The sequence below is a fragment of the Talpa europaea genome (assembly GCF_964194135.1).
Source record: "Talpa europaea genome assembly, chromosome: 7".
NCBI lineage: Eukaryota > Metazoa > Chordata > Mammalia > Eulipotyphla > Talpidae > Talpa > Talpa europaea.
The window spans coordinates 54,960,050-55,104,228 of NC_140074.1; the positions used below are offsets into that span (position 1 = coordinate 54,960,050).

Here is a 144,179-nt window from a genome sequence, read left to right on the forward strand (position 1 = left end):
AGGAGAGGTCTGCTGCACCATGTGGGTCAGCTCCCTGGCCAGGGATCAAGCTCATGTTGCAGTGGCTGGTGATAGCTTGATAGTGCTGAGACTTAACACCGTGTGCCACCAGGGAGACCCAAGAGCCTGTTACTTTTAGACCCTTTGCTGATTATATTCCCTCTGTCTGGAACACTCCCTTTTTACTTAATGTCTATTCTTCTAATAATCACTTCTGATACTAGCCCGAGTGTCACCCTCACAGGCAAACCTCTGTTCTTCCCCATCTTAGCATTTATTCATGTTGTTGCAATTGTATAATTGGTTAATATTTGACTGTAAACGTCAAAGGGACAGGGACCAGATCTCTTGCACTTACTGTTGTATTTTTTTAGGCACTGGGAGTAGACCTTCAGCACAAATTTGCCAAACGAATAAAAGACTTTATCTATTCTTTCCATTTCTTTTTTAAATTTTTTGAAGTACTTATGTCTCACATTGTTGCTAATTTTTGGACATGATTTCTCCCCTCAGTTGTCATCATTCTTCCCATTTTCAAAAGACTCCTTTCACTAGGAAGTGGGGTCCAATTTGTCATGTTGGGTCAGAGGTCAATCCTAGGCTCCTGCCTGTGCTGCACCATAAATCACTCCAGTGTATTTGGAATGAGCTCAAGTCCGTTGACTCTCTCCTACCAGGGTCAATTTGCCAATCCCCCAGTGTCTCGTTATGATTTATCAGGGTTTCGTTATGTATCTAGCCCCTCTAGCAGGAGGTACAGAAAAACCAGAGTGGGAGCGTGGAGTAGGACTTGCCATTACTCCCATCTTCAAGCTACATTTCTATTTAGTGCTTATCACACTGTGTTGTGATTGTTAATTTTCAGATGTCCCTCCTCTAGGCCGTGAGATAGGATTATACCTTGCGCCTAGAGCACACAGTGCATGATTACAAGATTTCTCCAAGGAATGCAATGTTTTCCTTGAGCGAAGCTTGGTTGAGGCTCCAACTCAGAGGAAAAGACACCCATTATTACCTTTAGTTTTGTTTTTTTTTTAATATAAACCTGAACCAAATACATTTTTTTACTTAATTTGGGTTGGGTTTTCTGTTACTTAAAACTGAAAACATTCTGATAGAACATAACTAGTGGTGTTCAAGTATTGGATCTCTGATTATTGCTCAAAAGTATTCATTCTATATTTACTCCCTCCACCTCACCTTCATAAGGAAAATACATTTCCTTACCCCTTGTGTTTTGGCTCAGTTTTAACTTGCTTTTATCCTGTGGGATGCTATTAGCAAACAACGACAAACAGGATGTGAAAAGTGCTTGTACAGTTGGACATGCCCACTTGCACTGCTGTCCTCTCCATAAGAAGAGTTCTGCCTGGGAAACTGCTGCCCCTTTAGCGGGAACCCCCAAATGAGTGCCCTGGAGAAGATCAAAGCTCAACCTGCAGACAGGAGCCAAACCCAGCTGGACCTGCAGCTTGAAGCAGAGCCATTTAGCCAAGTCTAATCTAGACTAACCAATCCCCAGACCTGTGATAAATGAATATTTATTGAGGCATGCTGCTGAGATTTTATGGCTTTTTTTTTTTTTTTTTTTTGTCATGGAGAAATAACTGATGGATCAAGGTTAGGCCAGGGGTTTCCAAACAGGCATATATCTGATTTAACTTAGAGTTACTTATTTATTTAAGATAAATAAGGGATACTTGAACTACCCCCAGAATGTCTGGAGAGAGATTCTGAAATCTACATTCTTTTTAAACTCTCAGATGATCTTTATGTAGTTGAGTCCCACATTCTTTTGCTACCTGATATTTGGGGTTAAATGTGATGGGGCTTGCATTTAAGGAATAACTGAGATCTTTTTACCTCTCTGAGGTTGTATGATTTAAGTCAGAGAAATCCTGTTTCTGAATTAGAGTCCTTTTTAATCTGAACACTTTCAAAATAACTGTGTTGAATTTTTCTTACCTAATTTGGTGGATGGTGAAGATGTAAATTTACTTGTGATTTATGGACACAGGGTTTTTGCTTTTTATTCAAGGGTTGTCTCTGTTTAATATTTTTGCTTGGGCTATGGTTAGCAATTAAAAGAAAATTAAAGGTAGGATATTGAGGCTGGGAGAGTGAAGACAGAGCAGGAAAGAAGTACAGCGGAGATTTGAGCTTAGCAGGAGTGGTCTGCAAAGAGGTCTTTAGCTATGGCTCAGCTGTCAGGAACTTGGGATCACACCTGACTCCAAATCCAGAAGGTGAATTTTAGTCCTAACAATTGCCATGCTACTTCTAACGGTTTAGAGGTCTGAGATAAATCTTAATAAGCTGTTAAAATGTGAATTATATAAAAAACACACTATAATTCTTTTTTAATTGAGGTATAACATAGTGTGTGTTTCATTTGTACACTTATATTTTGACATTTGTATATATTATACTATGATCATCAGAAAAAGAAATACCTTTTTTTCTTTAACAGAAATTTTATTGATACAAATTCAAAGAATTTGTATAGGAAATTATACAGGGCAAATACCTATTGTTCATAACTGTGCCTGTCAGAGATAATCACTATTAATATATTCCTGTATATTCTTCTTCACCTTTTTCTATGGATCTCTCACACATATGTCTTAGAAAAACAGGATTTTCTTTTTATAATTAAAAAATAGGATTTTCTTCTACGTACTCATTAATATCCTGACTTAGTAAACACTAATGTAATCATCATCATTAAAGCTGTGTTAAAGCTCCATTGTACAACTGTATCACTAATAGATGGACACTTAATAATGGACACTTAATAGATGGACACCTATAGATGGACACTTAAGTTACATTTTACTCATACAAAGTTATAATGAACATTTCTGTGTGTTTGTTCTTTTTTTTTTTAAGATTTATTTATTTATGCATACAAGAGCTGGGGTACAGGCCAGAAATGCCAGGGGTGAGAGGACTCACCAGAGACAGAGTGGGGAACAAAACAGGCAGACTGACTGAAATACATGCTGAGGGGAGCAGCGGGCCAGGCAGGGTACGTCTGCCGTGCCATTTGGGTAGCTCCTTGGCCGGCTAGGGATCGAACTCGTGCTGCAGAGGATTCAGATTGCTTCATAGTGCTGTGCTTAACCCCTTGAGCCATCAGGGAGTCCCTCTGTGTGTTTGTTGCTTAGGATAAATTCCAGTAAGTAGACTTGTTAGATTAAAGAGTAAGCACATTTTAAAAGTTTTTGATACTTATTCAAATTGTCTTTCCAAAATGCCTAAATTAATAGTGCTAGGTTTTGTCAATCTTCTAATACTTGTTCATGATCCAAAAGAAATAAAATCTTCTGGTTTTAATCTGTCATTACTAGTGGGCTTCAATCTTTTCAATTATTTATTTTAAGTATTTTATGTAACTAAGGCATTAGCTTCCTATTTTTCTATTATGTCAACAACTTTTTCTTCTCTATTTGTATTGCTTCTTTATATTAAATAAAGAGGTATATTGTCTGTTACACACATTAAAGATATTTCCCCAAATGTGGCTTTGCTTGTGGTGACTCACACAGTTTTAAATTTTCATGAGTCAAATTGATCAGTTTTTCAATGCGACTTAAAAATTCCCTTTGAGGTGAGAGGCAGCATAATAAAAAGCAGAGGATTTTCAAACAGCCCCTAATCTGATTGCTGGCTGGGTCTCACCTAGCGTCTTGTGTAGCAAGAGCAGTGGGGTGAGAACTGGCACACGTAGGGCGGGGGGGATAGATCACTTCACCTTTCTGGGTCCCAACTTTCTCATCTGGAGAATGGGGAAGAGAATGAAAGCTCCTTCGCAGGGATGCCAAGAAGAATTGGAGAGAACGCACGTACAGACTCTCGCCCGGGTCTTTTGTGTAGCAAATCCTCCTGAAATCTCAGCTACTATTAGTGGGGGAGCGCACTATACACATTTTAAAACAGTATTTTAAATTCAGCTGGTGTCTGTGGCTATGTGGCAGTGGGTGACAGCGAGGATCCTAGCAATGTAGCCATTCACCCTCATCTCCAAACACAGCACAGCTCTAGTCAGAACTTGGGTTTCAATTCTGGTCCCACTCATCTCTTGGCATATGACCTTGGACAAGTCACCTTCACCTCTCAGCGGCTCCGTTTGTTCACCTAGGGCAGACACATAATAGACCACCTGCTCTTTTCCCAGCCGGATTGTCAGGCGAAGGAAAAGCTTCCAAACGCTTACAAAGGGCGGCAAACACATCCGCTCGGGTGACGCCTCGGCTCTCCCCGGGCGCCCGCCGGTCCAGCGCGGCGGGACAGAGGGGTGGCCGCGACCCCCGCCCCCCGCTCCCCGCTCCCCGCTCCCGCCCCGCTGCAGGAACAATAGCTCCCCTGGAGGCGGCGCCGGCCGCGGGCGGGGGCGGAGCCGGCGGCGCGGGCGCTGGGGGTGTGCGCGGGGCGGGGTCGCCGCCACCCCTCCTGCCGGCGGCTCTGTCACGCGCCCCTCACCGGGCGGGCCGGGGTCTTTGTGACGCGGTGGCGACGGCCGAGGACACAAAGGGAAGGCGAGGCGGCGAGTGAGGGGCCGGGCCTGCCCCCGCCTCGCGACCTCCGCCCGCGGCGCGCGCGCGCGCGCCCCCCGCCTCGGTCTCCCCCACGCGGGCTCGCCCCCTCGCGCGCCCCCTCGCGCGCCCGCGACCCTCGCCCGCGCCCGGACCCTCCGCCTCCGTCCCGAGCGCGACTGGCCGGGGCCTGGCGGGCGCTGCCGGCGGGGCGGGGATGCCGAGGGGCTGCGCCCCGGCGCGGCGGCGCGGCTGCTAGGGAGGAGGAGGCGCCGAGGCCGCGGCGGGGCTCCCGGCGCGCGCGGCTGGATGCCCCAGGCCTGCGGCTCCCTGCTCTTCCCGCCGTCCAGGGGCGCTAGCGATGGGCGCCGCGGCCGCTGAGGCGCCGCTCCGGCTGCCTGCCGCGCCCCCGCTCGCCTTCTGCTGCTACACGTCGGTGCTTCTGCTCTTCGCCTTCTCGCTGCCCGGGAGCCGCGCGTCCAACCAGCCTCCGGGCGGCGGCGGCGGCGGCGGCGGCGGCGGCGGCGGGGACTGTCCCGGCGGCAAAGGCAAGAGCATCAACTGCTCAGGTAGGACCGGCCGGAGCCCGCCCCTGCGGCTCCTCCCTCCGCCGCCCCTGGCTCCCAGCCCCGCGGCGGGGTGGGGAAAGGCCCCGCGCGGGGGTCCGGGCTGCGCGGCCCGAGGGGGCGCGCGGGCGGAGGACGGGGCGCCGGCGTTGAGCTTGGGGAGTGGCCGAGCTCGTGCCGTGTGTGGCCGGTGGCCGGGCGCGAGCCGCCGGGCGCCGTGGGGGTGCCGAGGCCGGACCGGTGGGGTCGTGGGTGTGCACGCGGGAGCGCGTGTTTGTGTTGTGGAGGTTCGGGGGGGAGAGGGCAGTCACAGGCAGGGACACTCTCTCACTCCTTACCCCCCCCTATCCCTCTCTGTCTCCCACTGTCTCTCCCTGTGGCTGGAGGTGGGGGCGACAAGGCTGAGGGCCCGCGACTGACCATGTGCTAGGGAGGTTCTTGGGGCGCTGGAGTCCAAGGGTCGTGTGGGCAAAGGGAACGGGTGGCCCGGAGGACGCACATCGGCCATGTGGAGTGGCTGGCTTGGGTGTGTGCAGATGCACGTATAGATCCTTTGGGTTCAGAGGTGGGCGCTGGGGCCTCGGAGTGACCCGGGGATCTGTGGATATGAATAGGGAAAATTGTGGGGGTCCAGGAAGTGACCTTACGTTTTTGTGTGTTGAGCGTGGGTGAAACCTGGGGCTCAGGGAGACACCTTAGGGTCTGCATTGACGGGAAAGGATCTGAAGATCTTGGAGTGAGCCCCATCGTATCGACTCAGAGGGAGGGAGTTAGATAAGCATGCCTAGGTAGGGTTTGGGGGATCCAAAGGTAATGAGGTGTCAGGGAGTGCCTCGGTGTGGCCAGGTGTAACCCTGGCGTTGTTAAGGTGATGCGGAAGAGGGAACTGGCTCCCGGGAATGATCCAGGGGGGTGTGTTTGTATGTTTTTCCTGAGGGCCTGGAGATTGGCAGCTTTGGGATCTAGGGAGTGACCTCTCCCCTCTCTCCAAGGCCGCGGGCGGCCACCCCCCCACCCCCCACATTGGAAACAAAGAGCTTGCTGGGCTGTAATGGATGAGACAGGGGAGGAGGGTATCTGGGCAGTCAAGTTCCCTCTTCCTTTCAGAAGGGGTCCCAGAGGAGCCCTGGGGCAAGGAGAGGCATCTAGGTCTCATTTAGGGGTTGGTGGGTCCTTCTGGAGCCAGCCTAGCAGATGCTAGTAATAAAAGCCACAGGCTTGCTAACTTGTCCTTTCATCAATTCTCAATTCTCCACTTGTCTTCTTTAAACCACGGGGGTGGAGAAGAGGAATGGGGGTGGGGGGAGAGACGAGGGGTCCAAGTACTTCAAGGCCACTGGGAATCCACTGGTTTTCTTGCTAGACAACCTTTGTATCTCGGGCCTTTTTCTGGGGAAGTGAGGAGAGAGCATGAGAGCCGCAGCCTCATGCTTACACTGCCTTGAATGAAGAAAAAGCATTAGCCTGCTGTTTAGATTTGAAGGCCTAAATCTTTTAATAATTTCACAATGGTATATTTTATGATGGGGGGGTGGGGGTTGAGCACAGAGAACTGTGGCATATTCCCTAAAAGCTTTTCCATTTATGGAATAACTTTCACTCCCCCCCCCCCCAAAGTTAAGTGGAATATGGGCTCATGCTTTAATAAATAATCACACTTAAGAAAAGACTGTACATTAGAATGTCTTTTTGTAACAAGCATTGGCTATCAAACTTGTATGTGATCATACCATGTCAAAGCATGTTATATGGGCTATTTTGACGTTCTTATTAAATTCATTCGTCTTCAGCAAAATATAGGGTGTGTTGATGGGTGTTTTGGTATATTACCAACCTGAAAATTCTGGGGTCAATTAAAAAGGTAAAGCATGTTAATTTGTTATCAAAAAATTGCAGTTCAGGGGCTACAGACTTAGATTCCAAAAGTGCCCCAAGGAGGGACTAAATAGGAGTTTTTTTCCTGGGAGGAAGTGAAAGATGAGTTGAGTAGTTAAAGAATAAATAAATAAATAAATCTTGGAAAAAAAAAAAGTGTTGAAAGTTTAAACTATTCTTTGTTATCCTCAGTTGGGTCCTGATATGTCCTCAATCATAGCCCACAGTAGCCCACAATCAGCAGTCCTGGTATCAGGGTGCTGTTCTCCTGTTGATTTCTCAAAACTGTGACTGAAACAACTTTGTCCAAAGGTCTTTGGCTTAGTTCAAACAAGATAGTAACCGTAAAGTGGCTTTTCTTCTAGGACATCACAGGCACCATTTAAATGACTCCTTTATGTCAGCTTTTCACAATATGCCTCTAAAGAACTCTTAAATGTATAATACAAGTTTTAAGAAAGGACAGAGAGACTGGTGCATGGTGTGGGAAGAGGTGTCTATTTTGGGGCTTATGGCCCTTGCTAAGCAGCTGTATAATTTGGAGCAAGTTACTTAATTTTTGTTAAAATTGGGATTATATAGCATAAATTATACATACAAGAGCTGGCGTAAAGACCAGAGATATAGGGGGGTGAGAAAATTCACCAGAGACAGAGTGAGTAGCAGAACAGGCAGACTGACTGAAACACACTGTTGAGGGGAGCAGTAGGTAAGGCAGGAGAGGTCTGCTGCACCATGTGGGCAGCTCCCTGGCTGGGGATTGAACTCGTGCTGCAGTGGCTGTGGATAGCTTCATAGGTTATACAAGAACCAGGGTACAGGCCAGATGTACGGGAGGGTGAGAAGATTCAACAGAGTTGGAGTGGGGAACAGAACAGGCAGACTGACTGAATTACACTGTTGAGGGGAGCAGCAGGTGAGCCAGGAGAGGTCTGCTGCACCATGTGGGTTGCTCCGCGGCCAGCGGGGATAGAACTGGCACTGCAGAGGCCGTGGACAGCTTCACAGCATGCTCAACCGCCTGTATCACCAGGGAGGCCCTTGTCTTAACTCCTTGTGCCACCAGGGAGGCCCGCACATCTTTTTTTAAATTGTCCTCTTGTCTCAGCTCTCCAGTTACTTGGAACTTTATGCTTATTGCTTTGATTTTTTTTTTAAAGATTTATTTATTTATACAAGCCCTGGGGTTCAGGCCAGAGGCATGGGAGGGTGAGAGAATTCACCAGAAACAGAGCGGGGAGCAGAACAGGCAGAAGGACCAAAAACACTGCTGAGGGGAGCTGTGGTCAAGACAGAAGAGGTCTGCCTTACCATGTGGGTAGCTCCCTGGCCAGCTACTGGCACTGCAGAGGCTGCGGACAACTTCACAGCACTGCGGACAACTTCAAAGCACTGCGCCCAACCTGCTGCGCCACCGGGGAGGCCCTGCTTTGCTTTTTTTAAAAAAGATTTTATTTATGCATACAAGAGCTGGGGTACAGGACAGAGATGCGGGGTGGGGGCGTGGGAGGAGAGAGGATTCATCAGAGACAGAGTGAGGAACAGAACAGGCAGACTGACTGAAATACACCGCTGAGGGCAGCAGCAGGTGAGACAGGAGAGGTCTGCTGTGCCTTGTGGGTTGCTCCCTGGCTGGCCGAGATCGAACTCGTGCTGCAGAGGCTGTGGATTGCTTCACAGTGCGGTCCTTAACCCCTTGCGCCACCAGGGAGGCCCATTATTGCTTTGATTTTATGTATTTTTTTAAATTTATTTTTTATTTATTTATGCAAGTGCTGGGTACAGTCAGAAGCACGGGTGAGAGAATTCACCAGAGCCAGAGTGGGGAGCAGAACAGGCACACCGACGAAACACACTGCTGAGGGGAGCAGCAGGCGTGGCAGGAGAGGTCTGCGAGCCATGTGGGACCTTCCCCCTGCGGATGGGTATCGAACCGGCGAACCAGCGCTGTAGAGGCTGCGGGCAGCTTCACAACCCAGCGCTCAAACGCTGTGCCGCAGGGGAGGCTCTGATTTTATGTATTTTTATTTGTACTTATTCTTTTAAAAACATTACCAGGAAACGTTTGGGGGAAAAGTTTGGAAATACATGATTTATGTGAAGAAAGATAAACTTTGTACCCAGGAGAATTATCTTATTTGCAACACAAAGAATGTTAATGGGCCTTTATGGCTCTATACTGTTAGAGAAGAACAAATGAGGTTCAATATGTGAGTCATTTCTGTCTTAGGAAATGTGGTTAAAAAGGTAGAAAAATATACTGAGAGACCAATAAGTCACATTTAGTGATAGACTTACGGTGGAGAATTTCGTCTAGTTTTAAAATGTGTCATAATAGTTAGAAGTGGGTGTCCTCTGGATTGTGATGATGGTGGTAAGGGTGGTATAAATAGATGATAAAACTTCAGATTAAGAAATGTGCCTTGTTAGTGGCAATTCACAATTCCTGGAGGATAGTTTTTCTAATTGGTATAGAATTTTGGTTGTGATACTTTTAGATCTCTTGTATGTAATTTGTGGATATTAATTGGTAAACTTTGGGTACCTGCTTAGTATAATCTAATTTAATAGATATTAAGAAAAAGTAGATGAGAGGCCATCCTGCCTTTGGTGTCCTTATGTTCTAGCAAAAATGGTTTAACTTTTTCTTAACACTGGGAATTTTTTTGAAGGTGTGTAATTAACTGCTTTTTATATTTTTTATTTATATTCACATCATTGTGTATCAGTATCATCATTCTCCAATTCCAGAGCATTTTTATCCCCAAAGGAAACCCCATGCTTATTAATAGATATTCTATTTTCCTTTCACTCCCCTAGCTCCTGGCACACCTACTAATTTGCTTTCTGTTTCTAGGGATTTACCTATTTTGATAATTGCATGTAAAGTGGAATCATCTAATATGTCATCTTTTGTGATTGGCTTTTAATTAGCACAATGTTTTCAAGGTTCCTTGGAATTCATTCCTTTTTATGGCTGTGTAATATTCCATCCTGGATATACCACATTTTGTTTATCCATTGTTACCTAATGGACATTTGGCTAGTTTCCTCTTTTTACCTGTTTTGACTGGTATGATTATTGCTGTTGTGAACTTTCCTGTGCATAATATGTGTGTGGACACATTTTCACTTTCTTACATTTATACTTTAGAGTTTGAATTTCTGGGTCATATGGTCACTCTATGTTTAACATTTTGAGGAACTGTCAAAATGGTTTCCAAATCAGCTGCATCATTTTACATTTTCACCAGCAATGTCTGAGGGCTCAATTTCTCCACATCCTGGCCAACATTTGTTACTGTCTTTATTATTATTATTATTATTACTATAACCAGTCATCATTTAAATTCACATTTTATCCCTCATTTCCTCTATATATGTGGTTTATTTAATAGAATTTAATTTTTGATTCCTTTTAAGCTGGATTGGGAGATAATATCAAACCATTTACTCCTTTCCTCCTCCCCCCTTTTTTTCATTGTCAGAAACATTGCTTTAGCAGAACTATTTTCATTATTCCTACTATCATTTCATTATTAATGTCTCTCATGGGAGTATAAAGCATTTACGAATTGGCATACTTCTCATGCACTTTGAAATTCTATGTTTAAATCTTTTTTTTAATTTTTTTTAAAGGATTCTCTTGTATGTGCCTTATGTATTTATTTATTTTTAAAGATTTATTTATTTATTTATACAAGCACCGGGTACAGTCAGAAGTGCGGGAGGGTGAGAGAATTCACCAGAGCCAGAGCAGGGAGCAGAACAGGCAGACGGATGAAATAAACTGCTGAGGGGAGCAGCGGGTGTGGCAGGAGAGGTCTGTCATGCCATGTGGGACCCTCGCGGGCAGCCGGGGATCGAACCAGCGCTGCAGAGGCTGTGGGCAGCTTCGCAGCCCAGTGCTTAACCACTGCGCCACCAGGGGAGGCCCTTCTATGTTTAAATCTTAAAATTCACTCCGTTTTTAGTTTATTAGATGATTTATTGTTAGTCTTTTGATACTCTGAATCTATTTCCTTTTTTACAAGTGTCATTAATTTTTCATGGCTCAGTTGTTACACCATTTTTGAAAAGTCATTTCAGGTTCTGAAGTTCCTAACATATTCTTCTGTCTTCAAAAACTTTGGCAGGTATTATGTTTTTAGTCATAGCTCCATTTCTCTTATTTTTGTGCAAATATTTTGAATTTTTCCATGGTTTAAAAAAAGTCTCTTTTCTTTGTTATAAAAGCATTATTTCATGTACAATATTTGAGAATATGGAAAAATATAAAGGAATCTATGATGAGTGCCACTCTCCTCTGTACTATCTTAATATTTATGCTGAAATTTTTGATTTTATACCTGTAAAATTTCGAACCTTTTCTTGATATTAGCGTTTGCTTTGACATTTTCTGTTTAACCTGGAGCCACTAAAGCTCACAGGTTAGACCTCCTTTTGGGATTTTCAAGTTCAGTTTATTTTGCATTGTTAGTAGCCTTCATCTGATATTTTTTTTCAAATGAATCTAAGTTGATATTTCTATTATCAGTTCTGTTGTTTGCAGCCTAATTGATATAGATTCTCTATTACTCACAAGTCAACTCAGTCTTTCTTTGTGTGGTGTCCTGTATTCATTTTTCCTGTATCCCCCTTTATATGGTTTGAAATATTTTTTAGGTGGTGCAATTATATTTACCATTACTGTTTTCTTTTTCAAGTTCAGACCATGAGTACTTTCTAATTACCATTAATTAAACCCAATTTTTATTTTTAATTAACTATTTTGCAACAATTTGATGTCTTTTGAATGTTTTGATTTTGGTGGTTTCAACCAAAGAGAAGTATCCTTTATAGTTTCCAGTTCTCTTTTGTAAAGATTTCATTTATTCTTTGTAATTCTTTGAGGGATTATTATACCCATTTTTATTTCAGGAAACTGGAGTTTCTCAGATTTAGTGCTCTATTGATATCATGTGATTAGAACACCATGTCTAGACACTACAGATTTTTGTGGCCTCCTTTTAAATTTCTCTTTCAAGATAGTTAATATCAGATTCTCCAGTGCCATCTTATAGGTTGTTTTGCAGATTTTTGTCTTTATGAGTGACTTTCCTGGGTTCTGGCTGCTTCCTACTCCAATTAGTGTGGAGGAATAGTGGTTAGAAAGAACCAGAAGAGTTATTCTCTTGTTTAGATTTACTGAATTTTAAAAGTTTTGTTAGAGGAAGTGTGTTGAACATACTTGTGAAAATCTGAGAATACATTGTAAACATATTGCAAAATATAATTTAGATTATAACAGTATAGTTTTATAATTTTTTTACTTTACAGTGACTCTTGGTCTTTTTATTATTAATATATATATTTCTACCACATTCTTCAATGGCTACATACTATTTCATTAATTATTTAATTCCTAACAGATGAACACTTATCTTCCATTTTGTTGTTATGATAAATGCTGATGTTAACAATTTTGTGCATTCATTTTTTGTGCCTACATTATCCTATCCTAATTTCTTAGAAATAGAATTGTTGGGTTAGAGGATAAAGACCATTATCATTTCCACATATTCTGTGTCATCATCCTGTGAGAACCTGTGTCAATTTTATTCTCACAGTTGGTTTCAGTGTTCATTTTCCACATCTTCTTCAGAATTGTTAATAAAAGATGGCTGACACTTTACATGGCATTTATGATGTGTCATGCACTGTTCTGAGTGCTTTCCATATCTTTATTTAATCCTCCATCAACATTATGAGATAGGTACTGTTATTGTCCCCTTTACAGATGAGGGAACAGAGTCACAGAGTGGTAAATTACTAAGCTCACATAGCTTATAAGTGACAGAGTCAGAATACTAATACATGCTGACTGGTTCTGTGATCTGCCTTTTAAACACCAAATCATAATGCTTGTTCTTTGTTTTTAGTTTCAATTAAAAAAATTGACATGCTTATTTTATCTGATTTCTAAAATTGTTTTTATATTTATTGAAGTATAATTCATATAACAAAATTCATTTTAAAATATACATGTCATTGGTTTTTAATACATTCACTATGCTTTGCAACAATGACCATTATCTAATATCTAATTACAGAACATTTCCATCACTCCTAAAAGAATGTCCATCCCAGTTAACAGTCAACCCCATTACTCCTCTGTCTGTCATTCTCAGCTAACCACATAGAGACCTCATGTCTCTATGGATTTATCTATTCTGGACATTTCATATAAATGAAATCATATCATGTGACCTTTTGAGGGTGGCTTCTTTCACTTAACATAATATTTTCAAAATTCTTACATGCTCTAGCATGTGATTATCTGATTTTAAAAGTAATACAGGGCCTCTCTGGTGGCACAAGGGGTTAAGACACAACCTATGAAGCTGTCCACAGCCACTGCAGCATGAGTTCGATCCCCCGGCCGGCCAGGGAGCTAACCACATGGCGCGGCAGACCTCTCCTGACTCACCCGCTGCTCCCCTCAGCAGTGTACTTCTGTCAGTCTGCCTGTTCTGTTCCCCACTCTGTCTCTGGTGAATCCTCTCACCCCCCACACCTCTGGCCTATACCCCAGCTCTTGTATGCATAAATAAATAAATCTTTAAAAAAAATAAAAGTAATACAAGTTCATTGTTAATTCAGAAAAATACAGACTATGGAAGAAAGTTTAGATTTCACTAAGACAACAGTGATTCATATTTTGTTGTATAAACTTCAGATTTTTAAATAGGCATTAAAAATAGTTTGTGTTATATAGTTTTAAAAATCTGCCTTTTATGTATCATGTCAGAAAATGTGAAAATGTTTCATCATTATTTTTACAAACCATATTACAACAGATTCAGTCTAAGGATTTGTGAGAGGTAGATGCAGGTTTGCCAAGCTAGTTAGAAACAGCAGGAAAGGAGAGCACATTTGCAGCTGGAGATCTGCAGTTAGGGCCAGGGCTAGAAAGACCCCAGGTTTCTGTAATACCCAGTGCAGGATAGGTCTTTTTTTCCTTTCTGCACCTGCAGTAGATTGTCCTTCCCATCACCTTGCCTGTAGCATCCTGACACACAGGCATTTAGAATTGAAGTAGGCAGCAGGGAATGATTGTAGGTATGGGGGTGGAGGATTGACAGGATCAAAGTGGTGTTTAACAAAGGGAAGTTTGGCAGTAGTATGCAGAATGGGATGAAAAACGTTGGAGTCAGATAATTGTGTGGCATATGTGAAATTTCTTTCGTTAAATATAGCTTAGAGAAGTTTTAGTCATCTGATGTTCATGCTATTTAATATTAATGTTAACTGCTTTTGGTTTTGTATCATGAAATATTTGAGTATGTATTTCCCTTCTACCTTTAGAGTGAAGATAATTAATGTAACATGGTTAATCAAACACGGCAATTTCTGATTCACCTCAATTGCTAGTACTGCAGATAACAGTTAAAAAATCTATTATTTGGTTTTAACCTGAGGTGTATTTTTAGTGATTTGTGTCCTTAAAAGGTATCCCTCAGTTTGGTTTGGGTAAAGAAAGGAAAGTAAATGTTTGTTGTATACCTACTTGTTCTAGGCATTTTCCAGTTTGGCTGCCTTTTACATCCTTCCCTTGTCTAATTGTTCCTGCTAGAACTTCATCACCTTTTCACTAAACATTCATTAGTATATTTCCATATACCACATATTATACACAATATTTTGTTTAATTTTTAAAAAGATTTATACATACCAGAACTGGGGTATAGGTCAAAGGTGTGGTTGGGTGAGAGGATTTACCAGAGACACAGGATTCACTAGGGGAGCAGAACAGGCGGATCTGCTGAAATACACTACTGAGGGGAGCAGCGGGCTAGACAGGAGAGGTCTGCTGCGCCATGTGGGTTAACTTCCTGGCTAGGGATCGAACTCAGGCCGCAATGGCTGGTGATAACTTGATAGCATTGAGGCTTTAACCCCTGTGCCACCAGGGTGGCCCTAATTAATTTTTTTATTGAGGTAAGTTGGCTTATAACTTGTGTTTGTTTTATGGGTTATAGGCTTAGTTCTCCACAAATGCATGTTTCAACACCATAGCCACCACCAAAGCCTCCCACCACACTTCCCTTCTGGTTGCCTTAGTTTTGTAGTCAGATGTCAGGGGTTTGTTTCTGACTGCTTTGTTTCTCTATATTCCATATATAAGTAGAACCAATGGGCTATTTTGTCTTTCTCCTTCAGACTTAGCTCAACATTATCCTCTCCAGTTCCATCCATGTTGTTGCAAATGGCAAGAGTTCACTCTTTTCTTTTTAAATAGCTGAGTAGTATTCTGTTGTGTGCATATACCTACATTTTCCTGATGAGTACTCTTCTGTCCTTGAACTCTTAGGTTGTTTCCATAACTTGGCTTGTAAATAGGGCTGCAGTGATCAAAGAAGTGCATATATCCCTTCAAATTAGTGTTTTTGCATTCCTCAGGTCTATACCTAGGAGTGGAATTGTTGGATCCTATGGTAGATCTATTTTTAATATTTTGAGAAACCTCCATACTGTTTTTTGTAGGGGCTGGTCCAGTATACAGTGCCACCAGCAGTATATTGAGGGTTCCTTTTTTCTGCCAAAACAGGCTGCTTCTGGTCTTTTTGATATGGGCCATTGTAGGGGCAGGAGTGACACAGGGCAGGTTTTCTGATCCAGCAGACCGGGTAAAGGAGGAGTCAGAGTTCTCGAGCCCTCAGTGGCTTTTGCAGGCTTTTATTGGAATTTACCGGGTACATGGCAGCTAGGGGTGCTGGGAGGCTGACAGGCCTCCCAGCCCCCAGCAAATCTTCACTCTTTCTGGGCTCTCCAGCATTCTCTCTCCCTCTCTCTCTCGGCTTCTCTGCTTCTGCTGGAGTCCCCATGACGCCATCCTTAAAAGCCCAGTCTTAGCCCAGGTGAATCCCATCTACCTATGCCCACGCCCTACTCCAGGTGCCCGCCATCAGGAATGCATTCAGGACTGTAGGGTTCCATCATCTATCCTGATGGCAGGAGGGCAGAAAAGCCTGATATTTTTTTCCTTACCCTACAATCCACCCCAAGGTTTTCTGCCATACAGTCCATATGTTTCTCTTAGTCTTATGAACACTGCAGCCATGGCCCACAAAAGCAAATGAAATACATCACAATAAAACAATATAACAAAATACATCAGAACAAAATAAGTCCATGCAGGCACCAACCTAGTGGCAAAAGACAATTATTGGCACCAGCAGATGAGCCACCAAATCTGCTGCCGAAGGCATGCTCATGCGAGGGAGGGGAACCACTTACGGCATCTACTGTCAGACACCAGGAGCCGTCAGGCTTCCTGGCCTTCTCTGGCTGTGGCCTCAGCCACAAGCCACACACCACATCCAGGATGCACTCACTCTGGGACTGGCAGTTCTATACTGTTGGGGGTAATCACCAGCCCTCAGGGTTTCTGTCTGCGGTCACTCCAACACTGGGCTTTCATAGCCACCAATGCGACATGCAGACTCCTGCATTCAGGCCAACCCACTGCACAAGCACATGGGTCGGGAAACTCCACAAGCGGCCTCTCTTGGGTCCCCTCTTCAGCCGTGGGCTCCACCCTAAGCCATGTTCTCCACGCGTCCCCCAAGGACAGTTTCCTCAGATCCTCACTCTTACTCGACAACAAGCAGGGCATCACCCACGGGTGATTTTACGAGACTCACTGGCCTTTCTCAGCTTACTTAGTGCTTAACAGCCACTCAGGGCTTCCCAAACTTAGCACCAGTACTAGCTTTTGCCTTCTCAGTTGGCTCTTCTCCCTGCCTAGCTGCTGGGCATACACAGGCTGCTTTTGGCCATGAAGGCCCACTGGCCACCCCCAGATTCCCATCTCCTGGGGTGTACAAACAATAGCATCCTCCCCCAGGGTCCCAAAAACTTAACATGCCAAGGTTCCTCTGCCTTCTGGTGGGATTGTCAGTCTAAGTTCACCAGTCCAAGTCCATTAGGCCTCTCCCTGCATCAGCACTGGTGAGCTCCAAATAATGGTCTTATCTTCCCTGGTGATTCTTGCTGCCTCAGGGGTCTTTGGCTGGTCCTCTTGGGCATCTCCTCCTCCAGCTGAGGTCTCATCCCGCAGCTCCTGGACCTTGTCCATATCCTGTGCCGCCGTGATACATCCAGTGTTATCACAGGCAAACACAGTCTGCTACTGCTTAGTCCCTCCAGGTCTTCGGAGGGCTCCATACCCGTCTGCATGGATCATCTTGCTGACTTACGCCAATTGTAAGGGTCAGGAATGGCCACTGAGCAGGTTTTCTATGATCCCATGCAGACAAGGTAAAGGGGGAAAGAGTCCTCCAGCCTTCAGTGGCTTTTGCAGGCTTTTATTGGGATTTACCGGTACATGGCAGCTAGGGGTGCTGGGGGGCCGGGAGGCTGGCAGACCTCCTAGCCCCCAGCAAGTCTTCACTCTTTCTGGGCTCTCTGGCATCTCTCTCCCTCTCTCTCTCAGCTTCTCTGCTTCTGCTGGTGTCCCCATGACGCCATCCTTAAGAGCCCAGTCGAATCCCATCTACCTATGCCCACACCCTACTCCAGGTGCCCGCCATCAGGCATGCATTCAGGCCCGCAAGAATCCATCATCTATCCTGATGGTGAGAGGGCAGAAAAGCCTGATACTTTTACTTTACCCTACAGCCATTCTTCTAGGCATGTGATGGTATCTCACTGTAGACACAATATTTTCAATAGCTGCACAATATTCCAAGAATATACCACACCATTTCCTGCTGTGGGATATTTTAAATGTTTCCCCTGTTTTCAGTGTGGAGATAATGGAACTGTTGTTACAGACAGTTAATACACGGTCTGAAACTAGCTGGACTTGGAAGTGAAAACAGGGGTCCTGCCATTGTAGTGCCTGTATTATTAACACGGCAGTTTTTCCCAAATACTTTTAACATTTAGAGAACGAATATAACCCTATCGAAAGTTTCTTCTAAGAACAAGGTAGAAAGTTTGAACATGTCCTGTGGTGAATCAGTAAAGAACCAAGTAGATTTCCACATGTTGAGACGTACTTAGAGAGGCTTAATTTATAGGACTTTACGTAGTAGTGCTGTGAAGATGGGACACAGTGCTGACAAAACAGAATAGTTGACTTTATAAGGTTGGGAATACCAGGTTTGAATACTTAAGGTGGGGAGTGAGTGAGAAAGCTGAGAAGAAACAAGATGTGATGGCAAAATGGGATGGCTGAAGGGGCAACTTTTACATATGGTAGCAGTCCCCTTGGTGCCTTAAAGATTTTAGCAGTTAATCAAGAAAGTGTCTTGAAGTGAGACATCACAAAATGATTCTAACTTAAAAAATATATTTATTAAACAATAATTGAAAGGGGGCCCAGGATTTTCCTTTGAGAATAGTTGTAGTTTTCCTTTTCTTGAATGAACCATATCCATAATGTATGCGTTAATTACAAATTGCAGTTTTAATCTCTTTAAAAAGGAAACGGAAGACTTAGGGATGTAGCATATATAAAAAGGAACTGGAAGGCTTGTGGATGTAACTTGTGGATGTAGAATTCTAAATTTTTATCTTGCTTGTACCTAATCCACAGCAGTTTTTAAAAGCAACTCACCTTAAGTCTTTTTGTAGCAGTTAATTTTTTTTTTCATAGAAACAATTTATTTTCACTTTTAGGAAATGTTGAGACCACATAATTGCAGTTAACAAATACAGTTGGCATACACTGGATAACATAAATAACTAACTCTGGAAGCACAAAAGCAAGGCCCCTGATTGGAGCTAAAGTATCTGTGAGTGTTCTAGAGAGTGATCTGGGAACCCTGAGGAGTCATTATTCAGGGACACTGGTTGGTGTGTTTTAGAGAATAACACATTTTGGTTAATCTGGAGAGTTCAGTTCATGAAATGTTCTAAAAGTGCTGTGAACATGAACCAGGCAGTTGGAGAAGGAAAAAAGAATGAGTAAATAAAATGTGCTTAGAATGTTGGGTGGGGAATAATCAAGATTATTAATTTGGAAGGGAGGTCAGGAGGAATAGCTGCTGTAGAAAGGTCAAGAAAAGAATTGGAAGACTAAGAAAAAATATATGGACTCTTTATAATAATAAGTTGTGTTTACCTTGAAGAAAAGAGTTTTGATCACAAAAGGAAGAAAGCCAGGCTTTCTGTATAATTAAAAGAGGGGCCCCCACTCTGAGTCAGGACTTGACATAAGCTTGGAGGCAATGTTTTTAGGTTCCTAGATTGAAATGAAAAGTAGTTTGGTAACGCGCAGAGATCTTGGAAATTGATGGTTATTTGACTCATTTTCTTTTTCGGGATTGTTAGAGAATTAAACGCAAAACTTTTAGTTTCATCTTTTATAGTGGTTCTCCACTGGGGGTAATTTTACTCCCTGGGGCACATTTGGTGATCTCTGCAGACTTTGTTTTGGTTGTTAGAGCTTGGATGGTGCTACCAGCATCTACTGGGGTAGAGACCAGGGATGTGGCTAAATATCCTCCAGTGAATAGGATTGCCCCCCAGCAACAGAGCATGATCTCACTGAGAATGTCAGTTAATGCTGTTGTAACATTTGCAAAGTTTGTTTACCTTTGGCTCTATATAAAGTGAGTTAGTGAATGCTTAAGGTCCCCCGACTGCCTTCTGTTTAATGGAAGGGCGATAGAAGTGTCATATCATTTTGGAGGCCAGTGGATATCAGTTTGAACTGCAGCCTCAATCTAGTTAGTGCTGCTGAAATTTGAGGTTTTGGCTGCTCAGGTTCATAGGTAAGTAGGGTTCCTTCCTCTAGGGTATATAGTTTCCCTTCTTTGAAATGTTAATGAAAATGAGATAAGTTTTATATTTAGAGATGGTGTATTTGCAACCAAAGCAAAACATTTTTGTTTTGAGCTACTCTTCTGAGTGCTTTTTTGAGTAAAATATTTCTTTTTGGAGAATTGATTTTTGAGGGCCTAGTAATGGCTCTTCCATTTTGCTGAATTTCATTTTGGGCTGAGGAAGGCAGGTGTGCAATCATCATCATCATTGACAGGTAGTAGAGTGCCCTCTTGATGCTGGGTACTGTACAGAATATTTGAAAAGAAATAGCATCCAGAAGGTAATCCAGAAATAGAATTCCTTCTGTACTGAATTTGAACTTGCAGTAGTCATTATCAAATTTGTAAGGAGTCAGAACATCAGGAAGTCATGATGCTTTCGATAAACTAATTTTATACTGTGGACTACAATGTAGCATGATGTTATTTAAGACTAAAAAAAGACTTTTGCTTAGCAACCTTTATCTTTATTTTTTAATTTTATTTTTTAACCCCCTACCCCAGATATATTTGTTTTAATTTAAGTTATTTGCAATCATTATATCAGGATTGTGTCTAGCTACATGTATCAGTTACCTGACCAATAGTGGTTTAAATGAATGATAGGACTTGATGTATTTATTTCTCATAAGAGTAGGTCTTTAGGGATGAAATTAGCGTAGGTGTAGCGATTCCAAGGTTGTTGTCTCCTTCTGTATTCTTGCTCCCATCTTTCTGGTCTGTCATTTTCAGCTTGTGTGTTTTATCTTCATGCATGTAAGGTGGTTGCTTTCCATGCAGGAGAAGGAATGGGAGGATGAGGAGGAAACAGTGCTTATATTTGAACTATGGCACACAAACAAAGGAGACTGGGAAATGCAGATTATTTACCTGAGTACTTTGTGTCCCTGAACAAAATTGGGGCTCTCTTACTAAATAAGAAGGGGAAGAGAAATGCAAGGTAGGCAAGTAGCAGTGATTGCCGAAATAATAAAACCATTTAAAATGTACATACATGGGGGCTCCCCGGTGGCGCAGCGGTTGAGCGCTGGGTTGTGAAGCTGCCCGCAGCCTCTGCAGCACCGGTTTGGTCCCCGGCTGCTCCCCGGCCACCGGAGGAGGGTCCCACAAGGCGCGCAGACCCTTCCTGCCGCCCGCTGCTCCCCTCAGCAGTGTACTTCGGTCCTTCTGCCTCCTCTGCCCCCCCGCTCTGGCTCTGGTGAATTCTCTCACCCTCCCGCGCTTCTGACTGTACACAGTGCTTGTATAAATAAATAAATAGATAAATCTTTTAAAAAAATTTAAAATGTACATACATGAACTTGTGACATGAGCTTTTATTCTCATACAATATTGTTGGAATTTTTCTGTTCATGTGCTTATTTGTTGGATGTTACTTTTGTTGTAATACAGTAAGGAAGTAATCTCAGATTATTTACTAGGTTTAAGAAATAAGAGTGAAGAAAATCCTTAAAATGAAAAAATTCTTGCCATTGACTTTTTTTCCCCTTGCAAGTGAGAAAGTCAAATTCTTTACTTGATTTTAATGATGGTACATTGTAGTTTAAGACATCAGTATTCATAAGGAACACGACTTGGAAACCTCTGATAATAATATTTATGTGCTATTAAATTACTTGGTGTCTTTCAATATATTGGTTTCTGAGATGAAAATCTTTTAATATTATATGCCATGACCAATTAAAACATTATTTTAAAATGTCTTTTCTGTATTCTCTATGATCATATTGTTTTATTGTCAGAAAAAAAGTCTTACTAATTTTCAAAGTTCATGCAAGTTTTGCCTTCTTTGAAATTGTATTCAATGCTTCAAATCCATTTTTATCTCCTACTTCTTGAAACTCCTAGTTATCTGTACAACATAGTCTATAAAACACACATTTTCTTAATGATAGACTATATTGGATTCCTTATTCATTGTTCCATATGTTAGCAAGGTCGTAAGCTCCCAATTATGTTTTTTCCTGTGTATCCTAAAGTCTTAGCATAGTATTAAGTACATAGTAGGTACTTCCTGATCAACTAAGTACATGTAACACATATGAAAATAGCATATATTTGATAGCAAAATAGGCATATAATAAAATATGACTAATAACCAGTGATTTCAGAATTTCATGACTTTTACCTATTAAATGTACAACCTATTTCTTCCCCATAATGCCTTCCCCCATGCTTATTCTCAGAGTCTCCACAGGTTTTCATGTGGGTTCATTAAAGCATTCTGACCATTGCCACCTGGCATGTTTTTTTCTTCTTGCTGTGTGTACTGATCTTGACTTACAAAGTAAAAACTTTATTTTCAAAAATGATTTGTTTTGGAACCCTGTGTGAACTTTAAGGCTACAAATAAAAGAGAAATGCACTAAATGTTATTTCTCCAATTGTGCAGTTTTTTAAAAATTTCATTCCATTAGAATGTATATCTTTTTGCTAACTTGGTTAGGCCCATAGATGATCAATTAGACCCATAGATATGCATTGTAATCCTCTTTTCCATAGCAATTTATTAATATTTCTTTGTCTTCCTTGGGTTTTAGGACATATATTAAACAGTAATTGGAACTTCCTTGGCCAAGTTCCCAGTAGGAATGTAGGCATATAAGGAAAACCAAGACCAAACCAAATTCCACACTTAAAATTGAGCCTCACCAGCCCATGCAAAATGGTCAAGGGGGAAAGGAAAGAATGAGCCAATATTGGGAGATAAGAATCAAGAACTTATCTGTTTCCCCACTCTGTCTCTGGTGAAGCCTCTCACCTTCCCTCGCATCTGGCCTGTACTCTGGTTCTTGCATAAATAAATAAATAAATCTTAAAAAAAAAAATCAAGAACATAAAGCTTCCATATTGATGGCGATAGGAATTAAAAGATGGTGATCTGTGTATTGAGTGAGAACAGCAAGCAGTGAGAACTGCTGTTATATTAGTTTTTAAATTTCTGCTCATGTCTTTTTCTTATATGTGTGCTTAAAATTTAGGGTAATACCATTCTGTGCACTTGAGATCCATTTAAGGAAAAGAAAAAAATATTTTTGTAATCTATAAGTTATAAAAAACCCATGTTTACCCTAGTGCAGTGCTAGGTTCAGAGTGGTGACTGAAAATTACTGGGTATTTATGTGCGTGAATGTCAGCTGCTCGGATTGTCAGCTAAAGAGGAGACCCGAGACACAGTGTAGAGCAGTGAGAACAAATGGGGCAGAGTGAGGCAATGAAATGCCACCAGGACAGATGTCACTGATGTAGAACCTCCTGGACTCAATCTACTGAGTCTTACTTTGAAATCTAGAAATAGAAAGCATCCAGTGATGAAGGATTGCTGAAAAAGTGCTCCCTGAGGTACATTTCCCAGATCTCATCTTGCTCTCGAGCTGCAGGAGACCCTGCAGCTTCCAGACTCACGTGTTCACCACTCTGCAGGGTTGGTTTTTAAACAATCATTTGTTTTATTGTTTGTATAAGAGCATTTGTTGATCTCTCATTCCCAATAGAGAGGATATGAAAATTGCTTTGTAGTGATTTTTCACCCAATTCCATGTGATTGGCAGATTTACTTAGCACTAAACTTGAAGTAATTTATTAGATTTCTTAGAAAGCTTAATTTGATGTATATAGACCAATACTGATGGTCTTGGCGGGAACAAAATGACCACAGAATGCTAGTATTGTTGATTCACTCTGCTTCTTCAGTTAATTCTAGTAGAAACTGAATCTCTTTAATTCTGTGCACATAAATGTTCCATATGTATCTATTGTATGAAATTCAAGTTCACTTTATAATTCTTTTGTAATTAAAATAATTTGTCTAGAGTGAATAATGATCACCTTAAATTCTGGATACCAAAAGAATTAAGATCCTTTTAGTTATTCATGTTATCCCCAAAAGTAACTTAATCACCAGAAAAATAATTTAAAATATTAAATAAGACTGAGATAAGACGATTATCTTAAACTCTTGGCAGGCCAATATAGAAAAAAATCTCTGGATTTACCTTTGGGAATTAATGTGAGACCCTGAAATTTTGAGTTTTATTTTGGTTTGGGTTACTTTTAGGCATGTTATTATGCAACATTCTCTCTTGGGACTCATTAATATTTTGTGTCCTATAGAACTTTTTGTATATTACATCTTATATTTATGAATGAGGTGCTCAACAGATTTTAAAGATATTTTTCCTTTTATTTATATATACATGCATACAATGTTCATATTATGTTATGTACATTTGGGTGAACAAAGGCAAATAAATGAACCAACTTTTCCTCTTTTACAGAATTAAATGTGAGGGAGTCTGATGTAAGAGTTTGTGATGAATCATCATGTAAATATGGAGGCATCTGCAAAGAAGATGGAGATGGTTTGAAATGTGCATGTCAATTTCAGGTGAGGAAACCAAATCTACTGAAAAATTTGTACATTTTTCACATTTTATAATTCTACATGCTTTAAATTTAAAAGCTTAAATTACTTTCCACCCCACAGGGAAGTTGGGTTCACAGCCCACTAATTAATGCCTTTTCTTTTTTTTTAAAGGCTGGTTTACTATAGAAAGGGAAAGGAAAGGACACTTGCACAGATATAAGTGGGCAGAAAGAGCTGCCCTATTGCCTTTTGATGAAACAATATTATTTGTGACTTCCATGCTTCTTCCCTTGATATAAGAGGACAGATTGGCAATAATAGATGCAAAATACTTGGAAAAAACATGAAAGTCTATTTAAATGTGAGGTCTAATTGTCAGGTATAGGTACAGGTTGTAGTTGAGTCTTACTTAAAATGTTTGTATTCCTTCCCCCAACCCCTTTCCTTCTCTTTCTAGTCCATCTCCTTCCATTCCATTTTTCATTTGCTGTTGTTTGAGCTTTTTGAAAGAACATGACTGACTTGGTGCGTCAGGGTAGGTTAGGGTTAGAGACAGACCAGATAGGAGGTGTGATTATCTTTGCTTTTCAAATGCTGTTTTAGTTGTGATTCTGTTGTCTAAAATTAAAAGAAAGGAAGTGAAATGTATTATATTAAATTCTTCCTTTTTCTTTTCTGTGTTTAAAATGTAATCTGACTTCAGAATATTTCTCACAATGAAGATCCCTGATCCAGAATTTGAGGTGAGACAAGAAAGAACCAGAACCTTTTGATTCATGATCTTGTTCTAATTGTACCCGCCATTTGGATTTTAAGGAGAGGAAAGGGTACAGAGATCAGGGATTAAAGCATGAGAGTCAATATTTCTAGTAATCCTAAAACTTCGGGTAAGTTTCTGTACGATCCACCTGAAAAGAAAAGGTGTATTTTCTACACTTTTCATGGTTTTTGTAATAGGAATCAAAATCAAAGAAAGCTTATATTAGAAACCTCTGGGAAAGCTATTACCTATTATAGCTTATTTATTTTCATGAAAAGAGTGGAGAGTTAAGTGTAAAAGAGGAAGAGTGTTGGTATTGTCCAGCTGCAGGGGTTCTTTATGTCCAGAAGTGACTTTATAGTTCACTATTAGTCACAATAGTCACCGTTGATGTAGCTTAGCCAACCTTATGCCCACTGCTACATTTACTTATGCAATAGTCTGGCCATGATGTTATTTCTGGCAGCCCTGCCCCCTCCATCTTAAACCATCTTAAAAACCATCTTTAAAGGAGTAGCAACTAAACTGGACTTCTTTCCTTAAAAGAAAGTGTTGGCGTATATAGTGTATACTAAGCCCCTCATAAATTTTTACTTTTTTTAAAAGATATTTTATTTATTTACGCATACAAGAGCTGGGGTGTAGGCCAGAGGTGCAGGGGATGAGAGGATTCACCAGAGACAGCGTGGGAAGCAGAACAGGTGGATCTACTGAAATACACTGTTGAGGGGAGCAGGGGGTGAGACAGGAGAGGTCTGCTGTGCCATGTGGGTCAGCTCCCTGGCCAGGACCGAACTCATGCTGCAGTGGCTGCTGATAGCTTCATATTGCTGAGACTTAGTAATCCCTTGTGCCACCTGGGAGGCCCTGATTCTCTTTTTATTAATTAAAAAGTATTTCTCTTTGGGGCCTCCAGATGGCACAAGGGGCTAAACACCACACTATGAAGCAATCCACAGCCTCTGCTGTATGAGTTTGATCCTCCCGGCCAGGGAGCAACCCACATGGCACAGCAGACCTCTCCTGACTCGACCTCTGCTCCCCTCAGCAGTGTACTTCAGTTAGTCTGCCTGTTCTGTTCCCCATTCTGTCTCTAGTGAATCCTCTTACCCCCCGCATCTCTGGCCTGTACCCCAGCTCTTGCATTCATAAATAATCTTTAAAAGAAAAGTATTTCCCTTTGACTTCAAAAGATGCTAAAGAAATATCCCTTTTGACTTTTTTTAAACATACTATAACAGCTCGAATATCCTCTCATGATCTGCCTGAATCCCTTGCATTCTTAACTTGTGGCAAAGCAGGAAAGGAAAAATAAAGCTAGGAGTTGAGATCAGTAGACATTTATCCAGTGTTTGCTTTGTGCTAGGTGGTAGTCTAGAAGCTGAGGATATAAAGATGTTTAAAGACAAGTTTCTTGCCTTGTAGGAGCAAAGTGCCTCAGGGCTGACAGCATGATTTGATCCTGCTGCTGAGCAACCCTTCCTTTGACGACTCTGCCTTCTTATAAGCTTATAAATATGTTCAGCTTAGACTTAGGTTCTTGCCAGTTGAGGAACAATGACGTCTTGTCCATTAAACCCTTCTCTGCTGGATGTTTTAGCAGTATCTTTCATTTAAGAAAACTTGCTTATGATTCAGCATGCTTTCATTGCTAATGTATGCTTTCTGGGACATAATTTAAACACGTTTTAACTGACAATAATAGGATTTTAAATGAAGTCGAGTGTTTTTTTCAGTCTGTTAAAAAGAGCTTTTGTATCTTTGCCACATCAACAAAGCTTTTATTAATTTTGTGCAAAGAAGAATGATCAATTTTGCATGTTTCCTTTAAAACTTACATTATATAAAGAGTCATGCCTTTAATCTTTATCCTGTTTTCTTCTCTTTGTTGTTCTTTCTGGAGTACTCTGGACTATGTGTCTTTCTTCCTGAATTTATCAATATCTGCTATCAAGAGGTCCCATAGCCTCTTATCAGTCCTTTATTAGATAAGGTTCTCCTGAAAAGCATAACCACTAGGATGCTGCGGTGGGGTGGGAGGGGTTGAGAGAGAGGAGAGAAAGATTATAAGGAATTGGCTGCGAAGTCCCATGATCTGTAGTCTTCAGACTAAAGGCCCAGAAAGCTGGTGGTGGTGTTGCAGTTCAAGTCTGGAGACCTGAGAATCAGGGGAGCTGATAGTGTATATTGTAGGCCAAGTCCAAAGGCCTGAGAGTCAGGAGAAGGCCCATGTCCCAGGACAACAGAGCAAATTCTCTCCATCTCTACCTTTTCTATTCAGATCCCTGATTCAAATGGTAATCTCATGTGGAAATACCTTCACAGAAATAATGTTTAATCTGGCACCCTAGGGTGCAGTCAAGTTGACACATGAAATTGACCATCTTGTTACTATTTTCTTATTTACTGTATTCAGCAAGTTCATGACACACAGTAGGTATATAAGGGATGCAACTCCAGAGTTGTATACTACTGCACCTTTCTGAATACTTCAAGACATACTCTTCCAGCTAAAGGGGAAGAACAGGGGAGAGTTCTTTTCCCCAGCAAGGGTGACATTATAGAAGTGGCAGCCCTTAGGTTAAGAGTCAGTACCTAAGCCTGAAGCTACATGTTGTTAAAATTGCACACATTCCCTATAAGCCTCTCATTAGGGCTCCTAAGAGAGACCCCTGGAAGCAAACTGACCAAGGGACAGACTGCAGGCTTACTTCTCCTTTCTTAGGCTCACTCATTTATTTATTTTAAATATTTATTTATACAAGAACCGGGGTATAGGCCAGATGCACGGGAGGGTGAGAAGAATCACCAGAGACAGAGCGGGGAAAAGAACAGGCAGACTGACAAAATACACTACTGAGGGAAGCAGCAGGTGAGACAGGAGAGGTCTGCCACGCCATGTGGGACCCTTGCTGGCCGGCCGGGATCGAACCCACGCTGCAGAGGCTGCAGATAGCTTCACAGTGTGGCACTCAGCTGCCTGCGCCACAAGGGAGGCCCCTGTTCAGTTGAATTTTAGTGATACTGTCCACACAGTATTTTAGTGATACTGTCCATACCTCTGGCTGTACCCCAGTTCTTGTATACATAAATAAATAAATAAATAAATAAAAACAATAGCAACAATAGCTAGTGTTTAAGAATTTACCATGACCAGATAAAAAAGGTAAAAGTGGGTTTTCTGTTTAATCCTCATTATAGTTTTATTAAGTAAGTACTATTAGAATTATCACTTTACAGGTGTGGATAGTAGCACCATGGACAGTTGACCTAGGCTTAAGCATTTGATTTCACAGCTCTAGCCCTAAGCACCAAACCACCAAACCATGCATGTGACAGGATTTTTATTTTTGAGTTAGACAGGACATAAAGTCGTAGGTCAGTGTTTACTAGATAGAAACTCTACAGTAAATGTTGGCTATTAGAGATTTTTAGCCCTATCAGACTTAATGCTCCTTTTTATAACTGATAATTTGCATTGTTTCTTTGCTATTCTTAAATGAAATTCATACATAATGTAACCTACATACGCACATAATTAAAGAAATCAATATAATGCATAATTGCAGTGTAAAGGAGAAATAAACAATTTATAGTAAAATAGTGTTTCTAAATGTAAATGTGCATGATTACACTAGAAGACAATACAGTAGTCAAATGCTTATCTCCTCTTAAAATGAATGTTGCTTTTAATAAAAGATTGGTAATTTCATACCAGAAGTACTTGAAACAAAAATGTATAGAATAATGGTGAATGCTAAAATAAAAACCATTTTTAAGATACATTATAACCAAGAAGGCTTATTTCTATATGGTAAGTCTTTTTATTTAAGATTTATTTTTATTTGTTTATGCATACAAGAACTGGCGGATAGGCTAGAGGTGTAAGGGGGTGAGAGGATTCACCAGAGACAGAGTGGGGAGCCAATCTGTTGAACAGGCAAATCTACTGAAATACACTGCTGAGGGGAACAGTGGGCAATACAGGAGAGGTCTGCTGCACCATGTGGGTAGCTCCCTGGCCAGGAATTGAACTCTTGCCGCAAAGTGGTTAGTGATAGCTTGATAGTGCTGAGATATTAGCCCCTGTGCCACCAGGGAGGCCCCAGTATATAGTAAATCTTAATCACAGTTCCTAGATGAATGGATGAAGATACATCCAGGAATTATGTGGTATGTATAAGTGTGTGTTGTGTGGAATTGCCCTTTCTGTTGCTGTACATCTTGCATCCTTGGACTGTATCTGCTAAATAACTGTAATGTTGTCTGTCATTGAGATGATAAAAAATGCCTCCTTAGGGGCACCTACTGATAGTGGGCAGTATTGGCACCTTGAGAGTATGCATTAGAAAGTCATTAGGCATTTGTTGAGTGAAGAGTTGGGTTGAAAACTCATAGATTTAGTACTTGACATTTCAGAACTGTGGTGTTTGCTAATTATGCACTGTATAATTACAGACTAGTGCAGATATCACACGTCATTGTATACATTTTAAGGGAATGAGAATAAAGGAATGTAGTCTGTGAAAAATTTGAATGTAGAAAAAGACTTCCTAAAGTAAAAGTTTTACTTTAATCAAAGGTAATGTAAGAGTCTGCTGATAATTTATAGCAAAATTATAAAATATTTTATTAGAAATTGTTTCTGCCAGTCTTGACCTGGTATGGTAGCATGCCATACTTTTGCTTCATAGAGTAAATAGACCACCTTCAGTAAGTATAAATAATAAAAGTAAATCATATTCATTGCAGAAAAAAATTGAGAAATATAGCAGATTATAAACTTGGAAATAAAAACCTATGAAGACCAATAATAAGAAAAATTTATTGATGTTTTCTTCCAGGATTTACTGAATGAATATTTAATTTTTCTAAATAATGAGGTCTACATGTAATTAACTTTCTTACTGTATTTATTTTATATTATATTATGTTAATATATGCATTCAGTTTTGTGGACTAGACAGTGCATTTAAAAATGATACAAAATTCTTAGGACTTACATATTTACTATTAATCTCCTGCTTTTCACCTAACATTATCTTTTCCAGTATTATTTTAAAAGGTAATTCTCAATGCATTATTAATTCCTTGAACAGATATAACATACTTTAATTAAACCTTACCCTGTTGAGAAAGAAGGGGCAAATTGGAGGTATCATGTTACCTTACTTCAAACTTTACTATAAAGCAGCAGTACTAAAAACAATATGTTATTGGCAGAGAAATAAATAAACAGATTAATGGAATAGAATTGAAAGCTCAGAAATAAATCCACATCCACACACAGTTCCTAATCTATGATAAAGCAGCTATGACCGTACAATGGGGAAAAGGACAATCTCTTTAATAAATGATGCTAGAAAAATTGGAAAGCCACACATAAAAGAATGACGTTGGATTATTCACTTACCCCGTACACAAAAACCCCAAATAGATTAAAGATTGAGACATAAGACCTAGAACAACAAAATATATGGAAGAAACATTGGTGATGTGTTCTGTGTTCTGTGTCGGTGATAAAGATATTGGTGACTCAACCCCTATGGCAAGGGAGTTAAAAACAAAAATAAACAATTGGTATTTCCCCAGGTTAAAAAGCTTTCTCTACAGAGAAAGAAAATATAAACTATATAATATGTAAATGATAAGGGATTAATATCTAAGATATATAATAAAAACTCATACAATTCAACAATAAAGCAACTAAATAAGTGGGCAGTGGTATGAACAGACAGGTCATCAAAGAGGATATCCAGAAGGCCAAAAAAAATATGAAAAAATGTTCATTGTCACTTCTAATAAGAGAGATGCAGGTTAAAATGAGATACTATACCATTATATGCCTGTGAGAATGGCACATTAAGAAGACCTCCAACAACAAAGGTTGGAGAGGATTTGGAAAAAAAGAAACCCTGTTACACTCTTGGTGGGAATACAAACTGGGGCACCCATTATGGAAGGCAATCTGGATTTAGCTTACAAAACTAAAAATGGAAATATTGCATGAACTGGTAATCCCATTCTTGGGCATTTACCCAAAGCATCTGGAACTACCAATACAAAATTCCTATGTCCCACAGTTCATAGAGGCATTGTATGTAGTAACTAGGACAAGATGCAGCCTAAATGTCTATCAATGCTTGATTAGGTCAAGAAGATGTGATGTATCCACACCATGGAAAATTACATAGCTGTAAGGAAGAATGAAATGCACCATTTTCAACAAGGTGGAGAGAATTTGATAGAATTATGTGTAGCAGAGTAAGTCAATGTTGAAATCAAATACTGCATTTACATAGACAGTTTGGTAACATAAAACACTTAAAAAAAAAACAAACCAGTGAACTTTAATTAACATCCTGAGGTCTTTTGAGTTTGGAGAGACAAGGGGATATAAAGGATGCTGTTGGGAAAAAATTAATTGTAAAACTATGTATAAACCAAATAAGCCCTTGGATTGTAAAAAACAAAGAAAAAAAGTTTAAAAAAGTTCACCAAGAGTAAATTTGCTAGCATAACTCATCTGGGAGAGAAAAAAAGAATTGATGCTGAGCTCTTTTGTTAGGGGGAAAGGATGTCCTGCGCAAACACCATACAGGCTTTGTGGATGCCACCCCCACTCCATCAAGACACTGGGAATTACAAATCCCATGATCCCCAAAGGGAGGTTGCGAGGACCTAAGGGCAGAGTTAAGCAGCCATTTTCTGGCACTTGTGTTTATAACCAGCCATTTTAGTGGGTTTCTCGCTCTCGGGGCTCGTGCTCTTGGCCAGGCAGGTTTGGTCTCGGAGGGTCATTTGGGATTCCAGGTCGGTGGAATGGGTAGAATGCATTTAAGAATTTATCTCCCTCTATTTCTCCTTGAGTTGTACATTTCCTCATTTCCCCTTCCCTTGTAAATAAACCTTTTGTTAACCTTTTGTGTGTGCCTGAAGTTTAAGTCTCCTTTAAGCATGTGGGTGAGGACCCACAGTGAGGCAACCCCTTTTATATCGGGGTTGCCCTGTAGCACTTTCATTTTAGCAATAGATACTAATTACTTCATGGAAATGTGAATTAATTGAAGAAGGAAAATCACATCCACCTCTTTTTTTTTTTTAAAGATTTATTTATTTATTATTTATTTTATTTTATTTATACAAACACTGGGTACAGTCAGAAGCGCAGGAGGGTGAGAGAATTCACCAGAGCCAGAGCGGGGAGCAGAGCAGGCAGAAGGACCGAAGTACACTGCTGAGGGGAGCAGCGGACGGCAGGAGAGGTCACCATGTGGACCCTCCTCCCATGGCCAGGGAGCAGCCGGGGATCAAACCGGTGCTGCAGAGGCTGCAGGCAGCTTCGCAACCCAGCACTCAACCGCTGCGCCTCTGGGGAGGCCCACATCCACCTCTTTTAATAAAGTTTCCTTTTCTACCTTGTTGAGTATTTGAATTATCCTTATGTTTTGGACAAACATTATTTGTTTGAAATGACTGTAATAAATTTTTGCTACAGTAGTTCCCTTCAGCTCAATTCCTAAATGTATGATTCTGAATCAAAAGCTGCACTCCTCTTTTAGATCTCTTGAAATACATTGTTGAATTACGTTCTCAAAAGGTTGAATCAGTTTAGATTATCACAACAGGCAGAGTGGTATGTCCACTAAAGGAACTTTTTACTAGTTTGTTTAATAACCAGTTTTATAGGTTGAAAATAACATCTCATTTTAGTATACACCTGATCACTAGTGAAGTTCAGTATTTTTTAGAGATGAATTAGACATTGCAATTTTTCTGTAAATTTATCTTTCATTCAATTTTCTATTCATTTGTATTATCTTTTTTTAGTAACGATAATAGCTTGTATCATTTTGTTAGAATATTTTCCTTCACATTTAAAACTTTATTTCTTTGTGGTATTTTTGACATATTGGAAGTTTAAAGTTTTTTAAACATACAAGTCCAATGTCATTTTTCAAATATATATCACATTTTTCCTTTATTTTTCAAGTTCAGTTCATATTTTACTTTTTCTAGAAGGCTTTTCTTGAATTCTCCAGTTTATACTAATGGGTATTAAGTATTAAACTTTTCTGTACTATTGACTGAGTATATGATTTAACTTTACTATATGTTATATCTGACTCTACATACAGAACAATTTATTTTGATAATAATAAAATGACATTGTGTCATGAAGGCTTTTTATACACAGAATTTCCTTTATATTACCTCACTGGGTCCTAATAGCAAGCAAATGAAGTAGATAGGATAGGGATTTTCATTCTGGTTTTTATTGATAGTTATTGGATAGTTGATAGTTATTTTCATTATGAATGTGAAAAAAAGGATAAGAAAGTAGCATAATTCTTTTTTTAAAATCTAAATACAAGAGCAAACTTGTGTAGTAGAAGTATGTCATAATACTATGGCATGGCATTCATGAATATGAAATAAACTATTAATATTCATGGCTTGTTCTGAGAATTTATTTTTGTTTCTTTTGCAGTGCCATACAAATTACATTCCTGTCTGTGGATCAAATGGGGACACTTACCAAAATGAATGCTTTCTCAGAAGGGCTGCTTGTAAGCACCAGAAAGAGATAACAGTAGTAGCAAGAGGACCATGCTACTCTGGTAATACACTATATTCTTCTGAATAAATGTTAGAAATGTACCTGTCATGTCTTCTAAAAGGAAGGTTCCTGTGAGAGGTGTATCTCCCAAACCGCTGCTTTGGTGGTGATTATACAGGGAGTGGGGAGCACTTTTTTGCCCTCATATTGTTGCTTTTTAACCCCTTGTGTCGCTATGGCACTCCTCATTTTTTTCTTTTTTTAAATATTTCATTTTATATAATTTCATCATTTTTCATTTTTGCACAATGTAGGCATTTTCATTTTGGTGGCACTCCTCATTTTTAACATGTGATGCTTTTTTTGGTGGAGACTGATGTCTTTTGCCTTAATGTTTGGAATTATTAGATAGAATAAGATTTGGGATGGGAAATTGTATGGGTCCATTTTGTTGACCTTTTTATGGGTGGAATTTGGGGGGAACAGGTAGGGAATATCCATAGAAACCTATTAATGGCATTCTAGTATGTGTCTCTTTTCAAACTCTTCTGTTTTTATATCTTTCTGTCAACACTGTCACCTACCTTCCCCAGTTGTTTATGTTTACTTCCTTCTCTTTTTTTTTTTAAGATTTATTTATTTTTATTTATACAAGCACTGGGTACAGTCAGAAGTGCGGGAGGGTGAGAGAATTCACCAGAGCCAGAGCTGGGAGCAGAGCAGGCAGAAGGACCGAAGTACACTGCTGAGGGGAGCAGTGGGCGGCAGGAGAGGTCTGCTGCACCACGTGGGTTGCTTCCTGGCTGGCCAGACATTGAACTCATGCTGCAGTGGCTGTGGAAAGCTTTATAGGTTGCGTCTTAACCCCTTGCACCTCTAGGGAGGCCCTCATTGTTCATTTTTGTACAATGTTTGCTTTCTCCTCTCAGGTTTGGTCCCCATGGAATTTCCACCACCTGTTCATCTGTGCACCACTACCATAGTCCCTTGTGTTCTTCACGCCCTTGTTTTGATCTTTCTCCCTCCCCCTCCCCTGCAGAATGTTTCCGATTTATAGTTGCCTGTTCCTTCTCTTTCTTTCTGAATTGATAGTGATTGTGTTACTTAAAAATGTGGTTGGGGGCAGGGATGCAGGAGAGTTATTGTAATTAGAATAATTGTATGAAGGTTACTGGTAAAAGTGGAGACTTACATGCTCTGCTCTACTTCCTTTCTTTCTCTATTACGGTGCTTAAAATTTCTTGCTTTTACTAAAAGTGAAGATGTTAGGACCAAATATAAAGTTAGAGGGCACAGTTCCAAAAACTACTCTCACTCTCATACCAACTGTAAGTTTGGGAGATTTCCCAAACCACTGTCAACTTTAATAATTCACTAAGATGACTCACAAAACTCCCTGAAAGCTAATATACCCATGGTTATGATTTATTGCAAGGGAAGGACACATATTAAAGTCAGCCATAGGAAGAGATGAATTGGAAAGAGCCTGGGAGGAGCCCAAATATGGAACTTATCTTTATTTTCGCCCTGTGGAGACGTGGACAGTGTTAACTCCTCCTGGCCAGCATGTGACAGCACACATGGAGCACTGCCAACCAGGGTGCTTACCTGAGCTGGAGTCTTTCTTGCACCCCCACTACATAAATATGATTGATTGGTTCATTGTCCACTTGATTGGTCTCAAATTCCAGATGCTCTACTGCTATTCAAAGCCTTTACTCTAATGACACGGGGTTCCTGGTGTGACTGCCCTCTATCATAAGACTGCTGAGTATGGCTGGACTCACCCTAAGATCTGATGTGGTTGGCACCCTCTCTAAATAGAGCACTTCTGTGAAGTATGACATTGATTAGTTCCAGACAAAATCATTTTCCACGTAATAAATAATTAGATGGCTGATGAAATTATTTCTTAGGCAAATACACTGTCACTTGATGTTGTTTCTGTATACATCTCTTAGTACACAGGCATGATTCAGAAACTAAAAAGGAATATGAAGTTCTTTACAATCCCACATTAATTTTGCATTATTTATGAGTAGTCTGTGTTTAAGACGTCAGCTGTTTTGAATAGGCAGTGAATGTGAAATATTAGGAGGCAGAATAGTGGATTAGAAAGGCCACTGCACTAGGATTAAAACACCTGGCTTTATAAAGTATTTATTTCCTATACGACCTTGAACAAGTCACTTAGCCTCTCTGAGCTTCAATTTCCTAAATTGTTAAATGTAAATCATCTCTAGGGGTTGTTAAATGAGGATTGAGTGAACTAAGCTATATTGATTTTTTTTTTTGCATGTCATTTGGTCTCATTTCCTTTTCTAGAAATATTCTCTTTTGCTTACCCGAAAACTCCTTTCTTAATGCTTTAAGATTGAGCTTAGAGTTTTTGTCCTTCCTGAAATCTTTCTTCTTCTGTGGTACCTCTTGGCAGAGATTGTTCACACTTTCTACATATCTCTATGTATAAATCATGCTGTATTTTATTTATCTGATACACCTGTCTCTTGCCAGATCAGTCATTTCTCAACCAGAAGGCACTTATGCCCTCTGCATGGGAGGTATGTCATAATCCCAGGCTGGGCTGCAGTTGTGTGCATGGGGGAAGGTGTGTGCACAGTGAAAAGATAATCTAAAGAAGAGTCAGCCTCACCATCAGAGTAGTCATACAATTTATTTAAGAATTTTATTTAAAGGAAGGCATGAGATACACAGTAACTACAACTTTATGCATTGTGACTGTGTCTAATTTATCATTTTATTCCTAGTACTTACTCAGCTGCTTGGCACATTATAGACACCTAATGATATATATGGAATAGAAGCAAAAAGGAGTGTTTTTTGTAAGAAAAACTTTGTCATAATAATAATTTTATTTTGTGGGCTGTATTCTTTCTCTTTTTCTGATCTTTTGTGCTTTTATTATTCAGAGAAGATGTAACATTTTATGGTTCATTAATCAAAATTAAATGCAATTTAAAACATTCCTATGAAGATTTTGCAATGGCTTCCACATAAAATTTATGTTTTTCCAGTTATTCCCTCTATTTCCTGCCATATCTGCGACTTTGGTTATGGTCTGCAGGAGCTTGAAGGGAAGGCAGCAGTATTGTTGTGATATCGTCGTCCAACTAGAGAACTGTTGAAAGAATGGGATTGGGTTCTTTGGGGTTCCTCTTCCCTGAGAGAGTGTCAAATTTTCACTTGCCTCTTTGCCTTTTTACTGTACCATATAAATGATAGCATCAATATGGTCAGCGCTATATGTTGGTTCTTTAGCATTATAAAATGATTATCTTGCATTAGTTAGAATTTTTTCCTGACTTCTTGCCAGTAAATTTAAGGGAGACTCTTTATTTCATTAGCAATAAGTCTCCAACCTGTTCTGGCTACATGAGGTTAATTTCATCAGTAATATGAAAACCTTATCTTGAGTTTTTTTCCCCCCTCTAAGCCTTAGGGTTTGTCTTTTGGCTTTTGGCCTCTATCCACAGATTTCATTAAGAAGATTTTTGGTGCAAGACCCAAAGCTCTTTTCCTCCCTTGCAGATAAAGACAGCTTTTTCATTATTCCTCTCAAACCTCAACAAAATTAAAAATTTCTTCTTTTAAATGAGTTAATTAAAATGATTTCAATTTACCCATTTACTTTATAACATTTATTGGTCTTTACTCTCTTCAATGCTCCTGGGTATTCTGAATGTGTTACAAAGATGAGTGTTTATAGTTGATTTTGTGTGCAAGGAATTCATATTTGAAGAAAGGCACAAAATTGGTCTGTAAGAATGAACTGTTAGGAAAATAACTCTTTGACTCAGAAAAATAGGGTGGATATGAGAGGGGAAGGAGTGAGGGGGTGGGAGGGATGGGTATAAGGAGTGGGTCCGTTTGATAGTGTGATAGCACTAGGACTTCCTGGTGGGTGTGGCATGCTATAGACACACACCGTGGTATGAAGCTGTACTCCTGAAACATACATGATAGTGTAAACCAATAGTAAATCTATAAAATTTTATAAAAAAAAGAAAATGAATCGTTAGACATAAAAAAATGAAAAAAGGGCTGAATGAATATCACTGATTTTTTATAAGAAATTTTGCTATTATGAAATTTCTAGGAAAAATGTTCATGTTCATCCTTTGTTTTTCTCCTTAGATAATGGCTCTGGATCTGGAGAAGGAGGTGAGTTTCTAGAGCCTCTTAAAGAATATGTGTTTTCTTTCATTTTTGAAAAACAGCTTTACTGAGATAAAAATTTAATACTGTGCAGCTTGCCTATTTAAAATGTACAGTTCAATGGCTCTTAGTGTATTCAGAATTGTGCATTTATTACCACAGTAAATTTTAGAACATTTTTGTACCCCAGAAAGAAAGTCTGCACCCCTCACAATCACCCCAACCCCACCACCTTAGTCCTAGTCATTCTTTGTTTCATGTAGTTAATTTTTACTGAAGGTTTGTAACCAGAAGAAATTGAGCTTGCAACAGAGTACTTTTTCCTAAGAATTATTCCCACAAGTGATTTTAACTTGGCCTAGATTATTTGTCACTCTCTCCTACTCTTACAAATTTTGTTCATAAGGAATTTTCAATGTACAGGATTAAAAAATTCTAGAGTGAGTTGTGCATAGCAAAGAGGAGACTTACAGAATTACTTGTAGTAGTAACCAAAGTATAATACAAACCATTAAATTCTTCCCCTTTATGTTTTTGATTGTATTTTTATAAATGCTATATAGGTTATTTCTGCTGTTTAAAAAACCTAGTATTTGGTGATAGCATATGACAGACTTTACTTTTTACAGATTTGAGAATGACTAGTTTCTCTGAGAGTCTAATTAGGCTGTAATTAGTTAAGTATCCACTTTTTGCAAAATAATGTTTGGGGTGCTTTGGGGGATATACTAAAAGAAAACAACTCCAGTAAAGGTCACACTTAACACTTTCACTGTGGGTTTCAGTTGAAAATTGCAGCCATGATCCTTTCAACACGATCTAAAACCTTACTCTTAACGTTCACATTCATAAAATTCTGAAATTTCAATTACATAGAGAATGGAAGAATTGTCATGAGGAAGAATTTCAGAAGTGACAGTTTCAGCCTAAAAAAACATTGAAACGGTACAACAGTAGAATTTGGTTTACGTGAACATATATAAGCAGAAACTTCATGACCATATGTGAAGGATCATCTTATAAATTCTAGATCTTAGAGCTTGAGAGGACTTTAAGAAATATATAGTTTAACTCTGGCGTTAGATGTTTTGTAGTTAGAAAGACAGGTGAGAAACTGATGTGATGATAGGTTCAGTCACTTACCTGCCTAACCAGCAATGCATAGGCAGGCTATTCAGTAGGGTGGTCACTGGGCTAAAGGCAGTCTTCATTTATTCTCTTTATGTATATTGTAATTATTTTAAAAGCTATTATTTATCAAAACTCATTTGTGTAATTTTTGAAGATAGGTTAAGGGATTATATTGCTAGCACCAATATTTGTTTTTCTTCACTTAGTACTGACAACATTTTAAAATCCAAGCAAAAACTAAATCAAAAGAAACCTTATGTATCTGTAGAAATGAGGCTACCAGAAGGGGAGGGTGGGATAGAAACCCCAGGAGGGGAGGGGGCCAATGAACTATGGGTGTTTAGGTGGTGCTTGTCATGGTAACGTCCATTTTTAGAGGTATGGTGCCCCTTGAGTCATACGCAGTACTATAAAACCAATAAATTAAAATAAATTCCAAGCATTGGTAGACTTTGGAAGCGATTGTTTTCAAGAGCTTTAGGTACATTTCTCCAGAAATAGGATAATGGCTGCTAAAACATGAAGTATATCTGGAAAGGAGCCCTACTTTTTCTTGAAAATTTGATTTTTTCTTTTTAAACAGAGGAAGAAGGTTCAGGCACAGAAGTCCACAGAAAACATTCCAAGTGTGGACCTTGCAAATATAAAGCTGAGTGTGATGAAGATGCAGAAAATGTTGGGTGAGCTGATTGAGGGAAAGGGATAAATAAGTGGAAGTTAATCAACATTGTTATATTCTAGAAAGGCGTCATTTAATCTAGTTTTGTACAGTTTGTGTGATTTTCTATATTTTTTAAAATGCTAGTCTATAGACTTTTCTCTTAAGTTTATATAATGTTATAGCTTTTAAAGTCAATTTTCAGTTTAAGTGTTATATTTTAGGGCCCTTTTATAGTTTTACCTCTGCCTTTTTCCCATTGATTTTCTTTTGTTTGTTTTGCTCCAGTGCCAATTTTATTCATGAGAAATACTCTTATTCTATATTTTCTGCTGTATTTTCAATTAATACCTATACAAAAGTTTCATTTATTTCAGTGTATTAAGAGAAATTACAAACTTCCAAAATTTTAGAGATAAGTAAATATTATATAAGTAGAATTATTTCTAAAAATCTCAGTTCCATAGGCTTGACATATGTTTCATTTTCTCACTCACATTCACTGGGGAAGACTTTTTAAGTGGACACCATTTTCTATCCAGTTTTCTCTTCTCTCCTTGTAAGAACTGGTTGTGTTTGGTAGAACAGTAGCAACATAGACTTCATCTACACAGTCATGTTTGCTTATTTCTTTCAGCAGTTTCCTGTTTACTTATTCCCTCTCAACCTTCTTCCATTTCCCTGTGTGCCTGCTTTTTGCATAGTTGATTCTAAAAGCTTTAATGCTGACTTAAGGACGTTGTAGCTCAAATGGATCTTCATTCCCTCAGTTTTCCCTTAGTGCATATTTTATTTATTTATTTTAAGATTTATTTTTATTTATTTATACATACAAGAACTGGGGTGTAGGCCAGCAGTACAGGGGAGTGAGAGGATTCACCAGAGACAGAGTGGGGAGCAGAACAGTAGGATCTACTGAAATATACTGCTGAGGGGAGTAGCAGGAGACAAGAGAGGTCTGCTGCGCCATGTGGGTTATCTCCCTGCTTGGGATCGAACTCATGCTGCAGTGGTTGGTGATGGTTTGATAGCACTGAGACTTTAATGCTGTGCTACCAGGGAGGCCCCTTAGTACATATTTTAAAACACTCACTTTATAGAGATTTGTGCTTTCTTTTTTTTATATAGACATTTATTTATTTATTTATTTATTTATTTATTTATACAAGCACTGGATACAGTCAGAAGCGCGGGAGGGTGAGAGAATTCACCAGAGCCAGAGCAGGGAGCAGAACAGGCAGAAGGACCGAGTTACACTGCTGATGGGAGCAGGAGGTGGCAGGAGAGGTCTGCGCGCCATGTGGGACCCTTGACCCGTGGCCGGGGATCGAACCGGGGATCAAACCAGCGCCGCAGACGCTGCGGGCAGCTTCGCAACCCAGCACTCAACCGCTGCGACACTGGGGAGGCCCTAGATTTGTGCTTTCTTATTCATACATATTTTCCAGTTTGATGTTTTATTCAGCCTCTTAATACATATTTGAGTCTTTCACTGAACAATAATGTGGTTTAATTGGTATTAATGCCCAAAGTGAATTTTACAAATCAAGATCATTACATTTTCAATATTATGGTTCCAAAAAAGCTATTTGGAAGTAAAATTAAATATCTGATAATTTACTTTAAAGTAGGTGAGAATTGGCAAAAGACAAGTACATTTCATGAAGAGTGAATTGAGCAAAACTTTAATTTACTCTGTGTCTGTCCATTGGTCATTTGGGTTAACATGTGCCAGTCCATTCAGAGTGATTTGATTTGGGAGAAGATATTTTCTAAAGCAGTATGGGTTTAGAGAAAATATACAGTGATGTTATGGTGTCTCTCTTCTCTTTGCACTGACAGGACCTGATGAAACACCATTGTGTATCTGTTTTTGCTCAGTTCTTTTCAGTGTTTTTTTTCTTAGGACTGTTCTTTAATACTATTTAGAGTCAAAATACTGTTAGTGATTGACTGGCTTGCTTTGTTTTTATTCCTTTGACAGAATTTCTGTTCAGCTCTGTTTTATACATTTTGTTATTTTTTAATCCCTAAATTGGAAAATAAAGAAATTCTCTGCTTAGAAGCAGAATAGATTCCATCTGGTCTCAGAGGTAGCCCTGACACCTATATGGTAAAATACACGTCTTTCTTTGAACACCTCCTCGGATGAGAGAACATTTTATTTGTTCTTTTTTTTTATCTTCCACATCTGAATGAAATCATGTACATTTGCCTTTCACTGTCTGATTTATTTCACTGATAATGTGGAGCCATTTCTGCATAATAATCAGAAGGTGGGGGTTGAGGGTGGGTTCCAGGCACATCCAGGGGTGCCTTTCCCCCACCTCCCACCCTTCCTTAGCAGTTCCATAGCTGAAAAGGAAGTTAAACCAAGCCAGTCAGCTATACCCACTATTTTAATTCCACTAGTCTCTGCTTGATAAACTTTCCAACCTTGCGATAGCACTGTCTGAAAACCTTATTTGTGTAAGTAAGACAGCCCAGCCCCTTTTGCCTTTATAAGTACACTCCCTGCGAGCACCTTATTAGAGATTTTCCAACTTCTTCACCACAACTCCACATGAGAAATACATTTACAGAATGGACGAAACTCAATTTTATGTATACATATGTAATACATATTAAGTAAAACAAAATCCTGTGAAATAATACTTGCCTTTATGAAATGCAGTCTATCCTTATTCTTTTCTAAAAAAATATTTGTAGAGATCCAATGAATTGACTTAATCACTAGTGACCTATAATTTGACCTATAATTTGAAAAATATTGCTCTGTATAATAACTGTAATAGGTATTATATTTCATGTTTTATTTTTGATATGGGTATTTATGTAAAAAATTATCTTCATTTTCAAATGTCTTTCCTCTCATTCAAAGTGCTATATAACCTATGTGATTTCCAAAGGGCAATTAAAATCTTTCTTTTGCTTTAAAGCTCTTTTTTTCTTGCAATAGTTTTAAAAAATTGGCATTTTGGGGAGGGGATAAGGTACCATGTAAGTTAATTTTCTGCTGATAAGAGAAGTACTAATTCTTTATCTAGCCGTTTAAATGGAAACTGATTTAAATATATCATCTTCTTAATCAGACTATATGGAACAATTTAACAATGTCTGTGTCCTCCATTATGTTCTCTTTGGTAGAAGGAGGACTTAAAAAAAAAAAACACAAAGTGCCTTTCCTACCATTATTTATTTTTCTACTCTTACTTACTTCATAACTATAGATGACAGTTTTCGTTGTTTAATGTTGCCTTACTCTAGATATATAGAATATTAGGTCTTAAAACTATTTAGATGTAATAAATTTCTATGTGGCCCTTTAGATGATAATGGGGAAAATAATTGTATGCTTCCACCCCCCCCCCACCCTGATAACAGGAAATAAACACTGTTAAACATTCTTTTATACCAAGTATAATCAGAGTGTTAGCAAGGATGGGATCCTTTGTCCAGAAATATCTTCCTGTAGTTCCATACAGCTGCCAAAGCAGGTTTCCTTTGAGAGGTTTGTTTTTAAAATGCAAAACTCCATAGGCACATGACCTCATGCAGTTTTCTGAGCCTTCTTTTGTTCTTTGACACTTTAGCTCTGTCATTCCCTCCCTTGGTGTCCTCTCTACTTGTTTAATCTCCTGCTCTTCCTTCTGGCCTTAAATGAAGTGTGACTTGTGTCAGAAGTTAGCACTTCTTCCTGGAGGCCCTCTTTCCACCTTAGCTGTGATGTAGGTGACCTTATTTTGTGTTCCTGCCTGGTCGAGAAATACACACTACAGAATACTTAGTAAACTATTGGGGTCACTAGCAGATTGCAGGCTCCCTGAGGACAGGACTTTGTCTTGCTGATTTCCGCATTAAAATGCCTTCAGGTTGGATAATCTAAGATTTCTCTATAGGTTTTTGTTGAAATCAAGGCAACTCATACTAGGGTTTTATTAATCTCTTAGCGCTGCCACTGGGTCCTTGTGTGGATTTGATATGTATGAAAAAAGACTTGCATTACACTCAACTTGTTGTAGGCTTCATTAGGTGTTTGTTCAATCTAATAACTTCACATGTATTAGTTTTACCCAGTGTTTTTTTAACTGCTAAATACACTTAGAATAGTGAGAAGGAATGATACTTTCTATGTAGAATAAGGAGAAAGGAAAGGGTAGATATTTTTTATTAATAATAATATCTTTCAGATGTATGTAGTGTTTGATTTCAAAGGGCTTTTGACAAAAGTTTATTTGATTCTGTCACCAGTGTTATGGGCATTCTTCCTATTTGAAAGACTTAGAATTGTGATTTGCCTAAATCACAGAAGTCATTGAATTTCTTTATCTATGTATGTATGCATTAATGCTTTTGAAATTCACAATGTTAGAAATTCTTTACAGAATTACAGACTTTACAGAAAAACATCTATTTCCCACTCCTGTTACCCAGCTTTCTTTACTTGGAGGCAAACACTGTGCTAGTTCTTAAATTTCCTAGACATATTTCATGCATGTTTAAACAAATTTGTATATGTATATTTTTCTTTGCTTTTTAAAAACTATTGGTACCACACTATGCATACCGTGTGTTCTACACTTTATTTGAAATGTCTGTAAAGTGTACACTGCATTAAGAAGTGTTTAAAACATGCACATGCAGTTCAAAGAACACTGTACCTATGCATCTAATATCTAAGGAACAATAAAGAATATAGCCATCTTAATAGAACCCAGCATTGCTCCTGCCATGGATTGAAAGGAGTCTGTTCCCTGAGTTGCTCATTTGGTTCTGGCAGCAGGACATGGAGGGGAGAGCAGGACCTTCATCACATGTGGTCAGGGCAAGCCGAGTGCAGATCAGAATCTGGATCAGTCTTATCTGGGCATTCTGTCCTCTACCTAAAAAAGAGGAGATGGTGGCCCTGGCATATTGGTAATGACAGCCATCAACATGACTGTCGTGTTAAAGTGTTTCAGTGTGGACTGATTGCCCACTGAAGTGTATACAAGGTGGACTACAACTTAGCTTCATTTTGGGATCTTCTTCATTGTTGTGTCTTTTCCACTGAGCAACACTCAGTTCTCTAATTATCCTATACCAGGTATGCTACAATTCACTTTGATTGTGACACTCTACTTGGAGCTAGCATGGACCCCCAGGTTCAAAGTTCGTACACACAAGATTACCCTGTCCCCCGACACACGTTAATCCAACCCAGGGGCTTCCCTGGTGGTGCAAGGGGTTAAGACGCAACCTAAAAAGCTAGCCACAGGGCCTCCCCTGGTAGTACAGAGGTTGAACACTGGGCTGCGAAGCTGCCCGCAGCCTCTGCAGCGCTAGTTCTATCCCCGGCCACCAGAGGAGGGTCCCACATAGCACCCAGACCTCTCCTGCTGCCTGCTGCTCCCCTCAGCTGTGTACTTCGGTCCTTCTGCCTGTTCTGTTCCCCGCTCTGACTCTGGTGAATTCTCTCGCCCTCCTGTGCTTCTGACTGTACCCAGTGTTTGTATAAATAAATAAATAAATAAATCTTTAAAAAGAAAAAAAAGAAGCTAACCACAGCCACTGCAACACGAGTTTGATTCCGGGCCAGGGAGCAACCCACATGGCACAGTAGACCTCTCCTGACTCACCCGCTGCTTCCCTCAGCAGTGTATTTCAGTCAATCTGCCTGTTCTGTTCTCACTCTGTCTATGGTGAATCCTCTCACCCCCCTGCACCTCTGGCCTATACCCCAGCTCTTGTATGCATAAAAGTAAATAAATCTTTAAAAAACAAACAAAAAAATCCCAGTTAATTTTAAAGCTCTTTATTAAAGGATCAGTAAATAGAAAGGTACTCCAGGCTGCACAAAATGTCAAAAATGAAACTTTTTTATAGGCAGAAAAGGGCAAGATAAGAATGAGCCCATTTCAGGCATGGGTAATCTGTGGGGAATGTTGTCTTTACCAACAAACCAGAGCCACCATGTCCTCTTTTTAGCCAGAGGACAGAATGCCCAGATAAGACTGATCCAGATTCTGATCTATACTCCGCTTGGCCTTGGCCTGACCATATGCCAAGGGCTTTCCTTTGGCAGAATATCTTGTTTTCCTTGGTGGAATAGAAAAGATTTCCTCATTGTTGCTGATCAGAAAATTTTGTACTGACTAATTAGTACTACATTCCTGGGGGAGGTCGAAACTGCGGGGGCATTGAAATTGCAATTAGGTTAAGTCTTAAGTCTTAGAATTAGCACAAGCACCTCCATTTTGGGTTTGTGGTTTTGTCTCTTTGTCATTTTCTTTTGATCAGATACCAGCTGCAAATAAGGGCCACTGTGTTTTTTGCCTGACATACTTCTAATTTCAAAGTTTCCATAACATCCCCTCAGGTTTGATAATTTGCTGAAATGACTCACAGAACTCAGCAAAGTGCTATACTTGCTGTTTATTATTGATATAAAGGATGCAAATGGTCAGCCAGATGAAGAGGTGACAGGGTGGGGTCTAGAAAGTGTTGAGCACAGGAGCTTCTGTTCTGTCCCCAAGGTGTCAGGTGCACTGCCTTCCCAGCATGTGGATGTGTTCACCCATCTGGAAGCTTCCCAAACACTTCTGTTTCGCTTTTTCCAATTGAGGTTTCATTATTGGTTAAATCATTAGTGATTGAGTTCCATCTCCAATACTTTTGCCTTCCCTGGAGATCAAATGGGCTGATGAGGGCTAGGGGAAGTGGGAGTTTAACTTGTTACCATGGTTGGTTTTTCTGGTGATAACTCCTGACCACTCTCCCACTTGTCCCCCCCAACGCCCCTTACCCAAGTCATTTCTTCATACAAAAGATTCCTGTCATTTAGTTCTAAGAAATCACTGAGAATGGGGGGCAGAAACCCCAATGTATTTTTTATTATACCACAAGTACTCTAGAAATTTTTTATCTCCTATTAAGATTCTGGCAGATCTTTCACCTTTAAATTCTTGGTTTTACTCTCTTGTTTTATTATGTCTTTCAGTAATTCGTGAGAAAGAAAACACTATTTAAAAACATTGAGACCTTGTGTTAGGGAGTGTTTTTACTCTTTACCTAATATTTGATTTGTAAATTGGCAAGTCCACAATCTAAGTGGGAGATTGTCCCTCGGAATTGAAAGCATTGCTCCCTTGTCTTCTAGCTTCCAGAGTTGCTGTTGAACCCGGAGACCATGGTGGTTCCTGATCCTTTGTATGATTTGTTTTCTCTCACGTGAAGCATGTTTGTCTCTGACGTAATGAGATGTCACAGTATTATGTCCTTTCCTAGAAATCTATAGACTTCTGATTTGAGAAATATTCTTTAAACTCCTTAGTGGGACCTCCCTGGTGGCACAGCAGTTGAGCGCTGGGTTGCGAAGCTGCCGGCAGCCTCTGCAGCGCTGGTTCGATCCCCAGCTGCCAGGCGAGGGTCCCACATGGCACGCAGACCTCTCCTGCCGCCGGCTGCTCCCCTCAGCAGTGTACTTCGTCGGTCTGTCTGTTCTGTTCCCCGCTCTGGCTCTGGTGAATTCTCTTACCCTCCCGCACTTCTGACTGTACCCAGTGCTTGTATGAATGAATAAAATAAATCTTTAAAATAAATAAATAAATAAACTTCTTGGTGTTTTCCTTTTCCTTCTTTTCTGCTCCTGGTTCTTCTCGTATTTGGATGTTGGGCATCCTGGACTAGTCCTTTAATTTATCTTTTCTCACCTATTTTCCATTTAAAAAGTTTTTGCTCTACTTTCTAAGAGATTTCTTAAACTTTATCTGGTAGTCTTTTTGAGTTTTTCATTTGTGCTGTGATTTTAATTTCCAGAAACTTATTTTTGTTCTAATACTGCGTCATCTTCATCTTTTTTTTAATTTAAATATTTTATGTTATATAATTTTTATGTCTTTTTTCATCTTTACACAATGTATGCATTTTCATTTTGGTTATATTCCCCATACAATTGCACCCCCACCCCTTATTTTGACTCTAGTCCTTCCTTTCCCCGCCCTCCACTCTTCCCCAGTGTGTCTCTGGTTTATAGTTGCTTGTTGATTTTGATTTTTACTTTGTATTGATTATTCTTTTTCCTGGTCTCTTATTTAGGTTTTCTAAATTCCTGCTATGAGTGAGACCACTTCATCTTTTGAAAATAGCATCCTGTTGTTGTTTTGTGATTCCAAATTTTTTTTTTTTTGACTATCTTTTTTGTGCTTTGGTCAAATTTGGAAGTTAATATTTTAAAAAGTCATTCATTTCACCTTGATGGTATAAAATTATTTATTATAACCTTTTATCTTTAAACCATAGTCCCATTGGATCTGTAGTTTTTTTAATTCTTGATCTTTTTTCTCTTTCTTTGTTCATTTTCCTTGGTTGATTTGAAAGTCTTTTGAAATGAACAAATTTTCATTTCATTTATCTTCCATTGTAGCTTTATTTTCTATTTCTGATGAGATCTCTACCTCTAAATTTCCCCCTTTTCCCCCCATTGACTTTATTCCATTATTCCTTTTTTTTTTTTTATAAAGGCATGTTTTATTTATTTGTTTGTTTGTTTGTTTTGTTTATACATGCACTGGGTACAGTCAGAAGCACGGGAGGGTGAGAGAATTCACCAGAGCCAGAGCGGGGAGCAGAGCAGGCAGAAGGAAAGAAGTACACTGCTGAGGGGAGCAGCGGGCCTGGCAGGAGAGGTCTGTGCGCCATGTGGGACCCTCCTCCGGTGGCCGGGGAGCAGCCGGAGATTGAACCGGCACCGCAGAGGCCGCGGGCAAGGCCGCGGGCAGCTTCGCAACCCAGCGCTCAACCGCTGCGCCACCGGGGAGGCCCATTCCATTATTCTTTTTCTAACTTCTTAAGTGGATGCTTAGTGATTTAATTTTTAGCCATTTGTTTAAAATTTGAGCATTCAAACCAGGTAGATGTCTGAGGGACAGGTGTTTCCGGGAGAGGGGAAGCCCCAAGACACCAGTGTCCCTGGTGTGTTTGAGAGAAGAGTGAGGCCAGTTTAATGAGAAGATTTTTCATGATATGAGTGTGGAAAATAACTACTTACCTATTTACTGCCCATGCTAAACTCTCTATTTTATATAACAATTATAATGAGTACAAAGAACTCTGTCCCAGCTATTCATTAGTTAACTTCCTTCATAATCATTTTCCCTGATTCATAACTTGTTGTCAGGATTAATGAGGCAAATGTGACTATACCCACGTAGACGTGCACAGTAAATGGTTGATAAATGTTTCAAATTTGGCATATTTACTGAAGTGATTTCTTTCCACTTTAGTCGGCATTCTTGTGCTTTGGGCATTGTGCCCTCTGCCACTGTTGCTAGACTGAAAACACTTGTAATTGCTGTAATCTGTACTATCAGTGGCCTCTGGAGTGTAATATTTTCCTCCTCTGCTCATTGTTTCCCTGAGCTTGACTTTCCCTGAGATTGTCATTTTCCTTACTCATGTGCAATTGACAGCAGTAATGATGGTTTGATCTCACCATCTTGCATGCAGTGGTACCACCCCCTGAGGAGCACCAGCTTTTTCATACACTTCACCAGGGTGTGAAACACTTGTTTCTCCTTACTAGACTATGTGGTATCTTACCTTTGTTGCTGAGCCTTATTACTGGAATTGTTCTATAGTACTTTTCATCCTTTAGCTGCTATTTCTATTTTATTGCTATCCCAATTTTGCCCACTTTTAAGCCCTTAAACCCAGTGTTGGCAAAGATTTCCTGTGAAGGGCCAGATGGTAAATACTTTACACTTTGCAGACCACATATGGTCTCTGTCACATATTCTTTTTTTCCCTCTGGCACCCCTTTAAAAACCGTTTGACTTCTTAGTAAATACTTATATTGGATTTTTAAATTTTTGATGCCTTGATTTGTAAATTGTGAAATAGATACTCAATTGAAAAGTATATGAAAGCCTACACATTTGGTTTAATGCATAACATTGAAACAAACCTTTATGAATCTTACCTTGCAATCCAGAAATAGGATGTGAGCAATACTTCAGAGCTGCCTCCATGTTCCACCCCAACTGCATCCCACCCACTTGCTACACTGAATTTTGTGGAAGTCATTCCCTTGCTTTTTATATAGTTTATACTCCATATGATAAGTACCTCAATAATGTATGATTTGGCACTTGATTGATTTTGAATTTGGCACCATACTGTTCGTACTTTCTTTTGCCCGTTGTTATGTTTTTGAGATTCATTCAGGTTAATGCACATTGCTGTAGTTCATTCATTCTTGCTGCTTATTGAATTCAGTTGCTTGAACATAGCACATTTGTTTTCACTCCCAGTTATTGTTGATGGATATTTGGATTTTTTCTAGTCTTTGTCCTCATGAATAAACCTGCTGTGAACATTCTTACTTAGGTTTCCTGGTACATGTGTAAGAGATTTCAAGGACCTGGTAGTGAAAATGTTTGGGTGTGTGCAAGTCTGGCTTTTCATGGTAATGCCTGTTTTCCCAGTTGGTTGCATCAGTAAGTTCTCCCACTAGCAGAAGATGAGAATGTTCTTTGTTCCTCATCCTTGTCGACACGTGGTATTGTCCTTGTTCTCAATTTTTGCCTATTTAGTGAAGGTGATGGTATCTCCTTGTGGTCTAAATTTCCATTTTCCTTATTATTGGCCAAGTTGAACTTTTTCACGTGTATTGCTCTTGTATGATTCCTCTTTTATTCCTATTTCTATTTACTTCCTATTTCTTTGTCCCTCTTTCCCCTTTGAGTTATATATTTCTTTAATTGATATTTTTTAATGTATTCTGTACGCTGATTATTTGGACTATAGGGTTTGGGTTTTTTTTGTTTCTTTTTGCTTATATGTTGTCTTTATTCTCTTTTAGGGATGTTCTTTATTTCAAAGTTAAATTTATTGGTTTCATATATTACCTTCTGAGACTTTTGTAGTTTTGTCTTTAACTGGAAATTAAGGAAATCTCAAACATTTAGAAAAGAAGGGGAAAAAAAGTGGATCCCTCCCCATATATCTATCACCAAACTTCAATATTATAAAAAGTCCCAATTTTGTGTTATCTATTCTTCCCTCCCTACCTTTTTGAGAAATATTTTGAAGCAAACCCCAGCTTCATATCAGTTCATTTTTACTTTTAATGTGCTTGATATAGGACTTGCAGAGAGAGGTATATTAAAATCAACTGTGGTGCATTTGGCTATTTCTCATTGTGGTTCTCATCAGTTTTGCTTCATAGATTCTGAGGTTATTTTAAAATGTTCGGAATCATCCTGTCTCTCTAGTAAAATTTATTATCATCATGAAAGAACTTGCTTTCCTTCTCATAATCCTTTTTGCCCTTAAGTCTCTCATGTCTGATATTAGAAATAGTTATACCAAGTTTCTTCCATTCTAAGTATGGTATGGAGACTTCAGGGCAATTTGTATGCTGTCATTATAATGTATTTTAATTTTCTGCTTAAAAAATTTTAACTACATGAGCACTGCTGTTGTCTTATATATAGTCTGTATTTTGTTAGCATTTCCCATATATTTATACTTTTGTTCATCATTTGTGCTTATCTCTCAGAGCTTTTATATATAGGATCATTTTTCTACTGCCTTTATAATTTCTTTTGCTGACAGTAGGTGACAAGAAGTTTTTGCTTCTTTCAAATTACTTTCATTGTACCCTCATTCCTGAAAGATACTTCTCTTTATATAGAATTCTATTTTATCTCGGCACATTGCAGGTGTTATTTCACTCTTTTGGCTATAAATAAACAATATGGCTTCAGTGTTGCTTTTGAAGACACTTTTCTTTCTTATACTTGCTTCTTTGAAGGTAATCTTTTCTTTCTGGCTGCTTTTAAAATATTCTCTTTTTTGTTGTTATATAAAACTCCACTGTGAAATTTCATTTCTTGATTCATTTTTTAATACTTCTGTTTGGAATTTATCAGCCTTCTTGGATATTTAGATTACTATCTTTGTTAGTTTTAGAAAATATGAAGAGAGGGCCTCCCTGGTGGTACAGGGGTTAAGCACCACACTATGAAGCAATCCGCAGCCTCTGCAGCATGAGTTTGATCCCCAGCCAACCAGGGAGCAGCCCACATGGTGAAGCAGATCTCTCCTGTCTCTCCTGCTTCTCCACTCAGCAGTGTGTTTCAGTCAGTCCGCCTGTTCTGTTCCCTACTCTCTCTGGTGAATCCTCTCAACCCCCCCCCCCCCCACCTATACCCCAGCTCTTGTATGCATAAATAAATAAATCTTTAAAAAGGGAAAATATGAAGAGAAATTCATGAGAATATTATTCTTGAATCATTCCTTTAACTCCTCCTGGAACTCCATCAGATTTTTATTAGCTCTTCTGTTTTCCTTGTCTTAACCTTTTCTTCATTATGTTTTATATCTTTGATGCTCTCCTGTGGTCTGGATAATTTCTTCTGATCTGTTTTCCAGTTCACTAATCCATATTTACTTTATCTAATCTGCTGTTAAGTCTTCCCATTGAAATTTTTATTCCTAGTAATGAATCCTTTAAGTTCTGTTTGGTCCTTTTATAAATTGATTTACTCTGTTCATGGTGTTTTATTTCCTTTTTTGTTGTGGGTATATGAATGAGGATGTTAGAGAGAGAGAGAGAGAGAGAGAGAGAGAGAGAGAGAGAGTGTGTGTGTGTGTGTGTGTGTGTAGGGAGAAAGAGTGTGAGTGTTGCTTAGTTTTCTCAGAACTGTATTTTGGAAAATGCCTGAGGACTAGGATAATAGACTTGTTTTTTTTTCCAGATGACATTCTGTTTGCGTCTGTCAATGGCCCCTTCCAGTCTTTGACACCTTAATATAAATTCTGGGCTTGAGAGTAGTATTTTAAGTTGTAATTACCCATGTGAGAACTGGCTTGTGGTTTTGAGGTCTTAGAGGGGATGTTTTTCTTCCCTTTATTCAATGGCATAGCTTCCCCCTTCCTCCTTTTAAACAGTTTCTTTGGAAAATGACAGCTCATTTTTAGTTAACCTCATGCTGAAAGCTTAACTTTTTGAAGTACCAACTTTCCTAGGGTCTCCAGACTGTCTCAGTTTATTTAGGTCAGTGTTTTTTGTCTCTTTCTCCCAGAGACCTGTAAAGCCAAAAAAGTTGATAATTGAATTTGCCCAGGTAGCATATGTGTCTAAAATGAAGATCAGCTTCAGCAAACTCAGTTGACCATTTTCTGCACTTGTCTTCATTTAACTTTTATCCTGCAGCTTCCTTATTTTCTTGCCAGTGCATATATTTAAGATAATGTTTTAAAAAAAATTATTATATTTTATTGCTTTCAGCAGGTTTGTACGTCCAGATTTCTAGTCCACCATGTTGCTGGAAACGAGAGTCTCTGTTTTTGTATTCTCAGCTAGAGTTTACTTTATTTAAAAAAAAAAAGATTTATTTATTTATGCATACAAGAGCTGGGGTGTAGGTCAGAGGTACGGGGGCGGGGTGAGAGGATTCACTGGAGACAGAGTTGGGAGCAGAAAAGGAGGATCTACTGAAATACACTGCTGAGGGTAGCAGCGTGCAAGACAGGAGAAGTTTGCTGTGCCATGTGGGTTAGTTCCCTGGCCAGGGATCGAACTTGTGCTTCAATGATTGCCTTTAGCTTCATAGTGCTGAGACTTAACCCTTTGGGCTATCAGGGATGCCCCACATTTACTTTTATTGAGTGACAGTGCCTTTGATTTCCTTGGCCTTGTCTCTAAGTTTCAGTATTCCATGGATACTCAGTTATCAAAGTTGATAGGCTGCTTGAAACATCTTTGAGGGGTTACATTTTACATGTTTTTTTTTTAATCTGTTAGGTTTTTTATCTTCCTGTTGTGTAAGTGAGGTGGTTATTATTATTACCTCTTTTTACAGATCAGTAAACTAAGACTTAGAGGAATAATCTGGATACAAAACTGGTTATTAGTTGTCAGTATTTAGATTCATGACGCCTCAATTTTGATTTCCTGTTACTATACTATGTTGCTTTTAATTTAATTTTGGCATCTCCTGAGTACTGTATCTATCTAGATTTGAAAATTCTAGAGAAACCACTAGATTGATAATATCTGGATGAAATTATCTCCAAATTTTCACTTGGAAAAATTTGTTAGCTGAGTGTCTACTTTGCTCTAAACTTTTATCAATGAATTAAAATATTGGCTTCAATTGCAGAAAGCAAAAAAAATAAAAAACCCAACAAAAAAGGAATTGCTTCTTTCATTGTTGCAGCATTGTGAAATGCTTTTGTTGTAAAATATAGGTGATTTTTGTCTTTTTCCACAGGTGTGTATGTAATATAGATTGCAGCGGATACAGTTTTAATCCTGTGTGTGCTTCTGATGGGAGTTCATATAATAATCCATGTTTTGTTCGAGAAGCATCTTGTATAAAGCAAGAACAAATTGATATAAGGCATCTTGGTCATTGCATAGGTAAAATCCATTCTATTTATCTAGAGATGTATCTTTAATATCTGTCTGTAATCTTATTTATATATTTTGGTAGTTTTCCAGATTTGTAAAATGAGAAATTTTTGTTGCTTTATTTTCTTTTATTACATTTTAGAACCTCTTTGTTCTGTTACTAATTTACATTTTTCATTTATTTATAGTCTTTTCAAGACACAAACCATATTTCTTGGTGGTTTGTTTACTACGCTAATCCTGTAATAATAGACTTGTAGATATATTTATAGTTTTTAAAGTTTTTCTCAAATTTGTAGCTTATAGCTGCTTAAGAATTAGCTTATTTTAATTATAGTGAAACTGTAAGTATTGCCATATACTTATTAATCTTTTTTTTCCTAGACCATTAGTTTACTTTGCTTTTACGTAAATTCTCTCTAGTTCTTGCCCATACATATTATATGTACTTTGAGATTTTGATGTGAAGTTATAGAATGTAGGGACAAATTATTACCTTCAGTTAAAAAATAGTTTTTGCCTTTCTTGCTTTTAGTCACATTTTAGAACCTATGATACCAACTAAGATTAGGTTTCCATTTCCATCCCTGACAGAAATATCTAGTAACTGAAGGCAGCGATTATAAACCTTTGCATAGTGACACCCATGTCGGCTAGGATAATGTATCATTTCCTGATAATACACAAGGGCTATCTTTCCTGCTTACGAGGTCCAACCACACTGCTCACATACTATCTCTTCCTTGTTTGGGCTTATTACAAGGATATGTTTATCTGAGCAAAGGGAAAAAACTCTTTGCGAAATATTCCACTGTTGATTGTGGTACTTCTGATTTAAGCTACCAGAGAATTCCCAAGAAACTCATCAGAGTATTTCCAGGTGGGGAGGAGTGGCACAGTAGAAGAAATCATGGTGATTGGCATCTCTTGTAGGTAGATGGTTACTTGGATTTAATCTTTAACAAGTGGTATGGCTTGTTTTTCTTACATAAGGTGGTATTTAGAGCTTAGGTAAAAGACTCCTGAGAGAAAGGAAACCTCTTCTGAGCAACTGGTGCATGGTTGAATGGTGCTACCCAGAAATTTAAATTCAGAGCAATTGGCCAAGCTTGAGAATTTTGTTAACTGATATTTATGCAGATTTAGGATTCTTTGGAAGTAACTGGTGCGTAACTTTTATCTTGGTCCCCTCTATAAGATTTCTATCCACTTCTAACTATACATTCCCTTTCCTCCCCCACTAAATATTGGGAAGCCAAAGCTGTGCTTTCCAACAGATATTTACGGTTCGCTTACTGTCTTCTCAGTCCAAGGACAGTTCACCAATCGGGGTCATTTTTATGGTAGATTTTGTCCTATACACTGCTGAGGTTCCACATTTATCTTAATCTGATGTGTTTCCAGGAAAACAGTAGTAGAAGGTAAATCTTGAGACCATTGTACCTTGGAGAAAGGGTTAAGCCTTTTTCTTCAGGGTATGTGTTATTTCAGTTTGTATAGGGAAGACTTTTTAAGCAGATGACATTTGAGTTAGGGTCTAAATGAAACTAGACTGTTCATCGTGCAAAGCACATCTATATCTGGGATGCCTTGAGGCCTGAAATTGAAAAGGCACAGTAGATCAAGCGAGTGGTGAACATGTGAGCAAAACAAGTGGACAGAGAGTTGGCAAGAACCTGGAGCATTTGGAATATTGGGGAGCTTTGTGGTGTGATTTAAACATCCTATGTGTCTTAATTTTAAAACTGTTTTCTCTTATAGACCCAGATGACAACAGTTTGTTGGGGAAAAAAGATGATGGACTACAATATCGACCAGATGTTAAAGGTACTGAATCATGATTTTCCAAATTTTGGCCAACTATTGAAATATGGTAATCGTTCTCAGTAGTTCTGTTTCCACTATAACCAGCCTTCCAACTTTGCTCTTTGTAGCAATATACTGCAGTAGCTAAGATGTGTCTCAGTTTAGTGTACTTTCAGATGTAATTTTTTAAATTGAAATTTTTATTGAGAGCATTGTAGATTCACATGCACTTGTAAGGAATTATGTAGAAAGATCCCTTGATGTATGCTTTTAAAATCTTTACTTCTCAGCAATCTATCATTAACATTTGCCCTTGGTGCCCAGGTCTTTGTGCCTTGTCTCCTTTATCTGGAACTTTTTACAGTTTCAGTCTAGCAGTCATTTCCTCTTGGGAAGTATTCCTTGACCCTTAAATCTAGATTAGGTACCTCTTTTATGTATACATAAAGGATATGTTGAGCATCTAATCTGCTCGAATTGAAATTTTTGCATATCTGTATCCTCCTCCCCTGTTGTGAGGGCAGGGCACTGTGTATTGTGTTCACTTTCATATCCCTCACTTAGCAGAATGTCTGGTGCATATGAAGGCAACCCCTAGTCTTGAAAGAATGGATACAAGTCAGAGAAGCTGTGGGATTTATTTATATAAAGTTTTACATGTAGTAAAGTTTAGAGCATAGATTGGATTCTGGGTGCCTTGTCCTCATATCCAGTGCTTTTCCACTTCTTGTTTCATATCCATTATTGTATTTGATTCTTACCGCTGCTCTGAGGGTATGGACTGTTGGGAACATTGAGATTCAGTGGCATTATGTCTGAATAAATGAAGCAGGTTGAGATCTTTGGACAGCTAGTTTGGGGCTTAAAATTGCTCTATCACAAGTGAATCTTCTAGGCATTTGTTTGTTCATACTTCTGGATAATTTTTTTTAGATGTGTGATATGCCTTTTATGGCTAATTTCTTAAAAGGATGCTAAGTGAGAATAATAGTGCCAATAATAGTACCAATCTAACAGATGCAAAAAAATTTAAAAAAAGATAATATATGTCAAGTGCTTAGGACAGTGTCTGATACTCATAAGTGGTAGCCATTATCATCATTGAATTCTCACTTGAATTATATCAAACCTGAATTAATTATAATCTTTGAATCCCTGAAATACCAGTTTCCTATGTTGATACAAAGACTATTTAAAATAGGAAATCTCCAGTGTTGTCGTAGATGATGTAATAGTACTTGACTGTGATAGGAAGGCTGTTTTCTAGTAAAACATTCAGACTTATGCAGTGTGTATGCCTAAAATATTTGTCTGCTTTTGATAAGATACCAGGGATAACTTAGTGCCTACACCACTTTTGAGATGTTGAAAAATATTTACTCATAAGAAATAATCTATAATTCAAATGAAATTATTATAATCTTGATAATTTATTATGTGCCTGTTTTATAGTGGCTATTTTGCATGACTACTGGTGGATATAAGATCTAATACATGATAACTATCTTTAAAGAGCTTGTTATATGTTGATGGTAAGAAATGCATATAACCTATGTCTAACAAAGTAGAAGTTGGTAATTATTATGAATTTAAGGTTAAAAAGTTCAATGGGAATTCAGAAAAGAAGAAATTATTGTTTGGTGGGTGGTAGTGAGGATTTTAGAAACTTATAGAAGAGGTAGACTTCTATCTGAACCTGAAAAGATGGTTAGGATTTCAACAGGTGTCACAGAATATGTAAGGTGAATGAAAGAGCAAGAACACAGTTGTGGATGCCAACATTGTGATAGAATGTGTTGGAGAATGGTAAGGGAGGGATCATTTTTTGGCTGGAAAGAGGTTAAAGTGAAATATAAGATTAAAAAATTTGGGACCAGATTGTATTGTGTCTTGAATGCTATGTTACCCTAGGGAATTCAAACTTTATTTTTAGGCAGTGGAGAATCATTAATTTGAAAAAGGGCAAAGCTACAGAATCAACCAGTTGGTTGAAACCTGGTGGGAACAGTGTGTTTACTTATATACATTGGATCAGAGGCAAAGAGATCTGTTAGGTAGACCCAAAAGGAACTGACATCTGCTTAGTTATGAGGGATAACAGTACAAGTTTGGATGCCTTGGGTGGGGGATTCTATTTATAGAGCTAGGGGTGTGGAGAAGGGAAAGGTGTTTGGGTGAAGATAGGGAGGAATTGATGGTGGAGGTAATTAGTTTTATTTTTGAGTTTGAGTTGCTTGTGGAACCCATCCAAGCGACTTTGTTCAGCATAAATTTACAAGTCAGTTCTTGAATACAGAAGTGATAACTGAAGTTGTGAGAATGAGAGAGATTATAGAGCAGCATTGTCTAGGACAGTTAGCTACTGGTCACATGTGGCTATTTAAGTTAATTAAAATGAGAGGCTTCATTTCTTAATCATACTAGCATCATTCCAGGGCAGGTTCATATGCCTCTGTTCACTCGATTATAATTCTTATTTTGCCTTTTTAAAGGTATAATTTGGGTACACTGACATGCATAATTGTTAATTATCAGTTTTGACAAATGAATACATACCCCCCCTGTACACAAGTAACATTCCCATCTATCCAGTAGGTTCCTTCATTTTGTATGACATTTTAATGTGACTATTTTTGTTCAAAGATATTTTCATACAGCCTAAATTCTAACCATAACACTTCCCCCTCCTCTTTTAAATTAAAGTGATATTGCATTATGATATTATGTAAATTTCAGGTGTATGGCATTAAAAATCAGCATGTGCACATACCACATTATGTTCACCACCCAGAGTCTAATTCTATCCATAATACAGTTATTCTTTTCACTTGTCCCTTATATTCTATTACCTATAACACCTTGTTATTACCTAAACTTATCACTTCATTCTTGAGCTTCACCTCATCCCAGCTCTCATCCCCTCTTTGACCTCACTTTCTCAGTGGTCTCTACACCTGCTGGCTGAGGGTATCAGAGCTCCTGAGATATTGATATTGTCCTTCTCATCACATGGTGACTCATATTTTTAATAGTTCGGTGAGGTCATTTAAAAATGGTCTTGATAAGTTCAACCTCATCAAAAGGTAAGGCTAGCCCTCAGTCACTGGAGGAAGGCCTGGGTGTGCTTTGGGGGCAGTAGTATCTTGACGTGGGCGGTCTGCTGCTGGATAGGTGTATGGCGGAGACCCAGAAGAGAGGAAGGTCCTTGGGAGCTGAGACTGGAGTGCTGGTCTGGAGGTGACAGTAGTGGGCGTAGCAGGGGACAGTGAAGGACAGGGGATCTAGCAAGGTGGCCTTGGCACATCAGCAAGATGAAAGGAGTATCTAAGGGAATATCTGAGGGGAGGGATGCATTTAGTCACATGAGAAAGGTGTTTGCCCAGGCAAAGTGAATAGGCTAGAAAAGGAAAAGTTAGGGCTGGTATGGAGAACAGTAGGGTTTAGAAATAAGAGGGCCGAGTGTGTCTGGAGGGTAAGTAGGAGTTTATACCTGAATAGATAGTTCTTTGATGGGGTCTACAGAGACTGGGGTTCTGGAAGGATGTATGGAGAGATATGTTAGTGATGAAGCTTGGGATGCATCGTAGCACAGGAGAACCAATAGTGTATTGAGGTTTTTTTAACTGTAGGGATTTGGAGAAATAATGAGCCCTAGAGTTACTGATACAGATTGATGCAGTGATTACTGCTGCTATATTGATGTAATTGTTATGGCCTCAGCTCCTTCCAGGCACATATCTTGGTGGTTCTTAGCAGCTTCTCACACTTTATTTGGGTTGTACGTTGATGGACCAGGACAGCCTGTGGAACATGCCTTTGCAGATAAGCCAACTGGCTTTGGGTTTTCTTATAACATCATCACTTAGAACCATACTTTCCTTTGTATTTGAAAACACTGCCGCTGGTGGTGGGTTTGTTTCTGGATGCTTCTATGGGCGGAAGGAGCCAGTGGGTGACTAAGAATACTTTTTATATTGCACACACATAAACATTGTTAAGAGACTAGCAGTTGCAGCTGTTCATGGAGCCTGTCACTACTTGCCTGAGGACATTGTTTAAACAGGACTGTTCTATGCCCAGTTCTTGCTGTGTGAGGCTCTATCTCTGCCAGGGCTTCTGGCACTGTGCTTTGTCATATCTTTAAAACATTTGATCTTTCCTTTTTGAAGTTAACTAATTTACCTTGCCTACAGAGCAGTGCTTGGACACTCCTTTTTTGTGTTTCCTACACATTCCCCAGGTAGCTTGGTGAAAGAATAGTATGTTGATTCAGAGCTTGCTTTCTGGAGTCAGAACTCTGAGCCTCAGTCATCACACCTGGAAAAGTAGATGTTACTGCCTAGTTCTGAATGTAAAATACTGTCGCTGAATTCACTGTCGATGTGGTCATGGCCATCAGTCTTTCTTTTGTTTTCTAGTTTCATTGTTGGTATCTGTGTTCATCATTGGTGAACGTAACCTCGCATGTTTGAGAGTGACATCAGTAAGATGTTCATCTGTTCAACAGTTAATGAGCAGCATTATATTCTGTGCCAGGGTCTTCACATATTTGTGTTATTCATCCTTGTCATAGCCCTGTTATTCTTATTTTGCAGATGAAAAAGCTGTGAGACTGTAAGAATTTGTGGCTCATGTAGAATAGCAGAGCAAGGACTAGAATTCAGACTTTCTGACCCTAAGCCCTGGTGTTCTTTTTCACATTTTCCAAAGAACGTTTTTCTTTTTATTTTACCCCCTCTGTTCCAGAATTCTGTTCTGCCTCTTTCCTTTCATTCTTGGCCTAATCTCCTTCAGAATATTTAAGCTATTCTTCAGCTATCACATTGGTGAACCTTCATATTTCTTCTCAAGTCTTGATCTTTTCTCTCCGTGCTAATTTCATATATTTAGTTGCTGTGGGAGAAGTTGCATTCCTCAAGTCACTTATGGCTTGCCTGCAAATGTTGAATAACATTTTTAGTTTGAAACCCTGTCAAGAAAAGTACGATGTCCTAAGTGTTAGGAATTACACAGAAATGAGTAATACAGGCATCTAGAGTCTCAAGAAGCTCACAGTCTCATGGCAGAGACTGATTTTAAAAATTCACTTATAACATAGTCGTGAGTGTTGTAGTGGAGGAGTTGAGTGCTCATGATGAAGGAGCCCTTAGGAGGAGGGCTTGATTTCTTTTGCTATGACAGAGTATAGTTGGGAGCCGGAGGAGCCTTTTTTTTAAAAAAGATTTATTTTTATTTATGCATACAAGAACTGGGGTGCAGGCCAGAGGTGTTGGGAATGAGAGGATTCACCAGAGACAGAGTGGGGAGCAGAACAGGAGGATCCACAGAAATGCACGGCTGAGGGGATCAGTGGGGGAGACAGGAGAGATCTGCTGCGCTATGTGGGTTTCTCCCTGGCCGGGAATTGAACTTATGCCACAGTGGCTGGCGATAGCTTGATAGTGCTGAGACTTTAATCCCTGCGCCACCAGGGAGGTCCCAAAGGAGACCTTATAGGTCTTTTGGGACAGGATATGTTTTAATTATTTTTATGTTCCTCAGTACCTAGCAGTGCCTGATATGTGGATGGTGTTCAGTAGGTGATAAATGAATAAGTCATATATTCTGCACTGTCCACCATGGTAACTGCTGGCACCTGTGGCTGACGAGCTCTGGAAATGTGGCCCCTCAGGACTGAGATGTGAGTGAAAAGTGCCTCCAGTGTGTGAAGACTTTTTTAAGAAAAAAGAGTAAAATATTAAAATATTCTTAAATTGTATATGGAAATAATATTTATTTGATAAATTGAGTCAATAAAATATATTAAAGTAATCTGTGTCTTTTTCTTAAAAATGTGGCTGCTAGAAAATACAGTAACACATATATGTCTCATCCTTCTGTTGGACAGTGTGGCTCTTCTTTATCTCCCTCAGAGAGAGGAAAACCACAAAGTTGGAAAGACAGCCTTAAAATTGAGATTTTGCAGGTTGAATTCCTTGACTTCTGCAATTCTCTTTTTAGGCATCAATTAGTTCAGTGTAAATACATTTTGAGGTAAAAGGGAATAACTTGTCTTGTTAGGGATACCATGACCTCTGTTTAAGTTCCTATCACTAAGTTTAATAATCACAAAGCTTTTTCGTATGTGAATTTTATCTCTAGAAAATCTGTGTTTTTGGTTCTCTGTTTTACATGTTTTCATACTTCCTCTTGTCTTACTTCTTTGCCTTTCCATTTCACACACAGACACACACACACACACACACACACACACACACACACACACACACACCTATTTCATTCCTTCTTAATTTGTTTGCATTAGCATTCTTCAAATTAACACCTTTATTTGTATTTTGTGGAGATAAGCCTTTGCTGTTACATGACGAGCTGTATAAATAACTGGTTGTTTTAATAGTCTTGTACATGCATTAATTGTCTCACATAATCCTCTCAAAACTACTTGAAGTACAGGGCCTATTGTGATCCTGATTTTGCAGTTATGAAATCTCAAGCTTAGAGAGGTAGTATGCTCAAGGTCACACTATTAATAATGCTCAGGATCTGTAAGCTGGAACTGTAATATAGAAATGGGAGGAGGCCTGGGAATTTTTCATACAGTTGGATAGGCCTGTAAACATTGGAGGAGCTCTCAGTCTAAAGAGCTGAGAATTAATGTATTAGTGTATATGCCAGAAAAAGACATATAAAAATCTATTTCAAGTTATGTGGATGAGTGTGTATTTGAATTTATGAGAGTATATATGAATGAATATGACTGACTTTGAAGACTGTCTTTCCTTCTTTTTTTTTTTTTAAAGATTTTTTTTTTAATAGAGGCATGTTTTTATTATTTATTTGTTTGTTTGTTTGTTTTGTTTATACAAGCACTGGGTAGAGTCAGAAGCGCGGGAGGGTGAGAGAATTCACCAGAGCCAGAGCAGGGAGCAGAGCAGGCAGAAGGACCGAAGTACACTGCTGAGGGGAGCAGCGGGCGGCAGGAGAGGTCTGCCCGCCATGTGGGACCCTCCTCCAGTGGCCGGGGAGCAGCCGGGGATCGAACCGGCTCCGCAGAGGCTGCGGGCAGCTTCGCAACCCAGCGCTCTACCGCTGCACCACCGGGGAGGCCCTGTCTTTCCTTCTTGACTCTATTTCTGATAATGGAATTACTTACCACACTTGCATTTTCTTCACTTCAGCTCAGTTCAGTTCAAATCAATATACTCAAGTCTGAAAAGATGTTCATCAAACCATGTTTTGATTCTCTTTGGAGAGAGATCGTATGTGATTTAAAATTTAAAAAAAATTCTCTATTGTATGAAAAATTTTCACTATAGCATATATTAAGAAAAATTACATACCTAGAAAAATTATATAAGAAGAATTACAAAGCTATTTTCATTTGGGGAAAAAAAATCTGTATGCTTTATAGTTTTCATCCCCCAAAAAACCTTTCACTCTTAAATTTCAGAATGCCATAACATGCTCTCTGCCATTCCAGTGTTCTCTGGCCTCAATTTCATAGCCCCCAGGTGAATGATTAGAGTAAATCAGTTCTTCAAAAGCCATTGCCTTATATGCCATCTCTTTGTCACAGAGGTGAGCTTTCTTCTAGAAGTGGCATTTATTTCTTTAGCAAAAATGTTTACTTTTCTTTGGCAGGTTTTTGAACAACAGTAGCTCATAGTGGTCACATCCTGCAAATCTTTTTATATGCTTTGAATTTAAGCAGTCTACTTGCTGTGTTTGTGGCACACTGGAACCTTGATTTTTATCCAACCCCCTATCTAATACATTTCCTTTCCAAATTACCCAGTAAGGGGTGAATTTATTTGCCGTCTCAGAACCTTGAAAAGTCCATATTTTTTCAATTTGCTTTTTTACCATTCAGTGACATGATTTATGTTCTTTTAAGATGCTAGTGATCAGGGAGAAGATGTTTATATGGGAAACCACATGCCTTGCCCTGAAAACCTCAATGGTTACTGCATCCATGGAAAATGTGAATTCATATATTCCACTCAGAAGGCTTCTTGTAGGTAAGTCATTAGCTCCAGAGGAGAGGTGAGAAATGTTTTCTATCAGTGGTTCATTGCTGTATAGAAGTTCATGAAATGTGGACTATTACCAGAAAGTAGTGTTTATTTGCAGTTGATTGAAAAATAAACTGGTAGCATCATTTGGAAAACATTGGGAAGTGATATGTGAAAACAAATATATTAGGATTTTGAGAGTACAGGCTTAACATTTTAATATGTTATAGGGCCTCCCCTGGTGGCGCAGCGGTTGAGCGCTGGGCTGCGAAGCTGCCCGCAGCCTCTGCAGTGCCGGCTCAATCTCCGGCCGCTGGCGAGGGTCCCACATGGCGCGACAGACCTCTCTTGTCTCGCCCGCTGCTCCCCTCAGCAGTGTATTTCGTTGGTCTGCCTGTTCTGTTCCCTGCTCTGGCTCTGGTGAATTCTTTCACCCTCCCGTGCTTCCGACTGTACCCAGTGCTTGTATAAATAAATAAATAAATCTTTAAAAAAATATATATATAATGTTATATATATTTTATTTTATTTTTTATGTTTTTTCCAAAGATTGATTTATTTATTCATACAAAAACTGGAGTACAGGACAGAGGTGTGGGGGGTGAGAGGATTCACCAGAAACAGAGTGGGGAGCAGAACAGGTGGATTGAGTGAAATACACTGCTGAGGGGAGCAGCGGGCAAGTCACGTTGCAGGTTGCTCCCTGGCCGAGGATTGAACTCATGCTGCAGTGGCTGCGGATGGCTTCGTAGGTTGCTTCTTAACCCCTTGTGCCACCAGGGAGGCCCATATATATTTTAATATAAAGATAAACATGCCATTTTCTAGGCACTGTTTTGGTCTGTCATGAAGTGATTGAATCCGTCACGAAGTGATTGAAGGACTAAAGTAGGTGTATTAAAAAAGAGAGGACATCTAGCTCAAATGAGATAAATCTTAAAATAGATTTCTAAAAATAAGGGGGTGGGGATATAGAACCAGGTGTGGAGTGAGAGGTGGAAATGGAACATGTGCAAATCATCAGCTGTCTGATTCAGAGAGGTATGTGACTTGTTCACATCAGCTGTTAGAAATTTAGAAATAGAGCTGAGACAAAACTCGATCTCATTTTCCAATACTCAACCTAATGATCTTAGTGCTTTTTGCTGTTCTGTGCCTGTGTGCATACAACACTGCTGTTTGGAGCTCATCCCCTGCTTTAGGTCGGTCTAGTTAGCTGAAACTTGTCCTTAGACAAGGCAGGGTTTTACATTGCTATCATTCTGCTCCCACTTCCCACCTGCAAGATTGCCAGGATCCCTTTTTCCTTTCTTAGTTGAAACATCAAAGCAAGGAGAAATACTGTTTTTTCCTTTTGTTCTGTCAGCTTGGAAGCCAGTGAAGCTTTCTCTCAAAGAAATAAAAGAAAGCTATTAGAAATGAGGTCTCTTGGTCCCTTCACTCTTTTAGCTCCCTTCTCCTGGTTCTTTCTTCTCCCTCTTCTTTTGCCTAAAACTCAAAGCAAAACAATGCAGAACACTATCAACCATTCATCGCAAAATCTTTGTTAAGGTTTAGGCTTTTGCCTCATTGAAAGTCCTTGTTTTTGAAGGAGCTAGGCTACCCGGGGCCTATCCTTAACATTTTAAAAATACAAGTATGTAAAAGAGAATGTACCAGTTTTAAAATAAAATCATACACTGGATTCCTCATTGATCCCACAGTGTATTCATGTCTTGATCAAAGTACTAAGGATGATAGGGAGGGATAGGAGAGGATGATGTCCTGGTGATGAAGTGGCACCAGGTCACTCTGCTGTGTTTTACTAATTGACGATAAGAGGGTTGACAGGTGTAGTGGTTAAGTCTTTGGGATGAGATACACCTGATTGGGCAATTATTGGTTATGCCCTTTAAAAGTTGCCTAAAATTTCTAAGACTTGTTTTCCTCATTTCTAAAATTATAAGAGTACCTGTCTGCCAGTGTTGTTAAAATTAAATAATGTATTTCAAGTACTTAGCACAGTGCATAGTTAATAATTCTCTATTGATATTTTTAGACTATTAGCTCTATTAGGTTCCAGACTCCGTTTTGTTAACACTGTCTTCCCAGGGCCTAACATAGGTCCTGTACCAATGACTAATTAGTAAATATTTTTTGAATGATGTGATGATTATCAACTTTTCCATCTTCTCCAGACCAGGGATATTTATTAATGCTAAAGAAACTTTCCGGCACACTTTAATACCTCAGAAGCAGTTGACCACCTTGTTTTGTTTATATTGTCTACAAGAATCAGGCCATAATGTCACATACATTTCCACTAGTAGGTGGGTGCAGTAAACAGTAAACTGGCAGGGAGGAAACACCTTTAACTTCCATCCTCTTATTAGATCTTCTAGCATTCTCCTACCACTAATTTATTTATTGCTAACTGTACCAAATTTAACTGGCACTGGGTCTCAAAATTATGATAGGGATCTAAGATCTTCCTTTCAAAAAACAAACATACAATCTAGTAGAAGAGACTGACAACAAACAAAATATAATGTAGATATACCCACAGTGATTTGAGACTTCACAAGGCATTTCACCCTGAAGGTAGAGAACCAAATGCTTGGATTTTCTTTAATCAGTGACTGAAGTAATAATCTAGGAGTTAAGATTCTAGAGCATAACCCAAAATCAGTTGCCGAAAATAATATCCAAGGATTGCCTGAACAGTACATGACCTATACATTTTGGTATTCTGATTTTAATCTTGGTATTAACTGTCAGAGAGATGCATATCTAGGACATTGTTAGTGTTCCTGTGGGACTTTTCTTATTTTACTGAGCTTTGACTCTTGGCCATTAGTCTACCCTGTAAGACATTGCTTTAAAAATCCTATGAGATTTCATTATATTATTGAATTTATTGTACCTATATTGTTGAACATGTTCTCTATTTCAGAGGGTGCCCTTTTCAAATGAGGATCAATGAGATATAAAATTCCCCTGAATGTAATAACAATAGCAACTATAGTTCTTTTGAACAGCTGTTATTGTAATTTTATGGAGATTGTATTTTGTGTCAATGATCTTCTCACTTTCTTTTACATTCTTTTTTTTTTTACCCAATGGTTTTTAATCTAGTCGTAGAGTTGTGCAGTCATGACCACAAACAGCTTTAGAACATTTTATTAGCCTAAGAGCCCTTTTGCTCTTATTCCTAAATCTTATCATTCTCCTCAGCTCTAGACAATCCCTAACCTATTTTCTGTCTCTATAAATTTTCTGTCGCTATAAATGTCTATCCTGGACATTTCATTGCAGTGGACTCATGTAATATGTGATCCTCTATGTCTAGATTCATTCACTTATAATACTATTGTCAAGGTCTATGCAGGTTATAGAATGTGTCAGTACTTTTTCTTTTATAACTGAATAATATTCCATTGAATGGATAACAGTCCACTTACAAGGTGATGAATATTTGAATTGTTTCCATTTTTTGCTTATTATGATTAATGTCACAAACAGTTGTTTGCCGGTTTTTGTGTGGATGCATGTTTTAATTTTACCTGGATAAATGGTAAGTGTGCAGTTGCTGGGCCAAGTGGTAACTTTGTCTTTAACATTTTGAGGACTTGAAGGCTGTCTTTCCAGAGTAATATTACTATTTTACATTCCCTAAGTATTTCTTGCATTTGCTGTTATCTGAATTTTTGATTCTAGCTATCCTAATGAGTGTGAAGTGGTATCTTCTTGTGGTTTTGATATGCATTTCCATGATGATTAGTGATGTTGAGCATCTTTTCATGTGCTTGTTGGCCATTTGTATATCCTGTTTGTAGAAATGTCTATTCAGATCTTTTGCCCATTTTGTAATTGTTTTGTATCTTTTTGTTAGTGAGTTATAATCGTTCTTTATATATTCTAGAAACAAGTCTCTTATCAGATGTATAATTGGCAAATTTTTTCTCCTGTGGAATATCCTTTCACTTTCTTAAGTTAGTCCAGTTTATCATTGTGGTTGTTGTTGCCTATGCTTTCAGTGTCAGCTCTAAGAAATCATTGTGTAATCTAAGGTCATGATCATTTGCTCCTTTCCCCCCGACTTTTACTCCTTTTATAGTTTTAGCTGTTACATTTAGATCTGTGATCCATTTTGAGTTAGTTTTGTGTATGTGGTCAGCAAGACTCCCAGCTTTGTTCTTTTATATGCGTATGTCCAGTTCTCTCAGCACCATTTGCTGAAGAGACTGTCATTTTTCATTGAATTGTCTAGGTGCCTTTATGAAAAAACTGTTCACCATAGATGTGTGGATTTATTTCTAGGCTCTCATTTCTATTATGTGATCTATATATCTACCTTACTACTTTGTTTCTTGTCTGCTAAGAAGCTTACAGCCCAGTATGGAACCTGCTCCAGGTGTCTAGGGAGCAGCAGGATTGGTGGACTCACGTCACCCCTGGCTTCAGTGTTTCCCTGCTCCCAGGTTTCTATGTTGTTGTTGTTATATGTGCTTTATTAAAACTTTTTTTTTTTAACGAAGTGTGGGACTTTAATGAATCCAATATCTTTACACTACAGGTATTTTATTAGTCAGTTCCAGCTACAGACAGGGTGATTTGTACACTTCAGGAATGTGAATTTGCTGTTAAATATCTTACATGCTTCTCCCAGTCAAGTTATTATAAACTTATGTTGTTGCATTTTTATTTAATTTTAATTGGCATTCAGATAAATTCTAACATTAACACCTATTTGACTGCTTGGCTCTATTTGTGTCATTAATGACTTATTTTCATCTCCCCTCTGCATCGTGTCATTTTATCATGTACACTGAAAAGTGTTTTCAGTGTAATTTGGTGCTGTGTTCAAAGAACTGTAAATGTTTATATGCATTAGTCAGTAATCCCATTTCCAAATATAAGGGAATGTAAGGAATAACACTAAGTATAGGAAACTGCACACTTACCAAGATGTTCACCACACCTAATTTATAATTGTGAAACTTAGGAAATAGCTGATACATTTTAGAACAAGGAATGTATAAGTTATAGTATGACCTCTAAGTAGACTATTATGTATTTATTTTTAAGTGAAAGTGGTAAAGATTATTTAACAATTTTAAAATTAATGGGATATCAAAATAGGTGAAAGGAACACTATGTGAAATGGAGCTGTCAAGTTTTTTCCTCGGATGGAGGGAGAACACCTCCTTTTTTGTTTCTTTTTAAATATTATCATCCTATTGTATATTTTGAGTTAAAAACCTGTAATTACTGAGATTTATAATACTCATAGAAATTTTTTCCTCCCTTTCAGGTGTGAGTCTGGTTATACTGGACAGCAATGTGAAAAGACAGACTTTAGTATCCTCTATGTAGTGCCAAGTAGGCAGAAGCTCACTCATGTTCTTATTGCAGCTATTATTGGAGCTGTACAGATTGCCATTATAGTAGCAATTGTCATGTGCATAACAAGGTAAGTCATGACATAAGAAAATAACAGCTTTAAATTAGAAGGGATAGCTAATAAAGAAAATCCTTGAAGTATACTCAAAATAATAGGGGTTTTATGTCTATCCATCTATTAGGAAAAATAAACTCTAGGATCAACTCCCTGAGGTTTCCATGTGAGTCTCACCTTTCCCTCTCTTTAAAATTTGGGCAAGGGCTTATTCCTGAAGGTAGGGGTATGTTCTGGGCTACAAGCAGGAGGCGCATGAGAATAGTCAATGAATAAAGAAATTTAGGCATCTTAGAACTGTGTCCCATCTTTGAGCACTGTATTCCCAGACAGTAAGGATAACAATGTTACAATGGTCTGCACCTTTTACAAAAGAGCCATTTTATAAGCCCTGGGAAATTCAGGGCAGAAATTTTATAAGCCCTGGGAAACTTCAGGATGTTACGTGCACTTAGAATATATTTTAATCCATAATAAATATTAGGAAGGAAGGAGGAAATTAGAAGTTAAAGAAAATTGCTTTTCTTACTTTATCATTGTCTTAACATTGCTTCATTTGCTGGGTTATAGTAATAAGTAATAAACTTTAATGTTTTCTATCACCACTGAAACCATTTGTCATAAATTCAAGGGCATATTTGGAGTTGAACTGGCATAAACGGGGTGTTTTTTGAGTTTAATGGAAATATATGTTGTAGCTGAACTGGGACTGAGAAAATCAGAGCAAATCAAGTTCATATTGTCTTTATGCCTCTGTCTTCTGTCTACTGTCTTCCTGCTTGCACTTTCTTATCTCCCCTAAGGCTAAGGTTTGATTCATAAGTGCCACAAACATCATCTCTATACTTCTTTGCTATATTCTAGACAGAGTATTGGCTCATATCACCTACAGATATTGGCAGGCCATGATGGGTTTATGGCTTTTCTATACAAGGTCTGGATAGAAGCCAGGCCTTCAGTTATCTTAGCCATCTGGAACTGAAATGAAAAGTGTAGAAATTATAAAAAATGTTCTCTGAGTGACATATTTTTCATAAAATTTAGGGGCTAACGTCAGTGGACTTTATTCCATAATACAGATGATCCACCCTTAGGCAATTCTACTGAATATAAAATTGGGCAGATTAAAGGGACATAATGTTATAAAAAGTCATGACAGCAGAAAAAGAGAAAACACATGTAACAGCAGGGCTGCCTATGGCCATTTAATGTAGGCTCAAAGGTAGGCAATTTGCCTATCAATGTTTGGAAGCCCCTGATTTGTATTCACTGCTCCCTGATTCCTAAATCATTCCTCTTTACACTGAACCCTGCAGAGGAGGGTCCAAGTTGTGTCATGCCAAGCATGACTATCATGTGGGAACAAGGTTAACTTGATTTTTCTAGCAGTTCAGGGTTTTTGAGCATGGAACTTGGTATAAACCATTTTTTTAAATTTTTTTAAAAGGATTTATTTATTTATGCATGCAAGAGCTGAGGTACAGGCCAGAGATATGCGGGGGCGAGGGGGGGTGAGAGGACTCACCAGAGACAGAGCTGGGAACAGAACAAGCAGACTGACTGAAACACACTGCTGAGGGGAGCAGCGGTGGAGACAGGAAAGGTCTGCTGTGCCATGTGGGTAGCTCCCTGGCCCACTGGGGATCGAATTCATGCTGCAGAGGCTGCAGATTGCTTCATAGTGCTGTGCTTAACCCCTTGAGCCACCAAGGAGGCCCGGTATAAACCATTTTAAAAAGCATTTATCTGAACATCAAATGCATAATTCATTAGAGGAGGGAAAATATGAGGTTGGGGCAGATCATTTAGGGCATTATCAGAGGAAAGCAGTAGTGGAGTAATCAGTGATTTGTTAAGTAAAGGAAATAAATAAGATAAAGATAAGGAATGGTTTTGAGACCTGGTGGTCTTTAAGAAGATCAAAGGCTGTTAGAGTCGGCAGGAAGCACTTTGAGTTCAACCCCTTCATTCTGGAGAAGTGAAGAAACTGAAACCCTGAGGTGGGAAATGCCTTTCCCAAGGTCATAGAGAGAAACCCTTTTATGAATCGTAATCCATATTTTTGTCCAGCTCTGTGCTTCAGTTCTTTGTGCTATAATCCTCAATTACTAAATTAAATGACCTGGCAGGCAATTTTCTCTAGTATCCTTCAGTTTATACCTGAAGTTCATTTGCAACCTTCACAGACATGTAGACATCAGAGTCCAGGTTTAATTGTGTTTTCACGCGTCTTCACTGTTCACTGCCTCCCTTTCTAAAGGGTCATCTTGAATTTGCTACAGATTTCTTCTTGATACCTGTCTTTTATTGTGATATTTTCACCCCTTGTGTGTTGCTATGCTGTAGACTATTATAACTATGTATTTGGACTTATCTCCATAGAATTTTTCAGGAGTGGCTCTCCCACACAGTCATTGTGGGATAGCGGTTCACTTCCCATGGCCGCTGCTCCTTGGCATGAATCTTCCTTTAAAAGGATGTCACCACTAACCTGCTTATCAATATTGCATGAGTAAAATTTTTCTCTTTCACACTTGGAATCTTTTTTACATTTTTGGACTTACATAACAAATTGTCAGGCACCTCAAACATCTTCCTGGCTGCCCCCCTCCCTTATTTTATAGATGAAAAACTATGGTTCCTTCAGGTGGCAACTTTTCCAATGTCATGATGAATTAGTAATAGTTAAAAAGGGTAGATGGGCCTTGAAAGTTTCATTGTTTATGAAATGGGGATGGTTCACAGTGTTTTCATGAGGATTAGTGAGATAAAATATGTGAAAACAACTAAAATAGAAGTTTTGTCCAGATTTTTAAGTCAAAACAAACTACTAGTGCTCTGTGAAATGGAATTAAAATGTGGAGCTTTAGAGTGGGGTATTCATTGTTATAAGACTTTCTTTTCATTAGGTTATAATATGCCTTACTGGCAGAGACTTAGGGGATGGTTCAATGCTTAATTTTATGTTTTGCATAGAAGAAAGTGGAAGTTGCACAGCTAGTTATTAGCAAAGCCCAAACTCAAAATTCATGATTTCTCTAAGTCTCTTTCCTCCTCGTGCATAGTAAGAGCTTCTAAGTTTGCATTTTAGTGGGCAAGCATAAGAGCAGTTACGGTAGTGAGGTATATATACCTCCATGGAGAAATATGTGCTGAAATGAGAATGGGGTGAAGGATACTCCTTTTTTTCAGCATGTCAGTTCTTTATTGGGTTCTGTGGTTTGCCCAAGCAGGATGTAGAATGACTTCTTTTTGAGTCTGATAAGCTTACTTCTTCCTGATTCATTTTGGGAGGGTGTTTTAATGCTCACAGAAATTATATAGTCCAAGATCCTTTCGACTGTCACTGGTTTATATGTTATGAATTGTGGAGGTTGGGGAGGTGCCAGGATAGAGGAAAATGGGGATTCTTCTAAGGGGTGCATATGCAGCAGGAAGACCCTGAGAAAGAGTTTTGCTGGTGTCAACAGCTGCATCTTACATCTAACCCTCGCCTCCCAGCTTTGCAGGGAAGATAACAGTCTGACATGTTGTTCCTCACCTTGTCCTGTATCAAATAGCATCCTGTTTCCCTTTCATGTGATGACATGCAGTATGGCTTTATGTGTGAGATGTGTATTACTTAGAAACTTGAAATATCCAAGCCAAATAATACTTTTCTTTCCTTTTTTTACTCAACAGAAAATGTCCTAAAAACAACAGAGGCCGACGACAGAAGCAAAACCTAGGTCATTTTACTTCAGATACGTCATCCAGAATGGTTTAGACGGATGACTTTTATATGTACACTGACCATGTGAGATACATTTATTATGTCTTTTTTTAAAGAATGGAAACGTTTATTTCAGAGGCCTTATTTTTGGACATTTTTAGTGTAGTACTGTTGGCTTGTATTTAGAATATTCAGCTACAACAGTTTTGGACTCTTTAGTAGTCTTTGTTTTATGTTTTTAAATACAGAAATTGATTTCACAAATTTGTACCACATGGTAACTATAAGACTTGTTCTTTACCCATGGAATGTAATATTTTTGCAAAGATGGACCACTTCACAAATGGTTATAAAGTCATACCCACTTCTTCCACAATGAACACAGCAAATGACTAAGCATGAACTAAAGGTAAAGATGTTTACAGATTACTTTTCTTACGAAAAAAATAAAAATCTAGAAGACACTGTGTTTAAATAGACACTTAAATGTTTTTGAGATTTAGTAACTGATTTTTTAGACACTGCCTATCGCATGAATTGTAAAGCTGTGTGTGTTAGATATGAACTATTTATAAAATGTATGGACTGAAATTTGATTATTCCTCTCTGAAAAAAAGAATTCTGATAATTCAAAAAAGTTTCTGGTAGCAGTGATGGATTGGATCACTGAAAGGTAGATTTAGATATTGTGGAAATAGTCTGTTTAACAAACAGATTGGAATAAAGCCTATTCTCTAAGTTAACTACTTTAATACACATTCATTTTTAAAGAAAATATTTGTTTTAACATAAATAACAAATTGTATTAGTGTTTGTGAATAAAATGCAAAAATGATTGTTAATGATTGGTGCTCTTAAAGTGAACTGAAAATTATGAGACCTCTATCCAAATTTGTCCTGTAGTAATAGCTATATTAATAGATTGTTGGTGTTTAAAGATCAGAAGTATGAATAGAATGTATTCAGCTGTTTAACATGTAGTTTAGATATTTAGAAATATGCATGTAGAATTTAAGAATATCTTCAAAATTAAATATTAATTTTAATATTTGGTTTGAAAAAGCATGTTATAATATAATGTTTTCCCTATATGGCCTTGGCTTTGGTGTGTTTATTTACTTCGTTCTTTGATACTGACCTCTCGGTACATTTAATATGTTAAATTAATAGAAAAAGCAGATTCAGAACTCTATGCTTCTTCCAATGCTGCTTGTAATTAATTACCTAAAGGCTTGCCTTTCATCCAACATTTGGAGTTTGGTCTTTTGTTCATTTGGCTTTTAGGGCTTAATGTTAGTAACATGGTGGCTTTAGTGAAGTTTTTTCTTTTTAAAAAGCTTTCCTCTCCTCCCACACAATCTTATTTGAGTTCCTTAGTCAGTCAGCAAGCATGTTTGGAACAGTACCCAGTGCTTTGCAAGGGTTCATATTGCAGAACAGTCATGTATGGGTATTTATAGTTATAAATATTTGACTAGTCTCCAGGGGTGAGGTTTTCAACCCTTTAAACAACACCATTGCCCATTACCAAGCTAACCTTTTGCTCTGAGTGCCAGATTTGACTGTGGCAGAACATCTTTCATTGTGAAACAAAATGGAACATAATGGGTCTGCCTCAAATGCTGATAAAATCCACCAGAATCGCCTGTCGAATATTTCAGAAGATGAAGACCAAGATGCTGCTCTCACCATTGTGACTGTGCTGGACAAAGTGGCCGCCATCGTGGATAGCGTTCAGGCAAGCCAGAAGAGAATAGAGGAGAGACACAGACACATGGAAAATGCCATAAAATCCGTCCAGATTGACCTCTTGAAGTTTTCACAGTCACATAGTAATACTGGCTATGTCATTAACAAGTTGTTTGAGAAAACCCGAAAAGTCAGCGCTCATATTAGAGAGATGAAGGCCCGTGTGGAGAAGCAACAAGTCCAGGTTAAAAAAGTTGAAACCAAGCAAGAGGAAATACTGAAGAAAAACAAATTCCGTGTGGTCATATTCCAGGTAAGTTTATACTTGGGTTTAGTTTGATTGCTGCAATCCCTTGCATCCTTTAATTGCCAACAGGTCCTCTTCATTTCTATGTTCACGGATGTCATTATTCAGAGCTTCTCAACCATTTCATGTCACGTAAACTATGGATCATAGCTGAGGCTCTTTCTTGCCTTTAAAATTTATTATTGATAAGGCTCTTTTGCCATAGTGCTCATGTTAGCATGATGCTGTTTTATAGACTGCAAATTTTAGAACTAGAAGAGACCTAAGAGTAATCTTCTCATTTTAAATACTTCTTTGTTAAAGAAATTGAGACCCATTAACTCCAAAATGTGGTTCCCCCCTTCTTATAGAGAGCCTAGAAAAGCCCTAAATAATAAAATGTAAGCTTCTGAAAATATAGTTAGACATTGGATATTAGTAATATGTAAGTCACAGTAATAAGAAAACTTTTTTAATGTTTAGGCAATTGCTCTTATTTTTCATATTGTTATAAATATACAGATGTGAGTCCTTTTATTTGATTACAGAGTTTTTTTACTCAGTGATTTAATATAACAATTTATGTTAGGGAATTGTGTTTGAACTTAAGTTCCTATATTGCTCTGCACCTAACACTCAAATTTTTTGAAATAGGAACATATCCATGGCAAATATATGATATCTGTAATCTACTTTAAAACTCTTGCAATTAAACAAAAAAAAGTTGAAATCTCCTTCCATGGTAGTAAACAGGAAAGTCACACTATCAAACAACTCCACAAAAGACAAAATAAATGAGTAGAATTCTACTATTAAATATTTGTAGCTAGTTACTAAAATATACTTAGAGATTAAAGGTAGGAAAAACAAACACTTTCATCTTTTGCTAGTAGGAGTATTAATTTGCACAAAAGTTTTGGAGGGCGGTTTTGGTAGTATATGTTAAGAATTCTAAAACTTCACACACCTTTCAATCCCCAAATTTGTCAATTGGTTCTAAGCATGAAATCAGGAATGTGTGCAGGGATATTCATTGTTATCACACTGTACTTTATAAATGGATGGTTGCCCATATGCACAGGGGGGAAAAAATCTAGATCCATAGGTAAAAAAACCTAGAATGAAAGCAAAAGGAAATGAAATAGGGAACACAGGGATGTGGGTCCTCGCTCCCCACAACATTCTTTGCACATTAGTCAGTTCTCTGTAGCCTGGTATTGACTGATAAAGTTGCACTGGGATGGCAAAGTGGTATTTTGGATGTTTTTAATAGCCTGTTGGTCACTTAGGAAGAAGAATAGAGAGGGGAGTGAGAAGAGTTTTCTCTTTCCAAGGTAGACAGTTTGGATTATACCACCTGAAATCCTGTATGATTTCCCTTGTGTCCCTGGAACACCCTTCTCCAGATTTGAAAGTTTGGGGGAAAAATTAGCATCTTATTCTCAGAGGCCAGTCTCAGAGCTAGTGTATGTAATGGGGATCTAGATTTGGTATTGGAAAATATAGTATCCCTCCTTCCATTCACTTTCCAAGGCCATTAGCAATAGTGAGTATATCTCACCCTCTACTTGCATGGGGCATTCTTGATATCCAGCATCTCTTGAGAACCTTTGTGCAGAGTGGATAGATATTATTCAAGATTTGGCAAAAGCCGAGAAGTTTCTGAAATGTTCTAATTAACTCTTGTCTATTGACATAGTATTTTTTTTTTAAGTTAGGATGTTTCTATATTCATATTTGTAATCCCCTGACACTTTTCTAGCTTTTCCCTTTTTTTGAGGTAACTAATAGAAGAGAATATGGGGCCTCCATGGTGGTATAAGGGGTTAAGTCTCAGCACTATCAAGCTATCGCCAGCCACTACAACATGAGTTCAATCCCCAGACAGGGAGCTAATCCACATGGTGAAACAGACCTCTCCTGTTTCTCCCACTGCTCCCCTCAGCAGTGTATTTCAGTAGATCACCTGTTCTGCTCCCCACCCGGTCTCTGGTGAATCCTGTCACCCCTGCACCTCTGGCCTACACCCCAGTTCTAGTATGATAAATAAATAAAAATAGGGCCTCCCTGGTGGCGCAGGAGATTGAGTGCCGCACTGTGAAGCTGTCCACAGCCTCTGCAGCGAGGGTTCGATCCCGGCTGGCTGGCGAGAATGCCACATAGCGCGGCAGATCCCTCCTGTCTCGCCTGCTGCTCCCCTCAGCAATGTATTTCATCAGTCTGCCTGCTCTGTTCCCCACTCTGTCTCTGGTGAATCCTCTTACCCTCCTGCGCATCTGGCCTGTACCCCAGTTCTTGTATAAATGAATAAATCTTTAAAAAAAAAAAGACAGCTATTCATTTAAAAAATAAATAAATAAAAATAAATCTTAAAAAAATAGAAGAGGGTGTGGAAAAGCAACTAAGAGAACCTAGTTTAGATCAGATATATTTCCTTATGGGATATAATGCTTTGAAGATAAATTATATCCTATAGTAGGATATAATTTCACAGATATAATTTCTGTGAAATTGTTTTTCAGAGTAAGCAGTGGTTTGTCAATAAGCAGTTGCTATCTTTTAGAATGGGAGAGATTGTTGAAAAAAGATAAAGGCAAATACCAATGGATCAAATCCATTGGTGGTGATTGATTAGCTGTTAGAATAATATTCACATGGTTGTTCTGAGAAGTTAAAATTCACTCTTATAATTCATTCTTGTAATTAGTGTCTAAATGGTTATGTTGAGATTGTCGCTTCTCCTAAAACCAATTTCAAGCAAGGAAATTCAGCCACAGTGTAATTTACTTCCATTTGTGTTTTTTTTTCTCAAAACATTTTCCAGGTTTTATCTTTTGATAGCAGTCATTATTGGTATTTTATCACCTGCAATTGTGTATGACTGAGCTTTCACCTAATCCTGGACATTGGACATTAAAAACAAATTATCTGCTATTTCTCATACAATTGTGGTTTCTCTTTGAACATATTTTCAACTTAATAACCCTCTCATCAAGAGTTTTACCATATTTTGTAACAATTTTGTTCTCTAATCACTTGCGTGTGGCTACCAAATGAGATACTTGGCTACTCCCTAATAGTGAGTCTCAGACTTCTATCTATTCAAGATTTCCCTGGTTACTTTGATTGTCAGTCAAGGCCACTTTAAACCATACTATTACTCATTTTGTAACAGAAGATCATCTTTTTACCTGAACTTTACATGAAAAGATACATAATAGTTATATTTGGGATTCAGTTCAGCCCTGTAATACCTTCAATTATTATTATGGTGTGTTTACCATTAACTCATGGTATCGCTGACCCAGAGGAGTTGTGACAAATAGATCCATGTAACAAGTTCATACCCCTGACTGTGTCTCTCTTTTGTTCTTAAACCTGATTTTATATGATTTGTTGTGCAATTGAAGAAGGTTATGTGATCCTGAGTTAAACTCTGTCTGTTTCTTCATAGCAGGATTGTGATGGTTTCCCTACTACCAAGCAGTGATTATTCTTTGGCTCCTTCCTTTTCTAATTGTACCTTCTCAGGCCATACCAACCCACTTGGTGTTGCTGAAGCTACTCCCTGGAGCAGGTGTCAGGAAAGGAGAGGAACAATTATGCTCCTTCTAACTGATTCATCAGAGAGTTATGAGACACCCATCCTGCCTTTTTTTAGCTCCCACACTCTCCAATTATGTAGCCAACAAATTTAACTTTAAAGTATCCACAAAAATAAAATTTCAGGGATACCTTCTTGACACTCAGGCTGATAGATTTTAGAATATATGTCAGTACATTTCTTATATATTTATTACATTTTTTGGACTGACATGTGTAATCTGGATCTCAAGTAGGTGGAGCGTAGTTTCTTTCAGACATTTTAACTACTGGGTTCAGTTGAAAATCTCATGAGCTTTAATGTTTTGCTTATTTAGTTTTGGAAATAACCTGTAGAGAGTTGGGTTGCTTTGGTGGCTGTATTTCTGGGCTGGTTCTTAAGGGCACCAGTATCTGCCATGTTCCCAAATGCATTTTCACTCTTATCCTTTTGATATATTTGGCATAATTGGTCCCTTCCTCTCTTTTTGGAGCTTCTTTCCCCTTTGCCTCTGGGAATACCGTTCTTTCATGGATTTCCTTTTGCTTCATTGGCTGATATTTCTCCATCTTGGTTCTTCCTTATCTCTTTCTTCTTATTATTTATCCAGGTCCAAAATTCACTTATCTATTAACATCAAGATCCAGACATTTCAGAAAATATGACTTTTTCATAACTCATTTGACAGCAAGACCTAGACTTCACATAAACTCAGGTGGCCAAACCTGACTTGAAATAGGACAAGGGTGTTTTGTACAAGTCTTCATCTCACCTTAGAAAGAATATTCATATTTTTTTGCTGCAAGAATATTTCTTCCCAGAATCTCACTGGAAATGTTTTATAATATATTACACATTCCCAAATCCAAAATATACAGAATTTTGAAGCTCTCTTGGTCCCAAGGAGTTTTGAATAATGAAGTATAGACCATTTTCTCAGCATCTTGGTGATCTTTTTCATCTGGCCTCATGATTTTTTATTTCTGACTCCTAAATTTCTCTAGTCCAGTCTAGATCTTTCTCCTAAATTCCAGTCTTACACATGCAGCTACATACTCAGCATTTCTGCTTGGATGTCCAGATGCCTTCCTTTCCCCTCAGCATTTTCCCTCTCACTTCCCTATCTGAGTTAATGGCAAATCTGTGCTTCAGTTGTTTATGCCTGTATTTTGGAGTCATCCTTGACACTCTCTAATAGATCACACCCAAATCGGACAACAAATCCTGTTGCCTCCTACCTAAGTGTATAGGGAATCAGACCACTTCTTCCCACCACCTCTGCCAACACCCTGGACCATCTCTGCCTTACGTCAGTGGTCTCACACTGCTCTTTCTGCTTCCTATCTTGCCCTCTCGCCTGTTTTTAACAGTGTGATCCTTTAACAACATAGGTCAAATCATGTGACTATTCTCCTCTAAACTTTTTTTTATTACTTTTTAATATTTTTTACATCCTTGTTCATTTTTAAACAATATTTGCTTCCCCCCCACCCCTCAGGGGTAGTCCCCATAGAGTTTCCCTCACCAATGCACCTGTGCACCATCACCTCAGTCCCCTGTGCTCCTCCCTCCCTCCCTCTGATCCCTCTCCCGCCTTCTCCCCTGCAGGATGTCTCTGGTTTATAATTGTCTGTTTTTGCTTTGTTGTATTTTCTCCTCAAAACTTTTCAAAGGCTTCCTGTAATACTCAGAATAGATCCACTATCTTATGTGATGCGCCCTCCCACTCCTGCTCACTTACCTTCTCCTCTTGCTCCCTGATCACTCTGTCCTGCTACACTGCCCTCCTTGCTGTTTCTCCTCCTCTTCAGCTATATACATTGCTCTCAGGTTTACGCTAGGATGTCACCTTATTAGTGAGGCCTTTCTAAGTGTCCTCACCAGTCACTGTATATTTGCCTTTCCCGCTTTATTTTTCACCTTATCTCTTACTGCCATCCAATACGCTATATATTTAAATCCTCATTTCTAAGAATAGAATCTCTTTATTTTCTTCACAGGAGGTTCTCAATTCCTAGAACATTGACTGGTATATGGTAGGTGCTTGGTAACTATTTGATGAAGGAAGGCATAAGCTCTTATTTCATCTAACAGTCATTTATTGAGTTATACCTACTATGTATAAGACATTCTAATAGATGGAGCCTAAAATAAATAAAACACATGTCTGCTTTCATGTTCTCTATCATCTGGTGAAAGTCTCGGGGAGATATATGTCTGTATGATAAGACAGATAAGATATAAATATATGAGTAGAGTTGCAATCCAATTCAAACTGTGATAAATGTTCTAAATATAGATATGTACATGTCATTTTGGTGTAAATTAGAGACAGAATTTAGTCTCTTGGGGAAGTTGAAACATTTGAATTGATTCTTTAAAAAAAAATTTGTTCACAGAATTCAAGAGGTGAAGGGATATTTTCAGTGGCAAGAATCACATTTACAAAAGCAAGGAGGGATGAGATTTTTAAGTATGAGGAACTGGGGGTAGTTTTGTGTTGCTGGGCTGGAGGAATAGGAAAGTAAGTTTAGTTTAAACTGAAGAGCTTTCTAATCATACTAAAAAAATTGAACTCTAAGCTTTGAGTATATGAACTCAAAAGTTTTAAAGCAAGAAGGCTGTGACTAGAGCTATGCTTTAGAAATATTTCTTAGGGGATACCTAAGTGATTGCAGGTAGAGGTTTTGTACAAATTCAGGCCTGAGATGACTGGACTGGGAGGAAAGAATAAAAGGAGTCGTTAAATGGCATTTTTTTTTTTTTTTAGATTTATTCATTTATACAAGAACTGGGGTATAGGTCAGAAGTGCAGGAGGGTGAGAGAACGCACCAGAGACAGAGCAGGCAGCAGAACAGGCAGATGGACCAAAGACACTGCTGAGGGGAGCAGTGGGCAAGGCAGAAGAGGTCTGCCGCGCCATGTGGGTTTCTCCCTGGCCTGCTGGGAATTGAACCCATGCTGCAGGGGCTGCGGACATCTTCACAGTGCTGCGCTCAACCTGCTGCGCCACCGGTGAGGCCCTAAATGGCAGTATTAACAGTGATTGGTGATAAAAACGATGGATGAAAAATAGAGGAAATATTTGAGATTCTATCTGGGTGGCACCTGGATAAAAGGATAAGATGTAGCTGATGGTGATGGATGGGCCTTGAGTATGTCTGTGTTAAGTTTGAGATACCTGTGCTACATCTAGGTGGCCTGTTCATCATTTAGAAATGTTGCTGCTTAGGAGAAAGGGACAAGGCAAAGGTAAAATAGGTGTGTTTGCTTGCAATTAAACCTGAACTCATAGGAATAGATAAGGTTGCTCAGGATGAGCTTGGGAGATGAAGAAGAAAAAAGGGCCAGGGAGAGAGAAACCCTGAGAAACACCAGCATTTAAGGAGCAGGCAGAGGATAGACATTCCACGGGAGAGACTTAAAAGGCATGACCAGAAGGTAAAACAGCTGATTTCTAACATGCCTTTTCTTTTTCTTTCCTTCAGGAGAAGATTCAGTGTCCAACATCCCTATCTATTGTTAAAGATAAAAATCTAAGTGAGGATCAAGAAGAGGAGGAAGATATCTTTGATCCTCCAATCGAACTGTCTTCGGATGAAGAATATTATGTTGAAGAAAGCAGATCTGACAAGCTTAGAAAGTCAGGCAAGGAGCATATTGATAATATCAAAAAGGCATTTTCCAAGGAAAACATGCAGAAGACACGGCAGAATTTAGACAAGAAAGTGAACAGAATCAGAACTAGAATAGTGACCCCGGAGAGGAGGGAAAGACTAAGGCAGTCAGGGGAAAGGCTGAAACAGTCAGGGGAGAGGTTGAAACAGTCAGGGGAGAGGCTGAAACAGTCAGGGGAAAGATTTAAGAAATCTATTTCTAATGCAGCTCCCTCAAGGGAAGCTTTTAAGATTCGTAGCCTTCGGAAAGGTAAAGACCGAACTGTGACCGAAGGTCCAGAAGCGGTCAGGGAGATGGGCGTGGACATCCTTGCCAGGAGTGCGTCTCTGGGTCCCATCAGCGAGTTTTGTACTGATGAGCCCAGTGAAACAGACCACGAGGAGCCCAAAGCGGTGTGTCCTACGCAGGAAGGCGGGGACATCCCCACCCCAGAGCCTCTAAAAGTTACTTTTAAACCTCAGGTGAAAGTAGAGGATGACGAAACTCTTTTGGTAGATTTAAAGCCGTCATCATAAAGAGGAATTGAGTATAAGTATAGAGCTCTTTAATCATGCAGTTATTGTTTATATAGTATAGTCATTTACATTCATGTGCCATATAGGAAAACATAAGTGGGTTTGGCTATTTCACGTCTTATGTTTAAAATCATAAAGCTAATACAAATATTACGTACATTTCCTTGTAACTTGGCTTGGGAATATTTTTCCTCCTCTGGGCTTTAAAAGATTCTAATATCTTGTTCTCTAATGTCAGTCTTATGGCAGCTGTGGTTTTTTAAATCCTTTTCTCTTGTCCACCAGAAAATGTTTCTTAGTGAGGGCCAGTTAGATATTAGTTAGTCTGAAACAAATGACAGGCAGGTGTGTGGCCATCATGTGCAAGTGAATTCCCGGTTTGGTCTAGATTAATGTGGCCAAATGCAAAAGGGAATAGCTTCTGTGAGCTATATTGTTTTTATGTTCAAATCAATAGATTCATTAGCAAATTAGCAGTCATACCTCTTTTGGTGCTTTTGCATAAAAAAAAATCAAGTTCTGGACTTGAGCATTTGGTAGTGAAATGGAAAGCGTTTGCCTGTCCTGCCCAACTCGGATACTTATGAAGACCAAAGGAAACATCATACATTCTGGGGAGCAAGCAGCACATACGGAGACAACAATCCCCACTGATCCCACAAAAGCAGAATCGAAATAACCTGAAAAAACCTTGTGCACCAAATGGGAACTAGGTTGGACAGAAACTATTTTGGTCATCAGAAGCCTTTTCCCAGAACTAAGAATGAAAAATAAATGTTTGGGTGACATCTTTTCATCAAAGACTAAAATCAGACCTTTGGTTTGAGTTGGGTTTTAAAATGTTTCCTGGAAAATCCTTTTCTAATTTTCTTTTGATTTAGATCTATGGTGCATTATAGCATGAGCAGCATGAAGCATGAAAGTGCGCCTTTGTCTTCACGAGACCTTTTTCAAGTCAGAGTTGGTAAATTAGGGTTGGGAATGACCTCAGATACTTCTCTTTTTCAGAGTGAGCCCCTTAGGGCCCATTCGTTCAATACATTACTCATAGGAGTTCATCACATCTGCTTTGGGAAGAGGCCAGGTTGCACTTATCTGTTAAGCAGTTGAGAAGTAGACATTATTGCCAAAGAAAGAGAAATGGTCACATTGATTCTGCACTTCTGGTATGTTTGACTATTTGGGGTTGTATCAGGAAGAATGATGGCATTGTTGAATTTGAAGAGTTTGGACAACAATCAGCTTTCATAACAGTTTTGGATGGTCATGCGGTTAAATTTGTAATGTGTTACATGCACACAGACACAAAGATGCAAATTTACACAAAGATGCAAATCAGCTTTAAAATATTTGACTTATTTAGGTATTTGAGTTTGGGAGTTTGGGTTCAGCATCATTTTCTCTGAACTTTTTTTTTTGAGCTTTTAGAAGACGAGGGTGTATGCAACATTGAACAATTTCAAAAATGTTACTAGAGATTAGAAAGAGCTTGGATGCCAAATCATCCATTTCTTTAAAGCTATAGTATGTTTGAATTTGAAAAAGACATTATTACAAAGTGAATGCACACAACAGGACATGGATTTTTACATAGTACCTCTTTTAGTAGGTATGTTTCTAGGTTAAGAAGGACGTAAAGAAGTATTATGTTTTTTCTCTTTTTTTTCTAGCACTATGCAGAGTAAATACCAATTGGGCTGAAATATTATTGTCGAGGAATTTTTATGAAGTTCATTTGCTTACTGACTGATTTTCTAATGAGACTTGACGTATTATGAAACACTTCCCATACAGATGTATGTGAATTTTGAAGAGGAAAGAATTATAAGCTGGTCCACTCTTCATTATGATATGTACAACCCCAGCAACACTAAATTTCATGTTCTCAGAAGCTGATTATAGAACTTTCTTTAGAACCATGCTATTTCCCTCCATCTTGCTTCTGTCTTTGACATTTCACTAACCACATTTGTGGCATCCCTCAGTTTCACATTCATAGTTTTTTCTCCTTTCACTTTATCTTTTTATCGATGTAAAGAATACTTTTATAGTGGGATACAGAGTCATAGATCCCCATTTAATGCAAAAATATACTGGTGCCCATTATTTTAAAAGTCTCAGGTAACTAGAACAGATTATTCTTCAGTGTTTTTGAAATTATACATGTCAGATTTTAAAGAATTTATTCAATAAAATCAATAGCCAGGGGCCTCCCTGGTGGCACAGGGGTTAAAGTCTCAGTGTTAACAAGCTATTGCCAGCCACTGTTGCGTGAGTTTGATCCCTGGCCAGGGAGCTAACCCACATGGTGCAGCAGACCTCTCCTGTCTCGCCCGCTGCTCCCCTCAGCAGTGTATCTCAGCAGATCCACTTGTAATGCTCCCCACTCTGGTGAATCATCTCACCCCTGTACCTCTGGCCTACACCCCATTTTGTGTATGCATAAATAAAAATAAATATTTAAAAAATTCAATAGCCAAATGTCTCCCCTTTTCTTTGTACAAGGCAGAATGGTATAACCTCCATAATTGGCAAGTGCATGAGTCCACTCACAGGCTTTTGTACAGAATGGAAAGCATAGGTTAGGGAAGCACAGCCCTGTCACCTGTGCATGGTGATCAGAGGCTTTTCTCCGAGAGCTGGTGGTGGCCTGGTTCTGACTTCTAGGCTAGAGAAACAGGCCAAATGTAAAGAAGCTCTAAATGTTCAGTTTGCTGAGTGTATATTTTGTGTATATGTATTCCCTTGAACAAGTTTTCATAAATTAAATACAAGCCAAAATATTTTCATTTTGACTTCATTCTTTTCCTTCCATGTGCATTTAAAGGTTTGGTTTAGAACAATGCCCAAAGGTCATTGTCATTCTATCAGTTAAAAAACATGGTTCCTGTTATGTAAAATGCCCCAAAGTCATTATTAACTGTGCAACTTCATTCCATGAAGTTACTGGGTCATTTGAGTGGCCACCTTTCAATGACCACATTTACTTGGGATGTTTCCAAAAAGAGAAGAAATAAATTAACAAATTATGCATGGGATGTTCTTGGCTTTAGTTCGAAACTATGGAGAAAATTTCAGAGGGAAGCATTCATGTTTGCCAATTTGAGAATGTTTTCTATAGCTTTTTTTTTAATTTTATTTTTATATTCCCCATACAATTACAACCCCCTTATTTTGACCCCAAACCCTCCTTTCCCCGCCCCCTACCCCTCATAGAGTGTCTCTGGTTCATAGTTGTTTGTTTTCTATAGCTTTTAATTAAAATCTACTTTAAAAAGTTATAGGTTGTGATTCCCAATTAAATTACTCTGCCATATTTGAGTCAAATCTAGGGGGAATGACCACTCATCCTCAATTCTATTTGAAGTTGGGGTAAGCTAGAACCTGGTCTATAGTGAATGAAAAATGAAAAATTTGTGTGTTCTTGGGACCATCTTTGAGGTATCAGATGTCTGAGGATGTGTATCAGTCCCTACTAGTTCAGAAACTTTCAGTCTATTTCATGAGAGCATGGGAGATGCAGGACAACCTCCATGACATCCAAGGGTCCCTCGGAAGACAGTGTGCAGTGGCAGCATATCTTCAGACTTTTAATTTATTGGGTATCTTTCTAAAATCACATCTGTTTGTCAAGGGACCTCCCAGACTGCTTTGCTACTTGATGTCTTTGCTCAAGCTGTTTGTATCCCTTTGATTCCGAGAGCTTTCAAGTTCAGTGATAATGTCAGTTTTCTCACTTTAGTTTTCCGTCATCACCTCCCACTCCCAAAGAAGGGCATGATTAATTACTCCATATATTCAATATGTATAGCTATATATTTATGTGAGATTCCTTGCGACTAGAACACCATCCTGTCTCTCCCACCACTACCTCCTCCCTCTACCCTGCCCCTTCCCATCCTATTCCCAGCCTTTATCTTGCGCTAGCAGTGTTCTGGGTGACAGTCAAGCAAAAATTCAGCAGCATGACTAGCGCTATATAAGAGCATAGAACTGTAGATATGGGAAGTGCTTAAGATGCTTATGTGGCATCTTGGCCATACATTTATCATACTTATTTACATTGTATTCTAGTTTATTCGTGTAATTATCTTCTAGATTGTGCTCCTCAAGGACAGAAACTGTGTTTTCCTCTTTGGGTCACCAGCACTTGGAGAATCGCCCATGTAGTAGGTATTCATTAGGTACTTGGGATTCAGAAATGAAAGAGAGTCCCTACACTTGAGGAACTTTTCCTCTGGTGGAGGGGATGGACATGTAACTCCCTATCATTGCACAGATTTGAGAAAGGGTGATATGGGAGCATAGAAGAACATCTAACAGTCTGGGGAGGGGCTGATAAGGAAAGCTGGAGAAAATGATGCTGAAGTTGGCATTTGGAGACCAAAAGTCAGCTAAGTAGCAGAAATCAGGGTAAGATGCAGCTAGTAAGATTATATGAAGGTGTTTTGAGTTTTTACCCTAAAGGCCATAGACAACCATTGAGATTTTAAGCTGAGGAGTGTGCTGTGATCGATGTTTTCGAAAGAATGCTCTATTAACACACCAGAGGCAGTAAGAACATTGGTAGGTCCCTTGCATTTTTCTAGGTAGAAAGAGCACCTGACTTGAAAGATTGATAGAGCTATGAGCCAGCTAAAGATGGATGTGAGTTATGATGGGGAATGGATGACAGTCAGGTTCCTGACTTGGGCAAGTGGCTATGCTGTTCACTAAGATTGGAATATGATATTCCATCTGTGGAGTCTAAGAGCATTCTCTTTATATTCCTTTCCATTGCTTGAGAAACAGGGAAATTATGCCTATACTGCCCAAACTCACACACTAGATTGAAGTCTGCCTAGTCTAGCTGTTGTGGCTCTTACCAAAAAAAAAAAAAAAAAAACCCACAAAAAACAAAACGTGATTTGAAGGGATTCTTGGCTCTAGTGAGCCCTCCTGATGGAGACAGGACTCCCAACTCCTTCAGAAGTAGAATTGCCTCGGGCCTCCCCGGTGGCGCAGCGGTTGAGGGCTGGGTTGCGAGGCTGCCCGTGGCCTCTGCAGCACCGGTTCGATCCCTGGCTGCTCCCCGGCCACCGGAGGAGGGTCCCACATGGCGCGCAGACCTCTCCTGCCGCCCGCTGCTCCCCTCAGCAGTGTACTTCGGTTCTGCTCCCTGCTCTGGCTCTGGTGAATTCTCTCGCCCTCCCGAGCTTCTGACTCTACCCAGTGCTTGTATAAACAAACAAACAAACAAACAAACAAACAAATAAATAAAGCATGCCTCTATTAAAAAAAATTAAAAAAAAAAAGCAGTAGAGTTGCCTTTCAGGTCTAAGGCCATTGTGAGAGCTTCTCTCCCATCTATATCTTTGCTTTAGGACTGAGTTCTTGCCACTGTGCAGTGCAGAGGAAAGCTATTCTTAATTCTTAGAAAGGATTTTTTTCCCCTAATGTCAGTTGTTTGGCACCTGAGGATTCCAGCCAAGGCTGTGTTGATATTGCATTTGACACTATATAAAACTGGTGCTAACCTGATTGGCGGAGGCCAATTGGCGGAGGCCAATTGCCCAGGTTCATGTAGCTACTCATGACCGTGCCATGGTCCGTGCCAGCAAGAGCTTCAATCTCACCGCGGGTACTTTTTGTTTCAGATCTCATCCCTTGCTATCAGTCGTGTTAGATCTGAGTCATAACATCATAAACGTATTAGGGGTTCAAGATGGGGCTTGGTGTACCCCATTTCTCTTCTTCAGGGTTCTGGCTGATGGAAGAGTTCATATAAAGATCACCAGCAAAATGGAGAGCAAGGTGTCATCTTTATTACTGACTGGACAAATTCCATTATTTCCCCAAATGCAGAGTATCTGGTGGAATGGTGAATTTTGTTGGAGAATGTGGCTTAGCCCTAAGACAAGAAATAAGACCTCTTTTCTGCCTGGAGCCCTACATGCTCTGGTGTGGTAGTAGGGAGACCACGGCTTACAGAACAGAAAGCAAGTCCATTTATTGGCCAACAGTGCCCGGCCTCACATACTCTGCCAAGGGGAATAGTGGGAATGGAGTAACCCAGCTCAGGTGTGCAGGTAGCAAGGAGACAGAAAGGCTGGGACTTGTGGGTAAGAAAATCTACCACATCTGAATGGATGGTCCATTGTGAAATCACAAAGTGATTAAACACACAACCCAAGGAAGTAGCTGTTGCTGCTCAAGCCCTGCTTTAGACATACTGTCTTGTGGTGCTAATCTTCAGTGAGGACTAAGTGGAGGATAAGCATGTTGGATGGTACAGATCACAGTCCAAGGACAGGACTGGAGAGAGACACTTGTTAGATGAAGTACTGATACAAGAAATAGTGAGTTTGCATGAGAAAATTTAGGCAGTTTGTAAAAGAAGGAATGGAGAAAGATCTCCTTTGCAGGAAGAGGTGGCTTAAGAAGTCGGCCAACGTCTAACTTCTAAATTTAAGCTGTTCTGAACAATTCTTGGACTCCCATTCTTAAGAATTTTCTCCTGACCAGTCTGTGACTATTCTTACCTTTGAAAGTGCAAAAATTGTTTACCAATCACACATTGCCGTGTTTTCATACCTCGCTGATATAATTCACTTTAAGATAAGCAAAACATCAAACTTTGCCCTATGCTTAAACACCACAGTGGGCACCAAAATCTGGAGGGTGTGGTTCAACCTCTTGCTATGAGTTCATGTAGGTATTACTCCTGGATACAATTTGCTCACAGCATAACATGTAGCAGCCAAGTTATCCCAAATAATCTCAAGGGCTAATATTCATAATTTATCAGAGTCTCATTAGGCCTTTTATTTGAATAATTATTCTCAACAAATGTGGTTTTGTAGATATGTTATTTCGGGGCAATATAAAATCCATTGTAATGGGTTTGCTACTTTAATTGTATTAACACCTTTTCTTTCTTTCTTTTTTTTTTTTTTTGTGGGACCCTCGCGGACGGCCGGGGAACGAACCAGTGCTGCAGAGGCTGCGGGCAGCCCCACAGCCCAGTGCTCAACCTCTGCGCCACCAGGGGAGGCCCTGTATTAACACCTTTTCAAGTGGCCACATTTACTTGGGATGTTTCCAAAAAGAAGAAATAGATTAACAAATTATGCATGGGATATGCTTTGCTTTAGTTGGAAGCAATGGAGAAGATTTTGGAGAGAAAAATAAATATTTGTCAGTTATAAAGAAATAGGACCAGTTTTTCTTCAACAGGAGAGAAAATCCAAATAAACCATAGGTTGTAGATCCATGAGGAAAGTACACTAAAACATTCTCTAACTGAAAAACATCTTTCTCACATTAAAAAAAAAAAAAAAACCCATCAACATTACAGGCAAAAGTGTTGGAGAGAAAAATGTTTGAGATTTACTAATTATTCTCCCCATAGTCTTAAAAAAGTAATTTTTAAAATGGTAATCTTAAACATTTTTTTTTTCCTCTCCAGAATGACAGCATCTGTGAAGGTAGAGGGACTGGGAAGAGGCTGACTTATTCTTGGCTAGGATTCAAAGGAGCCTATAATTTACTCATATGGTTTGATGGCTGTCTGCCATAGAGTGGGCTAGTTTTCTTGACTTTCTCTCAAAATCTTGTGCAGAAAGGATGATGATTACATTTCTTCCCAGGGGCATGTGGTGTAGGAATGGGGAGATGGACATGGAAATCATGAAACTTAATCATGAGCCTTCTAGGCAAAAAATAATTGCAAATTAAAGATCAAAGCCAGGAATGCCTTTAAATAGTGCATGTTGAGAAGAGGAACTGGATGGGCTCACTTGTCCTTGAGGAGAATGCGAAAGAAAATGGATTTCAAATACAGAGGGAGGCGATCAAATTATCCACAAAGACTCCTACTCTGCAGAAACATCTCTTTCCATAGGGTTTAAGAATTGAGCAGCTATTAGGAGAAAGGGTACTAAATGTGGTACCCAGAGATAAATGTGTGCATTATCTTTCTTCCATGGTTTTTCACAATGGACGACCACAATTGTCATATAGTTCTTGTAAAACCTTTTAATGATACTGTGCATGCATTTCCTCCGAGATTCTATAAAACAAGGGACATACTGAGTTTCTCGTCAATAAAATAGTGTCTTGTGGACCCATAATTCAGCGCCTTTATGTTAGGTATTTACTGAAAATGAATACTTTGAACTATGATGTCTCTGAATACTTTTTTTTTTTTTTAGAGATTTATTTATTTTTATACAAGAGCTGGGGTACAGGCCAGAGGCGCGGGAGGATGAGAAGATTCACCAGAGACAGCGTGGGGAGCAGAACAGGCAGACTGAAATACACTGCTGAGGGGAGCAGCAGTTGAGTCAGGAGAGGTCTGCTGCGCCATGTGGGTAGCTCTCTGGCCGCCGGGGATCGAACCTGTGCTTCAGGGGCTGCAGACAGCTTCACAGCGCTGTGCTTAACCCACTGCGCCACTGGAGACATCCTCTGAATACTTTTGAATTGAAGTCATTTGTTTCTTATTGAGCACCTCCTGTAAGCCTGGTATAAATCAGAAAACAAGACGGAGCCCCTGACTCGGAGAGTTAATATCCCATAGAGAGATTAGTGGTAAGTATGTCATGCAGCGATTAGTGTTATGAGGAAAAATGGATCAGGGTAAGGGGGAGGGCCATTATGGGTGGGTGGTGCAGGCTGGATGCCATTTAGAAAAGCGTCCAGGAAGTTCTCTCTGATAAGGTGGCATTATGATAAGTTATCTCAGTATGTAATGAGAGCTGATCACACATTTTCTTTTCTGCAAGAAAATCTCAGGTGCGTTCAGGGGACAGTGGTTAAAGTGGGTGAATGGACTTTCGGTTTTTGCTTTGAGATGGGAAACCGGAGGTTGAACTGAGGAGCAAGATCATCTATTGATTTAATTATTTATGCTCATTAAAAACTCAAATTACTGTGTTCATACAAAAAGCTAACTACTCCTGTCTTAGTTCCCACTGCAAATGCTTTCCATTCCAAGCACAATTCTTAATAGCTTGAAGTTCCCATTGTAGCTCAAGGCTGACATCTAGTGGATATTTTCATAAAATACTATAAAACTGCAGTTTGGAACATACCAGCTCTTGACTAGGGATCAAAGGTGAAAAGAAAATCACAAACAGGATGAAAAAAACCATAATGTGACTCAGAGATTACAGTAGATCTACCATTTTCGTTGTCTCATATTCAGACAAATTTGCACTTCACTAGCATATATCAGGTAAAACTGGTGGATTTAACTGCCAGAAGTTTGGGGCATGAAAATTACGGGCTGAGAGAGGAATAGGTCAGAACCAGGTGGGTTCAAACGGGGAAGATTTCTTTGCTTCTAGGGGTGACACTTAAAAGGTAGCTTGTCTGTTGTGTCTAAGGGCATTTGTGTTCCAAACCTGGCCTTGAGTAAGGTTGGCACTGATGTATAAAAGGGTTCTAAACTCATGAGTAAGCATGATGATGGGACTTTCAAGGCAATGTGGAGATAGTCAAGAGTCAGGTGAAGTTGGGTATTTCCCAAAACTTATATGAGGTGTGTGTAGCAACCAGGAGTGTTAGCTTTATAATTAAGCACCCAGCTACATGCCTTAACTCTGTCATTTACTGAGTTCAAGAACTTGGACGAGTTGTACTTTCAGTTTCTAAACAGTATCCACTTTATAAAGTCACCCACTTCAAATTGCCCCAGTCAGGTAGATTATGTAAAGCACTTAACCTGCTAGCATTTAGTAAGCATTGAGTAATATGTTATTGCTTAATGGAACCACAAGTGGTCATCAGAAGTAGAGAAAACACATGCCATCTATGGAGATGGGGAACTTAAGAGAAAGGTAATGTATAGAAATTGAAGCAGGTTTGTTGGAAAAGATACACTTGAAGGTGCTAAGTCTCTGATGCCTGTGGGGTGGCCAAGAGTCTGAAGCTTAGAAGATCTGGGCTACAGGAACAGATTTGGGAGTCATGAGCATACCAAAACAATGTCATGAAGAGACTACCCAGGAATATGGCCGGTTCCAGAGTATGACCTGGGAACCAGCAGAGGGAGGCAGGATGAGGAAGACAAACTGGTAGCAGATAAAATGTGATTGGAGGTAGGAAAACCAGGAATGTGAACGTTCTGATAACAGAGGGAGCTGCAGAGGGCTTGCAATCATTACAGGCAGAAGTGTCAGGTGCAGTAGAAAACGCAGAACAAAGCGTGTTAATTGCATGTAATGACAGCCACAGAATACTTCAGTGGCAGCAGTTTTAGTCGAGTGGATAATAGCCAGATTCCAATGAAGCAGATGGGTTGGGACCGAAGAAGAGTGTGATGTGATAACCCTTTGCAGTATTCATGAGACAGGATGGGCAACAAAGTGGCTATGGCAGCAAGAAGCCGAGAGAACAGGAGGATATTTGTGGATAAATGATGGGAAAGACGGGCTGAGGAGAAAGTTGAGTTAGAAGAGGATCAAGTGAAGGTCATGGGTGACAACTGGTTAGCAGTTCTTGAGAAGGTGGAAGATGACAGCTCATAAGATGTATGTTGGAGAGGCAGAGTCAACCTATTACGGACAACAGAAGGAAAACGAGTAGACATGGAGGCAGGTAACAACAGGTACATTTTACATATTCTTTTTTTTTTAAATTTATTCACTTATGCATACAAGAGCTAGGGTACAGGCCAGAGATGCTGGGGGGGGGGGGTGTGAGAGAGAGAGGATTCACCAGAGACAGAGTGGGGAACAGAACAGGCAGACTGACGAAATACACTGCTGAGGGGAGCAGAGGGCGAGACAGGAGAGGTCTGCCACACTGTGTGGGTTTCTCCCTGGCCGGCCGGGAATCGAACCCACTCTTCAGAGGCTGCGGACAGCTTCACAGTGCAGCTTTCAACCCGCTGTGCCACCGGGGAGGCCCCCTACTCTTTTTCTTGAAGTGTTAATTAGAAGCTTTGCTGGTGGGTCAAATGCAGTGTCTTTTTGTGGATTGAATTAAACTAGAACAAGCTGTAGTTAAAATGAAAGTGCAATGATAAATGAGATTTCTCTGGGCCAAGTGGGTCTGTGGCAGGGAACTGGCATGGTGACCACTTGGAAAAGGACACTCCATAGGACCTTTACCAGAGGTAAGGACCCTTAGCAGGAGGGGGCTAGAACTGTAAGAAGCAGAAGCTGACTAGGCTGTTGTCGAGGACTTGCTTCACAAGAAGAATCAGCTCCTGGAGTTTTCCACACCTGGAAGACACGATGGATCTCCAGGTGGAGGCAGCCTGCCATCCACTGCTACTCAACTGCAAGCTTTCTTCTGAGGTTCCTTTGATAAGCTGAAGGCCCAGGCAGGCCTCTCATACCCAGCGCCTTTGATTGGATAATCAGCAGGGCTCACCAAGGGAATCCTCCGTCCAATCCAGCTCCGTCTACTTACTGTTTCAAATCTTCTTGACGGGCAGGATGTTGAATTCAAAATTTGTTTTAGCCAGGCCTGCTTTGCAAATGTGCCAGGATGGTCTGTTTCACTACCCTTTGTTATATAGATTAATATCTCCAAAACAGGAAGAGTTTGGTTATGATGCTGCAGCATTATCAAAATCTACCTGTAAGAAACAACCAAAAGAGCTTGCTCAGCTCTATCTCAGAAGTCAAGGCTACCCCCAGATTTGTTCAAGTCTTAGTTCCATTAAACAAGCAGAGCTAAAGTCTAAGCAGAACTGTCTTCTTTTGGGCACTATTATATTGAGATCACTGACTCAAAGGAGGTACTAACAGAGGTAAACTGTTCTTAAGTTTATTTTATTTATTTTTAAAGATTTTTAAAAAATTATTTTTATATAAGACCCAGGGTGCAGGCCAGATGCACGGGAGGGTGAGAGGATTCACCAGAGACAGAGTAGGGAATAGAACAGGTAGACTGACGAAATATACCGCTGAGAGGAGCAGCGGACGAGACAGGAGAGGTCTGCCGCACCATGTGGGATTCTCACCGGTGGGGATGGAACCGGTGCTGCAGAGGCTGCGGACAGCTTCACAGTGCTGTGCTCAACCGCCTGTGCCACCAGGGAGGCCTGGGAAACTGTTTTTACTCTGCTATCTCATACTTAACCTATAGTTTCTTCATTCACTGCAGGAAACAAAGTCCTTGAATCACTTTCAGACCCAAGAGTAATCTGTGTGTAATTAAAATCCTAGCCTAGTGTCATAATGATAATAACTTTCTATTATCCATTTGAAATCATATTTATACCTTCAATTCAGGCCTAGTTTTAAAAAAATCCAACCACATAGAATGGTTTATTAAAAAACAAACAAACAAAGGGCCTCCCAGGTGGCGCAGCAGTTGAGCGCTGGGACCTCTCCTGCCGCCCGCTGCTCCCCTCAGCAGTGTACTTCATCAGTCTGCCTGTTCTGCTCCTCACTCTGGCTCTGGTGAATTCTCTCACTCTCCTGCACTTCTGACTGTACCCAGTGCTCATATAAATTAATTAATTAATTAATTAATTAATTAATTAATTAATAAAAAACCTTGCCTGCCCCACTCCTCATCCCATTCTCAGTTCCACTCCCAGAAGGAGCCTTAGAAACTGTGTTCACGTAGTAAATTTTAGTTGTAAATTTAACTAAATTTAGTTGGCAAGTAGAAAATGTTAGTAAAGTTGAGTTGTTTGGTAGTAAATTTAAGCAATAAACTTTTGTTGAATTTAATTCAACCCTGATTTCTCATTTGGCACTCAAGCTCTACCACCTGGCGATGCACTACTTGGGAGAAATGAGAAGTGAGTTCTCCTTGGAGGCAGCCTGGGGTACTTTACTGGCTCCTCTGGATCTTGCTCCCCTGATGGTCTTGACACAAGAGGTAACTTGAAAGGGTCAGGTATGAAACACTGGAAAGCCAGACTTGCTGAATGATTTTAGGGCCATTTATTTAAGAACTTTTTTTTAAACAGAAGTAATGGTTTGTCATAGTCATACTCATTTTTCTCTAGTAACTTTTTGGACTGTCTTGCAAGCTTGGCTTTCCTTGAAATCCTGGATGTGGTGGTGTCTGCAGGGGTTGGGTATAGCTTTGAATGCACATGAAGTGTCTGTTAAGCCTACCAAGTCTGGTTTTTGAGAGAAATACAACCCCTGTGCCTTTTTAAAATTTTTTTAAAAAAGATTTATTTATTTATGCATACAAGAACTGGGGGTGTAGGCCAGAGATGTGGGGTGAGGGGTGAGAGGATTCACCAGACACAAAGTGGCAAGTAGAACAGGCAGATCTACTGAAATACACTGCTGAGGGGAGCAGCGGGTGAGACAGGAGAGATCTGCTCCGCCATGTGGGTAGCTCCCTCGCTGGGGATTGAACTCATGCTTCAGATAGCTTCATAGTGCTGTGCTTAACCCCTTGTGCCACCAGGGAGGCCCCTCCTGTGCCTTTTGTATACAAAAATTAACTCAATGTAGTTGCTGCTGCCAATCTCTTGTCTTAGGACCTGTGATAGCTGACAGTTCTTGCTCGCTAAGCCATGCCTTCTCAGGCAGCTTTTCTATAAATCTGCTGAGCACAGGGACATAACACTTGCTATTTTATGTCCTTCCCATGGTCCATAGGGACTTTGTTAGTGTATTTTGTCTGGCATTTATAGGTTATTACCACTTTCTTCTCTCTCCTGGATCATTTATGTACCTCCTAACTGGTCTAGTTGCATCCACTCTTGATCCTCTTCTGTGTACTTCTCCACAGAGAGGCTAATGTGTGTGGGATAGCCATGTATGGCCTCTTAACTTCAGATCCAGTGTGTGTCATCTACTCTGTGGGTCCTTGGAGTTTAGCTTTGCTGGCTGCGTGATGCCAAATGTTGTCAGTAGAGGGCAGTGGAGAGGCCCTGGAGGAGGAGGAGTTTTCTTTCTTATTTGGCGAGTGTTCTCCGCAGGCTCCTGCAGTGTGGCATGGCATTTCCAGCGCAGGCTTCTCCTGCACCCTGCTCCTTGGGCACTGTTGCCAGCAGCCCCCACAAGCTCCCTATAGTGTCTCTCTGGGTGACTCAGAGAGTCACCTCCTTTTGAATGATTGCCCCTGGCACCCTAGATGGGGGATTTTCAACTAGTTCCACCACTATGGTTCTCTCCTGACAAGTTCTGGGTCTCAGCTCTGAGAGGGATGGGGGGCTCTTCCTTGGATAGTGGCTGCTCCTTGTGTCTGCTAGGCCTGTAGTTTGAATTCTGTTACAGGCCAGGCCCTGTGATGCCAATCTCCTGTTAAGTAGATAATAATACTTGCTATTAAACTTCCTCTGTTAAAATTGCGAGATAATTTCTGTCCCTGGATTTAATCCTGACCACACACTGTGATTTTTTTGAAATGTAAATATGATTTCATCACTCCTCCATGCTCAAAACCATCTTATGATTTTACATTGCTTATAGGATAAAGGGAACCCTTTTATTTTCCTGGTTTCTGTGGGGCCCTGACCATCCTATTTGGTTCCTCATTATCTCCCTGGCCTTATCTCCTACAAGAGTTCCTTCCCCTTGCTGTTCTTCCTGAGTTTTTATGGAATCTGAATCATCTTTTCTCACATTTTCACATAAGTCCCTACTAGCCTTTAGGCCTCAGTTTATTCATCTTCACTGGATCTTTCTCTGCCTTGCCTGCATAGGGGAGGATTTATTCTTCGCCTACCACATAAAGTTTCTTTAGACCATTTTCATGGCTGTAATTTTACCTAAGTCTGTGTTGTTTTGGGATGACTATATGTCTCCTCTCCTGCAGATTGTACACTCCTTGAGGGCAAGGACTATGGCTTTTTGGCTCTCTGTATAACCCCGGTTTCCAGCATTTGTTCAGAGTGCCTGTTACAAAGTCAGTATTTCCTGTCCTGTCTTGTTCAGTCTCCTTTCCATATTCCTGTGTGCCACAAGATGGCAGGCTAAGACACTCTGTTGTGTGACTTCCTTTGAAAATAAAGTGTGCTTCAGGTTAAAATGCTTTTCTCTGAGCTGGAAGAGGCGCCTGTGAAATGAAATTGAGTCACATATTGCAGATTTCTTTGAAAATGTCCTCTGCGTGGTCTTCATGGACTCTGAGGAATAATCTGGAATACTAACAGGCAAGACAAAGGAGAGATTCTCCTCTGCTTGACTGAGGGTCTACTGTACTATTTAGAAAATAGTTTTAAGGAGAACAGAAATACCCAGAATTCTGATTCATGGGAAACAGGTATGGTGGTGGTTTTTTATTTTTACTACCTCTCTTCTAACACTTTGTTTTGCTCTAACTTTGCGATCTAATGGAAAGATCTAGAGCAAGAAGTGAGCAGACCCCTGCCCTGGGGCCAAATTTGGAAATTAATTTAATCAGGACCCTGGCCCATTTGTTGCCCCATCATCAATCAGTCTTTTGCACAACTATGTATAGGTGTGCTCTGCCAAACCCCAAACCCTTACTAGCTTGTCCTTTAAGTTAAAGTGCAGGGACAGCTACTCTAGAGGGATATGCACTTGTTAGCAGCCTTAGTATCTTGTTAGCATTTAACTGACTTTTCATAAAAAGAAGTGATTTGAGGGAAAGTTGTGGTTTCCTTGAGGCGTCTTAGAATTTGTACCCATATAAGTCAGAATTGTATTTCTTAATTTGTTACAGAAATACACATGTTATGTGCTGAATCTGTTCTTTCTTAGTGGAAAATATAGGCATATATGATATAAATTCCTTGCAGTTCCTTAGCATAACAGGACTAGGAAGTCAAGATTATACTGATTACTTCATTTGCCAGTACCAACCAAAGGGCCTGTAGCCACTCACCTTTCATTCAAGAAATATTCTTGGCGTGGATAGTGTGGTTGATTTACGAGTCTGTAGGCATTCAGACAGTGCTGAGTCAGAATCATGTGAATTGGTTTTTCAAATTTTATTTTTTGAAATTTTAAATAAATAAATACATTTTCTGTAGCTTCTCTCCTGACAGAACATTTTGGGTAAAGACAGTGGATATTCCCTAAGTATTTATATATTTATAAAACTGGGCAAATAAGCACTGAGCTATTTTATACAGACATTGGTAAGAGATGAGCTGGGTCATGAGATCACTCTGGGTAGGAAGGTGATTGCTGTGATGTGATGGAAGGTCTGTTTTGGGGAAGGTCTGTAGAAAGGAGCTGCCAGAATGGAAATTTCCCAGCTTCTGGGAAGAGAATAAAGCATGTGGTCTGTCTGCCCTCCTTTCAACTGTACCTTTTTTTTTTTTTTTGTGGAAAGTTTTTTAGGCAGGTAGGGGAAATCCTTTATATTCCAAGGTAATTCTAGAATAGGATCTTCTCATCTTCCTAAAGGAATTGAGTAGGGGGTATGGGTAAAGGGGTGGGGATGGGGGATGCTGCCAGAGTCTTCTACTTACATCATGTCTTCCCAGAATCCTTTCCAGATTATTGTAGTTAAATTTATTTTTAATACCTCATATGTCATTTTCAAAACATTCTTTTTTCCTATTTGCAACCTCTAGCCGAAATTATTTCCACAATTTATATTATGAGAATTCCAGTGTTTCGCTTCAGTTCTTTGCTATTGTAGCGTTTTTAATTTATGCTCCAGCAGGTTGGTTTCTTCCCTTTTTCCGATGATGTAGGTGTGTGATATATTATTATAATGTATTTATTATATATAGATTTATCTGTAGTCTTGTGTGAGAGAATATCTTGATATTGTTTCCATATCAAAAAGGTAAGAATAAAATTTTTGACTCATAAAAGTTGTTCTTGAAAAAACATTATACTTCTAGCATTGGATACTTTAAAAAATGTGAATCATGATTCTTATACAAATAAAAAATGAACATGTGTCAAAAATTTTATTTAACTCATTAGTTAATTTCTCAGTAGTTAATGAGAAAACTACTAAGATGTTGCAGTTGATTTAAAGGAAATTCACAGAGCCACACATTATATAGGCAAATAAGGAATGCTGGCATGAATTTACAAGTAGATACAAAACAGGTCTATCCAAGAGGCAATAATCAATTGTATTTCCCCAGACACAACTAATTTGCATTTTTATGGACTAGAATAATTTACATTATTTCCCATTTCTGCAACTTAGAGTTGTTAAATAGCTCAAAGAAAATGAAAGGTTAATATAACAGCCTTGACAGTGGTGAACGCATGACATTATACAGACCCAAAGAATGGGTCAGACCCAAAGAATGTACAACACAAGAGTGAACCCTGATGTAAACTATGGACTCTGGGTGATAATGATCTGACAATGTGGGTTTATTGATTGCAGCAAAGGTACCAGCATGGTGGGCATGTTGATAGTGGGGGGACTATAGATTAGTAGGGATAAGGGGTTTATGAGAACCCTTTATTTTCTGCTTAATTTTGCTCTGAATCTAAAACTGTCTTAAAATAAAATATATATTAAAAAAACCAATCCAAATAAACCAAACAACAAACCCAAATCAAGCTAAACCACTATATGTCTGTTTGTATGTTTGCAGATGTTTATGTGACTAGGAAAAAGATGTGCGAGAAAACCCCCCAGAGGATGAACTCTAGTTTCTCTGGTCCCATATGAGGATTTTCCTGGTGCTTTTCCATGTCAACAGTCATATTTCCTGCCTCATAGGACTTTTCTATTCACAGGTAATATATTTACATGAGCATGGGTCAAAAATGCTTCCAGAGGAATTTTTCTTTAACTTCATCTAGGCAAAATCTCACAATATTGAGGATTTTTAAAGAAGGAAAGTCCTCATGTGAAAAAGATACTTATGGATTTAAAAATTAAAGATATAAGTAATACATGTTCAACTCACAAAACCTAGAAACTAGGCAATTGCAAAGGAAAAATCCTATTGGTATACGTGTATTTTCCTTAAGTGCAGTGTGTGTGTGTACCTGGGTTTTGTTGTGCAGGATGGTATAGAATAGAATAGAGGTTAAAAGTGTGGATTTTAGAATCAGATCATCTGGGATAGAATTCCAGTTCTTACTAATTGGATTGAGCAAATTACAGAATCTCTTTGTCCTTGAGTTTCTGCAATTATAAATAATAATGTCTACTTCTAGTTGGTTAGAGGATTAATGAGTATAGATAAAAAGCTTAGGATGACACATAGCTCAAGGTAAATGCTTTGAAAGTTTTAAGACTTTACCTGCTTATGTGTATTTACTAAGGTAAATACACTTACATGAATCGTCCACTTACTTAGTTGTCTAACCTCTAGGCATGACTTTTTCCTTTGAGGTCAAAATACTGAATCTGTGAATCCATCAGCTGAACACTGGAACTGTTACCAGTTCACCTCCCCACGTCCTTTCTGGGGTTTCAAAGAAATGGTTATCAGTTCCACAAAGTCATCTTGGTTGTCACTCAGCATTGACTGCTTCTCCAGGAACACAGGGCTCCTGGCTGGTGCTTGAACCTACACTGTGTGCTGGGACATTGTGTGCTGTGCCACCCGCCAGCAACCTTGCTTTCTCAACTAGTCTCCTGAGGATGAACTTGCCTAAGATCCCTTCCCAACTCAACTATGAGTATAGTTCACTCTCCTGATTTCCCAAATTTCACTTACAGCAAGGCTTAGAATTTATTATACAAGTACTAAAGCCTTTGAGCCCACACAAAAAACATCCTCAAACCACTGGAATTTGGCTTCTGTCACCTTTTTTTTAGTTTTTAAGAACTTGCTAAAGAGACAGATATAATTAATCCCCTGTCCATACTGAGCTCCAACAGTTATGAATCTTCTGTCAACCACATTTCACTTATTTTATCTCTTTTCTATAATATTATATACAAATCCTAGCTCCACATTATAAATGCTCCAGTATACTTCTCTGATTGGCACTTTTAATTAATTTTGTTTTATCACCACCATGGCATGATCACAGCTAGCAGTATTATCTAATGTATTACATCTAACATATTAGATGATACAGTCCCCATATCATCTAACGTATTATCATGCTCAAGCACTGGTTTCCTCCAGGAAGGTAATCCCAGACATGAATAGTCACCCATTCGTGTTATCACTGGTAGTTCTTTAAAGTTGCCTCAAACCCAGAGCCAGTGAATGTTGTGTCCCTGACCCTAGAGGAAATTTAGGATTAGGTTCCTTTGAGATTCTGGTCATGACATTTTGTCTGATCAACTATATAACATTATTTTATATGTGCTTTTATTTATTTATTTAAAAAGATTTATTTATTTATACAAGAGCTGGGGTATAGGCCAGAGGTACAGGAGGGTGAGAGAATTCACCAGAGACAGAGCAGGAAGCAGAACAGGCAGACAGACCAAACACACTGCTGAAGGGAGCAGTGGGCGAGACAGGAGAGGTCTGCCTCACCATGTGGGTATCTCCCTCGCTGGCCAGGAATCGAACCTGCACTGCAGAGGCTGCGGACAGCTTCACGGCACTGTGCTCAACCCATTGCGCCACCAGGGAGACCCTGTGCTTATATTTAAAGACATTTACTATCATTGTTGATTTATGGAACTTGTATCTAGCAGCATATAACTCAAGCCTGAATGAAGCTTATCTAATCCATTCCTTTTCCCTGTGGGGTAAATCATAGCCTTCTTGCAGTTAGGAGCACTAGACATCATTTCAGCATCATATTTAGGGGTTCGTGTGAAATTACCAACAAAAAGCTCAAAAATGTGAAAAATGTGGCACTAAATAAATCATGAAAAAGACATTTCTTTACCATGTAGAGCTAAAACAAGAAAATGGAATGTCACCTTGTTGAACTTCAGCAGAGAATGTAGATATTATGCAACTAAAAATTTTCCCTGTTCTTTTCATGTCAGTGAATGGAAAGTGTCATGACTATTGACTTTGGGGCCATGGAGTAAATTTTATTTATTTATTTATTTATTCCTTTATTTATTTTTTTTTTTTTGTGTGTGTGTATGTGTGTAGAACAGCTGGGTGTAGGCCAGAGGTACAGTGAGTGAGAGGATTTACCAGAAACAGAGTAGGGAGCAGACCAGGGGGATCTACTGAAATATACTGCTGAGAGGAGCAGTGGGTGAGACAGAAGAGGTCTGCAGTGCCACATGTGGGTTAGCTCTCTGGCCAGGGATCGAACTCAGGCTATAGCAGTGATAAGCTGAGACATAACCCCAAGGCCACTAGGGAGACTCTTCTGAATAAATTTTAGCATAAACATACAAATTTTCAAATAAGGAATCCTCGAATAATGGCTATAACTCTGTGTGTGTGTGTATAATATATATTAGCAATATATACTATATATATTAGCAATATATACTATATAAGTAAGCTTTACATATATTTATCTATTATATATAAACAACAAAATATAAAAATAGCACAATTGTTACTGTCTCCTACAGAATGTGTTGTAATTGGCAATATATCCTATGTATATCAGAAAACATTTCTTTTACAGAATATATTCCAAATGGTTTTCCCCAGACCACTGTTAAATGTGTGCTGGGATATACAGATTCTGTGGAAATCAGTTTAGGAAAAGCTAATGTCAAGAAATCCTCTGCAACATCAGAAAAAAGTCACTGCCTCAGATTCTTAGTTATGCTTTGGACAAAAGCAGGTCACTTGTTACAAAACTGAACTCAATTTCCCTTTGCAGTTGTATATTTTGCCTGACTTTTGTCTCGTCAATTTTGTAAACTCTCACAGCTTGTTTTGCTGTATCTTGTTAAATGGAGCAACATTTGATCTTTATATTTATTCCTCAGGGAGGCTATTTACTATCAGTTTTGTAAACATAAGCAAAATTAGGGCTGCCCTTTCTTTTTTCACATATTACAGATTTTCCATGCAGCTTCCAGCTGGAAAGATGCAATGTAAACATTTAGTAACTATCTTGGTTCCTCTGCTTCTGTTTCAGTTCATTTTCCTGCAGGCCTTTTCCTGCCGTCCTCCTCAATGCCCCATCTCTCTACACATTTAACAGGAGTTTAATTTGACAAGAAGCCATGGGCTGCCCTCAATTCTAATAATTTCATAATCTCCCATTAGATGGCTCTTTTAGAAATATCAACAATCTCTAAACTGTCAACGATACAATATAAACAATGCTGCTTACATTGTTAACCATGGAAGTAATTTCTAGCCCCAACAAAACAGACCTCAGGGAAGTTTGTTGTGATAACATGTTTTCACTTGAGATCGCTGAAGACTCAACTACAGCTGCTGCCTGTCCACAGTCTGGCATTGGAACTTTCTCATTACCCAAGGTCTGAGCACTACCCATTACATCTGGAATGCTAACACATCATTTGCCAGTGGAGCTGTATCATGTCCAACTATATACAACTCCGGATAGTGAATATATATGATGTTCGCCTTTCAGAATTTATATTCTCTCCCTGCTCCCATATTTTTTCTTTAGCCTTTGAATTGGAAAAAAAAAATCCAACTGCTCCAGTGAATAGCCTTATATGGTTTTTATGTGCTTTGTTTGATATTCTGTAATTATTGAAGTATCAAAACCAAGTGAGAATGGAAGTTATGCTATCCTGATTTTGTTTTCTCATATCTTATACACTGCATCCCGATACTATGAAAAACAAAGTGCGGATGCAAAAATTGAGATGCTAAGAATGAGAAAACTCCTTGTCTAAAAACTCATAGGATAGACCAAAACTGCAATCATTGACAAATCAATGGCCTTAGTAGTCTCATAAAAGGAGAATGAAAGAAAAGAAACTATCATTAGCAGGATTAAAAAGTAAACAACCAACAGCTTTAAAAAGAGTTCTTAAAAAAAAAATCAAATACTTGAGAATAAATCTAACAAAAGAGGAAAGGACCTATACAAAGAAAACTATAAAACACTGTTAAAAGAAATAGAAGAAGACACAAAGAAATGGAAAGACATCCCCTGCTCATGGATTGGAAGAATAAGCATTATTAAAATGGCCATCCTACCAAAAGCAAAATACAGATTCAATGCTATTCCAATAAAAATTTCAATGTCATTCTTCAAAGATATAGAACAATTATTGATGAGATTCATATGGAATCACCAAAAACCCTGAATAGCCAAAGCTCTCCTGAAAAAAAAAAGAAGGGAATGGAGGCATCAGACTCCCAGACTTCAAACTATACTACAAAGCCATAATCATCAAAACTGCATGATATTGGAACAAGAACAGACACACAGACCAATGGAATCGAATAGAAAATCCAGAAATAAACCCACAGATTTATAGTCAACTAATCTTTGACAAAGGAGCAAAGAATATGCATTGGAAAAAAGAAAGTGTGTTCAATAAATAGTGCTGGGAAAACTGGGTCACTACATGCAAAAGAATGAAGCTTGACCACTACCTCACACCATACACAAAAATCAACTCAAAATGGATTAAAGAACTAGACATAAGACCTGAAACCATAAAATACATAGAAGGAAATATAGGAAAAACACTACATGATATGCACATCAAAGACATCTTTACATCACCCAAAGCAGTGATAGTGAAGGCAAAGATAAACAGCTGGGACTACATCAAATTAAGAGCTTCTGCACAGCAAAAGAGACAATAACAAAAACAAAGAGAAACCCCACCAACTGGGAGAACATTTTTGCACACAACACTAATGATAAAGGACTGATCACAAAAATCTGCAAAGAGCTGATGAGACTCAACAATAACAAAGAAAATAATCCAGTCAAAAAATGGGCAGAAGAGCTAAAAAGAAACTTCTCTGAAGAGGAAGTGCAAATGGCCAACAGGCATATGAAAAAATGTTCAACATCACTTGTCATCAGGGAAAGGCAAATCAAAACTACCATGAGGTACCATCTTACACCAGTGAGAATGGCACATATTAAAAAAACTACCAACAACAAATGTTGGCGAGGATGTGGAGAAAAAGGAACTCCCCTGCACTGCTGGTGGGAGTGCAAACTGGTCCAACCACTATGGAGAGCTGTGTGGAGATTTCTGGACCTGCTAAACATAGAGCTTCCATATGATCCAGCAATTCCACTCCTAGGTATTTACCCAAAGGACACAGAAACATCAGTTCCAAAGAGCACCTGCACCCCTATGTTTATAGCAGCACTGTTTACAATAGCTAAGCTTTGGAAACAACCCAAATGCTCGGAAATAGATGACTGGATCAAGAAGATGTGGTACATATACACCATGGAATATTACTCAGCATTCAAAAAAGATAAACACATGCAATTTGCAGCAACATGGATGGCGCTGGAAGGGATCATGCTCAGCAACATAAACCAGAAAGAAAAAGAAAAATACTGGATGGTCTCACTCATAGCAGGAATCTAGAAAACTTAAATAAGGGACCAGGAAAATGAATAACTATAAGAAAGTGAAAATCAAAATCAACAAACAACTATGAACCAGAGATACTCTAAGGGGGGTGGGGGACGTGGAGGGGAGGGATTGGGGTCAAAATAAGGGAGTTGCAATTGTATGGGGAATATAAAAATAAAATTTATTTAAAAAATAAATAAAAAAAGGTAAAAAAAATAAAAAGAGTTCTTGTAGATGAATATAAAAAACACAAATATCCTAGAGAAAAATGGGTGAAGGAAGGTTTGTCATGTGCAAATAGTTTTTAGGTTCCCAGAAAGGAAAGACAAGTTCATATTTTTCAGATGGGATTTTCTTTGGGACCCCTGGATCACCAAGACTGGAATTTGTACCAGTTTCCCTTACCTGTCCTAATAAAAGATACTAAAAGGAGATTTTTTTTTTTTTTAAGATTTATTTATACAAGCACTGGGTACAGTCAGAAGCGCGGGAGGGTGAGAGAATTCACCAGAGCGGGGAACAGGACAGACAGACTGACAAAATACACTGCTGAGGGGAGCAGCAGCAGGTGTGGCAGGAGAGGTCTGTCGCACCATGTGGGACCCTCGCCTGCCAGGAACCAAACCTGGTGCTACAGAGGCTGCAGGCAGCTTCGCAAACCAGAGTTCAACCACTGTGCCACCAGGGGAGGCCCACTAAAAGGAGATTTGTGAAAGAACTAGTAAGTGTGACTTCCCTCCTATGAGATCAATATTTTATTGAAGGTCACATGGTTAAGAACTAGTAAAGCTTAAATACAATCCCAATCTTAGCTAATTACTCTGGTAAATTACTATCTCTGAAGAGGTATATTTAATGATGGAAGGAAATGCTTTTTTTCTTTCCTGTGATATGGAAAATGTCAGCTTGTATTTAATTTTTCTAGTTATATAATTCAGATTTTCTGATACTGTTGCTAAGTTCTATTTTTCTAGAAAGGAGTCATTTAAAGTTATCATTTCAAATGGATTGGCATAACATTCACCAACATTTTAATGTCTGTGGACACTGTAATTGATGTTTTCATTTTTTGGTCTTGGCGTGGGTTTGATAATTTTATTAGAACTTTCAAGGAACCAATTTTTCCTTTGTTTTTTCTTAAATGTTTTTTTAAATTTTTTTTACCTTATCTTTATTATTTGCTATTTTCTGCTTTTTTGGGGTTTAATTTGACATCTGTTTCTCTTTCTAACTTAATATGAGTGCTAAGATAATTGATTTATATAAGCTTTTCTCATTTTTCTAATATGCACATTTAAGATCATAAATGTCCTTCTAAGTATGATTCTTCATGTAAAAAATTGGATATGTAGTTGACATTAAAATACTGTTTTAATTTTAAATATTCCTTGTGTTCATTATCTTTTTTAACCCAAGAACTATATAGAAGGGTATTGGTTAATTGCTAAACATATGGGGATTTTTAAGTCATCTTTTTGGTATTATTAGCTTAATTGCACAGTAGTTAGTCAAGACATAACCTATATTATTTAAATCTTTTGATATTGTTGAAACAACTTTTGACTCAGATTTTGGACATTTGGGTAAATATTCATTGGCATTTGGAAAAAAGTATGCATTTGACATTGTGCTCTGTTTTAGACCTGTCCATTAGGTCATTTGTTAATCTTGTCAAGCACTATCTTTACTGGTGGTGTATTTTCTCTTCCCCCCACCTTTTCTATCAGTTACTAGCCAGGCTGTGGATTTTTCTATTTTTTTTCCTGTTATTTCTGCCAATTTTTTGCTTTATATATTTTGGAGTCTTGTTCTTAGCATAATAACAAATTTAGACTTTTGATCTACTCTATTAATTGATCTACTCAGTTTACAAATTGTCCCTCTTTATAACAAATAATGCTTCTTACCTTATAGTCTGCTTTGTCTGATAGTGAATACACAGGTTTTATAGTTGATATAGTATAGTAGGTATTGTAGTAGATAAACAGTTCTCTTTTGCTTAGTGTTTGCATGGCATATATAATTTTTTATTTTTTTTTAAAGATTTTATTTATTTATACAAGAACTGGGGTACAGGCCAGATGTGTGGGAGGGTGAGAGGATTCACCAGAGACAGACAGGGGAACAGAACAGGCAGACGACAGAAATACCCTGCTGAGGGGAGCAGCGGGCGCAACAGGAGAGGTCTGTCACGCCATGTGGGATTCTGGCCGGCCGGCGGGGATCGAACTCACGCTGCAGAGGCTGCGGACAGCTTCACAGTGCAGCGCTCAACCGCCTGCGCCACCAGGGAGGCCCTAATTTTCTATCTTTTTACACTCAACTTCATTTTTTTAATGGTGTATCTTTTCTATGTGAGAGTGATGTTTCTTTTATTCTGACAGTCTGACAACCTTTTAATTGTGTATTTGATTTACTCACATTCAATGTAGTATTGATATATTTGGGTTTAAACCTACCATCTCAATACTTATTCAACTAGCCTATGTTCTTTTTTTTTCTCTCCATTCTTGGTCTTCCTTTTTTAATAGAATAGTTTTTATGCCATTATCCCTGTTCTTTTACAATTCTTTTAGAGAGTAATCTAAATTAAAAAGACTGGCATATTTATAGATCTCTTCTTCAAGCCAACAGGTACATAGTTAAAATATCAAAATAGTTAAAATGACTAATGAGGATTTATATGGTATCTTTCTACAGATTTTTTTTCACATAGGGGAGGCATAGGAAAAGTTTAAGAATACTGTATTTGATATTGCCTGCCTTTAAAACGAAATACGTCTTTTAACCTGAACAGATTTTTTCCATCCTTTTTTATTTCAAATCCATTCACCAAATGTATTTCCTTTCCAGGAACAACTCCTGTGTGTCATTAATAATGATGGTATTGATCTTTAATAATATCTAGACTTGACTTATTTGAAATACTTTGATGATATCTCTATTATCACTTACAGGCTTTTGGAAAAGATAAACTATTAGCCGGTCATATTAATATCATCATGCTTAGGTATCTTAATTAAATTCATGACAAGGAATTTAATTTAAGAAGTTAAATTTTAATTGAAGATTGCCCTTAAAATCTTGGAAGGAGGCCTTAAAATTTTGGAAGGATTCCAAGATTTTTGGTAGGTAGTATTAAGTAGGTGGAAATAGGGTATAAAAATGGGTTTGTTCTCTGAAATAAAAAGTTTCCAACATTAGTGAACTGGAGAATTGTCTTTTCTGAAAATGGTACTAGTGATTCTTGTTACATTTAAAACACTAGTGATGTATAAAAGACATAGGGATAAACTAGGTCAGATTTTCACTTTATTAAAAAACATGGTGTAACTGTAAGTTTGCAGTGAATTTTGTTTTTGTGAAAGCTTCCAGGTAAGTATCCGTATAGAATGCCAACAGCAGTCATGAAGCCCTAGCCTCTCATTTTCTAGATGAGACTCAAGAGATTGTTTCAGGTATCAAGTTGGTGTGCAATTTCATGAAAACCCCCAGAACAATAGTTGACTTAGAGCAAATGTTCTATTAATATTAATGCTTCCACCTTTTCCCTAGAAACCTCGTCTCCCCATTTGGGGGATGGACACGTGACAATTTGTTATGTTAATCATCTAATCTGTGATTAAAAAGCAACCCCCAAATCTCAATGGCAAACAACAAGGACTGTCTCTTTGTCTTCATACACCTCTGTGGATGGGCTGAGGACCCCGTGGCTGCAGGTTGCCTGGGTGGCAGCTGTGGTGGCAGCTGTGGTGGAGGCTCTTTTCCAAGAGTCTTCACTTTGGAATCCAAACAAAGGACCACACCCTCTAGGATTTGCAGTTCTTCAGGTAGAGATGAAAAAGCAAGAGCAGGCTTTGGAAACAAGTTCCTGCTCCAAGCTAACACAGTGTCAATTCTGCTGACAATCAGTGGTCAGTCAAGTCTATGGGGCATCTGACAATAGGCAAGGGGATAGATGTCCTTTCCCTGGCTTACATTAAAGGGGTGTAATTTTCTTGCAGGGTAGGAAACAAATATTGTTAACAATATTATGACCTACCACATTATGGGCAAATATTTTAATGTAGCACTTTTACTTGACTTGCTGTATATTCTCAGTTTCAGCCCTTCAGAAATGCAAGGTATTGGCTCTTGCTACCTTTTATATGCCAGAATTGAGTTTTAATTTTTTTATAGAAGAGACAACGGGGATCAGTTTTGGTTACTTGGGAAGGTTGTTTTCAAAGCTGCAACAGATTTTGAGAATTATCTGCAGCAATTGATTTGCCTTTGAATCAAACTGTTCATAGTAAACTTGAGAATGTTTATTTTCTTTCAAAATGTGCTTGATGGAAAGGAGACATTATGAACAGGAGATTTGTCTTTTATCTTTTGAAAGAAGATTTGCAAGGCCTTAATCTTAATTCTCAGAGAAAGTTTAAACTTAAGCATTACTGGTGGTACACACAAGATGAAAGTCAGGGGAACAATGGGTACGTTTCCACAAAGTCTTTTAAAAATATTTTAAAGCCCAACTTAACAATCATCAGGGTATTAACTATCCTTCAAGAACTTTCTTCCAAATTTATTTTTTTAATTATTTTTTAAAGATTTATTTATGTATACAAGAACTGGGATACAGGCCAGAGATGCAGGGGGTGAGAGTGTTATAGGGTAGCCCCGATATAAAACGGGTTGCCTGGCTGTGGGTCCTCACCCACGCGCTTAAAAGGGACTTATTAATACTCCACTACAGGCACACACAAAAGTTTAATAAAAGGTTTATTTACAAGGGAAAGGGAATTAAGGAAATGTACAAGTCAGGGAGAAAATAGGGAAATAAAGTCTTTAATACATCCTACCTGATCTGCCGACCTGGAAACCCAAAGGCACTCTCAGAGCTGGCCGGATGCTGTGAGCTGGCGGAGAGCCAAAATGGGGGATCCCTCCAAAGCCCACGTGTCTGGCTTTATACCAACCTGGCTGCTTAACCCCACCCTCAGGTCCCAGCCACCTTCCCTTTGGTGGTGATGGGATTTGGAGTTCCCAATGTCTTGATGACTTTGGTCTGGAGTGGGGGGTGGAGTCCACAAAGCCTGTATGGGATTAGCTTTAGGACATCCTTTCACCAGAAACAGAGTAGGGAACAGAAGAGGCAAATTGACTGAAGTTCACTACTGAGGGGAGCAGCGGGCAAGACAGGAGAGGTCTGCTGTGCCATGTGGGTTTCTCCCTGGCCAGGGATCGAACTCGTGCTGCAGTGGCTGCAGTTAACTTCACAGGTTGAGTCATAACCCCATGTGCCACAAGGGAGGCCCGCAAATTTATTTTTAAGACGATTCTCTGTGTAAAGTGGAGGTAGGATGGGGGGAAAGAGAAGGGGACTAGTTATTTAGAGTCTACTATAGTTCTCCTAGCCTTCAAAAGTGCATTTAAACTTCACAACAATCCTTTAATGGATGAATGGGTGAAGACTGGAGTGACAGGGAAAAGGATCATCTTCCTCATGCTGGATAATTGGATAACCTCATTAGATGCTTACATTAAAGTTTCTCATGTATCTATTCTACATCCAGTTGTGAATGCATTCACAGTGTTTACAAAGAAACGGAGAGAGTTAAAAACAGAATCCAATGATATAAAAGATACTAGAGGAGAGTTCATCTTGCCAGGGGTACCCCAGCCATCCAGCGCCATTCACAGAGGAATCTTTTTAAAGTATATAATTTTAGGCATTTACATGTCAATATATTTAACAATATATTTTTCCCTTTTGTACACAGAATATTTCTATTCTACCCTTTGCTTTCACTTAATACATGCTAGTGATCATTACATGTAAATATATTGCTATGAACCCCCTCCTTCCACCCTCATGTCATCTTACTTTAAGGCAGATTGGGTCCCACTTTGTAAAGTTATACCATAAACTACAAATTAACAGATGTTTCTTCTTTCTGGAACTATAACTTCATTTTTCTCTGCCCCCAGAACAGTGCCAATGTAGAAGACAACTACTAGGGGACCTCGGGAGGCTTGTCAGTTTGTAACTGTCATGTATTTATTCTTTTTTTTTTTTTTTAACCTTTGACAATTATTGTTGTTTATTGATTCCTTTTCTTTTTTTTTTCTCTTATAATTATATATTTTATTTTTTATTTATTTATTTATTTTTTTTTATAATAAATTTTATTGTTATATTCCCCATACAATTGCAGCCCCCCATTCTGACCCCAATCCCTCCCCTCCTGCCCCCGCCCCCCTAAAAGTGTCTCTGGTTCATAGTTTTTTGTTGATTTTGATTTTCACTTTCTTATAGTTATTCATTTTCCTGGTCCCTTATTTAAGTTTTCTAGATTCCTGCTATGAGTGAGACCATCCGGTATTTTTCTTTTTCTTTTTGGCTTATTTCGCTGAGCATGATCCCTTCCAGAGCCATCCATGTTGCTGCAAATTGCATGTGTTTATCTTTTTTGAATGCTGAGTAATATTCCATGGTGTATATGTACCACATCTTCTTGATCCAGACATCTATTTTTGGGCATTTGGGTTGTTTCCAAAGCTTAGCTATTGTAAACAGTGCTGCTATAAACATAGGGGTGCAGGTGTTCTTTGGAATTGATGTTTCTGTGTCCTTTGGGTAAATACCTAGGAGTGGAATTGCTGGATCATATGGAAGCTCTATGTTTAGTAGGTCCAGAAATCTCCACACAGCTTTCCACAGTGGTTGGACCAGTTTGCACTCCCACCAACAGTGCAGAAGAGTTCCTTTTTCTCCACACCCTCGCCAGCATTTGTTGTTGCTAGTTTTTTTAATATGTGCCATTCTCACTGGTGTAAGATGGTATCTCATGGTAGTTTTGATTTGCATTTCCCTGATGGCAAGTGATGTTGAACATTTTTTCATATGCCTGTTGGCCATTTGCATTTCCTCTTCAGAGAAGTTTCTTTTTAGCTCTTCTGCCCATTTTTTGACTGGATTCTTTTCTTTGTTGTTGTTGAGTCTCATCAGCTCTTTGCAGATTTTTGTGATCAGTCCTTTATCATTAGTGTTGGGTGCAAAAATGTTCTCCCAGTTGGTGGGGTTTCTCTTTGTTTTTGTTATTGTCTCTTTTGCTGTGCAGAAGCTCTTTAATTTGATGTAGTCCCAGCTGTTTATCTTTGCCTTCACTATCACTGCTTTGGGTGATATGTCTGTAAAGATGTCTTTGATGTGCAAATCACGTAGTGTTTCGCCTATATTTCCTTCTATATATTTTATGGTTTCAGGTCTTATGTCTAGTTCTTTAATCCATTTTGAGTTGATTTTTGTGTATGGTGTGAGGTAGTGGTCAAGCTTCATTCTTTTGCATGTAGCGACCCAGTTTTCCCAGCACCATTTATTGAACAAACTTTCTTTGCTCCAATGCATAGTCTTTGCTCCTTTGTCAAAGATTAGTTGACCATAAATCTGTGGGTTTATTTCTGGATTTTCTATTCGATTCCATTGGTCTGTATGTCTGTTCTTGTTCCAATACCATGCAGTTTTGATGATTATGGCTTTGTAGTATAGTTTGAAGTCTGGGAGTGTAATGCCTCCATTCCCTTCTTTTTTTTTCAGTAGAGCTTTGGCTATTCGGGGTTTTTTGTGATTCCATATGAATTTCATCAATAATTGTTCTATTTCTTTGAAGAATGACATTGAAATTTTGATTGGAATAGCATTGAATCTGTATATTGCTTTTGGAAGGATGGCCATTTTAATAATGTTTATTCTTCCAATCCACGAGCAGGGGATGTCTCTCCATTTCTTTGTGTCTTCTTCTATTTCTTTTAACAGTGTTTTATAGTTTTCTTTGTATAGGTCCTTTACCTCTTTTGTTAGATTTATTCCCAAATATTTGATTTTTTTTGTTTCAATAACAAAAGGGATGGTCTTTTTGATTTCTTCTTCTTCAGATTTATTGTTTGTGTATAGGAAGGCTACTGACTTTTGCGTGTTGATTTTGTATCCTGCCACTTTACTGAACTGATTGATGAGTTGAATTAGCTTTTCTGTGGAGTTTTTGGGGTTCTCTATGTATAATATCATATTGTCTGCAAATAGTGATAGTTTGACTTCTTCTTTTCCTATTTGGATTCCTTGGATGTCTTTCTCTTGTCTTATTGCCCTGGCTAGGACTTCCAGTATTATATTGAAAAGCAGTGGTGAGAGTGGACATCCTTGTCTTGTTCCAGATCTTAATGGAATTGCTTTCAGCTTTTCACCATTGAGAATGATACTGGCTGTTGGCTTGTCATAGATGGCCTTTATGATGTTGAGGTATGTTCCTTGTATCCCAAGAATTTCAAGGGCTTTTATCATGAATGGGTGTTGCACTTTGTTGAAAGCTTTCTCAGCATCTATTGATATTATCATATGGTTTTTATATTTCTTTTTGTTGATGTGTTGGATAACGTTGATTGATTTTCGGATGTTAAACCATCCTTGTGCCCCTGGAATGAATCCTACTTGGTCGTGGTGAATTATCTTATGGATACATTGTTGGATTCTGATGGCTAAAATTTTATTGAGGATTTTTGCATCAGTGTTCATTAGGGAGATTGGCCTGTAGTTTTCCTTTTTTGTGTTGTCCTTGTTCGGTTTTGGTATTAGTGTAATGTTGGCTTCATAGAACGTGTTTGGTATTGTCCCTTCCTTCTCAATTTTTTGGAAGAGTTTGTGAAGGATAGGCACTAATTCGTCTCTGAATGTTTGGTAGAATTCATTTGTAAATCCATCAGGTCCTGGGCTTTTGTTTTTGGGGAGGTTTTTGATTACCATTTCAATTTCTCTAATCGTAATTGGTCTGTTTAGGTGTTCTATTTCTTCTTTATCTAGCTTTGGGTGATTGTAGAGTTGTAGGAATTTGTCCATCTCCTCTAGATTGTTAAACTTGTTTCCATATAACTGTTCATAGTAGTTACTGATTATTCTTTTGATTTCTGCTGTGTCCGTTGTGATTTCTCCTCTTTCATTGATGATCCTGTTTATTTGTGCTTTCTCCCTTTTTTCCTTTGTGAGCCTGGCTAGGGGTTTGTCTATTTTATTGATTTTTTCAAAGAACCAGCTCTTGGTTTCATTGATCTTTTGGATTGTTTTTTTAGTTTCAATTTCATTTATTTCTGCTTTGGTTTTTATTATTTCTTTTCTTCTACTGGTTTTGGGGTTTTTTTGTTGTTCTTTTTCTAGATCTTTGAGCTTCGAGATTAGGTTGTTTCTTTGAGTTCTTTCTTGTTTCTTGATGTGAGCTTCTATTGCTATATATTTTCCTCTTATTATTGCTTTTGCTGCATCCCATACATTTAGGATATTGGTGTCTTCCTTGTCGTTCAATTCAAAAAATTTTTTAATTTCTTCTTTGATCTCCTCCTTAGTCCAGTGGTCTTCCAGTAGCGTGGTTTTTAATCTCCATGAGGTAGGAAAGTTCCTTGCCTTCTTTTTATGGTTTATTTCTAGTTTGATGCCTTCATGGTCAGAAAAGATGGTTGATATGATTTCAATCTTGGTGTATCTGTTGATGTTTGTCTTGTGCCCCAGTATGTGATCGATCCTGGAGAATGATCCGTGTGCGCTTGAGAAAAATGTGTACTCCGTTTTTTTGGGGTTTAGTGTTCTATAGATGTCTGTTAAGCCCAATTGCTCTAGGTCCTTATTTAGAGCTTTGGTTTCTTTACTTATTTTTTGTCTTGTTGATCTATCCATTGTTGATAGTGGTGTGTTGAAGTCTCCCACTACGTATGTGTTTTCTCTGATGTCTGTTTTCAGAGAGGACAACAGTTGTCTGATATATTTTGGTGCTCCTTCGTTTGGTGAGTATATGTTAATGAGTGTTATTTCTTCTTGAAGTATTGTCCCCTTGATCATAATGTAGTGACCATTGGGGTCTCTTTTTATCTTTTTGAGTTTGAAATCTGTTTTATCTGATATAAGTATAGCTGTTCCTGCTTTCTTTTTTGGTCCATTTGCTTGTAGGATTGTTTTCCATCCTTTAACTTTGAGCCTATTTTTATCTTTTGTAGCTAAATGTGTTTCCTGGAGACAGCAAAAGGTTGGGTTTTGTTTCTTAATCCAGGCTGCAACTCTGTGTCTTTTTATTGAAGAGTTTAGTCCATTTACATTTAGAGTTAATATTGATATGTTAACATCTGTATTTGCCATTGTGTTTGTCTTTCCTTTGATTTTATTTATTTATTCTTTTAATAACTTTTTTTTTTTTTTGGCCTTCTTTCATTGTTATTCGTCCCTCTGAGGTTCTGGCTTTAGGACTCCTTGTAGTATTTTTTGGAGTGGGGGTTTAGTTGCAATGAAATTCCGGAGTTTCTCTTTGTCTGGGAAGGTCCATATTCTTTCTTCAAAGAGGAAGGAGAGCTTTGCGGGATAGAGTATTCTTGGTTGGCATCTGTTTTCTTGGAGTCTGTTGACTATGTCCCTCCACTCTCTCCTTGCCCGTAGTGTTTCTTCGGAGAAGTCTGATGTCAGCCTGATTGGCTTTCCTTTGAATGTTATCTGTTTCTTCCCTCTTGCCAGCTTCATTATTTTTTCCTTGTCCTGGATTCTAGGGAGCTTTACTATTATGTGTCTTGCTGTATTTTTTCTTTCGTCGTGGAAGTTTGGTGTTCTTCTTGCTTCTTGTATATCAATTTTCAGCTCCTTCACATTTGGGAAGTTCTCTTCAATTATCTCTTTGAATATTTTCTCTGTTCCTACTTCTCTCTCCTCTCCTTCTGGTATTCCTATAACTCTTATATTTCCTTTCCTCATGGAGTCAGATAGTTCCCGAAGTCTTTCTTCATTCTTTTTCCTTCGTACTTCTCTTTCCTTTTCTGTTTTGGTTCTTTTTATTTCTGTGTCTTCAAGAGCACTTATTCGTTCTTCCATTTCATCAATTCTGCTTTCATTGCTTTTCCCAGAATTCTTTAGTTCTTCCACTAATTCTTTGATCTCCTGCATTTCTTTTACTTCCCTCTTTAGGGACTCAATTTCATTCTTCTGATCGTTGATTATTTTTCCCTTATCATTGTTTTCCTTTATGACTTCTGTCAGTTTTTTAATCACGGCAATTTTAAATTCTCTTTCTGGAAGGCTCAGAAATTCTTCCAAGTTACTGTCGTTGCAATCTGGGGGCTGGTTTTCTTTTTGTGGTGTGCTTTTTCTCTGGAGAGTTGCTAGGTTGCGTGTGGTTCTTCTCCTCCCTACTGTCTGTTTTCTAATTTGCCGTATGCGTTGGGACACTGTGTTGTTGGGACTGGCCGGCATCTTGGGTGAGCTTCTCTGCTCCCCTCTGGTTCCTCCAGGAGTCATCTGTCAGTTTCAAGCAGTCTTTATTGGAGAAAGGTCCCTGTCCTAAAATGTCGATGTGGGGACACACTCCCCTGTGCGCCTGGTCTGCCCCGGCGGTAGGTTCCTGCTCCCCTTCTGGGCTTGGACTGCAGGCCAGAGGGGGTCTGTCGTGGGTGAACTTCCCCCGCTCACCTCTGGCTCCTGAGGAAACCTTCTGCAGGTAGTCTTTACTGAAGAAATGTCCCTGTTCTAAAATGGTGATGTGGGACACACTCCCTGCGCGTCCGGTGTCAGGCACACTCTTCTGCGTGCCTGGTCTGCCCTGGCTGTGGGTGCTCGCTCTCCCTGTGGGCTCAGACTACTTGTTCGGAAGGGGCCTGGTGTGGGCTAACTCCCCAGCTGGCCACTAGCTCCTTCAGGAGCCTGTGCTGGCTTCAAGTCGCTAGGTGGCGCCAGAGATCTCTCCTAGAGCCCTTGGGGAGCTTATTTTCCACCCCGTGGGACAGGGAGCAGAGCGGGGATGGTAGGGTACACCTCAACGGCTTTGGGGTGCTGTGTCTGCCTTGTGCCCCACCGTCGTGGGGAACCCACGCCCCTAATTTTGTGCCCCGAGTCTCAGTTCCAAAGCCCTCAGTTCCAGGACGCGGGCTGTAGCCCAGTTCAGTGGCGCGGGAATGGCGCCTTTTGCACCGCTCCCGTGCCTGGGCGCCTGGTTCCTGCTTACTCAGGGAGGGACCTTCACCTCAGTGAGGACCTCTGCGCGTCTCCCCGCAAGCCTAGGTCGTCTCCCAAGCCTAGATCGCAGGCGCGGGGACCTGGGCAGCCGCTATCCCGGTCTGCACTTGCTTTTCAAGCGCGCCGAGCGCGCCCTTTTCCGCGCAAGCTTACCGGCAGCCCGGGCTGTGTGCGCGTCTCCCGGGGTCTTTGTTCTTCTCTAATGGCGCCCGGAGCAGTTCGCTCCCCGCAGCGGCGAATCCTGCAGGGTTCGCCTCAGCTCCCGTTCACGGGGTGTGGTGGCTGCAATAGTTCCTTTCCACTCACAGTCCCACTTGCTTCGTCCTTTGTTCTTGTTGGCAGTTTTGGTTTGTTGTTTCCCTCCTCTCTGCCGGTCGGAGAGTGCCGCCTCTGTGGGCGGGGGAGGGGAGCAGGGTTCTGCGCTTCCCTCCCTTCTAGTCCTCTTTTATGGCCATTTTCTTCTTCGGGCAGTTTGCTGGAGTCATCCGTTTATCTTCCGTGTCCCAGTTCTCACTGGGACCTGCCGCTTTTCCTCCCTATTAACTTTTTTTAATGGGAGATCTTACTCGCAGCGTCTCCTCGCCGCCATGTTGCTCCGCCCCTCTCCCATGTATTTATTCTTGAGGCTAACTCCTATTTCCCTACAGTAAGGAAAAGCAACATCTTCAAAAATGCTGCTCGTGTTTACTTTGGGAGGTCACCCTGGAGGGAAGGGTGACAAGACTGAGTCCTAGATCAAAGCAGAAAGGGTTGAGGAGGGAGTAGGGTCAAAATAAGGGGGGTGCAATTGTATGGGGACTATAACCAAGATGAAAATGCATACATTTTGCAAAAATGAAAAATGATGTAAGAAATATATTTTAAAAAAAAAGACAGCAGAAAGGGGAAGGTCCCTTGGGAAACAGTCGGTGATAGCTCTAAAATGGCAAGGAGAGCAGGCCAAACTGTGGGGGCAAAATGGGCTCATAGACCTGAGGAGAGCAGAAGGGGTGGTGATGACAAGGGGGGCAGCAGGAGTCTGTGTCGTTCCCGGAAATGCTCCACTATTCATTTCTCATCCGTCAAGAAGAGTCATACTGGTGAAAAGAGAATTTGTGATTTTGAATGTGAATGTCCATCTGTTTGGTGTGCTGTTAAATTGAGAACCACATCAAATTACAGGTATGAGATGGTAATCATGAGTGAATTAACTACATTCAGTGTGAGCTGTGACCTAATAATACATTTTCCTTTTCATAGAAAGGTGGTGCCAGTCTTCTGCTATCTCTTCCCACTGTCGTGATTTGTCCCCTGGTGACCCTAAACAGACTTCATAAGGAGTGTGACTTCATTAACACCTCATCTGGTGTTCTCCTGAGATTAATCAGCCTCAGGCAATCATTTGATAATTTAATAATGACACAATGCTTATTTCCATAATACTCAAGAGCATGGCTTAATGTTAAAAAAGAAAGTACGGACCCCAAATGGAGACATGCTGGGCCCCATCAAGACTTAATACCCAACTTAACTACAATTTTAGTCTCTCCTCAAAGTGGAGTTATTATTATTGTTTTATTTGAGGTAACATGGGTTTACAACACTGCATATAATTTAGGAATACAGGCTCACACCTCTTCAGATGTATATTACTACACACACCTACCACCAAGTCACCATAGTCCAGTGGGGTTCTTCTGCCTTTTTCTCCCCCTCCTTGCCCTGCCCCTTGGCCAAATTGGGGTTAATTCTCTTCACCCTGAACTTCTCTTTCTGGAAATTTGGAGGTTAGATAATCTGAAACTTCTTTGCTAGGAAATGCCTAGGAAACTAGGTAAAAAATAACATATCAATTTATTTTATTTATAAAATACACTCTTTTTAAAAAAAATTATTTATTTACACAAGCACTGGGTACAGTCAGAAGTGCGGGAGGGCGAGCAAATTCACCAGAGCCAGAGCGGGGAACAGAACAGGCAGACCGACGAATTACACTGCTGAGGGGAGCAGCGGGTGGCAGGAGAGGTCTGTCGCGTCATGTGGGACCCTCGTTGGTGGCCGGGGATCGAACTGGCGCTGCAGAGGCTGTGGGCAGCTTCGCAACCCAGCGCTCAACCACTGTGCCACCGGGGAGGCCCTATAACATATCAATTTAAAGGATAAGTAAGCCCCAGAGAAGGAATCTCTAAAGAACAGGAAGCCAAGAACAGAGAAGTGGATGCTGAAAAATTAGTTTTCCTTTGAGTCAAGGTGTTACGATTTGGGAATAAGGACAAACTTGTGTTGAGGATGTGGGACACATGGAATCGCCTAATCAAAGGAGTGGGAGATATGTAATTTTTTTTAAAATTAAGTTTATTTGGGCATAGTTGTAATTTGTATACATTTGTAAGAAATAACACAGATCCTGTGTCACCTTTACACCATTTCCCACAGCAGTAACATCTTGCAAATCACAACCAGGATAAGCGCATCAGCATTCAAGATGCAGGACGGTTGCATCCCCACAAGGTCCTGTGACTGGAGAGCACAAGCTTTGCGGGGACTTTTCAGTTAGCGTTCATCATTGGTTCTGGGTTGTCAGCTTCTTGGTTTGCTACTCTGGGATTCGTGAGGCAGAAAGAGAAGCCAGGAGAAATAGCATCATGGTCTGCCTTCTCTCCACTTTTCAGAGTTGTCTTTGGTTTATTTTATATGTATGTCCAGGGATTTTAGTTGTACTGAATGGGAAGGCTAGAGGTAATGCCACCTCCCTCTTTCCAGAAGTGCGACTCATTGATACTGATTTCTGATGACCCCTGTGCCAAGTTCTCAGCGTAGCTTTGTACTTCACGTGGAATGTGGTTTTTGTTGTTGTAGTGCCTCAAAATTTCCTATTAGTTTTAAATTTTATACATAGGAAGAAGAAAGAATTGCAGAATTCCTTCTCAAGAGTCACCGTCAGATCTTAGTAACAACAAGTAAACATGTCCCTAAACTACTTTTTTTTCGGACTCTGAGGCGACCATGCTGGAAAATTGTGACCAAATTTCACTGATGAAAAAATGAATATTGTTATTTTGCATTCTCTTCCACGTGTTATCACTAGAGGGCTGTTTATTATTTTTTGTGACGCAGCAGTCAAGGTATAATATAGGCAGTGGTGGGTAGGAGTTAGCTTGTACTGTATTGTAAAAGAGGATTGTTTTCAGAAATAGCACAAAATGATAAAGATAGCCATTATTAAAAATTAAATTATATAAATTTCAATAAATTGTATAAAAACCTAATGGTAACAGATATTCAAAATCCACTACTTCCTAATTATTTTACTATTGGCTAGCTACTTGAGATGATTTATAGCTTTTGTAAATGTCTGTGTGGTGGAAATACTGCAGAATGGTATCGATAGTGCATTTCTTCCCCACTACATGTTCACTGATGTTATGGTAGTGCTTGAAATCAGCCATGGTGTGAGTATTTACACCAGTGAAATTGGCAAATGTTACAAATCAGGACTTTCCCCTTGGGGAGCCTGTTGTTAAATATTTTTCAGAATATCACTGAGTATAATCCATTTCCCCAAATTTTATCTTTCCCTGAAGATAATTTTTCTTTTTGTCTAAAAACTCGCCTTGTCTCTGGAACTTGAATTTTCAGACCTAAATTACTTGCGTTTTGTATAATGTAATAGAAAGATAAGAGCAAGTATTTCTTCAACTGTCGCAGTCCACAGTGGGAAACAGATATATGTTTCCTATTCTGCCTTTTGAAGAAGCCTGAACAATGGAGCTGATGCTGTGTTCAGATTAACTCTGTGAGCAGAAGTGGTGGGGGAAGGGAAAGACAAATGATTTGTTTTTTCAATCCAGCTGCTGTGGCCATTGTCTTTAATTACACTCCTGCTGGACTGATAAGGAACTGCCTTCTGCCAGCTGGGAGGAGCTGCCGCGCCAGGAAACTCTAATATTTTTAGGGGATGTATTAGTGATGTCTAAGCAACATAGACATGAATTATTTTGATAATTGTGATTGGCTGTTTTTGTATTCTATCTAGAGCCCCAATTTCTTTAAAGCTAGTGACCCCCATTTGGAAGTTCACCTATTCCATTTATTGAGGCAGGGAGATTTTAGAAGTTGAACTCTAGATGCATTTTAAAAACATTTATATATATATATATTCTAGATGCATTTTTGAGCTTTTCAATATACTCTTTATTCATATTTTTCAGTATTAAAATATGCCCATATTTGCTTGAAAACATGGAACTAATTAGCTATTTGGGTGCCCTCTCCTTTCCAGTTTGTCCAGAATTCTACTACTGGGAACTGGTGCTTCCAGTTCCCATATGTGAAACTGAAGATTTATACTGTAGAGACCACGTGTCTTTTTTATTATTTGTTCATTTACTTTGGGGGAAAGATTTATTTATGCATACAAGAACTGGGGTACAGGCCAGAGGTACGGGGGTGAAAGGATTCACCAGAGACAGAGTGGGGAACAGAATAGGCAGACTGACTGAAATACACGCTGAGGGGAGCAGCAGGCGAGTCAGGGGAGGTCTGCTGCGCCATGTGGGTATCTCCCTGGCCAGCCAGGGATCGAACTTGTGGTCCAGAGGCTGTGACAGCTTCGCAGTGCTGTGCTTAACTCCTTGCGCCACCAGGGAGGCCCATTAACTTTGGTAGGACAAAAAGTAGCAGAACTGCACATTTCAGTCTTTTATCCCTGTTATCCTCATCTCCTTTGTGGTAAGTGACCAAATGCCAAAGCAAAAAAAAAAACAACATTATAGAAAGATAGGATATATTACTGTAAACCCAAGTGCCAAACCACTATTACCTGGAGAAAAGGTACACCTGAAGCCCTTGCTATGAGCTGCAGGGTGGAAGTGCTGAAGGAATGAAAGTACCTGGTGATTTTGTTTATTCAAATTGTCTTCAATTTAGAATGTGATTGAAAAACTCTGCTCCCTGTAATAGCCTTCTGGAATAATCTATAGAAAATTGGATAGGAAGCAATTAAACATTTTATGTGGGGTTGTTAAATGTGTTGCAAAGGGGATGCCATAGCCTCCACGCTGCTGGTCAATGTGGGAGTTGTTTTAAATTCCCACTTAAGCAGATATATACTCTTCATGTCAAAGGGATGTTGAAACATGTAATGCAGCTGCCAGAGTTCAGCTGGCAGAGCGCATCAAGCAGCTTGCACACAGCATTACCCAGAATATTTGGGAGGGACGCAAAGTCAGATAGGTGGGGATTTAGGATATGATAAACTCAGTCCTTAAAATGTGTGCTTAAGCAGAGATTGAAGTCATTATAAGAACCCTGAAATCAACATAAAACTTCCAAGGATCCCAGCAGGGGACATTAGGGGGATGGGAGCCATATATACTTAGACATTCAAAAGGGGGAGCAGAGACTACCCTCTAAGAAAGTCTGACCAGTCCCTAGCTATGCTGGTTAATTTAGGCTAGCCATTGGTTAAGAGTGTGGGCTCCAGACTCACAGCACCAAGCTTATATCCTGGGCCTGTCATGGAACAACTGTGACCTTGTGTTTCTCAAACTCATGTTATCTGTAAAACAAGAATAATAGCACATCTCATGTAAAGCTCTTAACGAAGTTTCTGAAGCCTAATAAATTCTCCATAAATGTTAATTGTATAAAGGCTAATGCAATATATTGTCATTAATTCCACAGTGAAATAAGACTGATATTACAATCTACTTGGTATTTTTTATGGCTTTTAGTATATTTGTATAGTTAGTGAAATATCTTGTTTTCATTACCCAATGAGGGTTGTGGAGTTGTGTTGCCCACGAATCCTTTCATACTTTTCATGGTGCTCCTACCCTAAGGATCCTTACACAATGTTGTTCTACATTGACACCTACTTAACATGGACCTGACCTTGGACTGACGAGGATGAAAACTAGAATCTTGTAAGCCACCCCCTTACAGAATGCAGACTTAGCCTAGTTTACTGTTGTCTGCATTTGCTGCCAGTTAATTTAGTCTGTATCTTTTGTGTCATTCATGTGTGGTGAGGCAACATCTGAGGATACAGTCAGGATAGCACAGCAGAGCAGGCTACTGTTCTGTTTTACTCATGAATTCTTGCATTATTTGTAGATTGCTTGATTGGTAGTCATTTTTTTGCTGTTGTTCAAATAAAGTGGTTGAATATCAGTTACTGCACCAATCTCACGGTGCTTGTTTTCAAAGACTTCCTATCCAGTAGAGGAGAAAAAAAGCGTAACCAGGGAAAGCAAGCACAGAGCTCTTATTAAGAATAATGATAGTGGAGGTGTTTTCTAATAATGACTAGATGAGAACAGTTCACAGTTGTAATGGCAGATCTTGGGGAAAGTCACATGAATACAACAAATATTTATTGATCATCTACTATATGCCAGGCATTTTTCAAAGATCTGTACATATAGCCATGAAAAAGACAAGGCTCCTGTTGTGATAACTTTTGCATTTACCTGGGGAGAAACAATACGTGTGCAGGAAAATTATCAAATAGGGAGAAATGGCTATGCAGAGAATTAAAATGGGGCAATGTTTTGGGGGATAATGGGATGCCTATTTTCTATAGGGTAGTCTAAAAAGACTTGCTGAGTAGGTCAGGGAAGAGCATTTTAGACAGCAAATCTAGTAGAAATGTTCTAAAGCAAAAGGAGATTGTTGAGTTCAAAAGACGGTAGAAGACATGCCAGGTATGAAACAAGGCAAGAAAATCTTTGAAAGCTAGCATGAAAGTGTTGATTTTCATTCCGAGGGCAATGAGATGTCATTGATGGGTTTTCAGCACGTGAAAGAAGCATGTCCCCTAAGTCTACTTTCTTTTTGAAGAACTTCCTCAGAGTTTCTCCCAGTCACTTCTGCTTATATCTGGTTGGCCAGGCTAAGCGGCTTTTCTAGCAGCATGAGAGGAATCTATTAGCCAGGAAGAGGGAAGAATGGACATTGGGTGGGCAGTTAGCACTGTTTGCTGCTGTCATATTTGATAATCAGAATTTTTATGCAGGAAAAAGCAGCAGGGGGTCTTTTATTCAAGATCATTTCTTCAAGGTGGTTGGGACTTTAAAAATTGACTTAACTGCTTTTAAAAGAACTTTTGATGATTGGTGTTCTGAAAGGGGTCTAGAAACCCTTGCAATGTTTGATTTATACACTCAAGAAGCTTTTTCCTTCTGTCTCAGAATTTCCTCTCAGATGTGATTTAATTCCATTTCTTTTTGTTCAATCTTCTGGAGAGATGGAGTAACACCATTCAGCATAAATCAATTATCTGAACCCTTGAAATAGTTTGAACTGGCAATCCTCCAATGAATTAGTGGAATTAAGGCAGTGGGAGGTGAAATATAGTTGTAATTCTGTTCAGGCATATTGAGGGAATTAGTGAAATACAAAATGAGGAAAAGTGCACTTTGCTTTATTGGGAAAGAACTGGTTGCACGGATCTTTACACAAATTGGGAGACATTATATATAGTCTTTATTGATGAAGATGGAAATTGAAGCACTTATAAAAATGAAAATATAATAAATACTTTAAAAGACTGTAGAAAGTTGATTGCAAAGCAAGAGACAATGGTTGGGTTGTGAAGTGTCACCCTTGAGGGAGGGAGAGAAGAGAGCATGTCACTTCAGTGAAGGCATTTCTCGCCTGAATTAACCAAAGTTGCCATGTGTCAGTTTATTCTGACAGTTGGTGTTTTTCTGGGTTGGTGGTTTTATCTCCTGTGTGTGCTCATTGGCAGGGTGAAGGCTGGTACTGGGCAACCATGATAAAAGAGAAACATTTTAAAATGTCATCTTTTGTTGAATTTTCCAAGTATGTCTTAAAAGGTGGTAACAAATGTTCTTTGAAATTCATGTTTTTCCCCATCATGATGTTATTTGTGGCCCATCTATCAGGCTAGAAAATCGCTGCTCTTATTTCTTACTACCAATGATCCATGCTTCAGTGTTATCAAATGTTTCCACAATCCTGGAAATGTCCCCTAGTAAGTATGTGGTACTCTTTCTCAGCCCCCAACACACAGGTGCACATAAGTTACAGAGTGCTGGTTCCATTGATCTTGAATGTAAACTCCCATGTTACACACACACACACACACACACACATCAATCAGGATGTTGTTGAGTGAGCCTCTGCCAGTTAAATAGTGGTCTTTGTTTTGAGACTTGCTCCTTAGTAGATCCTAATTAGAAGGTCAATAAATAATCAATGCTTTCCTTTTTGATGGATTATGTATCAGAAATGAAAATGCCACAGTATTTGGAAATGTAAAATGACTTTACTCTTTGGCATTCAATAGACTGATTTTCATCACTGATCATATTATCATGGCCCAGAGAAGGTGGTATTTTTGTTGGTGGTGAAGGATTTTGACAAGAAGGAAGGGGGAAAGAGCACTTCAAGCTCTGGGCTCACAGTGTGAGCATGATTAGAGGAACAGGAGATTGTATTGTATATACAGCAAGTGACAAATGATGTGGTGAGGTGAGTGCAAAAGGTGTGGGTAATAATGAGGTGGAACATGAATTGGAGATACACATTGGAACCAGGTTGCAGAAGGCCTTGAATATCAGACTAAGGAATTGAATTATATTCACTATTCTAGAAGACTTTTGAAGAAGGAAATGATCTGGTCGTTGCAACAAGAAGAGAATCTATAAAGTAACAAAAATAATTTTTGGGTACAGAATCCTTATGTGTCACACTTCTAGAGTTTACATAGCATTTCCACCTACTTAAAAACATTTGATCCTGTTGAATGAAATAGACAAGCTGTATCTGGTTTGGGGAATTCAATAAATCACTCAACTGACCTTTACTATTGAAGGGTGCTGATTAAAAAGTTATAGATTTGTTTTGTGTTATCTTCATGGGAAAGCAAGTTAAATTCAACTCCACAAAGTCTTTAAAAGTGAATAAGATGGAAAACACAATTAATTACTGCACAACATAGAGATCACAAAAAGTTATTTCTCAAAGACAACTATTCTTAAAAATTTGGTGTATTACTTTAAATTTTCTTTGGTACACATATTTGTCTGTCCATCCATTCACTTACTTATACAACAAATATCTATCTATCTATCTATCTATTTATTTATTTATTTAAAAAGATTTATTTATTTATTTATACAAGCACTGGGTACAGTCAGAAGCATGGGAGGGTGAGAGAATTCACCAGAGCCAGAACGGGGAACAGAATAGGCAGACTGATGAATTACACTGCTGAGGGGAGCAACGGGTGGCAGGAGAGGTCTGCGCACCATGTGGGACCCTTGCCCAGGGGTGGGGGATCGAACCTACACTGCAGAGGCTGCGGGCAGCTTTGCAGCCCAGCATTCAACCGCTGCGCCACCAGGGGAGGCCCTTATACAACAAATATTTAGAGATATTACCGTAGCTTAAATAGATACCAGGTAGATAAGATGAATGTGATTCCTGTTCTTAATGGGGCTTATGATTTTGTTTATTCTTTTTACAAAGTCATAATCACATTACATACCTATATTAATTTTTTAATCAACATTTTAAAGTACCATTACATCACAGGCACTTACTATGCATTATAGATGTGCCATTTACATATTTTACTTTGTGAATATCACATTTTTTCTATAGGTAGACATTTAGATGGATCTCAAGGCTTTTACTATTATAAACAACTTTGCAATAAATAGTATACCTAATATTTTCCTATATTTTAGATTATTACCTTAGAAAAGATCTCTAAAAGAATTGCAGAAGCAAAGGGAATAAAGACTGCTAAACACTAATTCTATCAAAAGCCTCACCACTGTAGGCTTGATTGTAGTTATTGCTTAATAAAAAGTGTGCACATTTATTCTCTAGACTGCAGTGTAAGAATAAGTCTATCTCATAGTAACCTTTGCCACACTGTTCATTATTGTGAAAAACTTAACTTGCCCTGTGTGTATAAAAGGGGAGTCAGACCCCTTAATCCTCATTAGAAAGGATTCTTCAATCACTATGGTTGTCAGAAAATGCAAGGGGTTATATTGTGGTTTTTTGAACTTCTTTTGCCTGAGGTGTGCAAGTCACGACTTTCTAATTATGTGGTTATTAATCTAGAATCACTCTCAAGTTTTGATTATTCCTAGGGCAATTTGATCCTCTTCTGTGGCAGTGAGCCAAGCTGATCAATAATGAAAATGTGCTGTGTCGTTGATGATGGAGAGAGGGTCATTTGAGAGGGAAACCTGGAGTATGTGTGAAAAAAAACTTTAAATAATCCATTTAAAGTTGGATATAATTAGAAACAATCAAGAGACTTTTAAGAGTTAGTGAAAAGCACCACAAAGAGAAACAGAAGTGTCTATAAAGGCAAAAAGGAAGGAAGCCAAATCTCCGTGCCTCTAGGAGAGAGAACTGACCATTAGGGTTTCAGATACGGATATGCCACAAGTATTAATTGCTTTGTTAGAAGAGAAAAAGGCTAAAATATGTGAATGAGGCTGGGTCCTAGAGGTACTAATGGTGGCGGAAACAGTTGCCATGACAACGGCAAAAAAAGTCAACCAGAGGAATTACTAATACATATGAGTGTAAATGTGTCTGACATTGAATAATGTGAGCTGATTCCTTGGCAGATTCCAACACTATTTTTAACTTGGAAAAAAAAATACTTCAGCATTTATCACATGCAGCTTTCATTTTGTAGATATTTTGCTAAGGAATAACTATTGAATAACTTTTCAATAGAGGTAAGCTTTGATTTTTAAAAATCACTTGTATTATAAGAATATTCTAGGAACATTAAAGGGATTTTTACAAGAAAACAAATTGCTTATCATCCTCTCTGTCAATACAACAGCTTGCCTTTTCCTTCTCTTCTCTACTTCCAACTGCATTTTCGCATGTCTATAATCATAGTACTCTGACAGTCTTGCATTTTGCTTTTATCATTTAAACTCATGTGTAAAGCATTGCCATATTTAAAAATCATCTTTGTAATTATCAGTGAAAAATTCTGCACAATAGTTCAACTGAATTGTTTCATTTACTCAATCATTTATTTACTAACTGGAAGGAATGTATGTATTATTCACAAATTGCGAATGCATAGAGTTCAGACTATTATAAAAGCTGGCTCTCGATGCTACATAGATTTGAACTTGCATTTGGGCTATGGTGCATTACAATACACAAATATCAGTAGCTGGAGGGTGGAGAGGGGTCAGTAATTCTTGATTATTAGGTAGTGCCAACAATTAATAGGATAGGGAAGAACGCTTTTCTCATTATGCCACATATTGCTTTATAATGCACATCTGCTCCCATTCCCCAGGCTCTGCTTCAGTCCTCCTGTGTTTTTCTGAAAGGCCATTTCTTACCCCAAATGAACCTGTCAATAATAATTATTATGGTAACAGTAAAAAGCCCAGCTAACATGATTGGAACATTCCCTCACAGTCTGCAATGAAGAAAAGTAACTGTATATCACAAGATGACAATTGTGTCTTGCATTCCTAGTAAATCAGGTGTCTTTTTCACTCTGTATTGGCAGGGACTGTGTTTGGCCTGCTTGAATGTTCTGTGCCATTCATCTTGTTTTGTGTACATAATGGTACTACTGCCTGGGAATGACTGTTAGTGTTTCAGGCTGTTAATAGAGCTGTTTGCTTCATCAAGGATGCCTTTTGAATGTCTGGCCATTCTATTATCAGTCTGCATGATTAACAAATTAAAGGGCAGCCCCATAAGTCACTCTGCATAGACACTGCTTGAATTTAGGAAATTCAATGCAAACTTATTGCCCCCCTGTTGGATTAATGTCAAATCGAAAGTAGAGGCAATTGTTATTAGAACTGTGTGGATGACCATTTAATTACTGAAGAGTTGTGCTGATTCAAATCGACTAAGGGATGTTGATTTTGTGTAACTGTTTTTAAAAATACATTTTTTAAAATTATTTTTAAAAAATTTTTAAAATACATTTTTTAAAAATTATCATTTTTACATTCTAAGAAGTTACTTGGCTAGACGGTAGAATAGAAGGATTTACTGGAGAGGAAAATAGAAGGAATAAGCAAGAAGGGTTGGGAGAATGTGATAAACAGGACAGTCAAGAAAGAAATAAAATGCACTAGCTGATCCCAATTCCCAGATAAACTCATTTAGGAAATTTTTGAATAACTAGAGTTGTTAGTAAACCCACTTTGGTTTTTCTTTGACGTCCAAGATGCCTATGGCTCAACATTTAGGAATGAGACTAAACTTTTACCACTTAGCTTAGGACACTTTGGAATGAAAAAATTTGTTTCTTTTCCCAAAATCAGAAAGAACCAGGCACATTTAGGACTTGATGGGCTTGGTGATGGGGTAGAGGAACTTAAGGAAGGGGATGGTTTTGAACTGGGTGATTGGATGCACAAATGGGCCCATAACTGATCTGGGCACTCAAAGGGGAGAGGCAGTACTTTCAGGGCTAATGCCTTTTGCTTTACCTCATATTGAGGGGTTCCTTTTAAAGACGACTTCATTTTTCCACTTCAGTGATTTCTACTTTCCTAAGTATTATGGACAGATTTTATGAGGGCCTTTCAATAAATTAAGTGGCTTCCATGGATGGTGTTATGTTACCGAGTAGGAATGTGGAAAGGAGAGACATTCCCAGAGAGATGAATGAGGCTGTCAGATGGTTTGAATTGGGGGCTCCATCATGTTCTTTTCTCCTTGCTTGTTCCTTACAGTCCTGTAGCTACAGCTGCAATAGGAAATACCCACAAACAGGTTCTGTTGACTGGCAACAATTATGAATATTATCACTCACGGACCACAGAAGTTGTTCCCCATTCACAAAAGGTTGAACAATATTTTGCTGTTGGGATATGGCATAACAGAAAGAGCACGTGAATGGGGAACCCGAAAGGGGAGAAGTCGGCAGCAGTGGGATTTCTCTGTGTTAACAACCACACAGGAAGAAAAGAAATCGCCATTCATCTTGGCTTTGAGAAAAGAACACAAATAAATTGCCTGGTAAGCTCTCAGGCAAGGCACTGGTCAGCAGACACACAAGCTGCTGGTGTTTTCTGACACTGAGCTCTGTTCGCCCCGTCAGTTCCACTGGAGGCACGACCATGACCACAAATGAGAAAGGATGAGCTGATGGGAAGAGCTCTCCGGCCAAGCAGGCCATAATTCACGCTCCAGTGGTGCTCTGCCCAGAGGAGGGAGAATGCAACATTTATGAAAATGGCTCTTTCCCAGCTGCACATCATGCTTGTTACATGGAAGAAGACAAAAAAGCAGAAATCCTTCCTCAAGAGAGGCTGGTTTTGATTTTCTTTGTATCTTTAGGACTAGACCGTGAGTTTATTTTTTATTTTTTAAATTTTTTTAACTTATTTTTTTTTTTATTTTTTACATCATTGTTCATTTTTAACAATAGTTGCTTCCCTTCACCCCCCTCAGGGGTAGTCCCCATAGAGTTTCCTTCCCCAATGCACCTGTGCACCATCACCTCAGTCCCCTGTGCTCCTCCCTCCCTCCCTCGCCCTCCTCAATCATTATTGCCTTATTTCAGATTTTGCTGAGATGTCAGGTGAGATTTCTTGCCTGTGAATGGGAAACAGGGCAAAACTTTTTTTTGAAGGAATAATTTGATATTTAAAAAGGGAAAGAATGCATTAAAGCAGCCATCATGTGTGTGCAAATCCAGAATTTAGTAGAATTTCTTTGCACCGTTGGGGAAATAAAATTATAAACAATGTCTCCTCCTAACAGAAGAAACCCTCTACATAAAGGTAAAAAGAAAGATTTCCATTTTCAAAAAATCATTATTCTAGAATGTCACAGATATCACAGGCCACCTGCTAAGAGGAAACTTAGAACTCTCATCCTATTACATAGGTAAGTAGACACAATCTTTTCTATGTGATCTCAGGGTAAGTAATAACTAGTAATAACTCAGGTAAGAACTTGGGAGCACCGTTTGTCACACAGAGTTCATTCTAATTTTACCTGGTAATTGAGATGTCTCTGTGTGTGCAAACTTGCTTTATCTAGAGGATAAATAAACTTCCCATATTTTTTAGATAGGAGGTGATTTTGCAAATGTGGGGTGAAATGTCCATCTGTTACAGGATAGTGTGAAGGGCATGCCAGGACCCTCAAACTTGCCTGCTCAAAATAGGTTCTGCTATCCACTGCATCAAGACAAAACATATTCTAGTAAGACCATTAAATGGAAAGGAAATCAGTGTACAATAGAGAGAAAAGAAAGAGAGAGAATATAGTTTCCAAATCAAGTACCCAAAGTTACCCATCCCCTTCTGGGTAAATACCCAGCCAAACAGGGTTGGCCCAAAGCAGGACTGGTGAGGCCTGAAAGTTTGCCACAAGTCTGAGGCACTGTCTGGTGGGGAACTATTGGAAAGGGGTGAAGGGGCCAGGCAAGTCTGGAAGGAAAAGAGCAATATCAAAATCAAGATTAACTCTGCCATTGTTAACCTCCCCTCATGTCTCTCACCCACATATGCTTCAAGTCTCTTCTTCCGTGTCTCCCAAGTCCCTGGTATAAACCCAAGGGTGAGAAGCCAGCACAGCTTCTTCACCTGTCTCTCGGCTCCATGTGCCTCCTCCTGGCCTTCTTGTTCTCCTTCTTTGCTTCCTCTGCTTCTCCTCCCCCATCCTGCTCAGCTCCAGCCTTGCTCGGGTGGGGCAGGGAACCTGGAACCACTCCTTTCCCTGGGGACCACCCTGTTACACTCCACACAGTGGCTCCAGATTCTGTGCTTAGGGCTCAGTGCCAGGACTGTGAAGGGGCACGAAGACCCTCCTCCAGTGTGTATTTAAGCCACTCCCCAAACGCGGTTCTCTAATTGCCTCTACATGGGCCACCTGCTCTTTTCTGAACCCAATTGCTGTATACAGGGTCAGAGCACGTTGGGGTGGATTTGGGGCCATGTGACTTAGCGTCTGAAGGAAAACAGGTCCTGTTAACAGTACAAGGGGAAGGAAAACGGGGCTGACAAAACAACAGTGAAGTGTTCCTAGTGTGTCTCCCTGTAGGGTGGGGAGAATCTGGGCTTTGTGACCCCAGTGTGTGGTACAGGCTCCGGGGCTCAGTCCATGTTTGCCAAGTGAATGGACTTGTATTCTTTCTTTGGACACATCTTTATTCTCTGAGCACATTGGCTTGATGGCAGTATAATTTGATATAGATCAGCATTGGGTATAATCAGAACAAAATGTTTGCACCGGAAAAGATTCCATGGCTTGAAAGTCAGTCACCCCAAAGGAAGTAGGCAGATTCAAATAAAAATTTCTTTGAATAACCCTAAAAGAGGCACTTGTTTAGAAAAGGTCTATTGTATAGGGAGTGCTATGACAATGTTAAATAAGTTAAAGCTGGGTAAGATGTGACTTTGGCTAGATTAAGCACACCATCTTTGTAATACTGTGTGTCTGAAGTATTAACACCCTAATTACAGTTATTTAGGAAGTCATCACTCCTGAGAAGCTTTCCTAGGGCCTCAGGCATCATGTAGGTAAATGACTTATCACACTGTTCCTGCTGCATCTTAAATGCCCCACCCAAGTACCCTGAGGGCAGAGGAGGGAGGTGTAGCCTGAACATCCTCCTCACAAGTGACAAATTTCTCTGCAATGTCACTCTGAACCCTGAAAAACAAAGCATGCACATTTTGTACTCTATCCCACCACATCCCCACATTTGTTGTAACACTATCATCTCTACTCTCCCACCGGAAGCATAAAATCAAAGAAATTCTCCCCAGATGACACTCAGGCAATTTAACATTCTGTTATTCTTCCTGCCACTACTAAGTAATTAGAGGCATTTTCTGAAATTCATGCTAATTTTATCCAAGGAGAGGGGCACAGGAGTTCACTAGAAAGAGTAGAATCCAACTTTGGTCAAACAATGAGGTCTGTTTTGCATAAGAATAGTGGCTTAATCAGCTCTGGCCCTGTGCTCAATTAAGTAAGACCTTTTAAAAAATAATTTTAGCAAAACTCAAGCTTTCTGGTCTTTTCTGAGCTTATGTGGAACGAGATCTGAGTTCCCAAATGAAGCGCTGCGTAAATGACACTTGCGCCCTCAGAAAACCACTTCACCTTGGTTTCCTCACCCATAAAATGAGAAACTTAAACTCAGTGATCTCTGAAATCAATTTCAGCAACCAAATCCTTGTTTTCAGTACAGGGAACAATGTTAACTGTTCATATGCACTGACCGTGCAAATACTTGGGGAAAACAACTGAAGGGAAAGATAATAAAGCTTTTTTACACCTTGAGCCTCTGAAGATAAGCTTATTTTCTCTTCTCTTGAATAATGTGGCATGGGTATAATGCTTGGCATTGTTAACCAGAAAATCCTGATCTACAGCCAGAACAGTTCTCAGCAACTTTTCCCAGTATATGGAGAACTTCTGAGATCCATGCAAGGCAGCGACATGTAACAAGCATCTTACGTAAGGGCAATCTTAGGTAAGATCTGTAAGCATATCTCTCACTCGGCTTTTTCCTGCACAAGCAATTAAGGAATGCCTGGGTTTCTGTTTGTTGACTCAACCTCTACTGTCCTTTTTCAAAGTTGCTTTGCAAAAAGATGCATTTGACTTCCTATTTATAATTATCCACCTAGTTTTCTTTACAATTATTTCCCATTAACTGTAAGATTGATGAGCTCTTAAGAAAGACTGATATGGTTCAAGCTCTCCGGGTCCTTCTCCACTCTGCAAACTTACTGATCTTTAAGAATGCCCCGGCCTGCTCGGAGCACTATAGTTTCTTCCCATGCACTAGAAGAAAATCTGAACACTCTATCCTGCTTTACAAAGCTTTTACTGAGTTCTTTGAGCATCATCTTTTGAGAACTTGGAGTAGGACTGTGGTTGACTTTCTACCCTGTATGATGATAAAGTCCAACTGAGAAAGGAAGGGCCCAGGACAAAGACAGGACTCAAGGACAGAAACTTAGGGCAGCTCCGATATTGAAAGGGTTGCCTGGCTGTGGATCCTCACCCGCGCGCTTACAAGGGACTTATTAATACTCCACTACAGGCACACACAAAAGGTTAATAAAAGGTTTATTTACAAGGGAACAGGAAATAAGGAAAATGTACAACTCAGGGAGAAAATAGGGAAATAAAGTCTTTAATGCGTCCTACCCGATCCGCCGACCTGGAAACCCAAAGAGCACTCTCAGAGCTGGCCGGACGCTGCGAGCTGGCGGAGAGTCAAAATGGGGGACCCCTCCAAAGCCCACGTGTCTGGCTTTATACCAACCTGGCTGCTTAACCCCACCCTCAGGTCCCAGCCACCTTCCCTTTGGTGGGGATGGGATTTGGAGTTCCCAGTGTTTTTGGCTTTGGCCTGGGATGGGGGTGGAGTCCACAAAGCCTGTATGGAATTAGCTTTAGGACATCCTTTTCCCCCTAATAATTCTGCAGGCTGGTAAAACAAGAGGTCTAACGAAATTTGATGATTCTAGGCCTGGACACCTGTTGCCCTAAGTTTCTTTGGCCCATTGTTTTCATTACTAATTTTTTCCTAGCCTGTGTGTTCCTGAGCTATCTCTTTACAGCTTCTCAAGCTGGTTGTTGCAGAAGAAGAGAGATACAGACCCTGAGGTCAGACTGGTTCATAGTGAAACTGTGGGCGCACAGAACCCCTGAAATGTTCACCCATGAGACATTCATGAGCCCTGCACCACCACCAAACTGCAGCTGATTGGTGCTCACAACTAGCAACAATAAATGGTCAATATGTAACAGGGTGGTCCTCAGAAAAAGGGGAGGTTCCAAGTTCCCTGCCCCACCCAAGGAAGGGTGAAGCTGAGCAGGGAGGAAAGAAGCTGGAAAGGAGACTGAGGAAGGAAGGAAGTGAGACAGGGCAAGCTAGGGTTATTAGGCAGTTTTAGGGATAGTGCAGGAGGGGACCTCTGAAAAATTTAGGGAAGCTTCAGAGATAAGGACAAGCAAGGGAAAGTAACCCATTCCATTAGGAAAAACAAACATGCCAGGACCAAGGACAACATTGTTAATGCTGGTCCTGGTTTCCTTCAGGTGGTAAAGGGAGGCGGAGATTGGAGAAATGGAGAGTGGTTTAATTTATGGTCACATTAGAAGGGCAGCTGTTTAACTTCAATGCAGGGATGCCCATCCAGAAGACTGGGCCATAAATTTAAAGATGCAACAAATGGGGAAAGAGAAAGCTGTTAAATAAGGAATGTGAAGATCCCCACTCAGTAGCAAATTGAGTGAGACAGCCGAGAACTGACCAATCACAAAGAGACTGGGGCAGCTTTAGAATAATGAGGGAAAAAAGGTATATATTCCCTAAGACACGACTCTACTTTGGCTTCCTTGCCCCTCCCAGGCCTGGTTCCCTGGCCTGGGAGTCCCACTTTATTTCTGTTCTTTTTTCTCCTCAATAAACTTTTTCTTTCTATAAACGAACCTGCCTCTTCTCGCTTGCTTGCCTGAGCGTCTGCGAAGTTCCTGCTGCGGCTTCGTGAGACACCAACCCGGGGGGTCTAATGGTTGGGACTCAGCGCTGCCCTGCAGCCTGGGATCCGTTCCTGGCTGGGAGACTAGGCCTGACAATTCCGGTATCAGAAGCAAGATGGAGAACAAGAAGGAGACCCGGAGAAGGCACATGGAGCAGAGAGACATGAAGAAACTGCGCTAGCTTCTTGGTCCTGGACCGGTTGGAACAGACCTGGGTGAGAAACCCGTGGGGAGGTTAACAATAGTAACTTTTATCTTGATTTTGATTTTGCTCTTTTCCTCCCAAACTTGTCTGACTGTTTCTGACCCTTTTCTATGGGTCCCCTGCTGGAAGGTACTTTAGACTTGTGTCAGGCTTTTCGGGCCTTGCTCTGGGCCAAATCCTGTTTGGGTGGACTTTTACTCACAAGAGGATGGGTAACTTCAGGTGCTTGATTTGGAAACTATATTTTTTGTCTTTTCTGTATTGCACACTAATTATATTACGTTGCGTTGTACAACACCACACTGATAAAGACACGGGAGTCGTGGAGCAGGCTGCACAAGGCAGGATCCTCCTGAGAGCAAGATCCTGACTGTATTTATTGATAGAATAAACACAGAGCATCAGCTATGTGCATTAGGAGGACAAGGAGAAAAGGATGGTGAAACTCAGGAATGTCATCTAGGGCTTGGGGACACGAGTCTGCTGACCATGTTATAAGCTTGATGACCAAGTGTTGTCATCAAAACTAGACCCCAGACCCCAGACCCCCAGCCACAGTCCTAATCTTATCAACAAGGCATTCCACTGATCATCTTCTGGGGTCCCTTGTTATACATCGGTCCTCGGCCCCCTCGGTGTTCCCGGCCATACCTCATAATGTGTGAGTCGGGAGTAAGTTTATGCATCCGTCCTCTGCCCCCCAGGCGTTCCCGGTCATAGCTCTTGATACATACCCTTCCCAGAGTGATCAAGCTTTCTGCTCCTGATTGATATGGAAGGCACCTTGCAAGGTTTGTCTCATTTGACTGTGACTGGACAGTTCTGACCTTTGTATAGGAATGCAGAACTGCAGGTAACCATAATGGTGGCTAGCAGGCCGCTGAAGTCTAGCAGCCACTTAAGTCTAGCAGACCCACAAATATTAAAGTTCCTTTCGATTAAAGGTCTATGTGTTTTGTCTTGATGTGGCAGATGGCAGAACCCTATTTAGAGCAGACAGGTTTGGGGGTTCTGGGGTGCCCCTCTCCCTGCTCTGTAACAAATACTCAGACAGAGAAGTGAATTTAGCCATGTACACTATTTTCTCAATGAGGTTTAATTCCTTTGTTTTCAAACCCCTAGTCCTAAAACCTATAACACTCCTAGCCCGGGGATCTTGGGGGATTTGTCACATCCAGAGAGGTCTCCCTGGAGCCCTCTTCCCTTGCACTTTCACTAATCAGTAAATGCTGACTCCTTGCCTTCCCTCCTCACCAGTGTATATAGAGTCCTGTTTTTAATCTTGACCAGAGAGACTCACGAGCCCTTTCCAGGACTTAGGAGCAGGGCCCCACAGTCTATTCCCTCCTATTCCAGATGAGTAGAGCAGTGGACAGTGACTGGTCTGTTTCTGGCTCATGGCCTGTATTGTTGGAGGGTAGGGTAGTGTGAGAGGCCTGGGTGCCCTCCCTTGTTTGGTGACAGATTCATTTTGTTCCCAAAGTAAAGATGGTTTAATGAAGCTACATTTTTCCCTCAAAGAGTCTATTATAAGTCTGGACAAGCAGAAGGAAATTCTAGACATAGGAAGAAAAACATACACACATTTAACATAAAATTACTTGGGATGTCCTGTTAGGACAACCTTAGAGAAGACCAGTATTTAGAATGTATCACCAAAGTGTAGCTTGTGGCCAAATAAAATGTATGTTTATAAAATGCCAGATGTAAAGACAGAATCAAAGAGCTATGCACATTGCCCAGAGATCTGCTAAGGACAAAAGTACTTATGGTGGAGGACTATGGGTGCCTTGTTAGTGGGTGTGCTGAGGTGACATACATCTGAAGGGGTGGGATCCCATATTTCTGAATTATATGCAGTATTGTAAACCAATGTTATCTTAATAAAAAAGTAATAAAAATTTAATCAGTACCTAAAAAAAAAAAAAGGAGCAAATTTGCTTTGCATTTTAGCAGACACATTGTGAAGTGTGATTTCATGAATGCTGACTTCGGACTATGTATAATGTGGGGAGATCAACCCTACGGGGAAGTGGAAGGAAGTAGGTTTAAGGGAGGAGCAGGATCTACCCTGATGACATTTATAATTAAGGAGAGATGAAATATATGTGCACCATAAATCTTTGAAAAAACCTTCCCTAAAGAAGGGAAATCTAGAAATACCAGGGCACTTACCACAGACTTAGAGTGTGTGCTGAGGGGTGAAGATAGATGGCGGGCTCCTGGGGAAAGATTCTCACTAGGGTGCATTTTGAGCTGAGACTTGAATGATTCGGATCATTGTAAAGTCATAGGAAAGTCATGGAAGAGGAGGTAATGGCTCGAGTAAAGATAGAAAGGTCCCGGGTAGACCCACATAGGAGAAAGTTCAGAAGGACAGAGCTGAGGGTCTATGTTGTCAAAGGAAGTTGAGCTTCCATAAACAACAGAATGTCCACATAAGGGTGAGCATTATGAAAACAAAGAGAGATACAAAAAATATACTGGTACTTAAAAATAAACAAGCCAACTGTTTTGGACTTTGAACATCTTGCGATATAATTTCTGGGAAAGATATTCTGAGTTGTTTTGCTGAATCATTCATTCCATCAGCATCTGTTGAGTTCTGTGTTCCAGGCCTCAGGTTAGGTGCTCCATCCTAAAATATGACATAAACATAAATCTTTTTTTGGAACGAGGGATGGATGGCACAAAAGATAAGCGAATATACGTACACTGTACTAGTGGTAGTAATACTTTCATTCTCAGAAAAATATGGTGCCTGGGTGAAAAAAGAAGGAAGATATTTTTAAAGAGCTTCTTTCCCTACTTCAGAATAGAAGGACAAACACCTGCTAAATTTGGCACTAAATGATTATTGCTTCCTAGCAGACACACACACAAACAACTGACTCAGCGATAATGGCTGATTTCAAAACCGACAGCAGTTTCTGGGCATAGGATTTCAGTTCTGAGTTCTTGTAACTCTGTGCTAATTCCTTCAATATTTTTAGTAACTTGGAGCTGCAAGTATAAGATGGCCAACAACAAGAACATAAGGGACACATTTTATGACTCCCAGAAACTAACTCGTATGCTTCAGTTATTGAAGAATCAAATCAAAATTTTTGAAGAGTATTCTTTCTCAGGTTCCACTTAATTAAGTTCTACTATTTCATCAAACGACTTTGGAAGAAGTAAAATGCATTTTTCGGGTCTGTTATTTAACCCATGAATGATCCTCATCATTTAATAGCATGAGCTGTTGGTTTACAACCTAGACCACATTCTGCTCTCTCAGCATCATTTTCTATTGAATCAATATTTTCTCTAAGGCAAGAACCTAGGGAATATATAAACACATGCACACGGATACTAGTGAATTAATTTATTTTTTTTCAAATTCCTTGATTCAAGTAGAAAATTATTAAAAAATAAAGATAATTACAACCAGCAGCTATGAGTGTAAAGAACTGAGAGATGCCAGGTCTGCTCTGTCACCTTGAATGACACGCTCTGGATGATCATTCCTTCTGGTTAGAGGAGGTGTTTGACCTTATGACAAAACTCATCCTATGAATTAACCTCAAACGAAAGCATGGGGTTTAACATTGTGACTGAGTGCTGGTTGCCAATTGTTTGCATCTGACCTGTGTAAGCTCTCAGGTCAGTGTGTCTGTGATCTGCGTGGAAGAGGTTCATGTGCAGGAGAGGGGTGGGTAGGTCAATGTACACTTATATTTCACTCACCCACATAAGCCCCCTAATTGGGCCTAATGATAGAAAATTGCAATGTTTAAAATAGTATTCAGTTAGTAGATTCAGCCTCTGACACTGCTTTTTCCAGCTTTGAAAATCCCTATGAAGGGGCAAAAACAATCCTGTAATTACTATACTGCCTGAGAAGATGAAAGACATTTAGATACCACCTAAGAAAGAAAAAAGCTTATTGACAGAGAGTGGGTTAAGAAATACCTCCTCACCTTCCCTCTGGCACACCCATGCTTTATAAGAAACAGAGATCTTGTTTGAAGAAAAGTAAAGATAGAAAAATACTGTGATTTCTCCTACTCATCATCACCCTTGCCTTAGCGGCCTGGGTCTGATCTTCCAGTATTCAAAATTGATGATATTTTAAGATGGCAAAAGTACAGCGTTTTACCTCCCTATCTCTTTATGCTCATTTACATGAAAGATTACTAGAAACAAAAGAGTTGATGAAGGGTAGGTGCCGGCAGGGGTTCATTGCTTGTTAGAGGGACACATGAACAGATGGATCTGGGTTGGAACTTTTGTTCAGAGAGATTTTGGGAAAGAGGCTTATTCTTTCTGAGACTCAGTTGCCTCATTTGTAGCATAGAAACAATATCTATCTTGTAGAGTTATTGTATGGATTTGAGATAGAAAATATCCGATACAGTGTTGACATACAGTAGACGTTCAGGGCATGGTAGTTGTTAACAATGATGACCATGTTGTGTAGTTCTTTCTTTTTTTTGTATGTGTGTATATTTGTGTGTTTATTGTGATAAAATATATATAACATGAAATTTACCATATTAAGTGTGTAACAGTTCATTGGTTTTAAATACATTCAGATTATTGTGCAGCCATAGTCACTATTCATCCACATCACTCTTTTCATATTTGGGATATCAGATATATGATTTGCAAGTATTTTCTGTAGATTGTTTTTTTGCTTTTTTGATGGTTTCTTTTGTGGTGAAGAAATTTTTTAATTTGGTGTGGTCCTACTTGTTTATTTTTAACTTTATGTGTTTTAAATGTTGTATCAAAAATTCATTATTAAGAACTTTATTCCTATGTTTTCTTCTAGGAGTTTCATGATTTTCATATTTTACATTTAAGTCTTTAATCTATCTTGAGTTAATTCTTTTTTTTTCAATTTTTTTATTTTAACATTGTTCATTTTTTTACTTTTTTTTAGACAATATTTGCTTCCCCCCACCCCCTCAGATTGAGTCCCCATAGAATTTCCTTCCCCAAGGCACCCATGCACCATCACCACAGTCCCCTGTGCTCCTCCCTCCCTCCCTCTATTACCTCTCCCTCCTCCTCCCCTGCAGGATGTCTCTGGTTTATAATTGCCTGTTTTTTCTTTGTCGTCTTTTTACTGTTATTATTTTTTTTTACACTGATGTTTTATTTGGTTCCCCTATATTCCTGTTGTAAGTGAAACCATCCGATATTTTTCTTTTTCCTTCTGGCTTCTTTCACTGAGCATAATTCCTTCTAGCTCCATATTGTGTGGTTTCTAACAGGTAAAGCAATCATGATTAGAAAACAGACTGAGATGAAAAGAAAAGAGCACAAATAGGAAAAGAGTGACAAAATAGAAATCAGAAAAAACAAGAAAATGCAGTAGCAGAATTGATAATAGCTTCTAGTTTTTTTTATGCTTAATGATAGTTTATTTTTATTTATTTAGTCTACAGATAAAACTTGAGGCATATTTCAATAATTCCACAGCCCTTTCATCCGTCAGAACACGCGCCTTGGGGTCCACTGACTGCTGACAGTGCAGCTTATAGTTTTTGACTGTCAACCATGTGCTTGATATGTATCAACTCACTGTATTCAGTTTTATGAGGTAGTAACTATTATTATTTTCTATTTTAAAGATGAGAAAACTAAAGAACAGAGAGGTTAGAAATTCCCCTGAGGTCATAAAGTTGGCTAAGATTTTGAATCCAGGTACTCCAGAGTGCGTACTCTTTTTTTTTTTATATTTATTTATTTATGCATACAAGAACTGGGATGCAGGCCAGAGTGTGGGAGTGAGAGGATTCACCAGAGACAGAGTAGGGAGCATAACAGGCAGATCTACTGAAATACACTGCTGAGGGGAGCAGTGGGTGAGACTGGAGAGGTCTGCTGCACCATATGTGGGTCAGCTCCCTGGTCAGGGATTGAACTGAGTGATAGCGCTGAGACTTATCCCCTAGTCCATCAGGGAGGTCCCCAGAGGGAGTACTCTTAACTAGTGTGACATGCTGCTTTGGAGGCAGTTAGGGTAGAATTAACCCTAATGAGAAGTGAAACAGTTATGAGAAGACAAACATAGAAGACTCACAATGTATAGAGAAAAGGGGGAAGAGATGAAAGAAACAATAAAAAGAAGAAAGATGGAATTACAGGTATTCTTGACGGGAAAAATAAACTAATAGAACAGAAACAATCATCAAAGTTATAATTGATGGGGCCTCCCTGGTGGCGCAAGGGGTTAAGCACAGCATTATGAAGCTAGCCACAGTCACTGCAGCATGAGTTCAATCCCTGGCTGGCCAGGGAGCAACCCACATGGTGCAGCAGACCTCTCCTGTCTCACCCACTGCTCCCCTCAGCAGTGTATGTCAGTCAGTCTGCCTGTTCTGTTCCCCACTCTGTCTCTGGTGAATCCTCTCACCCTCCCTCCACACCTCTGGCCTGTACCCCAGCTCTTGTATGCATTAATAAATCAATCTTTAAAAAATAAGTTATAATTGATGAAAATATTCCTGGGTTGAAAAGATTGGTCTTTGGATATAGATAAAAAGGGGCTCTAGTTATCTAACTAAAATGATATCCACACTTACGTATAGTATCAACAAAGTTTTTGAATGAAAGGAATATGCATTCTCAAATATTCAGGCCAAAAATGAAAAAGAAAACCACTGATTTTGGAGTTTTTTTTTTATTAAATGTCAGAAGATAATGAAACAACATTTACTGACTTTTGAGGGAAAGATTGTGACCAATCAATTTGTAGCAAATAAGTAAACACAGGGCCTCCCCTGGTGGCGCAGGCAGTTGAGTGCAGCACTGTGAAGCTGTCTGCAGCCTCTGCAGCGCTGGTTCGATCCCAGCCAGTGGGCGAGGGTCCCACATACCTCTCCTGTCTTGCCCACTGCTCTCCTCAGCAGTGTATTTCGTCAGTCTGCTTGTTCTGTTCCCTGCTCTGTCTCTGGTGAATCCTCTCACCCTCCTGTGCATCTGGCCTGTACCCCAGTTCTTATATGAATAAATAAATAAATCTTTAAAAAAAAGTAAACATACCTTGGTGGAGTTAACAGGAAGACGAAACAAAACTCATGTATTCAAGGACTGAAAGTATTCTACTTCTTAAATAATATTTGAAGGCATGTTCTAAACAACATGCAAAAAATAGGGAATTTGCAGTGATAAATGAAACAAAAAACACAGTTGGTTAACAAAAGTGACAGACTGTATAAAACTACTAAGTGCCAGACTGGGCCTCCACATCTGCTCACTCAGACCCACAGGCAATCTGATAAGACCTCAGCTCTACATAGACGTGCTCCAAAGACAAGACTGCCTGCACCATACTTACCTCCACCCTGAAATTCTATGATCAATACCAGCCTCTAAAATCCTGAAAGTTCCCTCCTTAATCTCCTCCATCCTTTTGGACACCCTGCTGAGACCTTCTCAAGGTGGTGCTCTTTGGGCTTAGCAAGTTTAATAAAGCCAAGCTTTGTAGGGTCAATAGGCTTCCCTGGTCTTTGTGGGAAGATGGAAAGACTGGCTGAGCACTGGAAATTATTAAACACAGAAAATCTAATGACAAAACTGAATGCAAATGTCATAATTGTTTTCATGAAAACAAACACAGTTGAGTTAAAAATAGTAACATGGAAAATATACCATGGAAAGTTAGATGATTAGAAAAATAGTA

General features: G+C 39.4%; 2 protein-coding genes across 2 annotated transcripts; both read left to right on the top strand.

Moving 5' to 3' along the window:
- Positions 1-4,896: 4,896 nt before the first annotated feature.
- On the top strand, positions 4,897-72,861 carry TMEFF1 (transmembrane protein with EGF like and two follistatin like domains 1; the record flags this gene model as incomplete). The annotated part of the gene is made up of 10 exons (XM_084236616.1): positions 4,897-5,104; positions 24,069-24,178; positions 33,409-33,538; positions 37,633-37,659; positions 39,368-39,464; positions 53,701-53,849; positions 55,602-55,667; positions 63,541-63,664; positions 68,952-69,110; positions 72,777-72,861. 10 exons carry the CDS (start codon positions 4,897-4,899, stop codon positions 72,859-72,861), a joined length of 1,155 nt encoding a protein of 384 aa, XP_084092742.1.
- Positions 72,862-74,401: 1,540 nt separating this feature from the next.
- On the top strand, positions 74,402-82,559 carry CAVIN4 (caveolae associated protein 4; the record flags this gene model as incomplete). Its single annotated transcript, XM_084236617.1, has 2 exons — positions 74,402-74,809; positions 81,855-82,559. 2 exons carry the CDS (start codon positions 74,402-74,404, stop codon positions 82,557-82,559), a joined length of 1,113 nt encoding a protein of 370 aa, XP_084092743.1.
- Positions 82,560-144,179: the final 61,620 nt, after the last annotated feature.